Source organism: Eumetopias jubatus, unplaced genomic scaffold (assembly GCF_037043125.1).
Source record: "Eumetopias jubatus isolate StellerSeaLion01/CBP00866 unplaced genomic scaffold, mEumJub1_p1.0 scaffold_9, whole genome shotgun sequence".
In the NCBI taxonomy this organism is placed as follows: domain Eukaryota; kingdom Metazoa; phylum Chordata; class Mammalia; order Carnivora; family Otariidae; genus Eumetopias; species Eumetopias jubatus.
Genome location: NW_028274815.1, coordinates 110,475,603 through 110,619,781, shown reverse-complemented (window position 1 = coordinate 110,619,781; position 144,179 = coordinate 110,475,603). Strand labels below are relative to the sequence as shown.

Below are 144,179 nucleotides of genomic sequence, written 5' to 3'. Positions count from 1 at the left end.
CTCTCTCTGTCAAATAAATAAATAAAATCTTAAAAAAAAAAAAAAAGAAGTAGAGGAGGTCCAGGCATTCTCCTGGCCCCTGGGGAACGTAAGGCAGCTGCTAGGCTGAGTACTGCCTCTGAAGCCCCTCTCCAGCCTCCTCACCCCCCCTTCCTTTTCCTTCCCTTCTGGTCTCCATGCTCTCTAGCTGGGGGGGAGGGGGAGAGGGATTTGGGGAGAAGAGGCCTGCTGGGCTGAGCTCAGACCAAGGTTTGGATTCCAGCTCCACCCCTTCCTGGGCTGTGTGGCCTTGGCAGATGATCAGACTTCTCTGGTCTTGCTTCCCCACATGTGAATATCATGGCTCATCTCCACTGGGTTCTTCTGAGATCGAAGCACACAAGTGTTTTGTCAAGTGCCTGACCCAGAGTTGGTGAAGACTGATAGCTTCCCCTACCTCTCCCCTGCGCCGCCTGGTAGACATGAGGGCATTAAGAGGCAGAGTGCCCAGTGGGTAAGGGTGTTACTCTGCAGTGTGGGGTGGCCTAGGCCTGCACCCCACTCTTAACTTTCACTCACTCTGTGCTTTGTCACTCTGTGCTCTTGATTAACCTCTCTGTGCCTCCGTTTCCTCAGCTGTAAAATGGGGATGAATAGTAAAACTTCCTATGTATAAAAACATAGATCTCCTAGTGTTGTGAGGATTAAATGAGCTTATCTACATCAGCCCTAGAATGGTTCCTGGCATTTATTAAGCGTTGGATACATGTTGTTACAAACGTGGAGGGGCTGGAGCACTTGGTTACAGCTTACCAGGCAGATTCAGACCCTACTGCCTACCCCTCCCCCCCTTCTTCATCCTGTGCATTGAGTCTTTGGGGAGTGGGAATGGAGGAATGTCTACTGGGGCGGCTGTGCAGGCTAAGGGCTGGGGTGCCCCTCAGCAGCCAGATGGATTGGGGAATATCTTCGTGGGTTTTTTTCAGGCAGCCATTTCTGGAGCCACTTCCATTCCTGTGCTCTGCAAGAGACAGACTAAGCTACCTGGGAAGGTACCCCCCAAACTGTCAGCTGGTAGGTTCTCTACCCTGCTTTGGCCACTTTGGCCTTGCTTTGTACTGCCCTAGGGGGCTTGAATGACCTGTCCCTTTCCCCCTAAACTTCTTTTCAACCCTCGCTCCGATCCCAGCAGCCTGCACCCTGAAACTAGGAGAGGTCCTTGCCCAAGCTATCTGTACCACCCCCCATCACCCTTGCTCTTAGCCAGCCCTCTGCGCTCTCCGTCACTCGCAGATACCCGGGTCAGTAAACAATTCATGCACCGGTACTAGTTTTATTTTTTTTTTTAAGATTTTATTTATTTATTTGAGAGAGAGGGAGAGAAACAGTATGAGAGGGGAGAAGGTCAGAGGGAGAAGCAGGCTCCCCGCTGAGCCGGGAGCCTGATGTGGGACTCGATCCCAGGACTCCAGGATCATGACCTGAGCCGAAGGCAGTCGCTTAACCAACTGAGCCACCCAGGCGCCCCTGGTACTAGTTTTAATGTGTGACTCTCCCAGGGTAGCTTTGGAAAAGAGTATCTCAAGAAAGCAATGTGTAGTCCCAAAGGATGCTACTTTGCTGGTGGAATTTCAAGCACAGTGACCAGCCGTGTGGGAGACACCTTTAGCTAAGGTGTGTAGGAATCATTCAGGGATCTACCAGGCACTTTTCTTTCTTTCTTTCTTTTTTAAGATTTTATTTATTTATTTGACAGAGAGAGGGAACACAAGCAGGGGGAGTGGGAGAGGGAGAAGCGGGCCCCCCTCGGAGCAGGGAGCCCGATGCGGGGCTTGATCCCAGGACCCTGGGATCATGAGCTGAGCAGAAGGCAGACGCTTAACGACTGAGACACCCAGGCGCCCCTACCAGGCACTTTTCACCTGATGCTGCCCAGAAGCCCTAATCTGGCCTATGTGGAGCAGCATCCCTATTTTGGTGGTTGTCAACTGAAGGCCTCTAAAATGCCAACTTCAAGCAGAGGAGGGAATTGGCCAGTGTAATGAGGCCTGTGGCCAGGAGATGGCTTGGGATAGTCGATGTGTCTGATCTCAGGAATCCTGGGTTTGGAGTGTGGCTTTCAACTGCAGGAGGGAGACGCAGACAGGTTACCCTCATCACCATGGCCTGGACCATGTGGAGTCCGGAACCCTAGGAAGGGGGAGAGGACGTCTGCCCCCAGTGTGGGGCCCAGCCACCTATCCCTGGAGGCTTAGGAGAGCACACCTCAATTCAGGGTAAAGGCTGGGGTGGGGCCAGAGGCCCAGTGCCATCCTAACCGGTTGGGGCAGACTCACCAGCAGTCAAAGTATGCCTATCAGTCCCCCTCCACCTTCTCTCTCCTGCTGAAACGTTTTCCTCAAAACCCAAGAGCCACCACGGCTTCTCTCCCTCTGGGAAACACAGACCTTGTTTGATGACCTACCGAAGCCAGACCAGTGCTTGTACCCTCACCTTATTTTACTTGTTGGATACACTCAGATTTCATCAGACTTAGGGAGAATTTCTGGTTAGAGATCAAGAAGACGCCCCTTATCCTGCCAGGCTTTGGATTAGTCATACCTTCTTTCAAGAAACATTATTATGGAAAATTTTCAAATACAAAAATAGAATATAAGAAAATATATATAAGAAATATATATAAGAGAAAATAGATGGGGCGCCTGGCTGCCTCAGTCATTAAGCGTCTGCCTTCAGCTCAGGTCATGATCCCAGGGTCCTGGGATTGAGCCCAGCATTGGGCTCCCTGCTCAGCGGGGAGCCTGCTTCTCCCTCTCCCACTCCCCCAGCTTGTGTTCCCTCTCTTGCTGTGTCTCTCTCTGTCAAATTAAAAAAAAAAACTTAAAAAAAAAAAGAAAATAGAATGAGAATCCCCCACCCCGTGCCCATCACCCAGCTTCAGTAATTATGGACTCATGGCCAGTCTTGTTCATATCTGCCCGATTCCCCTCTTTCTGAGGGGTTCAGAAAGCCAAGGGGCACACTTGGCTGGGAGAATTTTTTTTTTATAAAGGCCCTCTATTTCCTCCCAAGGCAGCATTAGCATTCCCTTCTTTGTTGCTTGGCCTCTGTGCGTGAAATCCCATTTGAACCAGTTCAAAGAGTGAGCCGCATTGGGTCCCTATCTTAGTAAGAGGAGACCAAAGGGGGATGCCTCAATTGACAAGCTCCTTGGAGGGCCCTGGCCACTGCTCCTGTCCCAGAGAGGCGACATTTGGGTGTGTCCAGTGGCAGCTCGCCTGTTGCATTGGGGGGCTCCCCCAGGCTCTGACAGAGCCCTTCCAGCAGGCAGAAATGACCTATCTGGACCAGATTCAAATTCCACAGCCTGTCTCTTGCCCTTCTAGGCATCTCCTAGGAATGGAGTCATTTAGGCCTTGAGGTCACTTGCTTTCCAGCTCCACCCTGAATTGCCCCTGCCTCCCCCCAGGGAAAGCAATGTTGGGCATTCCTGGTCTAATCTGTGCTAGAAGTGACTATCCATGGATGAAAACCACATGTTCCCCCTCTGCTCACTTTTCTTCTTTCTTCCCTGTAGCCTAGGGCCATGAGGCTTGCACCATGTTGGGCGTGGTCCCCCAGCATTCTGCACTCCTGCGGCAGCTGGTGACAATGACAGTAATACACAGGGCTCCTGCTTACCCCATACCTTGCTGTGTGCCAGGCACTGGACTAAGTGCTTTACACAGATCAACTCGCTCAGTCCTCAACCCTATGCAAGGGGCACCATTCTGACCCAATGTATAGCTAGTCTGCAAGACCCGGAGGGAGCAAGGACCAGAGGAGACAATGCAAGTGAAAGCCCTGACCCCTGAGCCCCAGACCTAGATGTTTTCTATGCTTAATCGTGACCCACAGCTGATTGCACGTCTGGAGCGGGGACCCCATTTAAAATGAGATTTCACACCAACACATTCCTGCCCCATGTGCCAAGATCTGCCTCATGTTGTGATAGTGTAATGTGCAATATTATAACTAATGGTCTCAGGGATGTTGTAACAATAGGACTATCATCATCATCATCATCATCGTGTGTGTGTGTGTGTGTGTGTGTGTGTGTGCATGCAAATGGCCTGAGGCTGTGTGAGGCAAGGCAAGGGGCACAAACTAAAATGCCAGGCCTCCTGAGGCCAGATTGGTATAGTAAACATTATTTATTAAAGGATTCTCCATGGGGCACCTGGCTGGCTTAGTCAGTGGAGTGTGCAACTCTTGATCTCAGGGTTGTGGGTTTGAGCCCCATGTTGGGTGTAGTGATTACTTAAAAAAATAGGGGCGCCTGCATGGCTCAGATGGTTGAGCGTCTGCCTTTGGCTCGGGTCATGGTCCCGGGGTCCTGGGATCGAGTCCCGCGTCGGGCTCCCTGCTCCTTGGGAGCCTGCCTCTCTCTCTCTCTCTCTCTGTCTTTCATGAATAAATAAATAAAATCTTTAAAAAACTTATAAATAAATAAATAAATAAAATAAAGGACTCTCCAGTGCCAGATCTAAGGCCTAAAATGAGTAAGACCCCTGCTTACCCTCCAGTGGTTGGGAATGGCTCACAAAATGTGGTGCAGACAAATAGGCTTTCATATCATACTTTCATGTGTTTACATAATATTTTGCACCTACTGTGTGCAGAGTATTGGGAAAGGCATCAGAGACCAAATAACAAAGCAAAGACCTCACTCCAAGGGCCCCCTTCCACTACCCATTGTTTCAGTACAATAGTGAGTGGTCTAAAGGAGTGTTCTTGCAGCAAGGGTGGGGCTAGCAAGGAGCCACAAGTGTGGTTTTGATCAGTTATATACTATTAATAATTACTACAATTAAATCCAGGGAAACAGTAACACTTAGAGCCTGTAGGGAATAAGAAGAATGTGAAGGGTAAACTGACAAACACCCAAGCAGAAAGGCTACATTGAAAGGGTCTGACAAGATCAAGTGTTGATGAAAACAGAGCAGCTGAAACTTTCATAGACATAGGGGGAATAGAAGTTGATAAAACTGTTTGCAAACTGGCAGTATCCTACTGACATTGACCATGTGCATAATTTAGGATGTAGCAATTCTGCTCCTGGGTACGAACACCACAGCAACAAGAACTTATGTTTACTGAGATGCATGCCAGAACGTTTCTCTCGTCTTTCTTTTCTTCTTTTTTAGTGCAAGAATGTTTCTTTCTTTTTTTTTTTAAGATTTTTATTTATTTATTTGAGAGAGAGAGAGTGAGAGCACAAGCAGGGGAGCTGCAGAGGGAGAGGGAGAAGGAGAAGCAGACTCCCCATGGAGCAGGGACCCCCTGACGCAGGGCTGGATCCCAGCACCCTGGGATCATGACCTGAACTGAAGGCAGAGGCTTAACGGACTGAGCCACCCCGGCGCCCTGAAAGAATGTTTCTAACTGCACTGTTGTTAATAGCCCCAAACTTGCATCAGCCCAAACGGCTCTCCAGGGTAGAATGGGTATAGAAGCTGTGGTAAAGTCACAGAGTAGAATACTGGGATATGGCAATGAGTACAAATGAACATATTGCTCTACACAATGCAAATAAATCTCACAGACTTGATGTTGAGCAAAAGAAGTCAGTATACACACAAAATGCTCTTACTGTAGGATTCTATTCCCATGAAAAGTACAGAAATAAGCAAAAATGATCCATGGCATTGTCAGACTGGTCACCTTTGGGAGGGATAGAGCCAGGAAGGGACATTCCGGGGGGGGAGGGGGCGACTCTACCTCCTGATTTGGAGGTAGAGTATGCTGTTCTGTGTCCAGACTCCCTGTTGGAGATACAGAAATAAACCAAGATCACCCAAATGAGAACAAACCGAGGCTATTCATTCAGAGCTTGCATTTGGCAGGAAGGGACTCAAAGGCAGGGAGGGGGAAGGTGTCATAGTGGGAAAGAAAGGGAGGCTCTAGGTGGGTTATGATTGGAGGTTGTTTATCCCCGACGGACACTGGAGGCTGGTCAACTAGAAGGGGCACCTCTGTGATTGGTTGGGGAGCATATTTGGTTTCTGTGGTTGGTCCTGAGTTGGTGGAGACAGGGAGTGGTGGGGACTGGGAAGAAGGTGGCAGACATTGCGTCCTGGTCGTTCTGGGTCCACCGCTGCAGAGGTTGTGGTTTGGCTTCCCAGGCTGGTTACTGCAGAGGTTTGGGGTCAGAGTTCTAGCGTCATATATGGTCTGGCCCATGTCTGTTTGTATATTCAGTCTCTCAGAGGGAAGAGTATGGGTGCTGAGGGGGGCCTCCCCTGCTGGAATGGGAGGGGGTGGACACATACGTGCTTCCTCCAGCTCCCTCTCCCTCCCTGGGGCCTGGGACCCTGCCTGTGAGGGTGAGGCCAACGGTTGGAGTGCTCTGCTCCAAGTCATTGCTGAGCTACGACATCCACCCCTGGAAATCGGCTTCTTGCAGGAGGCCTGTCCAAAGGTTCTTTTTCCTTTAAGGCCTGGCTTAAGGCCCAGCCACTATTGGAAGGCTTTTTTGGTTGGACCCCTCTCATTTATTAGACTTCCTAAGTTCCCATGGCTTGCCTCAAACCTTGCAGTGTAAATTCCCATTTCTTCACCTGTATTTTAAAAGCCTATACGGAATGTCTGTCTTCTACATACGCAATGCTGTTTCTATAAAAAAACAGCTAAAACAGCACCCGAAGTACCCACCCCCACCAAATACAACTTTTTATTTATTTATTTTTAAAGATTTTATTTATTTATTTGACAGAGAGAGCACAAGCAGGGGGAGTGGGAGAGGGAGAGGGAGAAGCATACTTCCCATTGAGCAGGGAGCCCGATGCGGGGCTCGATCCCAGGACCCTGGGATCATGACCTGAGCCGAAGGCAGACGCTTAACCGACTGAGCCACCCAGGCGCCCCAAATATAACGTTTTATTGAAGTAACATGCACATACTGGAAAGTGTACTCAGAAAGGAGATAGGGATCTGTGGCAAGAAGGGTGGAGGCTGGCAGAGAGAGCAGGGAGTAGGGGGAAGGTGAAGAACAGGAGGAAGCCCTGAGTTCTAGTTCTGGGTCCACAGCCAACTCCTGGATGCCCTTATCCTCCTGGACCCACAAACAGGGAGGCTGGACCAAGTGATGTCAAACTTCCTCCTCTGAGGCTCAGTCCTGTCAGCCCTCGAGTGTCCTTGGCTGGCTGGACGGCTGGCTGGACTTCCCCCCCGTCCTGTTTTCCCTTTCTCCCATCCCCAAGGTGCCGTTCCACACCATCTGAATCACTGACTTCCTAGCAATCAGACACTGTCTTCTATTTAATCAATTCACTTGTATTTCACATAAGAAGAAAGCAAAATCCTTTCATGATCACATGAAGCTGGAAATCGGCTTCTTGCGGGAGGCTTGTCTAAAGGAATGGGGAAAGAGAGAAACTGGTAATTGTTGAAAGAATGACTTCTTCTCCTACTTGCTGTCACGACATCCTTAGAATTGTGATTCCGTGGATACTCATTTGCAGTCAGTCATTCTGCTATTATTACTTCCAGAACTTAAGATCCTTGGACATTTCCTTCATTCAGCTTGCAGTTATGAGGGTCTACGATGACCAGATGTCTGCTTCTAGTGAGGCTACCACAGTACAGAACTTTCAATCTGGTGGCTCGTCCAGGACCTCTCTCCCTTTTCCCTCCTGCCTTCACTGTCAGGAATTTTCTACTCACAGACCTGCACGTCAGTTCTAAGGGTGTGGGGCAGCCTGTTACCTTCTGGACTTGGCTCAAGTGGTCTCCTTCCCACCCAGTCCAGCAGCAGCCAATCTCCCCCTTTGAATTTTCACCTTCTTTATAATCTAATCTCTTTATTTATTTTTTATTTTAAAGTGTTTTTCTTGCTTATTTAAGTAATCTCCACCCCACATGGGGCCCAAACTCATGACCCTGAGATCAAGAGTTGCATGCTCTTCCAACTGAGCTGGTCATAGGGGCCCTTAATCTAGTCTCTTTAAAACATCTTTTATTTTTTATTTTTTTTAAAGATTTTATTTATTTATTTGACAGAGAGAGACACAGGGAGAGAGGGAACACAAGCAGGGGGAGTGGCAGAGGGAGAAGCAGGCCTCCCGCCAAGCAGGGAGCCCGATGCAGGGCTCGATCCCAGGACCCTGGAATCATGACCTGAGCCGAAGGCAGACACCCAACGACTGAGCCACCCAGGTGCCCCTAAAACATCTTTTAATTACAGAGGTAATGCATGAAAATGTGCTTGCTATAAAAAATTAAACCCCCAAACCAAACAGAGTTATTAGGCCAGAGTTTCTCAAACTTCCATGTAGACACCACTCCTCTGGAGATCTTGTTAAAGGCGGGTGCTGACTCATGAAGTCACTACATTTCTGAGGAGACTTTTTTTTCTTCCAAGATTTTATTTAAATTCAAGTTAGTTAACATATTGTGTAGTATTGGTTTCAGGAGTAAAATTTAGTGATTCATCACCTACATATAACACCAAGTGCTCATCATAACCAGTGCCCTCCTTAATGCCCATCACCCAGTTACCCCAACCCCCCCACTTACCTTCCCTCCAGCAGCCCTGTTTGTTCTCTATAGTTATGAGTCTCTTATGGTTTGTCTCCCTCTCTGTTTTTATCTTATTTTATTTTTCCTTCCCTTCCTCTGTGTTCATCTGGTTTGTTTCTTAAATTCCGCATAGGAGTGAAATCATATGGTAATTGTCTTTCTCTGACCGACTTATTTTGCTTAGCATAATACCCTCTAGTTCCATCCATGTTGTTGTAAATGGCAAGATTTCATTCTTTTTGATGGCTGAGTAATATTCCATCACTTCTTTATCCATTCATCAGTCGATGGACATTTGGGCTCTTTCCATAATTTAGCTGTTGTTGACAATGCTGCTATAAACATTGAGGTGCGTGTACCCCTTTGAAACAGTATTTTTGTATCCTTTGGATAAATACCTAGTAGTACAATTGCTGGGTTGTAAGGTAGTTCTATTTTTTTTTAAAGATTTTATTCATTTATTTGACAGAGAGACACAGCGAGAGAGGGAACACAAGCAGGGGGAGTGGGAGAGGGAGAAGCAGGCTTCCCGCCGAGCAGGGAGCCCGATGCAGGGCTCGACCCCAGGACCCTGGGATCATGACCTGAGCCGAAGGCAGACGCTTAACGACTGAGCTACCCAGGCGCCCGGGTAGTTCTATTTTTTTAAAAAAAGATTTTATTTATTTACTTATTTAGAGCACCAGCAGGGTGGGGAGGGAGAGGAGGAGAGAGAGGGAGAATCTCCAGCTGACTCTGAGCTGAAGATGGAGCCCGACATGGGGCTTGATCTCTGAACCCTGAGATGATGACCTGAGCCAAAATCAAGAGTCGGACGCTTAACTGACTGAGCCAGCCAGGCACCCTGTGTCGTTCTATTTTTAACTTTTTGAGGAACCTCCTTACTGTTCTCCAAAGTGGCTGCACCAGTTTGCATTCTCGCCAAGAGTGTAAGAGGGTTCTCCTTTCTCCTTTCTCTGCAACCTTGCCAACATCTGTTGTTTCCTGAGTCACTGACTTTAGCCATTCTAAAAGATGTGAAGTGGTATCTCATTGTGGTTTTGATTTGTGTTTCCCTGATGCTGAGTGATGTTGAGCATTTTTTCATGTGTCTGTTGCCATTTGTATGTCTTCTTTGGAGAAATGTCTGTTCATGTCTCCTGCCCATTTCTTAACTGGATTATTTATTTTTTGGGTGTTGAGTTTGGTAAGTTCTTTATAGATTTTGGATACTAGCCCTTTATCCAATATGTCATTTGCAAATATCTTCTCCCATTCCGTAGGTTGCCTTTTAGTTTTGTTGATTGTTTCCTCCACCGAATAAAAGCAGAAGCTCTTATCTCAATGAAGTCCCAACTGTTCATTTTTTCTTTTGTTTCCCTTGCCTCCAGAGACGTGCCTAGTAAGAAGCTGCTACGGCCGAGGTCAAGGGCGTTACTGCCTGTTTCCTCCTCTAGGGTTTTGATGGTTTTGTGTTTCACATTTAGGTCTTTCATCTAAGGAGATTTTTGAGTAAAAACAAAGAACAGTAATTGAAAATGTCCTTCACTGTCCTGTAAGTTTGAGAGACATCATTCTTTGCCTTTGCCGTGTACTGTGCCATTTGATAATCCTAACTTAACCCATCTATGGCTTGGGAGTGAGGACTCACAGGTTCTGTTCATAGCAGTGGGGTGCAGGGTCTCCTAGCCTCTAGACTCTTCTATAGCTCCTCATAGCACCCCACAAAGTATTGTTGCCAAGCTTACTAGGTCTTTGTTGAATTGAATTTAGTTCATACAGTAATCCAATGATTTGGTCCTTGTTTCAGTTGATTGAGGACCCTCAGCTTCCGATTTTTTCCCCACCATGTGCAGGATGGCCACCCAAATCACTGATGAAATGGAGAACAGGGCAAAGCCAGAGACAGGGCCCCATACAGTGTCACACAAGACTGTTGGCCAACCAATCTCATCAGTTGACCTCACCGTTACTCAATTAACCAGTATTCTACGCTCCCTATGGTCATCTAACAGTTAAGAGTATATATAACACTAGGCACCTGGGTGGCTCAGTCAGTTGAGCATCCAACTCTTGATTTCAGCCCAGGTCATGATCTCAGGGCCGTGAGATCAAGCTCCGTGTCAGGCTCTGTGCTTAGCGCAGCGTCTGCTTCTCCCTTTCCCTCTGCTCTCCGCCTTCCCCCCACCCCCCGCCGCCACCCCGTGCTCTCTTTCTCTCTCTCTAAAATAAATAAATACATAAAGTCTTTTTTTTTTAAAGATTTTATTTATCTGACAGAGAGAGACACACACAGCAAGAGAGGGAACACAAGCAGGGGGAGTGGGAGAGAGAGAAGCCGGCTTCCCGCTGAGCAGGGAGCCCGATGCGGGGCTCGATCCCAGGACCCTGGGATCATGACCTGAGCCGAAGGCAGACGCTTAACGACTGAGCCACCCAGGCACCCCTAAATACATAAATTCTTTTAAAAAAAGAGTATAACACAATTCTAGTGGAGTTGTAATCTGCTAATGAATGCTGCATAAGAGAAATTATGCCAAAACTTTTTTTTAAAGATTTTTTATTTATTTATTCATGAGAGACAGAGAGAGAGAGAGAGAGAGAGAGAGAGGCAGAGGGAAAAGCAGGCTCCCAAGGAGCAGGGAGCCCGATGCTGGACCCGATCCCAGGAGTCTGGGATCATGACCTGAGCCCAAGGCAGACGCTTAACCATCTGAGCCACCCAGGCGCCCTATGCCAAAACTTAATAGCTTAAAACAACACATTTAGTATCTCATGGTTTCTGTGGGTTAGCATTTCAGGTAGGCTCGCTGGGTCCTTTGGCTCAGGGTCTCTCATGAGGCTGCCATCAGAGTGTTGGCTGGGGCTGCAGCGATCTCAGGGCTCAACCTGGAGAGGAGGATTCACCTCCAAACTACTCTTGTGGTTGTTTCAGGATACAGTTCCTCTCTGAATTGTTGCTCTGAGAGCTTTATTTCCTGTTGGCTGTTGGCCAGAGGCTGCCCTCCATTCCTTGCCGCATGGACCTCTCCATAAAACAGCTCCCAACATAATAGCTTGCTTCATTAGAGCAAGCAGGAGAAAAGAGCTAGAGAGAGTGAGAGCAGAACAGAAGTTACAGTCTTTCATAAGTTAACCTTGGAAGTGATACCCATCACTTTTGTAAATTGCACTCACAGGGCAATTTACCAGGACATGGGGACCATTGGGAGTATCACTGTAGAAGTTTTCTGCTCTAGAAGGGGAAGGTGGCTCTGACCTGCAACAGGACATATTTATGAATTCTTTGTCCCAGCAATCCCATTTCTAGAAATCTAAGCCAAAGATAAACTGGCAAAAATAAACAAAGATGTATGTACAAGGCTAATCATTATGGCACACTTTGTAAGTAGCAAAAGATTGGAGGGTAGCTCAGTTGGTTAAGCATCTGCCTTAGGCTCAGGTCATGGTATCAGGGTCCTGGGATCGAGCCCCACGTTGGGCTCCTGCTCATCGGGGAGCCTGCTTCTCCCTCTCCTCCCTGCTTGTGCTCTCTCTCTCCTCCCTGCTTGTGCTCTCTCTCTCTCTCTAATAAATAAATAAAATCTTTTTAAAAAAAGAAAGAAAAGGTGGAAAATGTATAATCTTTTATTTAAGAAAAAAACAAAGCTTTTATTTAGGAGATGAGGCTTGGTATCCCATGTGATTCTACTGGGAGAGGACTTTAAAAGCTTGGGCAGGGTTCCCTCTGGACTTTGCCCCACACAACTTTCCTTTTGCTGATTTTGGTTTTCATCCTTTCCCTGTAATAAATCTTAGCTATGAGTATTACTAAAACAAAAAGAATTCGGACTGGAATCTCTTGTCTATTTTCATGAAGGGGTAAACCAAAAACTAACCGCAAAAATGGTTACCTATAAAGAAAGGGCAGGAAGAGAAAGGAGGGTTCAAGGACAGAAGCTAGACTTTCCTGGATGTACCTTCTCTTGTAGATTTGACTTTGGAACCATGTTACTGTTTTACATAATTAAATAACAAAGTTAAATTTAAGATTTTTTTTATATCTCGGGGCACCTGGCTGGCTCAGTTGGAAGAGCATGCGACTCTTGATCTTGGGGTTGTGAGTTTGAGCCCCATGTTGGGTGGAAAGATTACTTAAATAAATAAAACTTAAAAAAGATTTTTTATATCTCTAAAAATTGAAACAAAATGGGGCAAAAAGAACTCAATTGTGTATTGAATTGATGCCTGAATCACACAGAGAGGAATTATTTCAACTTTAAAGCACAATAATTTGATTTTTCATCTCTAGTGCAATATATCTTTAGGAAAAAAAGAACTGCAAAGAAATTTTTTTTTTTTTAAGATTGATCAATGGAGTTTACGTTCTGCAAACTCCTGAAGACTTTTATTTATTTTTTGTTTTTTTAAAAGATTTTATTTAGGGTGCCTGGGTGGCTCAGTTGGTTAAGCAACTGCCTTCGGCTCAGGTCATGATCCTGGAGTGCCGGGATCGAGTCCCGCATCGGGCTCCCTGCTCAGAAAGGAGTCTGCTTCTCCCTCTGACCCTCTTCCCTCTCGTGCTCTCTATCTCTCATTCTCTCTCTCTCTCAAATACATAAATGATTTTATTTATGTATTTGAGAGAGAGAGAGAGACACAGCGAGAGAGGGAACACAAGCAGGGGGAGTGGGAGAGGGAGAAGCAGGCTTCCTGCCGAGCAGGGAGCCCGATGTGGGGCTCCATCCCAGGACCCTGGGATCATGACCTGAGCCGAAGACAGACACCCAACAACTGAGCCACCCAGGGGTCCCTGCAAAGAAATCTTAAACAGTATTTAGTAATCATCTTGTTGGTAATAATATTGGTATTTTTATTATGAAACTATTATCTCTAATGATAAAGCAAATAAGTAGTGAATGTTGTTAAGAACTTAGATTTTTAGGGCAAGATAAAAGAGAACTATAAAGCCAAGGGAATTAAGTAAAAACTCTACAACCTTAAAAATGAATGGAAAAATATTAGTATAAATGTATGATATATTTTTCTCTTTAAAAATATATTTTCTAGGGGCGCCTGGGTGGCTCGGTTGTTGGGTGTCTGCCTTTGGCTCGGGTCGTGATCCCGGGGTCCTGGGATCGAGCCCCGCATCGGGCTCCCCGCTCCGCAGGAAGCCTGCTTCTCCCTCTCCCACTCCCCCTGCTTGTGTTCCTGCGCTCGCTGTCTCTGTCTCTGTCAAATGAATAAATAAAAATCTTAAAAAAAACCAAAAAAATAAAAATAAAAATATATTTTCTAGCTCTATCTGCCAAAAGGGCCTAGAAACTGAACAACCCAGTAGCAATATGCACTTCTGGTGTCCAAATTGTGGCCTCTAAACCTTATTTGCTACTGATAGGAACAATTACTCCTGTACAACAGGAAATTTATAGAGTTGTGGTTGGAACCTCTTGTCACACCAGAGAACAAGGAAGCTGTTTAAGACTATTAGAGTCATGCTTAAATGATTATAGAGTCAGTCTGAAGGACTTCCTTTGACCAAATGTGGCACAATTTGAACGTCAAAAAGAAGAGTGACTCCAATGGATTGAAACTCATCAAATGTGTTTTAAAATGCATGAGTTCATAATAATACTAAAAAGAAACTAATTCATTAGTCACATCTAGAAGATACTAGAAAACCAATTCATTCTGAAAACTGGTCAATAAAGAGAAGAAAATCAATCCTGGCTTAAAAACAAAAACAAAAACAAAACAGGGCTCCTGGCTGGCTCAGTTAGTAGAGCGTGCAACTCTCAATCTTCTTTTTTTTTTTTTTTTAAAGGTTTGTTTATTTATTTGAGAGAGAGAGAAAGAGTAGGGGCAGAAGGAGAGGGAGAGAAAGAATCTCAAGCAGGCTCTACACCCAGCCTGGAGCCCGAAGCGGGGCTTGATCTTACTACCCTGAGATCATGACCTGAGCCAAAAACCAAGAGTCGGGGGGCGCTCAACTGAGCTACCCAGGCACCCTATGCAACTTTTTTTTTTTTTAAGATTTTATTTATTTATTTGACAGAGAGAGAGACAGCGAGAACAGGAACACAAGCAGGGGGAGTGGGAGAGGGAGAGGCAGGCTTCCTGCCAAGCAGGAAGCCCGATGTGGGGCTCGATCCTAGGACCCTGGGACCACGACCTGAGCCAAAGGCAGATGCTTAATGACTGAGCCACCCAGGCGCCGCCCCCCCCCAAGCAACTCTTGATCTTGAGGTTGTGGGTTTGAGCCCTACGTTGGGTGTAGAGATTACTTAAAAGTAAAATCTTTAAAAAAAAAAAAAAAGAATCAGGGGTGCCTGGGAGGCACAGTCGGTTGAAAGTCTGACTAAATTTCAGCTTGGTCGTGGTCTTGGGGTCGTGGGATCGAGGCCTGAACTGGGCTCTGCACTCAATGTGGAGTCGGCTTGGGACTCTCTCTACCTCTTCCCCTGCCCCCCCCCCCGCATGTGCTCATGAGCAGGGGCAGGGTGAGGGGCAGGAGGAGAAGCAGACTCCCCGCTGAGCAGGGAGCCCGACGTGGGGCTCTATCCCAGGACTCCAGGATCATGACCTGAGCCCAAGGCAGACGCCTAACCGACTGAGCCACCCAGGCACCCCACAATCTTGCCTTTTCTATACAAGTTGTACTTCAGGATACCAAAGAGCTGATGGGTGAAGGTTCCTTATAAAAGAATTCCAGTTAATTAAGTGCAGAAGAGATAAAAGAATTAGAATATCACAATTTTGCAGCCTCTAATAAAATAATGGTTGTATCACCATTAGGCAATATCACCAATAGTTGTTGAATCCATTAGGTAAAAAGCTGATGGAGAACTTTATAATGGACGGACCAGTCTGATGATCCCTGAACCAAATGACCAATCTTAACATCTCAAAAAGAGATAATAATGCAAATAAGTAGTTAATGTTATGAACTAGGGTTTTCCTGTTCTAATGAGATGAATAAGAAGTAAATAGCACCACCTATGATGAATTATTTTAAATAAAGCAAACCTGAATCTAATCAAGACTTTAAATTACAAGGATGCAGTCATCAAAATCTGGAATGTGGAAATTCTTCAGAGCAACCTGGCTTCTTCAATAAATAAATTGCAAGGAAAATAAATGGAGGGAAATATATAGGCTAAAAAAGATTTAAGAGACAAAGCAATGAAATGCAATACGTTGACTTTGTTTGGAAAACAAATTCGACACAATTGTAAAAGCAAGATTGATGATCAGAGAAAGTTAAATAATGTGAGGTTCATAATACTTGAGGTTTTTTTAAAAAAGGTTTTATTTATTTTTTTAGAGAGAGCAAACGAGCGTGGGGAGAGGGGAGCAGAGGAAAAGGGAGAGAGAGAGAATCTTAAGCAGGCTCCATGCTGAGCGTGGAGCATGGAGTTCAAACTCACGACCCTGAGAACAAGACCCGAGCTGAGATCAAGAGTCAGACACTTAACCGACTGAGCCACCCCACCAGAAACAATTCTGACTGCTCTTACATATATTATTTCATTTAACTTTTCCTCAAAACCTTTATCTTCCTGTTAACATCAACAATATATTTATTTATTTATTTATTTATTTTCAGTTAAAATACTGTGGGAAGCAGTCTATAGTATCTAAAGATATTACAAATTCCTTTTGATGGCTGCATAGTGTCCCTTTGTGTGGACCTGTCATCGTTTATTCAGCTGAGGCTTAGCAAGGTTAAGCAGCTTGCCCAAAATCACTCAGCTGGTGCTGGTAGAGTTAGGACCAAGGTCTGGCTGACTCCAAAGCCTGTATTCTAAATTAGTGCTTCCCAGACTTTAATACATATATGAATCCCCTGGGACTTTTGCTAAAATTGCAGATAAGGTTGGTCTGAGATTCTGCGATTCTTACAAACTACTAATTATGCCAAAGCAAGACCAGCTTAGAAAACTTGTTCTGAGCATTGATTGCACATTGGGATCACCTGGGAAATATTAAAAACTTAGTGATAATGTACATTGGTGTTCTCTTTTGGCGAATTTGACCAGCAACAGGGATTCTTTAAGGACAGGAGAATAAATTCTGTGATAGCCTCCATCTGCCAAAATAAGGGAGACAATTTTTGTCTTGTGCATTTGTCTCTTCTGCTGCCTGAAATCTGAGGATCCTTGAGAATGGGCTTGCCCTCATGGTAGGAAAGTTATTATTCAGGATATTGGGTCATGGGAGAGGACGGAATAAGTAGCCTTCAAAATGAGGGCCTGGTTTCCATCATTATTGTTTTAAGACTCTGGTTCCAAGTAAGAGAAAACAGTGTAAGCTAGATTAAGAAAAAAAAGGAGTGAGACATAAGAAATATTTTAAAATATTTTAATGTTACAGGAAGGGACCCAAAGACAGGAAAGTAATCAGCCCAGGAAAGGATGGAAGTGGGCAGGACTGGGAGAACTGGAAAAGCACTCTTTGTTTTTCTGTTTTGCTCTGTGCATCTGTTCATTCTTGGGTCTCTCTGCAAATCGCCTTCATTGAGGATGTGGTATCACACTTTGAGAAGTGAGTCCCTGTTCTAAGGTGGTGGGGTTATGCATGCAAACATGGCTGTTGGGGCCTAACCTACAGATAGGTCGGGGGATTTCTGGGAGAAGAGAGAACGGTTGTGAGGTGGCAGGTATGAAACATTGTCTACTGCAAAGATGGTAGTATTTTAAAGGATCCCAAAGTTGTTAGTGCCACTGTAATCATTTGTTAGCACATTGTGTGTGTCTCTGTGTGTATTACTCGGCAAAAGGCACTGTGGGGGATATGAAGATGCAAACTTTTATTCTAATAGCTCTCATAATCTAGTTGAGATTATAAAACATGTACATCAAGAATGTTAAGGCAAGGAAGTATGTGATACATGTCATTAAGAGTGACATACTATAAAAGATTAGAAGGTTCATAGCTAACTGTGGAAATCTGTAAGGACTTTAAGGGGAGGTATCTTTTGGGCTAAACCATGGAAGTTGGGTTGAATCTTGATTAAGCAGATATGTGGTGGGAAGGAATTTCATGTAGAGATGAAGGGTGAGGTTTACATCTGGGTAAGAGTCAAGTCTGTCTGGAGAACTGGGAGATTCCTTTTGCTGGAACATACTATGCAAGAGTATGGGAAGTAATGAGGAAAAGTGGAAAGATGCTAAATGTGGGGCTCCTTGGATGTTAAGTGTTTTGGATGTTGTTTTGTAGGCCAAGAAACCATTGAAATCCTTTTCTTGCTTTCTTTTCCTTCCTTCCTTTCTTCCTTCCTTCCTTCCCCCCTCCCTCCCTTTCCTCCCTCCCTCCCTCCCTCCCTTCCTTCCTTCCTTCCTTCCTTCCTTCCTTCCTTCCTTCCTTCCTTCCTTCCTTCCTTCCTTCCCCTTTTAAGTAGGCTCCATGCCCAGCATGGAGCCCAAGGTGGGGAACAAACTCATGACCCTGAGATCAAGAGTCAGATGCTCAAGGGACCTAGCCACCCAGGCACCCCTCACCAAGACGTTTTAAACAGAGGAGAGATTATACCAGAACGGTGGTTTAGTAAGATTAACCTGGGAGCAGTGAGCTTGGAAAGTAAAACCAGAGGCAGAACAAACATTTAGGAGGCAAGTGAAATAAGGTGCCGAGAGGGCTTTTTGGGTCTAGTTTGATAGCCATTAGACACTTGTGACTATTGATCATTTTTTGTTTATTTATTTATTTATTTTTAGTAATCTCTATACCCAATTTGGGGCTCAAGCTCACAAGTCAGAGATCAAGAGTTGCATGCTTTTCAGACTGAGCCAGGGAGGCGCCCCTATTGACCACTTTTAATGTTCTTAGTGTCACATGTTGAAATAATGTTTTGGATATATTGGGTTAAATATACTAATAAAATTAATTTCACCCCTTTCCTTTTACCTTTAAAGATGTGGCTACTAGGAAATTTAAATTACACATGTGGTTTGCGTTATATTTCTATTGAACAGTGCTGGACTCAAGGAAAGTGCACATGAGAGAGAAGAATCATGTTGCCCAGAGGAACAGAAATGGCAGTGCCATTAAGAGAATTGAGGAAAGGGAAACTGTTTAAGAGGAAAGAGGACAAACATTTTCAGAAAACAGATGCTTTTACAGATTGTTCCCCCTTATCTGCAAGGGATATAGTCCAAGACCCCCCAGTAGGTGCTACAACCAGATAGTACTAAACCGCATATATACATGATTTTCCTGTCAATACACACCTATGATAAAGTTTAATTTATAATTTAGGCACAGTAAGAGATTAGCCACAATGACAAAATAGAACAATTATAATAGTCTATTGTAATAAAAGTTATATCAATGTGGTCTTTTATTGGACTGTGCTCACCCTTCTTCTTGTGATGATGTAAGATAATAAAATACTGTGATGAGATGAAGTGAAGGGAACAGGTGTTGTGATGAGCCATTGGCTACTAGTGACCTTCTGACAGTATTTTAGAAGAAGGATCATCTACTACAAGACAGTGGTTGACCACGGGTAACTGAAGCCTGGGAAAGTGAAGCTTCAGATAAGGGGGCGGGGAACGACTACTGTAGGTTTATTTCGGGATGAAGATAATAATAGCCATCAAGCTGGAGCACCTGGGTGGCTCAATTGGTTAAGCGTCCAACTTTTGATTTTGGCTCAGGTCATGATCTCACTCAGGGTTGTGAGATAGAGCCCCGTGTTGGGCTCCGCACTGGGCGTAGAGCCTGCTTAAGATTCTCTCTCTCCCTCTGCCCCTCCCCCTCTCTCGAAATAAAAAAGCCACCAGGCTTTCAAAAATGCAAAGAACTAGATCTTCATTGCCTTTAATATAACAGATGTGCAAGTGATTTTTATATCCAGAGATGAATTCCCCAAAGTGTGTCTAAGGAAAAGATTCCATGAAAAAGGGATTCCATGGTCAATTACATTTGGAAGATAGATACATACCTCAGCCTCCTCTTGGAGATTCATATTGCCCTTCGGCATATTAAAAGCTGTAAGAAGATGCACTTAAGTTTACCTTATTATTTCCCAAACTTATTTGAGCACAGTGCTAAGCCGTTAGTTATCTGGTAATAGTATCTAAATCAGGGATGTTTAGTTAAAGATAAGATAGGCCAGCAACTTGAAGACAGAAAAATTTTCAACCCTTTCCATACTTGGAAAGGGATATGATCTTCCATGTCTAGGAAACTCCGAGTTGCTCTAAACTCATTATATTTCATCTTGGATTTTCTGCCTCTATTCTCCTGAGACAAGTTGAGCCTTATGTCTGAAAGCAGGCAACACTTTCATATTGCCTGTGAGCTCTGCTGAAACCACCAGAACGCCACATGCTAACTATACTGTGTGTGTGTGTGTGTGTGTGTGTGTGTGTGAATGTGCACATGCACATATAACACACATCTTTGTACCTCTTTAGTAGTGCATTCTGGGCCAGAGGCCAGGCCTTGGAAGAATGTCTAGGGGCTTAATAATGTCACGGTTTTCATATCTTTGTCCTTTGGGAGAGATAATAGGCAAGGTTTCTCCCAATTCTCCACACCATTATATTCTGGAAAAAAGACCTTGTGCTTGAAAGGGGACTGATTCTATGCTTTTCATTTCCCTGGCATCAATACAGCCCAGTGAAAGGAGAAAGAAGTTGGTCTCTAAACCTCTGTGGCTTAGTACTCTTGTGACATACTTTTAAGTTTGTACTCCCTAGTGATGCTCTACTTTAGCTGCTAGAAAACTCAGTAGAAACTCAGAGAAGGTTTGTCCCCCGGCTGTTAGAAAGTAGTTAAGTGATGAGGAAATGAATCTTCTCACATCCTCTGGGGGCCAGAGGGCAGACTGTGGGCCCTAACATGGCTTCCAATGACTCTCTCCTTCCGGGTATTCACATCCTTGGGTAATATCAACCCACTTTGAAGAAGGCTGATCTGTGTAATAATAGGAAATTGGATACTGCAATAGGATGTTGCAGAGATGATGGGAGTATGACTTCCCAGGCTAGATCTTAAAAGATATTGCAACTTCTGCATGTTTTTCCTTGAATCACTAGCTTTGGGAGAAGCCAGCTGTCATGTTGTGAGGACACTAAAGCAACCCAGTGAAGAGGCCCATCCATGTTGTGGGAGCCGAGGCCTTCTGCCAAAACCTAGTACCAGCTCGCCAGTCATGTGAATAAGCCATCTTGGAAATGGATCCTCCAGTCCATATGCCCTCAAATGACTGCAACTTCATGAAAGACCCCGAGCCAGAACCATCCAGCTAAATCACTCCCAAATTCTTGACCCACAGAAACTGAGACAATAAATATTTATTACTCAGCCACTAAGTTTTGCGGTTATTTCTGACCTAGCAAAAGGCAACTAATATGGTAGATGTGTATTCTTTGTGATGTTTGGTCACTGAAATGGCTCTAGATTTGCAAATTATTACTTTAGAATTTGATTAGTTCCTCCAAAACATTATGCTTACCATGACCTCTGTGCTTCTTATTCTGGTGTGTATACCAGAAAACTGGTTTTTCCCTAAGGGTAAATAACTGAGAGAAGTGATTAAAAAAAAACACAAAACTTAATGATACTCTCCCTATAAACTGTTATAATAACCAGAGAGAAAGGAAACCTCTTAATTGCTACTTTCATTTGAATTTTTGAAAAAACAAAAAACAAAAAACCTCACTCCAGGACAAATCTTCAGTTTCTTTTTGTTTTAAATAAATGCTTTATTTAAGTAAAACACACATACAGAAAAGGGCACAAAACAAGTGAACATCTTTTTTTTTTAAGATTTTATTTATTTGACAGAGAGAGACACAGCGAGAGAGGGAACACAAGCAGGGGGAGAGGGAGAAGCAGGCTTCCCGCGGAGCAGGGAGCCCGATGTGGGGCTCGATCCCAGGACCCTGGGATCATGCCCTGAGCCAAAGGCAGATGCTCAACGACTAAGCCACCCAGGTGCCCCAAAACAAGTGAACATCTTGATGACATATTGTAAAGTGAACACACCCATGTAGCCACCACCCAGACCATAGAAACTGAACACTCCCATCCCTACAGAAGTCTATCTGTTGCCCTGCCATCCTGACTCTCTTCCCCTTCCCTCACAAAACACTATCATCCTGACTTCTAAAAACATTTATTAATGTTGACCTTCAGGTGCACCCAGGTGGCTCAGTCGTTAAGCGTCTGCCTTCTGCTCAGGTCATGATCCCGGCATCCTGGGATTGAGCCCCGCATCAGGCTCCCTGCTCAGCGGGAAGCCTGTTTCTCCCTCTCCCACTACCCCTGCTTGTGTTCCCTCTCTCGCTCTCTGTCAAATAAATAAAATCTTAAAAAAAAAAAAAAGTTGACCTTCATATAAATCATACGGTATGGATTTTTTCATGTCTGGTTTCTTTTGCTCAGTTTATTTGCATTTTTCATTTAGGATTATAAAGATCTTGCCTAATTGCCATTAGTGTATGCTTCATCTGTTATTTTTGGATAACCTTTAAAGATAGCCACAAACTGTCAGTAAGTTCACACAAGAGAGTGAAGACACATATATTTATTTAAGAGGACAAAAAGCCTTCTAGTAACTTATTGGAATTTTGCTGAATCTGTGCCTTTTGGTTACTATAAGGCAGAGAGTGGCTGAACTTCTCAGGAATCCAGGCTCTGTCATTTTTTTAAGCTGTGAGCCTCTGGTTAAGTTGCCTCAATATCCCAATGCTGGGAGGATTAAAAGACATGTAAAGGCACTCTGTACACTGTAAACAAACAAACAAACAAACTACACACGTATTTCAGGTGTTGTTTTGCTATTGGGGTTCAGCTTGGCAGCCTTGGATGATTAGGATGATTATTTTTGATTCTTCTGGATGATCTAGCAGAACTCACAGACTTGGATGAAAGCTCCCTCAGGTCAAGGAAGACCAGACTGGTGGGGGGTAGAAAGAAAGATAGGCCACACTGGGTGCTGAGATTTAGAAGACTAGCTACAGATGTTCTTGGTTCTTGTAGGATCCATCTGGGTGGCTTCTTGCAGGAGCTGGAATTTCCAGAATTTGGATACAGGGTTTCCAGAGTTATTCCGGAGCTAGTTTGGAGTGAGCATAGTTAATTTTGTTCAACAAGCAAGAGAGAAGCTCATCTTTCTTGTTCAGGACTAGCAGTCTTTACGGGAAAGGTGAAGAAAATGAGGGCTATCACCCAAGGGGCATTACAGTGTCCTGGGGAGGCACTTATGAGTAATTAGCAAGCAACTTGGGGTTAAACTTGATGGAGTGAGGGAGTGCTTTGAGGGTACAGAAAAAGGCAAGATCATTTCAGGCTGGGGTAACCTTTGGAGAAGGGTGGTTGGAAGGGCCTTCGGTAGGTGTGAGTGGTCAGTACCTCAGGGCTGGAGGTGACTATGTTCTCTGCACCCCCCCACACCCAAAGGGAAGAAGATGGTTAACGCGCGCACACGCGCACGCACACACCCCGAACAACACAGGCTCCAAGGCAGCCACCAAATCCTTCTATGTCCCCCAGTGCGCCGCACAGAAAAGGAGTCCAGACTGTCCTTCAAAAAGCCAACCCTACTCCCCGGCTCCCACACCCCCTCCTTCAGCACAGGAGGGTGGCGAAGGATTTATAACCCACCTCTTTCTTCCAGTTGCCATGGAGACCAGCCCCAGTCCTTTCATTCCTTCTGGTACCGGGTACATTTCTCCAACGCAGGCGGAATGGAGGGGGCTTAGCCCAAACACGCCCGTGGCGGTGCTGGGGGACTGAGTGGTGGTAAAAAAATATAGCGCGGAGGGGCTAGCGGCCTCGACGGCAGCGGCGGAACGAGGCCAAGGGACAAAGGCTAAGGTCAGCCGCGGTTCAAGCCCTTCTCTTTGCTAAAGACTGGCGGCCAGACGCTGGGGGGCACACTGCTGGGCTGGAGGAGGATGCGGGCCGGGAAAGGCCGGACGCAGCAGCGTGGCGGGACGCTGGGCCTGGGGAGCGGACCTGTCCACCTGTGCGGACGGGTGCTCCGGCCCCTCCACCCACACGTCCATTGGGCGGTGCCGCCATCACTCTCCCCTCAGCAACACCGCCTTCTCCGCGGCTAAGCCTGGATCCCCTCCCCCGCCACTCTCCGCCCCGCTCCGTCCTGGGAGCCTTTCATTGGACGGAGGCGCGGTCGATCCGCCTCGAGTGAGGGAGACGATTGGACACGAGGCCTTCGGGCCGCCCCCAGCCTATTTGGATTGGCTTGCTGCGCGTTGGCGCAACGGAAGAGGCGGCCGGCGGAGGGTGCGCTTCTGCTTGGGCTGGACTGCCGCGGAGGAGGCGACAAGCGGTCCGGCGCTGGGGGGCTGGCTCGGGCGGCAGCGGTGGCTGCTGCGGATGGGAGCGGGCCGGCTCGGCGTTCCCATGGAACGCCACGGCAGAGCGTCCGACACCTCCGCCTCGTCGGCGGGGGAGCCGGCGCCCGAAGGGCCTGATGGGCGGCGGCGGGAGCTGCTGCGGTGCCGGGCGAGCAGCGAGTCGGAGCCCCCAGGCGGGGCCTCGGCTTCGGCGGAGTGCGTCAGACGAAGCCGGCCCGGCTCCTGCAGCTGCGCCCCCTCGGTCTCCCGCCAGCGCGTCGAAAGCCTTAGGAAGAAGCGGCAGCGTAAGTGCCCGGCGGGTCGTCCTCGCGGCTCGCCCTGCCCCCATCCGGCCCGGCCGCCGTTTTTCCCGCGCGGGGACAGTGCCCCCGCACGGTGGTCCCAGGTTGGTGCATGGGCTGACAGCCGACTGGAGGCCTCGGGTCCAAGCTCGGGGGATCGGGGTTCGGCCCTCGCGCGCAGTGGTCCGCGCTTTCCGGTTGTGGGAGCGGAGGGTCTTTACCCAGAACCCTTTCTCCCTCTTTTCAGCTCCTTGGGTATTCTTTGCCCACGAGTCAGTTGATTTTTTCCTCGAGGAGGCTTCTTTTGACTCTTTTCCACCGCCTCCCCTCCCCCTAAATCCTTGGAATCACCAATGTCTGTTTTCCGTGGGTTTCCAGAGAGCTGTCCAAGACGTTAAATCTGGAGATTTCGGGCTTCCTGGAAAATGGTTGACTGGCCCTTGAGTTGCTGCAGGCCTAAAACTGGATTCTGCCTTTATTCCCGTGAGAATTCGGGTCATCTCTTCCGAGATACCTTCTCTGTTTTCTTTGCATCTGTTTGGTGATACGATTGAGAACTAGCATTCTGGGCATGGAGGCTTTTTCTTTTGAGGGAATCTCGCCTTAGCAGTTGCACATGCTCTTTTTGGAGAATCGGTTTCTCCATTTTATTATCAGGCTTCTTTTTCTGCGTTGTGACCTAGTACAAATATTTACCCCCCTTTAAAGGTCTTCAGTTCAGGTTCTCTGTCTGGCAGCCATTGCTACTGTTGAAAGTATCCACTGTCTTAATACTCTAATACGAGCTTTATCATATAGTGACATTTTACATATGGTTAGATATTTTTTTTCCCTTGTCGTTGCCAGATTTCTTTTTCAGGAAGTCAGCTTGTTCTAAATGCAGATAATGAGAGTAAGGGAAAGTGGCAGGATGAGTGTGAGGTCTTTATTGGATAGTCTTGACCTTAGCCCACCCACCTGGTTGCTTTACCTCTATTTTCTGTGATTTGGATGATTAAATGTTAAATGTAGCCCTCTTTCCACTATGAAAAGTTTGGGAGTCTCAGTTATCTTGTCTTTTTCTATCTTCTTGAAAGAAATTTGAAAAACAGATTAACTGCTCTCAACTTATACCATTTCTAGAGCCAGCTACCTGGTTTGTGTTTTATTTGAGAAGCATCTAATTTTTAAGCAGTGCACAATATTCGTTCCTTAATGGTTTTGTACTACATCGTTAGAGATGGATGTAAATTCCAGGGATTCAGCAAATAAGAACCCCAGCCATATAGCCAACCATTTTTGGCCCTTGGCCATAAGGATTCTAAATATTGTATTTTGGGTGTTTGCAGGGGTCAGGCACTCTTCTTAAAATTTTTAGGCATTCTTCTGAGAGCTTTAATAACTCGTTAGTACTCCTAACTCTGAGGTAGGTGGTAGTGTTCCGTTTTACAGGTGAGAAAACTGGGGCACATTTGCCTTGTGTAAAATGGCTTGGGAGTGGTGGAATAGAAATGTAAATTCAGCAAGTCCAGCTTCATACATCACCCCCTTTTTTAAAAAATATTTTATTTATTTCTTTGAGAGAGAATGAGAGAGAGCACGAGAGGGAAGAGGGTCAGAGGGAGAAGCAGACTCCCCGCCGAGCAGGGAGCCCGATGTGGGACTCGATCCCAGTACTCCAGGATCATGACCTGAGCCGAAGGCAGTCGCTCAATGAACTGAGCCACCCAGGCGCCCCAGCTTCATACATCCTCTTAACCACTGTGCTTTATTGAATTGTGTATATTCGGTTAGCTTGTCTTCATTGCTCTAAGTCCAAGCATAATTTCCGTCTTTTGTGTTTAAGGCTTACTTGAGGTGAAATTTTCTAGCTACTGTGGCAGTACTTACAAATTTTGAGCATAAAAATGACCTTGGGAGTTAAAAATGCAGATTCCTGGGGTCCAACTCTTTTTGAATCAGAATCTGGAGAGGGTTCTAGGAAGTTGCATTTTAAAGCTGCTCATATCATTTAGGTACAGGTGGCTCAGAGACAGCTCTGGAAAACTCTGGTTTAAACTATAATGGGGGGTAGGGGTGGTATGTAAGGTGGTTTTGAGATGTCTTTGAAGGAACGAAGACAAATATTCATGTTGTAGGGCTTATTTTTTGTTTTTATGTTTGATGCTTGTCATGGTCCCCTTTACTGCTTTCTCTGATAAATCATGAAAAGCCATCTCAGGTAATGAGACCTGCCAAAGAAATAAACAAGGTATTGTTCTTTCTTCCATTTATTTTTTCTTTTACTATCCAGGGGTGCAACGGTTCGATGGAGAGACAGCCTGTTGATTGCTGAACCCTTCAAAAATGGCTTTAACTTTGAGAGAATTCAATGAAGACTAAATCTCTGTATTTATCTTTGGGGAAGTTGGGTATAGGGTGGTGCCACCTTTCTTTTGAGGTTAGCAAGCCTCATTCCGATGTCCTTATATTACTTGTCTAAAGGGAGGAGTCTAGTCATCATTTGAAACAAGGAGCTACTCAGTTTATTTTAGGAATTCTTGTGGCCCATATAGTCCTGTTCTGCTACACATGTTCCTTAGAGCAGTGTGATTCTCAAGCCTGTTCTCATCCCAGACTTACACAGGCATTAGGGATGAGGCTAGGCATGTCTGTGTTTAAGGAAGTTCTTCAGAAGTTTTAGATTAGGTGGAGTGTGTCTCACAGGACTGAGAGAAATACCAAGTAAAGATTGATTTAAATTGATGGAAACAAAGATGCTAATGATGGTTATGTAGTGCTTACTTGTGTTGGACATTGTGCCACATATTTTATAAACATATCACTTAAGTCTCACAACTATCCTGTATGGTAGGATTTTTTTTTTAAATCCCCAGTTTCCAGATGGGGAAACAATGTCAGTGAAATTTGTCCTTTGTCCAAGGGTGAATAGTGAGTTAATAACGGAGCTGTCTTTTGATTCTAAATGTCTGACTTCAGACTCAGTGTTCTTGACTTTCCCCATTTTTGAGTGAGGGAAGGTATGTGCAGTGTAACCCAGAGCAGTGGTTCTCACATGGAATCACTCAGAAGCTTAAAAAAAAACCCTTCAGGTCAGCAGAAGGGTCTAAGAAATGCATATATTTAATTTTTAAAATTTCATTGAGGCATAGTTACATACAGCAAAATGTACAGTTTTGACAAATGTATACGGGCATGTAATAAGAGAACATGTATTTTAATCAAGGGTCCCAGAGGTACAGCAGATGTGTAGGAGGTGTGGGAACCTGGGATGACAGTGCCCTATGGGTGGGGATACGAGCTGGAGCTTTGAAGGTGACTCTCAAGCATGGTGTAACACACCAGGGAAGTCCTTGGGACATGCTGCTTTTGGACTCATACCAGTCATGGAGTATCCTTAACCGCCATTGATCTAGAAAATAAAGCTTTTGTTTATAGCTTGACAATACTAGCCTGGCAAACGGATTGCTTTTCCTTGGCTTTTGGGGAGTATCAGTATTGGCAGGATGGAATTGGTGCTGGGGCCCTGGGAGACTGTCCTTTATTATGTGCAGTGTTTCATCTTCAGCTGGGGAATTAGGGAAGGCTGCCTATTCGGAGCTCAGGAAAAAAGATTTCTGTTGCTTTGTAGCCTAGTTTTGAGAGAATGGGAGAGGATGCTTTTTAACCTCTTTGTCAACTTTAAATCTAAATGAAATCAAAGTAAATATGGCCCTTCATTTTGGTTGTATAACAAATGTGAAGCATTAAGCAGGGCCTAAAAATAGTCCAATTATGTAGCTGTGTAAAATGGTACAGTATGTTATTTTAGGGGCTATATATGTGAGTCATGCATTTAGGTAACATGATTGTTCACTGTTGGCATCCCTGCCCTCTTTTTATTTAGGGGGTACCCTAAGCAAGAAGTGATGCATGCTATTAAAAATCTTTTGCTTAAACACTTTAAAAGGAGAGAAAAGGAATACAATAGACTTGTAGGCTGTTAAGAGAGGACCTTTATCAGGCAGAAAAGAGTAGTTATTTTGAATGGTCATTTAAAAGACCAGTGATGTTTGTTGGGCTTAAATTTATAACCTAGTGAGCATTTTTCAAGTTCATATCTTTGGGGTATCTTTAACTTCAGGCACTGTTCTTTCTCAGTTTATTGTGTTGTTTCTCAGTTTATGTCAGCAAGATTGACTAGCATGTGAAAACCCCTTTTCTAAATAATGGCTTAAAGTTTGCTTTCTAAAAGTGGGAGCCATCTTTAGTTTTTAGTAGTTCACTAGATTTCATGTGTATATTTCCTGAATATAGAATTTATTATTGAGTCTGCTGGTTTGATAATATATGATATTTTGTAGGAATTAGGGAAGGATGCCTGTTAGGCAGCCTTTAACTTAGTCCCCAAGTTAAAACTATTTTAAATAAGAATAATTATTATTAAAGTACCTCTTTTAAGGTGAGGCCAAGGATTGCTGCCTAGACCAGCCTAGAGTTTTGGGTTTGTAATTCTTAACCACATGTGGTCTGGTAAAGACATAGTTCGTAATGTTGGAAAATTGAGCACACTTTTATAAACCATTTATTTCCTATTGGAAAGCATTTCAGTTGTTGAGACTCATTATGAGACAGACATGGTGCTGCAGATGGCTTTACATAAATAACCTGTGAGGGAGAGCTTGAGTTCTTTCTAGAAATGTGTCCTAAGTCAAGTATGAATTATCTAGACTGAGTACCTTGAGGCCTCAATATCAGGAAATAGGCTAAGGGTTGTAAACCGACTAAAATATTTGTGAAAATTAATGGAATAGGGGGACTCACAAATTAGAAGTGATAAATAACTGTTCTGTTGGTGAGCTATGAAGACTGATGGTATAGCAGAAGTTCGTTTTTCCATGACTTTTCCAAGCAGTACAGTGTTTTGAACAAGGACTGAAAGCTTATTCCAGTATTTGTTATATTATGGTATCTGGGGCAGTCTTGCAGTCAGTGATAGGAATCTAAACCCCTTTGGACAGGCTGAATGTTTAGAAATAAAGAATTCTATGGCCCAACAATTCTCGCAGCCGTTATCAGAGAATATGTGTCTAATGGACCTCCCATGCTTCTCAGTGTTTCTCAGTTCTTGGATATGTAAATGATTTGATGAGTAGTACACAGAAGAATCCTGAAGCCGTTAAAGGCTATAATAAGCATATGAACTGAGCTTTGCTTAAGACTCCTTATTTTTCTTTATATATTGTTGATCTTCCTGATTATTTTTTATTTTTATTGATGTGAGACAGAGAGAGCATGAGCAGGGGAGAGAGGCAGAGGGAGAGGGAGAAGCAGACTCCCTGCTGAGCAGGGAGCCAGAAGCAGGGCTCCATCCCAGGACCCGAGATCATGACCTGAGCCGAAGGACGTCCAACCATCTGAGCCACCCAGGTGCCCCTTTCCTGATTATTTAAAGTAGGATTTTTATTAAACTGCTTTTTAATTTTATTTTCATGTTAACTAAAGAATGTGTGTTTTGTGCTCTAAGGTTTGTATAGATACTTGTGGAAAGAGGCTTGTTGAAGGTTTTAGGAAGTCTGGATTTGAGTCCCACCTCTGCCTTTTCTTGACTGGGCCCTTGGGCCCTTTTGCATTTATGTTTTCTTCTCCTTATTGTTGTTTTGTTTTTTTGAGGGGGTGGGTGAGGGGGGCAGAGGGAGAGAGAGAATCTTAAGCAGGCTCCACACCCTGTGCAGAGCTGGATGTGGGGCTCAGTCCCAGGACCCTGAGATCATGACCTGAGCCAAAATCAAGAGTTGGTCGCTTAACTTACTGAGCCACCCAGGTGCCCCTACACTTCCATTTCTTAATTTGAGAAGTGGGATGATTATAGTAGTTGCCTTATATGGTTATTGCAAGCATTAAATAAGCTTATACAGTCAAGTGCCTAATATAGTGCTTGGCTGTTAAGAGATGATCGTTTAAAATATAATAGCCATATATTAATGTTTTGGTTTTTTAATCTAAGGAAATGGGAGACAAGCTTAATTTAAAGCTTAATTTAAGGACCAATCTTCTGTTGGTCTTAGATATGTCCACATCTTCAGATTCCAGTACTGTTGATGTGATATGTTTGTTGGTGGAGTGCTGTGTGTCTGCTAAACTCGAGGTTGGTGGCGATGGTTAAAAGGTAGGAAAATAGGAATCAAATCTCCTTGCTTTCATCATATCCAGTGCTGTTGCGTTGTTGGGTGCTTGAGTGAAGAAACTTTTCCTGTAGATGCCAGGGACAGACTTTTCATGACTTGTGCCAGGTTGGGTTAGGCCAGCCACTGACAATGGAACTATTGTAGGTATAAAAAAAAGTTCAGGACTATCCCTGGGACCGGGGTGGAATGGCTTTTCTCTTTAGAATTGCATTGACACTGTTAGATTAACTTGGGCGCCCCTGTGTAGGGAACATTTTAAACATTAAAATTGTATATTGTCCATTTGTACAAAATTGTATTACTTGCACAGTCTCTGGTTATATGCTTAAAGATTTACTTATTTGAGAGAAAGAGGCTCTAGTGAGCACTGTGACATGGGGGGCTGGAGGGGGAAGGGGCAGAGGGAGAGGGGAAGAGACAGGGAGAGAAGCAGACTCCCTGCTGAGTGGGGAGCCTGACAGGGGGCTCAGTCTCATGACCCTGAAATCATGACCTGAGCTGAAATCAAGAGTCTCTTAACTGACCGAGCCACCCAGGTGCCCCATGGCTATATCTTTGTTCTTTTCTTTTCTTTTTCTTCTCTTCCTTCCCCTCCCTTAATCTCCCCTCTCCTCCTCTCATAAGGAAAAGTTGCATCTTTTTCTTGGATATACTTAACAGAGATTTGTCTGTTTTAATGACTTTTTCAAAGCTTGATTTTATTCATCAGCTCTACTGTGGCTTTGCTCATGATGATGATGGTTTTCTAATTTCATTTACATTTTTTATTTTTAATAATGCCCTTCTGCTTGGGGCGCTTGTGTGGTGCAGTTGGTTGAGTGTCTGACTCTTGCTTTCAGCTCGGGTCGTGATCTTAGGGTCATGAGATCAAGCCCTGCGTCTGGCTCTGTGCTCAGCGTGGAGTCTGCTTGAGATTCTCTCTCCCTTTCCCTTTGTCCCTCCCACTCATGCTTGCGCTCTCTCTCCCTCGCTCTCTCAAATAAATGAATAACTCCTTAAAAAATAATTCCCTTCTGCTTATTTTGGGTCTATTTTGTTCTTTTTGTAGTATTTCACTCTATGTGAGATTCCCTTTTATTCAGGTTTCTTTTTTTAATCCATCTGATAAACATTTAAGGCTAGAAGTTTACCTTTGGATACCACCTTGGGTATATTCTATTGATTTTGATACATACTGTTCTTATTGTCATTCATTTAAAAATTTTGTTTTGATTTCCTCTTTAATTTCAGAGTTAAAAGAAGTGGGTTTAGAAGTTCCCAGGTGGAGAGATTTACTTTGTTGGGTTAATTTATAACGTTGAAGTATTGGGGAAAGTGAATGTTCTTTGGAAGCTGAGGTCCTTTGAGCTTGTGCAGTTAATTTTTTGTATGGTTTATGGGTATTTGAAAGGAAAGTATATTTGTTTTTTGATACAAAGTTATTTATGTTTCACAGATCCGCCTTATTATTTTGATAGTCAAATCCTCCGTATACCTTTATTTGTGTGTGTGTGTGTGTGTGTGTGTGTGTGTGTGTACAAATTTCTGTGTCATTCTCAAGTTATTGTGTAGATTTATGAATTTCTCTTTGTTAATATTTTTGAAGCATTTGTTAGGATCCTGTCAATTCTACTTCTTTTATGCACATGATATTTTTGTTCTCTTTTAATGCTTTTTGTTAGCTTGAATTCTATTTAGTGTGCTTGTATTGTATTTACTTTCTATTAACATTGGCTTAATACAGTGGAGTAGCATCGTTCAGGCATTCATTTTGCTTACCCAAATTCAAATAAGTCAATAAATGGTGCCAGCGATTTACCAACAAATTGGTCAGTGAATATATAATTGCAAGTGAGTATACGATGGGAGTTGTGAATCCTGTTTCCTTGGTAGATTGCTGTTTGGACGGACACATCTCATGTGAGCGTAAATGCAGTGCTGGTCTTGAAACATAAGGTTTGACTTTAACTATACCATGGTTCCTAAATGTAAGTCACCTGGTATATCAGTCTCCAGTGAGGTGCTTAAGATTTTGATGTGAGCACTTTTGACTGAATGCTGTTTTCATCTTAAAGCATGATGGGACTCTGTTGTGGGTGTTTTGCCATTTATTTACCATCGGTCTACTTGTTATCTTAAATGTATCTTTTTTTTTTAAGATTTTATTTATTTATTTGAGAGAGAGAGAATGAGAGACAGAGGGCATGAGAGGGAGGAGGATCAGAGGGAGAAGCAGACTCCCTGCAGGGAGCCCGATGTGGGACTCGATCTCGGGACTCCAGGATCTTGACCTGAGCTGAAGGCAGTCGCTTAACCGAGCCACCCAGGCGCCCCTAAATGTATCTTTTTATATAAGCATATAATTGAATTTTCTCTTTAGAAGGGAAATGTGACCAGTTTGTGATTACTGATACGTTTGTGTTCATTTTTTTAAAGATTTTATTTATTTGAAGAGCGAGCATGGGGGGTGCGGCAGAGGGAGAAGCAGACTCCTGGCTGAGCTGGGAGGATGCTGAACTGGGAACCCAGTGCGGGGCCCAATCCCAGGACTCAGAGATCATGACGGAGCGGAAGGCAGACGCTTAACCGGCCCCATTCCTATCATTTTTTTTTGTTTTGTACTTCCCATATTTTTTTTTTTGTTTTTGTTTTTGAACTGATTTTTTTTTTTTTCCATAGTTGTTTGAAGGTCATATGTTCATTTTTTTTCTTCTGGAGTTACCTGTGAATTTTGATGAGTTTAAATTGTCACTTCATTCTTATTTAGAATTAATCAGAATCTGTATCTTCTTTCCCCCATCAAGACGGAACTGCAGTTTGCTTCACTTCCCTCTCCTTTCTCTTCCCTCTTCAACTTCCTGTGTTGAAATCATGTATTTTAGTTCCAGATTGCTGAGTTTTTGAAAGTCACATGTATTGCTGCTTCCTTTGCTTATCATTGTTTCTTAACACTCGTACCTTCTTGGATGCTTTTTAAATTATATTGGAATGCATTTACTGATTATTTCAGAGAAGGTTTTTGAGTAGTAAACATCGAGTTCTTTCATGTGTGAAAATTTCTTTTGCATTCCTCCTTGAAAGCTGATTTGGCTGGATATGTTTCAAAATTGTTTTCCTTATAACTTGGAAACCAGTGCTCCATTGTCTTACATAGCATCTGTGTCGCTGATGAAAAATCTAATTCCACCTTTGTGTGATTTATGTATCTTTGTAGGAATTCAGTTTTTTTCTTTGAAAAGTTGTTTTTTTAATGTTCAGTTAGCATATAGTACATCATTAGTTTTTGATGTAGTGTTCAACGATTCATTAGTTGTGTATAACACCCAGTGCTCATCACCACATGTGCCCTCTTTAATACCTATCACCCATTTACCCCCTCCCCCCACCCCCCTCCCTTCTGTAACCCTCACTTTGGTTCCTGGGGTCCAGAGTCTCTCATGGTTTGTCTCCCTCTCTGATTTCTTCCCATTCAGTTTTCCCTCCCTTCCGTTGTGGTCCTCCGCACTATTCCTTGTGTTCCACATATGAGTGAAACCATCTGATGATTGTCTTTCTCTGCTTGACTTATTTCACTTAGCATAATTCCCTCCAGTTCCATCCATGTCCGTGCAGCATAATTCCCTCCAGTTCCATCCATGTCCATGCAATCTTTGGAAGTCTTTAAGATTTCTTGACATTTATTAAAAAAATTTTCTTAAAAGATTTTACTGAATTGTTTTTAAAAGATTTTATTTATTTGATAGAGAGTGAGAACTACAAGTAGGGGGAGTGTGAGAGGGAGAAACAGGCTTCCCGCGGAGCAGGGAGCCCGACGCGGGGCTCGATCCCAGGACCCTGGGATCATGACCCGAGCTGAAGGCAGATGCTTAAGGACTGAGCCACCCAGGTGCCCCTTACCTAATTGAGAGAGAGAGCAAGAGAACAAGCAGGGGAGGAGCAGGAGGAGAGGGGTAAGTAGACTCCCTGCTGAGTGGTGAGCCTGACATGGGGCTTGATCATGACCTGAGCAGAAGTCAGTCACTTAGCCAACTGAGCCATCCAGGTGCCTTGGATTTCTTGACATTTCAATAGCATGTGTCTAAGTCTGCCCTTTCTCCACTAATTGGTTCTGCTTAATACTAGTGAACCTGATGATTTATGTCTTTCCTCCCCTTTCTCCCCCAGGAAATTTCTGGGACTCAGAGAAGGTAGATATTGGACTTCCTAGTTGTGTATTTCTATGTATATATATAGAAATCTACCTTTTCTTCATACTTGAGAGGCATTTTGGGAGAATTTCTTTTGTTTTCCATTTATTTTTTCTGTGCCCATTTTGCTGTTAAATATATTGGTTGAGCTTTATTTTGGAAATAGATTTGTTCCTTTTTTTCTTTCATAAAACTCTTTATTGAGGTATAATTTACACACAAGCAACTGCACCCGTTTAAAGTGTACAATTCCATGCATTTTGACAGATACATACACCCATGAAGCTTTCCCCTCACCTCCAGCAGTCAAGATTTGGGTTACTACAGAAAGTTTTCTCCTGCGCCTGTCCAGTCTTTCCCTCCCTTCCTCCCCCAGCCAACAATATAATTCCAATCAGATGCAGAAATGATTGCTTTGTATCTCCTAGGGTTTCTTATAAATGGAATCCTATAGTATGTAGCCTGTTGTGCAGGCTTCTTTTACTCAGCCTATTTTTGAATTTATCTGTGTTAAGTATAGAGTAGTTTGTCCCTTTCCCCCCTTTTTTGGTTTTGAAAGCTTCACCCCCCACTAAGAAATTAACATTGATACAATTCACAGACTTGACTTAGAGTTCACCAGTTTTACATAAACTCTTGGTGTATGCATATTTAGTTCTGTATAATTTTATCACATGTAGATTCTTGCAGTCACAACCACAGGTGGCAGTCATTTCTTAATTCCTGATTTTTGCTTGTGGTAGCTTATTTTTTTTTATGGATGAGATCTTACTTTACCTCTGAGGGTATTAATGATTTTTTTTTTTTAAGATTTTATTTATTTATTTATTTGAGAGAGAGAGAGCACATGAGAGGGGGGAGGGTCAGAGGGAGAAGCAGACTCCCTGCTGAGCAGGGAGACCGATGCGGGACCTGATCCTGGGGCTCCAGGATCATGACCTGAGCTGAAGGCAGTCGCTTAACCAACTGAGCCACCCAGGTGCCCCTATGATTATTTTTAAGTCTCCTGTTTGTTCCTGCAATTCTTTCTTCAGATGTTTAGTTTCTCGTTTTTGTGGTATAGATCTCCCTTTTGGTGATTCTAATTTGTAAAGGGATCATCTCTGTTTTGAGGATTGCTGTTCTGTCAGTGGATGCATTGTCTCTTTACCAGTCTCCTAGAATGGACTGTAGGGATATATGGCCAGGTGTGGGGGCTCCTCATTTCTTCTGAGTGATAGTAGCTACTTGGGTGCCATCCTGACTCTTTGGCTTAAGTGCTTGGTTTAGTGAAGACTTTGCTTCTGGTAGTGGGGGGGCCGGGGTAGGTGGGGGGGGAGGGAAGTGGTTGTTGGTCTGTCCACTTGCGCCAGATGCATTCCCCGCCAGATCACCCATGGCCACCAGAGCCTGCTCCTGTTTCCCCATGCAGCTACCCCTGTGTACGGCTTGATGGAGCACCTCTATGCTCCCAGTTTTCATAGCTACTCCCGGTTTTTATACAGTTCTTCTCTTGAGGGTTCTGGACAGTTACTGCCTTTGTCAACCTAGTTCTGCTGATCATATAATTTCTTGTTTCCCAGAACTGTTTTGGAAAATAATACATCAGTAAACCTCTATCTTTAGTCATTTCTGTGATCTAAGCTGGGAGGGCAAGTCATGCATGTCTGTGCAGTCCATCTTCATCTGATCTCCCGAAGCCATTTTTTTGGAACAGATATAACTCTGAAATGTCTGTTCCATTAAAGTCCTTTGAAACCTTTTATTTTGGGGACATCAGGTTTTGAGGGACAAATTGACTACTGGAGTTTACATCTTACATGGATTGGGAATTTCCTGTACCCCTAATTTGCGTACTAAACTGGAGCTCTGAAAAGTTTCAGCATTTTTTTTCTTTTTTTTTTAAGATTTTCTTTTTTTTTTTTTTTAAAGATTTTATTTATTTATTTGACAGAGAGATACACAGCGAGAGAGGGAACACAGGCAGGGGGAGTGGGAGAGGGAGAAGCAGGCTTCCCGTGGAGCAGGGAGCCTGATGTGGGGCTTGATCCCAGGGCTCTGGGATCATGACCTGAGCCGAAGGCAGGCTCTTAATGACTGAGCCACCCAGGCGCCCTTTTCTTTTTTCTTTTAAAGATTTTATTTATTTGAGAGAGTGAGGGAGAGAGAGAGAGAGAGTGAGAGCGTGTGCACACACAAGCTGGGGGGAAGGGCAGAGGAAGTGGGAGAAGCAGACTCCCTGCTGACCTGGGGCTCCATCCCAGCACCCTGGGATCAGGACCTGAGCTGAAGACAGATGCTTAACTGACTGAGCCACCCAGGCACCCCCTCAACATTTCTTTTTTTTTTTTTTAAAGATTTTATTTACTTGACAGAGAGAGAGAGTGGCAGAGGGAGAGGGAGAAGCAGGCTCCCGGTTGAGCAGGGAGCCCAATGTGGGACTCGATCCCAGGACCTTGAGATCATGACTTGGGCCAAAGGCAGATGCTTAACTGACTGAGCCACCCAGGTGCCCCTCAACATTTCTTATTTAAGCCAAGGGGAAGGATATAGATTTTCATTCTCAATCTTTCTTTTTTTTTTACCCCAGAGTTGAGGTTCATGGGTAGTCACTTCGTTGTTTTTTAATATTTCATAGTATATTTTGGGCTTATCTGTTCAATAGGGTTAGGTTGGGTTGGCCCAGTATTCTGATTTTTTTTTTAATATGTGTTTCCAAATCAGAATCCTTTTCTTTTTCCAAACCCCTTTTTGTATTTATAGTCCTTGGAAACCTCAAGGTATGAATAAGTTGCTCATCTAGTATATATATGTTTAGTTTTCAGAAAAAAGTTCTGACTTTTTTTTCCTTCTCCATTTAGTTTTTCCGTGGTTTGGCTTGGATATTGGTGGAACCCTGGTCAAGCTGGTTTATTTTGAACCCAAAGACATCACTGCTGAAGAAGAAGAGGAAGAGGTGGAAAGTCTTAAAAGCATTCGGAAGTACCTGACCTCCAATGTGGCTTATGGGTCCACAGGTATTCGGGACGTGCACCTGGAGTTAAAGGACCTGACTCTGTGTGGACGCAAGGGCAATCTGCACTTTATACGCTTTCCCACTCATGACATGCCTGCTTTCATTCAGATGGGCAGAGATAAAAACTTCTCGAGTCTCCACACTGTCTTTTGTGCCACTGGAGGTGGAGCGTACAAATTTGAGCAGGATTTTCTCACAGTATGTATTTTTTAGCTTATATACAATTTATGGTAATCTGATTTTTTTTAATGATTTATTTATTTGAGAGAGAGCAAGTGGGGTGTGTGAGCGTGTGTGAGGAGGGGCAGAGGGAGAGGGAGAGAGAATCTTCAGGCAGACTCCCCGCTGAGCACAAAGCCTGGCAATGGGGCTGGATCCCATGACCCATGACCCATGAGATCATGACCTGAGCAGGAACCAAGAGTCGGACGCTCAACCAACTGAGCCACCCAGGTGTCTTGGTAATCTGATTGTTAAAAATAATACCAATCGCAAGTGGTGGAATCATTTCTGTTTCTAATAGAACTTGAATTTTCTTGAGTCTGATTAAGATTAGATAGATGTAAATGAGTGGTAGTCAGGAGTTAGCCATCTAGAGATTGTTGTGGAGTTTACTTTTTGCCCAGTTCAGATAAGTTGATGAGGATCAACCACCAGAGCATTTTGTTGTTCTTCTAGTGTTGAAAAAATAGCAAAGCTGTGATAAGCAGACTGAAGAATTACCTATGAGGAACAGGTCATTAAATCTTGAACAGTGAGGGGCGTCTGGCTGGCTCAGTTGGAAGAGCATGCGACTTCTAATCTTGGGGATGTGATTTTGAGCACCATTTTGGGTAGAGATTACTAAAAAAAAAACAAAACTCTTGAACAATGAGATTGGGAAATAATTTTGGGGAGTTTGGCTGGCTCAATTGGTGGAACATGTGACTTTTGCTCTCAGGGTTGTGAGTTCAAGCCCCATGCTGGGCATGGAGCCTACTTAAAAAAAATAATAGGGCGCCTGGGTGGCTCAGTTGGTTAAGCTTCTGCCTTCGGCTCAGGTCATGATCTGGGGTCCTGGGATCGAGCCCTGAGTCGGGCTCCCTGCTCACTGGGGAGTCTGCTTCTCCCTCTTCCTGCCCCCTGCTCTTGTTCTCTCTCTCTCAAATAAATAAATAAATAAATCTTTTAAAAAATAATTAAAAATAATTTTTGAAAAATGTCATTTCATGTCATAAAATTGTTTCTCATCTCATCTACCACATAATTTCTCCTGTTCCCCTCTGTTTTCTTGGCAAGTTTACTATTTAAAAAAAACAAGGAACTCTGGTCCAAAGCAGTGGCTTTTTGGTCTCAGGGCTGGTTGGAAATGGTTAACAGCGGAGCCTCCTCTCCCCAAATGCCTTCTGATGCCTACTGTGCTGTGCTCTTGTAATAGGAGTCTCTGAATCGTGGGGATACTGGTGGGGTGCCAGTGGGTACCTGCTTTTGTTTTCATTTAGTCAACACTCTGCAGAGTCTTGAGGCTAGGTCCTTTGAGGTGGATGTGGGGATGGGGTAGGTGGGAGAGTGGACAAGTGAGTTGGCCAAGACCGGGACCTTCAGGGGGCAGTATAGATTGAAAATACCTTCAGTGACCATGTTTTTAATGTCACTAATGAGAATGTTATTCTAGAGATTCTGCCTTTGCCTTTGTCAGTTTACCTTTTTTTTTCCTCCATGTGTCATTGTATGGTTTGTGACCTTAGCCTCTTTCTTTGTTTTCTGTCTCCTGACTTTGTCTTATCACTGACCATAATTGACATGATTTTTTTAAACAAGTTTCTGTATTCTTTGCTTGGATTTCTTTTGGTTGTTGGTTTTCAGTGGTTTCTCTTCCACGCATGAGTAAAGGGGAAGTGTAACTGGAGGAGAGATGATCCCCTCCTTTGCAGAAGCTTCATAGTGGACTCTGGATCATAATTGATACGTAACAGAGAAAATCTTTCTCTGGGACCCTGTAGAGATGCCCTTTGGAACATATTTGAAAATCATTCAGGTTGTTACCAGAGGTTCAGCATTGTGTGGTAATTTAAGGGGAGGGTGCAAAGAGGATTTTAGACCTTGGGAATTGGTTCTTAGGCTGTCGGGGTTTCTCATCTGTATGCACGCACCAGTGCTGTACTTGAAAATTGTAGGAAAATGAAATGCCCGTCAAATGCTGTTTGTGCATTAGGAGTGACTAGTATTTAATAAACTACAGTGAAATATTTTTTATTTTTATTTATTTTTATTTTTTTTAAAGATTTTATTTATTTATTTGAGAGAGAGAGAGAGAATGAGAGATAGGAAACACGAGAGGGAAGAGGGTCAGAGGGAGAAGCAGACTCACCGCTGAGCAGGAAGCCCAACGTGGGACTCGATCCCGGGACTCCAGGATCATGACCCGAGCCGAAGGCAGTCGCCTAACCAACTGAGCCACCCAGGCGCCCCTACAGTGAAATATTTTTTAAAATACTGAGTTTACCCTGTTGCTTTTTTAATGCAAATCAGATTTCCGAACATACTGGGTTTGCTTGGTGCAGAACGTACATTATGAATACCTTGTGTTAGTGAAATTAGCTGTGCATTCAGTCATTCTTCATTTAGAGGTGGGGATTCATTAGGAATTAGCAGGACACTTCAGGATGACAGGAATTATAGGAAGGAAAAGGAGAGCAACGGCTTGGGCCCCCGTAGACCACCAGTGGAAAGTGATGAAAAGTTCCAAATGGAAATGCCAGCACTTGAGATCTCATGTCAGGAAGTCAGTTTTGAATTCATGACAGCCGGGAGGGCACGAGCAGGTACAGTGAGGACAGCGATGAATCCTCTAGGAGCTTGGGTTTGGTCAGAGGAATAATTTCATAGTCTTACTTAGGGATTAATTAAGGAGTAAGATGAAGGTACCTGTTAACTTCCCTCTCTGCTGTGGATCTGAATAAATTGACAGTAAATGTAATCAAGTGAGAGTAGAATTAAAGGGGGGGAACTTGCAGGGCTAGACCTGGTTGTAAGTAGAAATCAGTGCATTAAGCAGGTCGAGGCAGTTTTCCCTTTGCACATATATGGAGGGTCTGTGCTCCTAAACGTTCACGTGGGTTAGGAGAGTCCAGGGAGTGAAGTGGGGGTTTCTTTCTGCCATCTCTCCAGAATCACCACTGTTAGAAGTTGACGTATCTTTCTAGTTCTCTGTGCATGACTGTGTATGACACATACCATGTACATATAAACTTGGCTTTAGAAACAGGCAGGTAGGGTCTTTATGAAATGTTACTCAAGTTGCGTTTTTGACAACACATCCTGGAGTTCTTCCCACTTCAGTTCTAAATTGAAGATCCTTGGGCGCCTGGGTGGCTCAGTCGTTAAGCGTCTGCCTTCGGCTGGGGTCATGATGAGTCCCGCGTTGGGCTCCCTGATCGGCGGGGAGTCTGCTTCTCCCTTTCCCTTTGCCTGCCGCTCTGCCTACTGTTCTCTCTCTCTCTCTCTCTCTCTCTCTCTCTCTCTCTCTCTCTCTCTCTCTCTCTCTCGTCAAATAAAATCTTTGAAAAAAAAATAGAAGATCCTTTTCACTCTTAATTGCTGTATAATGCCCCCTAATATGAATAATAATCATTCCTTTATTATTTAAACTGAATGAAGTTGTAAGTTTTGAAACTGCTAAAATCTTCCCATCCTTCAGGGGCTGTAATGGGTTTAGACAGTGAAAAATCTTGCCTTCTACTTGGACACTTTCAGCCCTTTGACGTCTGCTTATTAATAATAAAGTGTGGCCCGCCTTGGTACTGCTCCATAGTCTTGAAGATGGTCTTTAGGAAGGGAGACGTGAGAGTCCCTGTGGCTCCTGCCATGTGTCACCAGGTGTTTGAGACACTTCAATTTCTTGGAGTCAGCTTTCTGATTGGGCTGTGATCTCACCTGGCTCCTGACTCCCAGTCCCTGAGCATAGACCTCTCGTTCTCTGTTTGGGTCTCAGCATAAGTCTCCGGTTGTGAAGGCGGTTTGTAGGTGGGGTGGAGTTGGGTCTGTCTTGTCACTCTGTCCCTATGTGTGTTGTGTCCAGGTCTGTTCTGTGAATCATGCATAAATAATCCACATCTGTGAGCATTTCTATGCTTTGTTGAATGAAGAGGAGTGCCTTATTAAGTGGAGTTTTTATTTGTTTAGCCTGTTAAAAAGTCTGAATACATTTTTATTTCATTACAGATAGGTGACCTTCAGCTTTGCAAACTTGATGAACTAGATTGTTTAGTAAAAGGAATTTTATACATTGACTCAGTTGGATTCAATGGACGGTCACAGTGCTATTACTTTGAAAACCCTGCTGATGCTGAAAAATGTCAGAAGTTACCGTTTGATTTGAAAAATCCATACCCTCTGCTTCTGGTGAACATTGGCTCTGGGGTTAGCATTTTAGCAGTATATTCCAAAGATAATTACAAGCGGGTCACGGGTACCAGGTAGGTCTTTTATATAAAGGTTATTGCTTATTCTTGATATCCTAATGGGTTAAAAGTGAGTTTTCAAGTATTGCATATAAGTATACTTTTAAGGATCTGTTTAAATTATGTGAAAAACATTTTTTTCTGGGATTAGGCAAACAAATGGTTTCTCTTTGAAAATTCTGGTATTGTGACCTACTTTCCTTTAATCTGTATTGCTCAGGATTTCATTATCATAGTTCTGTAAAATATCTCATTGTCAGACTCATTGAGCCCCTAGTCCCTACCCTTAGATAGTATATGATGTGCATATACCATAAAGTTAAAGCTACTAGGTAGCATCTGCAAGGCAAGATCCCAGCTTTGGAACCGGCCTAGGTTTTTTTTTTTTTTTAAGATTTTATGTATTTATTTGAGAGAGAGAACGAGCGGTGGGGAGGACCAGAGGGAAAGAGAGAGACAAGCAGACTCCCAGCTGAGCAGGGAGCCCAATGTGGGGCTCAGTCTCAGGATCATGACCTGAGCCAAAGGCAGACGCTTCACCAACTGAGCCACCCAGGCGCCCCTGGCCTAGATTTTATACAGTCAGGCGTGTATGTGCATGCATACCCACCCACCCACGGGATGGTCTGAGATCTGGAAGGTCAGGTACTGAGCAACAGACAACTGATTGGGGGAGGGCAGCCTGAAAAGGGAGGGGTGGCAGGCAAGAATGAATTTGTTGCAGTTTAAGGATTAAGGATCACTTGAGGCAGAACAAGGAGCTGGGGATTGGGATAGACCAGGTTTTTTTCACAGATGTGAATTAAAAAATGAGATGAGTAATTTTGGGGGAGAAACACATTAATGGAGGAGTTCTCTGTGGGGTGGGGTTGCTGATGAGCCAGGGTGACCAGGAGTTTGGAGAGACAAAGGAAGGGAGGTGCTAGCGTGGCCTGGGTGTGGCTGGCAGATCCGCACCTCAGGCTCTTCACACTCAGCAGATGCTCAGACTGTACTGGGAGCGTGGGGCCGGGGGCGTGGGGGCCGGGGGGTGGGCCCAGGGGCGTGGGCCCTGTGTTTTGCCATTTTGCTTGTTGGCTCATGTGAATATGTATCTATCAAGGTATATATCAGGTACCTTGTTTTTTATCTTTCCACAGACTTGCCTGCCAGAGGCATCTGCATGATTAGGTTGGGGCAAGAGTGGGTTGATGTATGAATGTGGTTTTGTGTTCATAAATATTACCTTCCTGTTCTTATTTTTAAAATGTTATAATACTGTGTTTGTTTTTAATCAGTCTTGGAGGAGGAACTTTTTTTGGTCTCTGCTGTCTTCTTACTGGCTGTACCACTTTTGAAGAAGCTCTTGAAATGGCATCTCGTGGAGATAGCACCAAAGTGGATAAACTAGTTCGAGACATTTATGGAGGGGACTATGAGAGGTTCGGACTGCCGGGCTGGGCTGTGGCATCAAGGTAAGGGTGTGTGTGTTCTAAGAAAAACGGGAATAAGGTATTAAGTATTGGGTGTATCTTTTTCCTTTTAAACAGCTTTTATTGAGCTATAATTTACATACTATAAAGTCACCTGTTTAAAGTGTAAAATTTAGTGGTTTTTTGTATATTTACCAAATTGTGGAGTCATCACCATAATGTAATTTCAGTACATTTTCATTATCCCAGAAAGAAACCTTCTGTCCATTAGTTGTCATTCATTCCTCATTTCCCCTCCTTGGTCCTTGGTAAATGCTAATATATTTTCTGTCTTTATAGATTTGCCTGTTCTGGACACTTCATATAAATGGTGTCTTATAATATGAGATTTTGGTGACTGGCTTCTTTCCACTTAGCATATTTTCAAGGTTCATCCATGTGGTAGCATGAATCAGTACTTTGAATCTCCAGGTGAATTTTAGGATAACCTTGTCAGTGGCTGCAAAAAGGCAGCTGGGATTTTGATAGGGGTTGAGTTGAATTTGTAGCTCACATTGGGGAGTGTTGCCATCTTAACATTATCAAGTGTTCTGACCTAAGATACGATGTCTTTCCATTTATTTAGAATTTTGCTTTTCTTTTACCTATGTTTTATGGTAGTGGTTTTCAGTGTACAGTTGTTATACTTCTTTTGTTAAATATATGTCTAAGTATTTTCTCTTTGATGCTATTGTAAAGGGAATTTTTTTTTATTTTTAAGATTTTACTCATTTGAGAAAGAGCATGAATGAGCAGGGGTGGGGGGAGGAAGAGGGAGAAGCAGACTCCCCGCTGAACAGAGAACCTGACTCAGGGTGATCCCAGGACCCCCAGATCACGACGTGATGAGCCGAAGGCAGACTGAGCCAAAGGCAGATGCTCAACTGACTGAGCCACCCAGGCACCTCAGGGATTGTTTTTTAAATTTCATTCCTGGATTGTTTAGAAAAAGTTGTTTTCTGTGTATTATGACATGTGATTTTTTAAATCATAGAAAAAGGACCACACGTATACATGCTTGCGGACTAATTTCGGGGACTTTGTAAATGCTGTTGATGTCACATTCTGAGTTTGTGGTATTTGCACATTATTAATCACTTCCATTTCTGATTGGGTTTGTGTTCTGCTCACAGTTATTAATGTAGCAGTTCTCCTGGTCAGGTACTTTGAAGTACTTTATCTTCTAGGGAAATCTGAAACTCTTAAGGAGTTTACTCTGGGACTCCACTGTCTGCGCTTTTGCTTTGCTCTGATGGAGCAGTTTCCGACAGAATGTGCCCATTCAGCTGAGCGGAATGGCTGTGCACTTGGGATCGAATTGCCAATAGAGGTGTCTTTCTGGAACTGTCCCTGGCTGCAGAAGGAGCAATGGTGCCTTAGAGTGGATCTGATGAGATCCTACCTGGATGTGTGAAGATCTGTTATCAAAGCTAGATTTCAGTGGAAGCTGCAGGAAAGGCATTTGCTTATTCAGAAGCTTGAGGGCTTTCTTCAGAGTTGTGTTTCTCTTTGAGCAGATGCTCTGTTATTTTGTAATAAAAAGTTTGAAGATTTGAACAATGTCACATTTGTCTTAGTAGAGTAACATTTAAGTTCTATTGGACTGTGTTGCCTTTGGTTCAGCTGCTGGGTATTTTCTTTCCCTTCACAGCTTTGGAAACATGATGAGCAAGGAGAAGCGAGAGGCAGTCAGTAAAGAGGACCTCGCCAGAGCAACATTGATCACCATCACCAACAACATTGGCTCAATAGCAAGAATGTGTGCCCTTAATGAAGTAAGGGGACGTGGATTTCTTTTGATGCTCTGAGGAAAATACAGAACGTACTAAGGGGCCTTGCCTGGTGTACAATGTCTGTCTTGTCCGGACGGTGCCTCAGTGTAGTCGGGCGGGGTGGAGTTCTTTTCGTTGGGGAAGTTAAAGCTCTTCAAATGTAGACTCCTCTTCACTGATTTTTTTTTTTTCCCCTCTCAGTGAAGATAAATATTGCCACTATCTAGAAGTAAAAATACATCTTTCGGGGAGAAAGTAGGAAGGCAGGAAGGCAGTCTGAACTCCGGGTGACAGGGACTGTGGGTGGCGGTGACGGATAGCAGCTGGCCAGAGGTCCCGTGCTCCCGCGGAGCCCTGCAGTCCCTGGGAAGGCCTCTGGAGGAAGCCGCTGAAGCTGGAGAAGGTCCGGCGGCCCAGGAGTGCCCGCCCTCCCTGCCAACGCCGAGCTGTCTTTGTGCTTTCAGCTTCTTTACAGTGCTGCCTTGTAGCATTCAGGTCAAGCAGCATTGTACAGGGCTATGAAAGCACCGAGAACCGCCTTCCCTGGGGGCCCAGAGGATGCGGCCTTACCGCCTTTACCGTGTGTCCCTACTTACACAGTTTTGTTTACAGTTATTCTGTGAAAGAGATGATGTAGGCATGTGGCTTCAAAAGGAGACTTGGAAAGGTACAAAAAGACTGTTTCGTTTTAATTAAAAAGATACTGTATCAGCATCAAGTAATTAAAAACATTCTTCGTTCCAATATGTTAAAGTTACTGTTTCCTTTATTGCATGTTCCTCGTCCTGTACTTACGTATTTTAAGATCTGTTAGTTGGTGTGGGTGTACATACCGTGTTATATTTTTTACTTAAATACTTAAAATTTCACTGTTGTATATTTGATTTGTTTTTGTATCATAAATCACATGGAGCTGGGCATTTGGTTGCTTGGCACTGATCGCTCTGCAGGAAGGCATTTTTAAGCGTGAAGCTTTTCTTTGATTGCATTTTATTCCTGATAAGGGACTTACTCTGGAGTGAGGTTTCTCCTCTAAAGAATATACCCATGCTTGGGAGTTTTGATAGGTATTGCCAAGGCACTTTTCACAAGGGTCGTACTAATTTAGATCTCTGTAGCACTGAATGAGTGGATCAGTGTTACCATAATTTGGCTCATTGTTGGGGGTGGAATTTCAGTTAGTTGTTCTGCTTTTAATAGGTTTAAAATGTTCCTTTCTTTGACTACTGTTGGGGGTTGAATTTTTTCCTATTATATTTCTTGTATAATTTGCTTGTTTGTGTCACTTTCCTTCTTTGAATTTGGTCTTTTTTTTTTCTGTATAAAACTTTTACTTCAATAGCAGTTATTGTTTGTCATATTTAATACAAATGGTTTTCCTAATTTGTTTTCTGTTGTGACATTTTCTGGCATGGTTTGAAGTGGGTAGGTCCAGAGTTGTCCGGGTTCAAATTAAGTAGCCTTGGACCAACTGGATTAAATGTAAATACTTTTTTTGTTTTTTGCTCAGGAGTCAAGTTGCTGCTAAAAACCATGCACATGGTGCTCTGTTTGGGGTAGCTTTTACGAGAGAACAGAAGTTAAGATGAAAACTAATTGCCTTTTTTTGATGTGCTCAGAACATTAACCAGGTGGTATTTGTTGGAAATTTCTTGAGAATTAATACGATCGCCATGCGGCTTTTGGCATATGCTTTGGATTATTGGTCCAAGGGGCAGTTGAAAGCACTTTTTTCGGAACACGAGGTAAGCGGACTTACTTCTTGTGATAATGTTAACAAACGTAAAGGGCATGCAATTCCCACTGCGTTGGAACTTGACATAAATGTTGAAGTGGACTGCAGTTCTTATTTTTTTGTGAAAGTATGATGGGGGTTTAACTTTGATTGTAATGTCCAAGAGCTATTTCTTACCTGATTTAATGCAAGAGAAATTTTTGGTTAATTTAATTGTGAGCTTCAGCAATTTTAAAGAAATCTTGATGAACACCTGTATTTTTAAGGTTATGTTCTTTTCTGAACCATCCTTTGTATTTTTCCCATTATACTTATTTTGTAAATGCATTTACTCTGGGTTCTGCTTTTTTCATTTTGATGTCAGTTTTTATGTGTTGATACAGTTCATGTGCCACTTACCTAAGATGTATGTTCTGAAAACAAACAAAAACATATTCCAAGATGAGAACCACACTGTTGTGAGAGCTAGTGCCTAGACAGGCTGGAAGTGACAGGATGGAGGAGAATCACCGAGCTGCCCACCTGATGCCCCACGTGGGGGGTGCCCTACTGTGTTACCCCAGCTGGGGGAGGAAATAGAACCAGAGCTGTAGAGGGGGGTCTCTCTTCTGTGCCCTTGGTTGTGGGGTAGTTGGACTATTTTCAGTGTTGTTGGATTTTAAATAGTGTTATCATGAACATTTTTCAGAACTGTTTGTGCACATTTACTTTAACAATAGTATTTATAGGAATTGACAATACGATTTGAAGTGCTACAGAGGTGGCTTTTTCCCTTCAAGTTGCTCTTTTTCCTCTTTAAGTGGCTTAAATTCATAGTTAAAATTCAAAGTACACAAATTCCCCTTTTCAAAAAGCTTAAAATTTAGTCATCTAATATTTTAACTTTTATTAAAAAGTTTTTAATTGCATAAATCTGCCGTGTGACCTTGTGTAAGGCTAAGGCGCACAGCGCGTCCCTCCGCTAGGCTTCTGCCGAGTGAGCCGCGGGTGCGGCGGGTGCGGCGGGTGCGGCGGGTGCGGCGGGTGCGGCGGGGTCCGCGCCTTACTGCTCCGGGGGGTGCGGGGCTGGGCTGTCGCTCTCCCGCTTCCGTGCTGCTCGCTGTAAGTTTGTGCCCTCAAAGCTTTTTTTACTTTTAATGTTACTGATAAATCGGTACCCAGTTATCATTAAGTTTCTTCTGTATCTTTCTGTGATCTTTGACCTGTTTTATTTTGCTCTACGTTAGAATGAAAAGAAACCCTCTCTCGTGTCACATCGTAGTAGAACTTCCCTCCCGCTCCGTTTCCGCCTCTGGAAAACCTTTTCCTAGGTGGGACGTGGAGAGTCGCTTCTCGGGTTGACTTTGTTTTAATCTTCACACCGTAATAGTTAGGATTTGAACACTTTCTGCGGAGTCTTGGTCGGACATCTGGCCGTCCTTCCCGCCGGCTGACTTCGGCTTCCGCCCGGACTCTCTGCGGGCCCTGCGTCCTCGCTTCGCCGCTGCGTCGCGGCCTCCGGGGCGTCGGACTGGAGCGGCGGCCGCTGCGCTCGTGGCGCTCGGCTGCCTCGGGCCCCTGCTCGCAGCCGCGGTGCGCGTGACGCCTCAGAAAGCGGCGGACGGACGGACCCCGTCGGCCCCCCTCGGCCCGCGTTCCCGCCCTCGCCTTCGTGTGCAGTAGCCCGGAACGGCCGGCCTCCCCTTGGTGCTGGGGTCTGTCCTGGGTCCTGGGCCTTCAGGGCCGCTCGTGTAGTGGTTAGCTTCGTCTTTCCGCTTGCCGCTCGGGACGCCACGGAAAACACAGCGCCAGCCGTGACCGTGAGCCGCCCGCGAGCCGCCCGTGAGCCCGTCCTCGGCCGGGGCCGGGGTCCCTCCGCGTCGTCCCCTCCGTCGCACTCATCGTGCGGCCGCCCGTTTTTAAGGCCAGGCAACAGCGTGAGGAGAGGCTCCGGCCCCCCTCGTGTGTGGCCACTTTTCTTGGAGTGGTTTGCCTTGGGCGCCGGGCTGGACCTTCCCGGCTTATGGCAGAGACTCTTAGCAGCTTCTTCTCAGTCCGGGCGCAGGGCTTTCAGGATCTCCCCACTTTCCTTTTTTCGGTCATGTCCCTCTTTCCGAGACTGCTTGATTCATTGTCCCTTGGAGACCCTGATGGGTTCTAGAGCGCTGGAGGATTGCCCTCAGCTCCGACTCCTGCTGGCACGCTCTCTGCCCGCGCGGGTTTGCTCTCATTTTGATATATTCAATTCTCTTTTTTCTTTTCTTTTCTGTTTTTGGGTTTTAAGGTCTTGGTTCTTGGTTGTATTTGACTTCGACTTTACTTACTTCTGGAGATGATCCAACATTGTCTTCCTTCACCTGCTGCTTGGCCTTTTCACACCTCTGCCCTCCCTGTGGGCTCTTCGGTCCTTCCCCCCCCCCCATGGTGCTTTTCCATCTGTGCCGCCCTCATCGCGTCGCCTCGGGGCACTCTTGTCCACTCTGCTGCCCACCTCTCCCCGTGCTGCCCTCGCCGCTGCCTTGTTCCGGATCCAGGGCGTCTCTTGCTCGTGTGTCCCTGTTCTCGGGCACTGTTGCCAGATGCAAGGGAAAGACCTAAACCTCCCTGCTGCCCTCTTCCCCTTCTTCAGGCAGGTCTTGAATCCATTCCACCCTCTTCCCGTTCTCCCTTCCATCCCCAGCCCAGTTAGGCCCTCACCCTCTCTGACCAGCCCCGAGCCCTTCCTGCTCCGTTGCACTTCACGTCCCATCCTCCCTTCATTCCTTAGTTGTCTGGCGAGGCTCCGGGCCTCCACTGCTTCTCCCCTCCTCCTTCTGCAGGAGACAGCCCCGCTATGGGCTCTTAGAGAGGTGACTGGGCCGCCGTGGGCCCCTAGCTCCTGCAGCCCTCACTGTGCGCTTTGGTCTCACACGCTGACCTGCCTGGGTGTCTTGGACATCCAGCCCTCCTCCCCAGCCTGGGAGCTCTCAGAGCTTCTCTGCTCCAGGCTGGCCTTGGGTTTAGCACAATGGGTGCTCAAGGAATGGGTGTCAGGAATTAAGGGCCCTCACTGTTGGCTTTAATGTTATTAATCATATTATGGTAATTTAAATAAGTCTAAGGAAAATTGCTCTCATTTTTGGTGTACTTTTTTTTCAGGGTTATTTTGGAGCCGTTGGAGCACTCCTTGAGCTGTTGAAGATCCCCTGATCGTTACCTGGGGAGGGGTTCCTGGAACATTCCACAGTGGGATCTGTGAACTTTTGTTTTTTAAGAGACTTACTCAATTTTATGATTGTGTACTACCCGAATCAAAGCAAGAAAGGACAAGTGTATTTTTCTAAGTCATCAAGATAAATCCTTAAAAATTCAGCCTAAACTAGTAACCAGTAAGGAAAGATACATATACAAAAAGTGGACCATGTCCATGGCAGTGAGGATCTGCGGTGTTGAAGTTGCTCTTCGGTATAGCTTTGTTAACCTGCCATGTATATTTAAAATTCAGCGTCACTTACTGGAGCCACTTCAGGGGAGAGCTGTTCTGTGTTCAGCTGACTGTGGTTTTGTGTCCTGTTGAACTTGCTAGATGTAAGGCAAGCACTGTATGTTGTAATCTAATCCCAATGTTGTCAATATGGCCTTGGAGATCATCATCTGTGCATTAACTGTGGCGTGCATTTAGCCTTTTGTGTGAACATACTGAAAAACATGTTTTATTTCAAGGATCTGCAAACTTGATTGGGCAGAGTAATTCTGTATTTGTAACTTTGGCAATTAAGCAACTTTTCTACACTGCAAGTCTGGGAAGGTCTGTTTGGAAAGATGGGGCTTAGTTTACCCTGGGCAGAATTTCCTGGGGGGTGGGGGTGGGGGCTGGGAGGTAATTTTGTCTCAAGTGAGTTAAGCTAGTAGAAAAAACATCACCTGGAAGGCTAAAAACCAGACAGAAGGGGCCTCTTGAATTGACATCTTTTCAGGGAATCGAGAATTTGGTTGTTTCGGGCTGGTAGAAAGTGAGGAATTGAAGTCCATTGATTAACTCATGGGGAGCAGGGTGGGGTATTTCTGCCTTCCCCTCCTACTTGGGGTCTTTACTTGCCACAAATTGCCAGGCAGGCTCGCTGGGTAGGACTGCATGAGAGCTGCACGTGCAGACTCAAAAGGTAGCGTGATTAGAGTCAGGTTTTAAGATGGAGTCTTGGTAGATTGACTTAGAACGTTTTCTTTCCGCTGTGCAGAATAATTTAAAAAACTCTTCCCCTTGGAGATAGAGCAGCGTTTTGTGTATTTTTGTGTCCGCATCTCTGTTGAAGGCGATGAAGGGTCTGTATAAAATCAGCCTTTGAACCAGAAGGAAACCCCAGCCTCTTTGGCGCCTGGGCAGGGGGAGAACTGAAGAAGGTTCCCAGGGTCGCCGAGGGAGGAGGGTCGGGTCCCTCGGCACCTCTTGCCTTGGCCGCGTGGGGGCAGCAGAGGCACGTAGCAGCCGAAGGCGGCGGCCTGCGGCCCCCTCCCCCCAGGCCGTTTCCCAGGGGACGTCCCGCCCCTTCACGCAGTTGGGCGCCTGTGGCTTGTGGGTGCTGCCAGCCTGGTGCAGGCAGCAGGGCTGGAGGGACGCTGCGGGGATGGGACTGGTGGCCCCTGGGGGGCGATCGGTTTCTCTGCTGCTGCCACCCCTCGTGGCGCTTGGGACCCTCAGCCCGAGCCACCTCTAATCTTGTCCCGTAGCCCTCAGACGCGTTCCCCACGGCCTCCAGAGACAGCGTCACTACCCACTTGCTGCTGCACAGTCGTGCTTCTGGAACCCCTTGTGCCCCAGGCCCTCTCCGCTTGCTCCCCCTCCAGAGACGGTAGCCTGGTCCGTCAGCTGCGAGTTCCTGAGTGGAACAGACATTTCCTGGCCTCGTTGTCAGTTGTGGCGCAGAGTTCTGGCGGCTCCTGCCCGGCCCGCTGCCACTCCTCAGAGGACTCAGGTGCACCCCGGCCCCCTAAGGGCCGGCAGCTCTGGGCGCGGATTTCTCAGGTAGTGGCCCCTCCCAGCCGCTGCCGCCTTCCCCTCTCACCGCGGAGTGTCCCTAAGGCCATCCCTGCACATTCTCGTCCCTGAGCCTGAGCCCAGTTTACGACCACTTCACTCCCTCCGGCTTGTGAGCTTGTGAGATGCGTGTAAGTAAACTCCCCTCTCCAGGCGCCACTGCCCTGTCCCGGCCATGTCCCTCCGGTCGGCCCACCGTGAGGGGGCCCGAGGGGCTCCCCCCCACAGGCAGTGTCTGTCGGGGGAGGGGTGGCCCAAACCAAGATGGGCGAGGAAGGCTCTTAGGGCCGAGTGCTGGCGCATGGTGGCTGGCGAGGGGGGCGGGAGTCCCGGTGAGGGGATCCAGGCTTGTTGGGGAGGCTTGGTTTTGGACTGTGTGATTCTGATACCAAAAAGGCAGCGGGGTATTTTAATGGGAGATTTCAGACCCGAGAGGGGTGTGTATCTAGGTGGGAATTTAGTGCGTATGCAGGTAGAGTGTTTAGAACCGTTACAAGGTGGGCAGAGAAGGAAAGGCTGCAAAGTGGCCCAGTGGGGGCCGCAGAGGAGGAGTTCTCTGGCACCTGCATTCAGAGGAGGTTTAGGAAGTGGTCCAGATGGCCTTGAGGGGAGCACTTTTCCTCCAAGCTGTGGGGCCAGAGCTGAGCTGCAGGGGTCCCAGTGAGGGGTGGTGAGAAGAAATGGCAGTTGCCACAGGGTGACTTTGGACCGAGAGATGTTTTTTTCTTCTAACAAACAGAATAGTTGGTATTTCCAAGCCTGAGGTGTAGCTAGAAGGGTGGGGTGGGGCCAGTTCCCCCACCTCAACCCCCTCCCCCAGCACTGCTGTCCGCATGGGTGAGACCACTGGTGTGTCTAGCCTCACTGTGACCTGGTGCTCCAGTCCGCACCCTTGACCCCGCACCCCACCCCACGGGAGGGTGCAGGCTGAAAGCTCGCCTTCATCACCGTCCCATGTTGACCAGCCAGCTCACTTTGATCAGAGCCACACACCTTGACTTTCCAACTCTTGCTACACAGGCTGAAGTGGGGTGTAGGTCGTGACCTCAGGCCCCTCTAAATTACAGGGTGCATACTCAACACATTATTTTCAAAACCTGTTTATTTACATTTGTTTACTTCAATTACATGCATGTTTTGTTTTGAAAACAGGAGTAATTAGCCCAAAATGCATTAAAATTTTAAAATAGCAATTAAATATACAAAAATATAGCTTACAAAAACTGCGAATGTTTAAAAATATTCTGCTGCAGAATTCTTAGTGTACAAACACGTCTATGAAACCTGAGGCTCAGCATTTCATAAACCTTTTTTTTGAGGGAATTATACAAGATCTAGTGAATAAAACCCAGAGGGGCTAAATAAACTACAGGATTTAAACTACCCCATTCCTGGCAAGGATGTCAAGAAACGCAGAGACGACAGTATCAGGAACACTCTTGGAAGACCAGGCCCTCGCCAAGAGACTTCCCTAATCTTGGCCCTGCCTGCTCTGGCAGGGCCTGTGAGGGAAGGGGCACATGGAAGGACAGTGCAGCTGGCCCTAGATGCAGGTCCCCCAGGCTTGTACTGGCACGGGGAGCAGAAAGGAGTTTCATCAAACTACAGACAGGTCCCTTCACACTGGTGGGGACCACATTCGAGGTCCATGTCCCTGAAGCAGGGTGGGTGTTCTCCCTGACCCGAGAGCCACAGAAGTGAGTACTAGGTTGGTAAGCCAAGGGTGCGATGCTTGGTCTAAAAGTGGAACAAAACTATTTGCATCTTGCAACAAGTTGGGCTCTTAAAGGGGAACAAACTGAACGAGCCCCATTTTTCTCCTGTTTTTCTCACTCAAATGGAAGCACATTCCATGGCATATGGGATCTTTCGTTCGTCTTATCTACTAAAGAACCATTTCCAGTTTTGAACTGCAGATTTCACCAGAATTTAGACATTGTAAATTGAGACACATTCATCTCTTTTACTTAAAATTCATAATAGCCAATGCGGAAGACATTCTAACCCAGAACAAGATACTCAAGTAACAGAAAGTGGCTTTTCACATACAATTCCTTTCAAGTTTCAGGTTAGGGGCCCAAGCTGCACTTTTAATCCAAGGGAAGAAGGCAGGACGCCAGGGAGGTTGGCAAGGACCAAGGCAGGAGTCCATGCCCCTCCCCGCAGAGCTGCCTGGAGGAAGCAACTCTATCTCCTGCAGGGGCAAAAATGGACTTAAGACCTTTTTTTTTTTCTTCAAAGAAAAGATGACTAGTGGAGTAATTTCTATTGTCAAATGGAGAAAATTCTGTGGGAAACATTTTCTTTTTAATGTGTGCATAAACTGGGGCGGGAAAGGGAGCAGAGTGCATGACCTTGAATAGGACACTGAAGTGTGTGTATCTATGGTTAATTTGGAGGAGACTGCCCATCTACCTGGTTAGTATCATCTGAGACATCACCCCCCACCCCCGCCCAAGGCTGCCTCAGGCTTCAGTTGCTGCTGCTTCTCAAACCCTGCCTCAAAAAAACAAAGGAGCTTGCCTAAGAAATCATGGCAGTTGTAGCCAGACATGACCCTGTCAGATGGGGTTTGGTGGGGGTGGGGGCAGCTTGTCCAGGCCCTGCAAAGGCTGCTGGACCTGGACCAGAGGCCTGCATTGCTGCTGTCAGCAACAGAGCAGAACCTGCTCTTGAGTGTCCTCTGTCACAGGCCAGAAAGACAGTCTGGAAACTGGTTGTGCTCGCATATTATCTGAGCATCTGTGTGGTAAGGGCCACGGAGGGATTGCTGTTTCTGCTTTGTATGGAAAACTAGAATTCCAGTATGCTGCAATCAATAAAAAAATGCCTTATTCAAAAAGGAATGTGATTGCAAAGACATCCCCCAATTATGGGCTCACCTTTTACAGATACTCTGCCTTCTGGGATGGCTCTTCCCCCATGAATAGGAATGCTCCTTGGATATACTTGTATAAGTTAAAAAAAAAAAAAATTATGTACACACACAAGCACACATACGCGTGCGTATTTACCTGTATATGCATAAATGGTCACTGGAAGGATCTACCTGGAACAAACTAAGAGTGGGAGTTCAAGAGCTGATAAAGTTGGGCTTGCCAGGTCAGGGATGCAAGGAAGACTTTATGGAACTACGCGAAGGGATTACCTACTCAAAAACTTGAGTAGCACTCAGGGAGCACAATGGGCAAAGGTACATGGTACCTGGAAGTGACTAGGGAGGATCATGAGAGGCAAAGGAAGGGACCCAGGCAAACCCAGACCCCAGGGGCAGCCCCTGTCCCTCAGGAGGCTCCTGCTGAGGTTTTGTTGCTTACCTGAACTACAGAAGAGCCCCACGTGACCTGCATAATGATGCTGCCTATAATCAGGAGCTTCCATGACCCCAGGCCTACTGCCCACCAGACTTTGGACATGGCTGGTCCACACAAGAACCAGCAAAGATGTTACAGTTCTTAGGTGGTAGATAAGGGAACCAGCTTTGAGAGGCTAAGTTGCATAAAGACACATGGCTGGTGAATGGCAAGGGGTGATTTCAAATCACTCTGAGCACTTTTTCTGTCCTGAGCTCTAGGGATGCCTCCCTGTGTTCATTTTGTAATTCTCAGCCTTTCAGAAAATTACTACAGTTGTTCAGAATAGCTTAGCAGAGCAGGACCAGGCCATGGAGGTGACAGGCTTTGAAGTGGGGCTGTGGAAAGGGGCAAATCATTCTGATGGGCCCAAGGGACTTGGCACTGGGGCAAAGGATCTGCATTTGTCAAGACATCAAGAACAAGCTATCTGGCAATGATGGGTGATTCCCTGTATTCTTCCCCCCAGACTTGCCATGGGCCATCTGCTCCCATCTGGCCATTTTGGTCTTGTCCTCTCCCTGCCTCGGTGGGCACAGACTAGAAGGACCTTACCTGCTAGGAATAGGCCCAACCAAATCACACTGTGGCAAAGGAAAGCAGCAGAGGACAGTATCATGCCTACTCATTCAGGAATCAAGTCAGGCTGGTTTTGTTCCCTGTTCCCTGCTTCTGAAGCCAGCTGAGTTCAGCTGTACCCCTAGCAATAACTAGATAATGATGCAGCCACCCATGGAGTTCAGTTGGGGCTGAGTTATGTTCTTTTAACCTACAGCATACAAGTAACATCCAATCTTTGAGCTGCTTAAGACACATTAAGAGAAAGTAAAAAACTGCCATGTCATCAGCCAGTGGCCCAAAAGCAGACAGACCAAAAACCCTATGTGTTTACAGATTAACAAAAAGTCACCAACAAGACAGATGTGGCCAAGGTGGCCTCACTCTAAGGTGTAAGCCTGTGCCAAGAATATTAGGGGATCCTTAACTCATTCTTTAAAAAGGTCCAGATGGAGATTGAACCTTGTCCACAGAAAGCTGTTTTACCCAGAGTTAAAGGAAGATGTGAGTGAAGCGCAGGCCACGGGCAGTCACGGCAGCACGGCAGAGAGTGCTGGAGGAGAACCCGGGCGCGGGGAGCAAGTCCATTCAGGCTGTGTCGCTGAGAGTCGCAGGAACTACTGTGTGTGGCCCTGGCCAAGCTGCAGTGCGACAGGAGCCAAGAAATGAGCTCAAGCAGAGGGAACATGTTCCCCGCCCAGCCCCACCCTGGCAGAAGAGCTGCGTTTACCAAGGCCTCCGCACTCAACGGGTGTCAAGGTCACATTGGCAGTACCTCGTGCGGGTTGGAGCCCGGTGGAGGGCGCACAGCATTCTTGAGCTTTCCTCTAACGGCCGGAGCTACGCACCAACCCTGTCAACCTGCGCTTCCTGCAATACAGGAAACAAACTCCTCTACCTCCCTGCACATACAGGGACTTGTGGGTGCCTCATACTGACGCACAGGGACAGAAAAAGGCCGCAACTGATCAGTTAGAATCCTGCTTGAAGCTGTGAGCTGAAATCATTTGCGGTTTAGCGCACGAGAACTCCTCCTCTGAGGGGAAAAATTCTCTTTCCTGTTTGAACCCCACAATGACAAGGTGAGATCTGTCCCAAGGCCATTCCATGGGAAATGGTGGGTGTTGGCCGCTAATGAGGCTAGTCCAGGCTTATTTCCGACACGGTCGCTGGAAACCTTTCACTGTAAACGGGGTGCTTTGCAGCATTAAGCTCCATTGTGCTACCAACACAGAACGCAGAAACGATGAGAGGAGGAATGCACGAAAAGTTCTTTTCAAGGATGCCCAACAGGCTAAGGCTTTCATATAAAAATATCCCACACTTCCTTGCCCTGTTTAAGCAGCAGCCAGTTGGCGTGCCATGAATAGGTCACACGGAGGAAACAGCCAATTCTGACCAACTGGATTTGTAATTTTCCAAGTTGGATTCTGCCCAGCACTTTCCTAGGCTAGTGGGAATTTTCCTCCTCCTCTGGCCTCAGCCACCTGAGCCAAGGACAGGTTCCCTCTCCCGTTCTAAGATGGTAGAGGCTAGATTCCAGAAAAAATCCCTGGAGACATGCTGTGAACAGAGTAGCAAAGCTTCCTCCATCCGCTCTCCATACGATGCGGACCACATTTCCAATGAGAAACTGTCCCCCTCACCTGTGGAATGCGGCAGAGCTGTTGACAAGGAGTCCACCCTATGACAGAAGGAGGGCTGTGGAAAAGAACTTTCTATCTGACCCAAAGCCACTTCAGATAGCTAATTTGTACAGTATTCGTGAACCCAAATGGATGGAGTCATTTCTAGAAAAGTTGGACAGAAGAGCTAAAGAGCAGCATGCATTTCTCTCCTATAAAGACACTTTCAGTTACTGAAGTCTGAAGAGTGAGGCACACACCAGCGGGTGAAGAGCGCTGCAGTGGCTTCCTGACACTACTTACAATTTCAAGTGGATCCCTGGCTTCACAATTACATAATTACATAAGGATCTTATTTGAGATGCTTTAAATTGTTAAAATGTCGACAGGCATTTTCTCTTAAGTAGAAACAGGGTCAGAGGGAAGAGAACAGGAAAGGAGGGGGGAGAGGAAAGGGGGTCAACATCCTCTCATCTCAGCAGGGCCAGGAGGACTGGCCATTCTCAGGAAGGAGCTCCCCTTGGGAGCTTACCAAGGCAGTGGGCTGAGACTAGCAGCTGTGCTGGAAGCACAGTGCATGTGGGGGTGTGGGCAGTACCCTCACACAGGAACAGCATGGGCTCAGAGGCCCGCCCCTGGCTCGGGCTCCTGATGGGCAGCTTGGCCGGGCCTCACTGGGGAGTCAGGGGGTAGAGAAGAGGAAATGGCTTCTGACCAGGCCTTTCCAAGTGCATCTAATGTTTTTAGATGATTTGATAAGCAAGTGTCGTGAACTTGAGGGAGAAGGGGTGGCAAGGGGCACTGCTGCTCTGTGGTAACCAAAGCCCTTGGGTTCCAAGATGACCTTATCAAAGGAACATAATGTGAAAAGCCTTGTTGGCACTGCCTCACCAATCACTGGCAACCAGTCGTGCTTCAGCTGAGGTAACGGCTGGTTTTACTTGGCTGGGGCTGCCGGGAGGGTCTGCTGCTGCAAAGGCATGCACGGTCTGCATAGAAGCTCATCTGTCCGCAGGGTGGGGGGCAGGGGTGGCTTTAAAGACCTGCCCTCAGTTCCCTTCTCTAACAGTTCTGTTTATCTTCCCTTCTGCTTGATAAAGATTCACCTTGATACGGAGATAAGTATCTGGGAGACAGAGTAATGGCATCAGCAAGAGACCCTCATGAAATTTCTTGAACATAACCGGAAGGCTCATCTGTCATCCACTCCTCTTGGCATGGGGTAGTGGCAGCGTGCTTTGGTTGTCACAAGACCCAGAAGTCTGGGTTTCCAGCTTAGCTGGCCCGAGTTCTTCATGAGGCAAAGGAAGTGGCAGCTGGTGCCCCAGGTAGAGCAGCCAACACAGAGACCGCTTGTGTTCCTCCTGGCTCCACATGGACGTCGGATCCCGCAGCAGTTTGATCCTTGGGGGACCTATACAATGTTCTCTGCCCCAGGGAGGGGCCCCTGTGGGGGTCCACGGTCCTGCTTACTGTGCAGCTGGGCCAGCTGCAGAACTGGCATGTTGCACAGCGGACACACCTTCCGAACCTCCAGCCACTTAATAAGGCACCTGCAAAGCAAGACAACACAGGAGGAAGCAGTCAGTCGTGTGCTTGTGGAGCCTCCTGCCCACGGGCCTCATGGGTTGACCACCTCTGTCCCTCATAGCCAGGGGCCTGTGTGAACACTCCGGTCCCAAACAGCTCCACCAGCAGGCGGACCAGAGCCTCTAGTCTTCCAAAAGGTGATACTAAGAAACCACAGTCAGTATGCTCTATCTTCAAATTATCCGTGACGTGTTAATGAAGTACACTGAGGACGATGGTGGGAAGTAGGAGAAATAAAAGTTTTTAATAGAAATAAAAACACAAAATTGTCAAGAGAAGAGGAAATACTAACATGTCTGCATGGGAGATGACCTCACTCTACCATTTACATTCATACTTTATTTTTATTTAAAAATAATGATGGTTTTCGGGCGCCTGGGTGGCTCAGTTGGTTGAGCGACTGCCTTCGGCTCAGGTCATGATCCTCGAGTCCCAGGATCGAGTCCCACATCGGGCTCCCTGCTCGGCGAGGAGCCTGCTTCTCCCTCTAATCCTCCCCCCTCTCATGTGCTCACTCTCTCTTTCTCGCTCTCTCAAATAAATAAATCTTTAAAAAAAATAATGATGGTTTTGATTAAAGTAAGTTTTTAGGAATAGAAGCTCTCATTGGAAAGTTTCGTTAAGTAGCTGTTTATAGCCTGGGCTCTAAGGATGTGTGGGCTTATCTGGCCGTCTGCCCAAAGTCCTGCCTGGTGGTCATGTTCCACCATCCTGATCCCTCCTAAGTGTCATGTGTGTACACACACACACACACACGCACACACACGCACACACACCTCACCCTTAGGGTGCGTTCTGCTTTCTGCATTACAGACCAATCATAAAGCTGTCAAGCTTGTCCGGCACTGCCCCAAGCCCATGAGTTACTTGACAGGCCTCAAACTCAGGTCCCTTTAAATAATTCCACACCAATACTCACTTTCTGTGGAAGGCATGCTTACATGGACAAATGCCCAACTCATCTCGAGGCTTGAAGTCTTCTAGACACACTGCACAGAGCTGAAAGACAAATTCACAGATGAGGCAAAGTGTCTGCTAAGTACTCTCTCGTAGGCCCCAAAGTCAAGTGCAGACCCCAGCCATTTGAAGGGACTTAGAAGGTCCCATGACTGCTTAAATGAAAGAAACAGGCTGGAATGGACCAGGTCTTCTGAAGAAGAGTCTCCTGCTCTTCCTGTCACATGTCTTCAAGATGGAGGGCAGACAGGAATAGACCGCAAAAGGCAGCTTCCTATACTTCAGTGCATCAGAAGAGTTTCACTTAGGTTTATTCTCAGTAGACAGGCTGAATATAATGCAATTTTCCTGTGGTGGGTGAGGGGCTGACTTTCCCAGGGAATGTCTGTTCAGCAGCACAGCCCCTAAGGGGGACGCCTCATGCCCTGGGGCAGGCCCTGGTGGCCTTCGGTTTTTCATGATGTAGAAACTATAAACCATGGCACAGCCTGCAGTAACATGCTTTTAGTTCCTGGGGCCCCTCGCTTTGGCACAGAATGTCCTGTCAGTGTCTTTGTCATATATAGAGTTATTCAAGAGTCACTGAAGTTAAACTTACGAAAATATACAGATGGGGCTAGGCTCACTCTCTGACAGGGGGCTAGGCTCCACAGCCTGGAAAGAGGCCTTCAGAGCCAGATGCTGGGTTCCAACCACTGCTTCTTGGGCACATACTAGTGCCCAGGGACATCAAGTATCATTGCATATACCCACTTTACAGATGAGAAAACAGAGGCTCAGAGCCATAACCAACCTTGGTGAGTAGCCGGGCCTGGCTGGGGACCCAGGTCCATGGCACTGATGTGCTGCTGTACTACTTGTCTCCTGCCCAAAGGTTAAACTTCCCCCTGCTTGCTTCCCTGTCCATCTCCAGGGATCCTGGTTCAACCATCACCATTTCTTGTCCATCCCATTGACATGACCTCCCTGTTGCCTGTATCTTAACCTGTAATATGTAACCCATTCTTCTTAGGTTATGTGACAGGACACGTGGCTCTTGGTGTCCTGTGGCCAGTGCTGTGAATGTTGGTTTTTCAGCATCCTTCTCTGGGAAGCTCTCGGGCTTGTGTATACAGCAGACAGGATCCTCACAGGAGGAGGAGGAAAATGGGTAATTGTCTTAGGTTCAGCACTACTGTGGAGACAGCAGGGGAGAAGGCAGGACAGTTAGCCTTGGCTCAGACACCGACTAGCTGTGGGACCTCTGCCATCATGATGCCTCTCAAGCTCTGTTTCTTCATCTGTAAAGTGGGGACACTACCTGCCCCAATGTCATCAGTTCAGACGAGGGGCAGGGCTGAGGAGGCAATAAGGCAGTCTACCAATACTAGTTGTTTTTATTTATGTTTACATTTCATGATGGGAACACTATTTTTAAGCCCATTTTTGACTTCTGGAGGAAGGCTGAGAACAAGCTGTGGGGAAAGATGGGAAACTAGCCGTTCCAGCCATGGGGGTGGTCTTTTTGGGCCTTAGCTTCCTGTCTGTAAAGGGGGATGATGTTCCTACCTCGTAGAGTATATGAACAGGCCCTTCTGCCCTTAAACACCAAGATTCCCTCCCAGCACAGGGAGGTAATGAGGGTCAGGACTGTTGGCTCTGCTTCTGGAGATTCAGTGTTGATCCTACCAAAGGACAGGAAGTTGGTCCAGCCACTCACTTTAATTTGCTTATTTTTCTAGGATCCAAGATTAGATTTGTGTAGCCTTTTCAAAAGGGAGTTATGATTAATGGTTATATAATGTGCTATTATGTTCTTAAACAAATTCTAAAACCCATGGTCACCTGAAAAAAAAGAAAGATAAATTCTGACATGTTAAGTGCCAAAGGTGACCAGAAGCCAAGGGCAGTCACAAAGAGAAAAGCCTTAGATCTGACTTCTCAGAAGTTCCATGAAGGGCCAAACTAATTTTACAACTTTACAGATCATATTTTGCAAATCAGCTTTACTTTCCAGTATTTCAACAAGATTGCTTCTCCAGTGTAACTTCCCATACCTTTACCTTTTTATTTATTTAATTTTTTAAAAGATTTTATTTATTTATTTGAGAGAGAGAATGAGAGAGAGAGAGCACATGAGAGGAGGGAGGGTCAGAGGGAGAAGCAGACTCCCTGCTGAGCAGGGAGCCCCATGTGGGACTTGATCCTGGAACTCCAGGATCATGACCTGAGCCGAAGGCAGTCGCTTACTGAGCCACCCAGGCGCCCTACCTTTACCTTTTTAAAAATGGAGATGTAATTCACATAATATTCACTGCTTTAAAGTATATAATTCAGCAATTTTTAGTGTATTCACAGAATTGTGCAACCATCACCACTATCTAATTCCAGAACATTTCATTCCCTGCCCCCAAAGCCCAAACCCATAAGCAGTCACTCCTCATTCCCCCTTCTTCCCAGGCCCTGGGAACCACTAATCAACTTTCTGTCTTGATGGATTTGTCTATTCTGGTCATTTCCAGAATGAAATGGAATCAAGAAATGGTATCTTACAATATGTGGTCTTTTTTGTCTGCCTTCTTCTACTTAGCACGATGCCTTCAAAGTTCATCCATGTTTTTATTCATTTTTATGGCTAAATAGTATTATATTTTTGTTTATTTAGGGCTAAATATATTATATATTTGTTTATTCATTCATATGTTGATGGCTACTTAGATTGTTTTTACCTTTTGGCTACTGTGAATAATGTTGCTCTAAACAAGTAATTGAGGGGCACCTGGGTGGCTCAGTCTGTTAAGCATCTGCCTTTGGCTCAGGTCATGATCCCAGGGTCCTGGGATGGAGTGCCACATCAGGCTCCCTGCTCAGTGGGGAGTCTGTTTCTCCCTCTGCCTGCCACTCCCTCTGCTTGTGCTCTTTCACGCTCTCGACAAATAAATAAAATCTTAAAAAAAAACAACAACACAGCAACAACAATAAACCGAACAAGTAATTGAGTTTTCAATTCTCTGGGTATATATCTAGGAGTAATTGTTAGATCATATGGTAACTCTATATTTAACATTTTTTTTAAAGATTTTATTGCAGAGACCGGCGGGGGGGTGTGGAGATAGCAAGAGAGAGCACAAGCAGTGGGGAGAGGGAGAAGCAGGCTCCCCGCTGAACAAGGAGCCTGACATGGGGCTCAATCCCAGGACCCTGGGATCACAACCAGAGCCGAAGGCAGACGCTTAACCGACTGAGCCACCCAGGTGCCCCAGTATTTAAACTTTTGTTTTCCAGAGTGGCTACATAACTTCATATTCCCACCAGCTGTGTATGAAGGGTCCAATTTTTCCATATCATCAGGTTATTATTATTGTCTTTTTGATTATAGCCATCCTAGATGGTATGAAGTGGTATCTCATTGTGGTTCTGATTTGCATTTTTCGACTAATAATGTTATGCTTATTGGTCTGTTGTATATCTTCTTTGGAGAAATGTCTGTTCCCTTTGCTTCCATTTTTTTAGTTGGGTTATTTTTATTATTGAGATGTAAGATTTCTTTATAAATATTCTAGACAGAAATCCCTTATCAGATAGCCAACTGATTTTGACAAGGGTGCAAAAGCATTTCAGTGGCAGAGGGACTTTTTCAACAAATGGTGCTGGAGTACTTGGACATCCATAGGCACCAAAAGTACTATATCACCCCTAAAGCATAAACAACCAAAGGAAAAAAAAATCGATAAATTGGACTTCATCAAACTAAAAAACTTTTGTTCTAGAAAAGACCTTGTTACGATGAAAGGACTGATATAAAATATTTACAGATCTTTTTATTTTGTAGGCTTTTTATTATTGAGTTGTAACAGTTCATATAGTTCAATCTATATATTGTGGATACTAGACTCTTATCAGATATAAGATCTGCAAATATTTTCTCCCTGAGGGTGTCTTTTTACTTTCTTGATAATGTTATTTGAAGTACAAGGGTTTTTACATTTTGATGAAGTTCAAATTATGTTTTTTCCCTTTGGTTGCTTGTGCTTTAGGTGTCATATCTAAGAAACTGGGTTGTTTAACCCAAAGTCACAAAAATTTATTATTTTTTTTAAAGATTTTATTTATTTATTTGAGAGACAGAGAATGAACGAGAGGGAGCACGAAAGGGGGGAGTGTCAGAGGGAGAAGCAGTCCTGAGCAGGGAGCCTGATGCAGGACTCGATCCCAGGACTCCAGGATCAGGACCTGAGCTGAAGGTAGTCGCTTAACCAACTGAGCCACCCAGGCGCCCCCCCCAAAATTTATATCTATGCTTATTTCTAAGAGTTGTATAATTTTAGTTGTTACATTTAGGTCTTTGGTCCATTTTTTAGTTAATTTTTGTACATGGCGTGAAGCAGGGTTCTAACTTCATTCTTTTGCATATTTTGGTTATCTAGTTATCACAGCACCATTTACTGAATCAACTATTCTTTCCCTATTGAACTGTCTTGGCACACTTATTGAAAATCAAATGGCCATAAATGTATAGGTTTGTTTCTGAACTCTCAATTCTATTCCATTGATCTGCATGTCTTTCCAACTGCTAGTATCACACTGTCTTAAATATTGAAGTTTTAAGTTCTAAAATGGGAAGGTGTGAATCCTCCAACTCTGTTCTTTTTCAATATTGTTTTTGGATATTCTGGATTCCTTGCATTTCCATGTGAATTTTAGAATCTGCTTGTCAATTTCTACCAAAAAAAAAAAAAGACAGCTGTGATTTTGATAGGGATAGCATTGATTCTGTAAGTATTATGGGGGGATATTGCCATTCTATCAATAGTAGGTCTTTGAAACCATGAACACAGTAGGTCTTTCCACTTACATAGGTCTTCCTTAATATCCTTCAAGGATTTTTGGGGGGAAGATTTTATTTATTTGACAGAGAGAGAGCACAAGCAGGGGGAATAGCAGGCAGAGGGAGAAGCAGACTCCCTGCTGAGCAAGGAGCCTGATGTGGGACTCGATCTCAGGACCCCAGGATCATAACCTAAGCCGAAGGCAAACGCTTAACCGACTGTGCCACCCAGGCGCCCCAGATATCCTTCAAGGATATTTTGTAGTTTTCAGTGTAGAAGTCTGAGCTTCTGTTAAATTTATTCCTAGTTACCTTATTCTTTTTGATGCTGTTGTAAATGGAATAGTTTTCTTAATTTCATTTTTGAATTATTCATTGCCAATGCACAGAAATACAGCTGGCTTTTGTATGTTGATTTTGTATCCTGGACATCTGCTGAACTCATTTATTAGTGCTCATGATTTTTGGTGGATTCTTTAGAGTTTTCAGTTTTTATAAATTCATGTCATCTGCAAATATAGTTTTACTTCTTCCTTTCTAATCTGGATGGCTTTTATTACTTTTTCTTGCCTAACAGCTCTGGCTAGACCCTGCAGTACAATGTTGAATAAAAGTGTAAGAGCAGGCATCCTTGTCTTATTCTGATCTTAGGGGAAAAAGCTTTCAGTCTTTCACCATTATGATGTTAGCTCTGTGTTTTTCATAGATGCCCTTTATCAAGTTGAGGAAATTCCCTTCTATTCCTAGTATGTCAAGTGTTTTTATCATGAAAGAATGTTGAATTTTGTCAAGTTCTTTTTCTGCATCTATTGAAGTGATCATGTTTGTTTTTTTTTCCTCCCTTTATCTGTTAATAGGGTGTATTACATTGACTGACTTTCCTTTGTTGAACCAACCTTGTATTCCTGGAATAAATTCCATTTGGTTATGGCATATAATCCTTTTTATATGCTGGTAGATTTGGTTTGCTAGTATTTTGTTGAGGACTTTTTCACCTATATTCGTAAGGGATATTGGTTTGGAGTTCTCTTTCTTTGTGATGTCTTTGTCTGGTCTTGACATTAGGACATGACACAATGAGACAGGAAGAGTTCATCACTTTTCATTTTTTGAAACCTATGATAATGTCAACCCTGCCAGAAGCAGGATAGGAATATATATTTACTTGAGTTTGCCTGTATTACGTGTTAAAAGTCAGAAAAGTTCTTAACTGATGCTATTTGTGGAAAGCAGAAGGAAGCTGGGTGAGGTACCTCCAAAGTAATTTTTTGCAGCTTGGGGAACAGCAGAAACTTCAAGTCTGTGGGAGCAGTAAGAGCATCAAGATGTGATGGCTCCAGACTCAAACAGATAGGGTCACACCCTTTTTGTTTTGTATCCAAAATGTGTTTATTGGGATGGTTTCCCATTTTGATGCAGGGTGCTTTTAGTGCTGTTTCTGTCTGAAGGAACATTCTTCTGTACACCCTGCTTTTCCTCCTGTAGGTTGGCAGAGAACAGTGGAGCAGCCAACACACAAAACTACCATTTGTTCACGATTAAAGTTGGTGGTGATTTTATAGCAACCTGGGCATTTCACATCCATGGAGTAGGAAGTGGGGCTCTGCACTAGGTGCTTCCTGTGTTTCCTCTTCTCTTCTGGAGAGGGATGGGGGAGACTCTTTGTGAGGGGCATGTTCTTGTGGGGAGATTGTCACCATGGGAAAGGCTAGGGTCACATTCTTTCTTCATGCTCAGAAGCTGGATAACATGCCCATGCCCATTCTACTCAACTTTTTAATTTTATTTTATTTGAGAGAGGGAGAGAGAGAGCAAGAGAGAGCACACACGAGCGGGGGGGCGGGCAGAGGAAGCAGGAGAAACAGACTCCTTGCCCAACAGGGAGCCCAACGAGGGCCTCGCTCCCAGGACCCTGGGATCACTGAGCTGAAGGCAGACGCTTAACGGACTGAATCACCCAGGTGCTCCTCTACTCAACTTTCTTAAATATGAATTTCTACAAATGCAAAATAAGGAATACCTTATCTAAATTTTTTAAAATGTGAGTTCCCTTGGTCTTAAGATAATTATATGAAGTAACAGACATCTCAGTAATCTTGCCACCTTGCATACTGATTCCATTTACATTACACTGAGATTATATCCATAAATAAGACATGTTTGAGGGAACAATGGCTTTATGGGAACTACAGATGTATATTGGACTAGCATTCAACTAGTGCACGATCTCTAAAATGCCCAAGAAGGCAGGCTTTGATAATTTCCAGGTGGCTGATACAGTCCATAAATTTACCTCAAATGCAAACCGGGGAAGGAGAATTATGTGGGGAACACAATGTCACACAATGAAAATGACCCACAGCTCAGGTGATTCAGCCAAAATGGTTTTCTTTTAAATAGATTCTATGATGGGTACTCATTAACATTGTACCTTTTCTTGAATGGTTATGAAGCTATCACATCTTCTGCAGAGGCAGCATTTCTAGTTTAGAGGTGTCATTTAAAGTTGGAATCTTTGAGAGCTATTAAAGCAACCTAAAGATGGTTGTGCTACTCAGGAATGAGCCAACTTTCCTGTTCCAAACTGAACTACAGTGGGCAGTCTTTTCCATGGCCTTCATGTGTTTGTGTCCTTGGTCCATTACTGTACATGCCTCATTGACTTGTGACCTTCTCTCTCCTCTCCCATGGGATCAGTGTTCCTTGATCGAAGGGAGGGACTGTATTCTACCCATTCAATCTTTAGGGTCCTGTATACTGTTCCTTATACATGCTTTGGACTTTTGTTGTTGTTTTTTTTACTATTTTTACAATTCAAACAAACCTGGCACAAACCTCAATTGGGCTCCAAATATTTTTATACTAATTTAAAAGTAAAATTGAGGAACGTGATTTATAAGAAGACTGATCAGTAGTTCTAGAAATACTGAAAAGGTTTACTCCTCCTACATAAGACAAAGACGTGGCAGAATTTGCACTGCCAAAGCCACCTCCTCACTAGAGCAGAGGGAAGGGGATGAGCCTATGGGGAGGTGAGGAGAAGAAGGAAAAGATGTTCTTTACACAGGAGGCAACTCCAATGGGTCCAACCTTTTTATAGTCTCTTCTTGTGGAAAGCAGGGCAGAGCAGGGCCACAGCATGTCTGCTACACTACTCCTCACCCACTCCCTACTTGACTTGGGAAAACTGACCTAAAGATGGCCCTTCCTAGTCCTTGTGCAGTGAGGATCCCAGCTGCTGCTGAGATGCAGAGGGGAGCAGGGTCTCCTATCCTTCTGATGATACAGGCAATACGTGATGGAAGAGGGGATGGACTGAATTCAAATTTGGAAGCTACGCGGATGGCTCTACCACTGTATTATGGATGTGGACCCAGGGTTCTACAAGGCTATGCATATTCTGATTGGCCCATACGGCCACAGTAGGTAGAGGAGGCCTTCTCTGGTGTGGCAGGACAGAAAGAGTGCAATGTGGAAACAAAATCTGGATGATGGCTGAAAATTTCCCAAGCCTGGTGAAAGATAAACCTACATATTTATGAAGGTTGAGTAAACCACAAACAGGATAAATACAAAGAAATCCATGCTCAGATATATCATAATTAATTGCTGAAAACTAAACAAAGAAAAAAATCTTGAAAGCAGCTGGAGAAAAAGGACACATTACTGATAGAGGATCAAGGATTTGAATGACTATGAATTTCTCATTGGAAACCGTGGAGGCCAGAAGGAAGCAGCACATTTTAATGTGCTGAAAGAGGGTGCCTGGGTGGCTCAGTCAGTTAAGCGTCTGCCTTCGGCTCAGGTCGTGATCCCAGAGTCCTGGGATCGAGCCCTGCACTGGGTTCCCTGCTCAGTGGGCAGTCTGCTTCTCCCTCTCTCCCCCCTCCCTGCTTGTGCTTTCTTGCTCTCTAATGAATAAAATCTTAAAAAAAAAAAAAAGGGCTGAAAGAAAATGTCAACCCAGAGTTCTATACCAAATAAAAATATCCTCCTTAGGAATGAAGGTGAAATAAAGACATTCTCAGATGAAGGCAAACTAGTAGAATTCACAGTCAGCAGATCTGCTCTAAAAGAAATGCTAAAGGAAGATCATCAGATAGAAGGAAAATGGAATTAAGAAGGAAATTGGAATATTAGGAATGAAGAGCAACAGATATGACAAATATCTGGATAAATATTTATGACTATTCTTCCTCTCTGAATTCTTTAGAAGATACTTGACAGCTATAAGTAAAAAATATAACATTATCTGATGGGATTTTCAATGTATATAGATGTAATACGATAGCTATTGCATAAAGGGAAAATGATAAAGGGATCTATATGGTGAGAGGTTTCTACATTCCAATTGAAGTGCTAAAAAATTGATTCTAAGTATTTATTTTCTAATCCACTAAAATATTATACAAAAAGATAGAGTCAAAATCATAATAGATACTAAAAATGGATTACTAGGGGTGCCTGGGTGGCTCAGTCGGTTGAGTATCTGCCTTCGGCTCAGGTCATGGTTCCGGGGTCCTGGGATTGAGCCCCACATCGGGCTCCCTGCTTGATGGGGAGTCTGCTTCTCCTTCGCCCTCTGCCCCTCCCCCCGCTCATGCTCTCTCTTGTGCTCTCTTAAGTGAATAAATGAAAAATCTTTAAAAAAATAAAAATGATTACTAAAATGGATTACTAAAAATGTTCAAATAACCCAAAGAAGGCAGGAATAGGGAAAAAGAATGACAAAGAGTGGGAAAAGCAGAAGACAAATAATACAATGGTAGACCTAATTCCAAACATCAATAATTGCCTCGAATGTAAATGGTCTAAACACACCAATTAAAACAAAGATTGGCAGAGTGGGTTAAAGAAAAAAAAAATCATAACCAAAACTTATGCTATTTATAAGAAAACTCACTTCAAATATATAGGTAGACTGAAATTAAAAAGATGGAAAAAGGCATGCCATGCAAACATTAATCAAAAGAAAGCTAGAGGTGCTATGTATTTTTTTTAAAAAGGAGTTAATTCTTTTTATTTATTTTAGAGAGAGAGAGAGAGAAAGAGCTCGTGAGCATGAGTAGGGGGAGGGGCAGAGGGAGAGAATCTTTAAGCAGACTCCCCATTGAGTGGGGAGCCTGATGCAGGGCTTGGTCTCACCACCCATGAGATCATGACCTGAGCTAAAACCAAGAGTCGGATGTTTAACTGACTGAGCTACCCAGGCGCCCCAGCTAGAGGTGCTATATTAATATTGGGCAAAGATTTCAAAGCAAAGAAAACTGCCAGAGATGAAGAGGGATATTATAATTTCAATAAAAGGCTCAATTCACCAAGAAGACATAATCCTAAAAATCCTAAATGTGTATTCAGCTAACAGAGCCTTATACAAATAAGTAAATAAATGAAAAGACATAATGTGTTTATAGATTAGAAGACTCAACATGGTAAAGATGTCAATTTTCCCCGGATTTATAGATTTAATGAAATACTAATCAAAATCCCACAGCAGGATTTCTTCTTTTTTGTAGATATAGACCAGCTGATGCTACAATTTATATGGAAGAGCAAGGAATTAGACTAAACAGTTTTGGAGAAGAATAAAGTTGGAGGATCACACTGCCTGATTTTAAGACTTACAGAGCTACAGTAAGCTTTATTAGTAAAGCTACATTAAGACTGTAGTGTTGGTGAAAGAATGAGTGTATAAATCAATGGAACAGAGTGCATATATCCCAGATAACACACAGCACCCTTCTGCACACTGCAGTTTGACTTTCTCATTTATAGTCCCCTCTACCAGACTGCTAACTAAGAGTAGAAATTAGTATTTTATGCTTGTGTCTCTGCAGTTTAGTTTAGTACAGTGTCTGACATGTTTTATGTATCCAATAACTCTAAAATTATTATTATTATTTTAGAGGGGGGGAAGGACAGAGGGAGAGAATCTCAAGGATGCTCCACACCCAGTGTGGAGCCTGAAGCGGGGCTCAATCTCACCATCTTAATATCATGACTTGAGCTGAAATCAAGAGTTGGACACCTAACCAACTGAGCCACCCAGGTGCCCCAACTCTAAAATTATTTTAAAAGTAATATATTAACTTGTTTTCCTTCTTTAAGAACCCATTACATATAAAACTAACATCTCTTTTGACCAACTCCCCCTAATCTTTCTCTTCTCTTTCTCCATGTAACTATGTGTCCTTCTCAAACACAGTAAAACACCTTGTAGTATGCATATAAATCCATGAACAATAGGGTGTTTAGTTTAGTTTACATATGTCATATAAACATATCACTTTGTGACTTGCTTTTTTTGGATCCCACTAGAGATCTATCCCAATTGATGCGTTTACTGATAGAGCTCAATCCTTAATTTTGCCAACTTTATAGTACCTCATTGTACTATATCAGGTTTCCTTCCTTCCCTCCCTCTCTTGGTGGATAATCTTCCACTCGCATGATTGTTCTGTTGGTGAAAGAATGAGTGTATAAATCAATGTATATCATGTTTTATTTATTCACTCACCACTGATGGACATTTAGCTTGTCTTTGATTTTTCACTATTGTAATTATTCACTAATAACAGTATCCATATCGAAATTCCACATGCTTACACAGGACCAAGCTATGTTACTACTGTATAATTAGGCTACAGAAATGCACACATACACACAAAAGTCGGACAAAATAGTTTCATCACCAAGAAATGCAGCTGGAAAGGACCAAATGAATTGCAAAAAATACCTGATTGCCTCTAGAAGCAAGCAATAGAGCAAGGTTAGGTTATCCTAGCTACTAGTTTCAAATAACGGGGAGAGGGGATCAGCAGCTGGTCAGATTCAGCAAAACTGGAATGGGTAGGTGCAAATGGGATATAACTCTGATACATAATGATGCAACACAATGTACTCATTCAAGATAAAGACCCATTCTAAACTAGTGGGTCAGACCAATGAGGAAGACTTCTGCTCCTGAGGAACCTGGTTAATATTGGTAACATGTGTCAGAATATAATCTTTACATTTATGGTCCTCAAGGAGACCCCAGATAGAAAAGAGATCATCCTCTATTATTTCATGTTAATTCTGGGAAAATTTAAAAATCAAACAGTAAAAAAAAAAAATCAAACAGTAATTGATGCTTTGGATTTAAAAGGTTAGTTTAAAATGCTGTAATATAGCAACTCTTTGATTAAAAAAATATGCAAAGAGCAAAGCAGTAGACATTTTCAAAGTGCCTGACAATAATATAAATCACTCTTTTCTTTTTTTCCAAAATTTTATTTACTTATTTGATAGAGAGCACAAGCAGGAAGAGTGGCAGGCAGAGGAAGAGGAAGCAGCAGGCTCCCTGCTGAGCAGGGAGCCCAATGCGGGGCTTGATCCCAGGACCCTGAGATCAGGACCTGAGCCAAAGGCAGACACTTAACTGACTGAGCCACCCAGGCACCCCTAAATCATTATTTTATTATTATTCAAATAATTTCACAAATTAACTCTCTTTGAAGAGACTAGCAATGAAGCTGCCCCACAATTATGTAAGACAGATATTATAATGTGCAGCTTTCCAAGTCCTTGTTTTACAAACCAATTCAAAAACTTGGAAAGGAAGGAAGAGAAAAGGACCCTAAAATTTAAAATTCTGAACAACTGTAGTCAGAGACGACAAAAGGAGTAAAATGAAAAAGAATTCTTATAGGCAATGTGTCTGAAGATGTACAGCAGGATACCCACACACTTTTGTATTCACATTACAAAGCATGGTAACATAATGAACACCTGGGAACTAACCACGCAACTTCATCACTAGACAATCCCAAGGAGTCAAAGTCAAACTGCATTCTTCTCTATTGTATTCTCTTGCTTCACCTCCCCAAACCCCCACCCCATGAAGTAATCACTGCCTCTTTTGTGCCATTTATATGACGGGATTCTAGGAACATTTTCAAGAATGAAATTAGTACAAATTCATCTTGAGTAGAAAAACTAATTTATATCTATCTACTCATACCAGGGATAGCACACAGCATCCCTACTGCTATGAAATCTTACATCACCACCATCTCTATTAAAAATCTTCTCATAATTGTCATCTCATAATTGATTTTTATGTGACCACACCCTCAAATATTCTATTAAGCAGATCAAAATAAGTCTAACTTTTTTTTCACTTCTTGGAATAAAGATGGTTAAGCATACCACAGCATACTACTTCTATTAGATAATAGCTCAAGAAAAGATTAAAATACTTATAGGCAACTTACCTCATGTAAATTCAGTTCTTTAACTTTCTCTTTTAATATAACCTGTAAGACAAAAAAGTATGTTATGCCCATTTAAATTTATAATTAAAAAATTTCTCATTATACTAAAACATATTTTTCTTTTGTATATGTAGCTCACTTCTCCTCCTGTTCAATATTGGAAAAAATCTCTTTTATATTGAGACAGAATATTTTAGCCATATTTTTTTTAGCAACATTTTTTTTTTAACTTGAGCAGTGACGCAATGTTCTCCTGAAAAACAATTTTAAAATCCCTTTGAGTGTAGATTAAATTTCAGGAAAAGACATAAATACATGCTCATCTGGACCAAGTGCTAACTTAGGAGGAAAACAAATGAGGTTGACTCTCATGATTCACTAAAACACAGTATTAGCTGATGGGAATTGACTATTAATGTATAAAAGATTAAAAAAATAAGGTCAAGCTTAATTTTGCAAGTTTTGCTTATTTTTATTCATTATCCTCAGAAAATTTTAGCTCTACCTAAAGTCATGTAAATGAACTTAAAATTCACCCAGGTGCCATCCCCAACCTGTGGTAACTGGATACCAGTTAAAAAAATGACAAGTGATAAGAGGGCAGCAGATTATTATTTAAAAAGAAAATTTCCAGGGGCGCTTGATTGGCTGTTGGTAGAGCATGTGACTCTTGATCTCGGGGTTGTGAATTCAAGCCCCATGTTGGGTGTAGTGATTACTTAAAAAATAAAAAAAAAATTTTTGGAGAATAAACAGTTTATTAGAATTATATGCCATCTTAAAGTAAAAAAAATAGGTAAGTGAAATTTGGGGGAAAATCTCCCAGTTTTGAGTATCTTACATTCTTGAACCAAAAATGGTTTTCAGGGCAAATCATATTTTCAGAAATCACAACCAAAAGCTACCATCCAGCTATGCAAGGATGTACTAAATTTCCAATTCAGTATATTTTAAAAATCACTTTACTGTCTATCTTGTTACTCTTTTAACTCTATCAGTCAATTTTACTTGTTAAATGGCCATCAAGGCCAATTTTACTTTCTAGTTAGCTTACATCTTACATACAAATATCTTATAAGTTGTCAAATTTATGATAATATTGAGACAAAAGGATTCATTAATTTAGAAAACTGAAACATTCAACTCTATGAATCTCACATGAGACCTATTGGGAAGATGATGGTGTTACCTACGGACATCAGTGTGGACATCTAAGGAACTTGACAATGAGCTCAGATTTCAAAGAGACATAAAAGATGGACAAAGAGATACGTAATCCTAAAATGATGACATGGTCCTGCAGCATCAGTGTCAGCAAGGTTAAAGACCCAAATAAACTAAAGCTTACCCCACGACTCCATAAAAACAAACAAAAACAAAACAAAACCAAAACCCAAATCCCAAAACCAGAAAGCAAAAAAAACTAAGGACAATAAAAATAATTTCATAGTTTGGGTCAAAAGAAAATTAAGGAACACCTAGGCCCACTGTTTGGTGTCCGTGGTAAAATGTTATCAGATGACACAGGGAAGAAAAAACAAATTTTACTTGGCCATCAAGAAAAGCTAAGTTTGTTCCCTTAAAGAACAAATCGGTAAAGGAATGACAGTACAAAGAGTAGGGATTAACAGCAATGACCCAGGTATTTAGACTTCCAGTGGTGTGACGTGAGAGAGGAGGAGGAGATGAAATCACTATAATGCAACTGTTCACCTCTGAGGAACTGATATGTCTTCTAACGGAAGAAGTAACAAATTCATTTAATGGGATCTCTTAACTCTACTAGATTAACAGTAATTTTAAGGATTATTAACCATAGCATTTGCCTTTAGCAGTGTTGGCTAAAGTTCCCTGTTATATTATTATATCATCTGAACTTCAAATAATGAGAAATACTTAAAGTGAAGTTGATCTATTTTGTACTGCAAACTGGAAGTGAAATGCTAAAATGAACACAAGTAAATCCAGTTCCAGTTTAAAATACGAGTGGAAATCTAAGTTCTCATTTTTTGGTTAAAAAAAAAAATCAAGGCCAATCTGAGGTAAATTTCTTACCTGTTTATAGGCATAAAATTCTTTGTGTGCTTGATGTCTTAGCCTAAAAAGACAAATGAGCAATGTGATACTGAGGTTTCCAATACAACAATTTGATAAAGATCTTAAACAGATTTTTGATATTAATTTATATCATTTATGGTTTAAAATCCAAAATCTTTATCCTGAAAAACACCCAAATGACATATTTATTACCATGTTATGAAAAAGTAGCCAAAGAACCATAAAATGTTATGTTATCCAAATGTTAAGTTCAAGTGAAATCTCATTAAAACAAAATCTTAAAACAACAAATATTTAAATGAAGCTTCAATTCTATTTATATTGGTGACAGTCCATTTGTTTTAGTATTTATCACATTTTTTCTTAATTTAAAAAATTTAAGTGTAACATCCATCTAATAATGTAAAAAAAACCTTAAGAATACAGCTAAATGTGGGGCACTTGGGTGGCTCCGTTGGTTAAGCATCGGCTTTCAGGTTAGGTCATGATCCCAGAGTGCTGGGATGGAGCCCCGTGTCTGTCTCCCTGCTCAGTGGGGAGTCTGCTTCTCCCTCTGCCCCTCCCCCCTGCTTCCCTGTTTGTGCTCGCTCTCTCACTGGCTCTCTCTCGCTCTCACCTTCTCTAAGAAATTTCAAAAAAAAATACAGCTCAATGTTAAAAAAAATTATATATATATATGTACATACACACACACAAGTGTAACTATCACCCAGATCAAGATATAGAACATTTCCAGGACCCCTGAAATGACTCCTAACAATCAATATCTACCCCTAAGAGGTACCCACTATCCTGATTCCTATCATTATAGATTGTGCTTGTTTTGAACTTCACTTAAATGTTATCATTTGATATATGCTTTTTGTGTTGGCTTTCAGCTAACAATTACTTGTGAAATTCATCCACATGGTTGCAGTAATTCTTTTTGACTGATATATAGTGTTCCACTGTATGAATATAAGACTATCCATTACACTGTTGATGAATATTTAGGTTACTTCCAGTTTGGGGCTATTATAAATAAAGCTGCTACCTAAATTCTACGTCTTTTAGTGGACATATAGACTTAATTCTGTTGAGTATATACCTAGGAGTAGAACTGCTAGTCAAAATGCTTGTACTGATTTCCATTCCTAGATGTAATGCACTAGAGCTCTTGCTGTTTTACATCTTTGCCACTACTTGGTAGGATCAGTTAAAAAAAATTTAGCCAATCTGGTAGGTATTCAGTGGTATCTCATTTCAGCTTTAATTTGCATTTCCCAATTGATGTTCAGCACCCTTTTATAAGCTTATTGTCCATTTGGATAACTTCCTTTATAAAATGCCTGTTTGATGGGGCACCTGGGTGGCTCAGTCAGTTAAGCATCTGCCTTTGCCTTGGGTCATGATCGCAGGGTCCTGGGATCGAGCCCCACATCAGGCTCCCTGTTCAGTGGGAGGCCTACTTCTCCCTCTCCCACCCGCCCTGCTTGTGTTCCCTCTCTCGCTATGTCTCTGTCAAATAAATAAAATCTTTAAAAAAAATAAGAAAAAATAAAATGCCTGTTTGAGTCTTTAAAAAATGAGTTACCTTCTTCTTATTGATTTGTAGGAGTTCTTTATATGTTTCAGACGCAAGTCCTCTCTTGGGTCTATGTACTGCAATTATCTCCCACTCTATGGCTTGCATTTTCATTCTCTTGATGGTATCTTTTGATGAACAGAAGCTTTTAATTCAAATTAAGTCCAATTTATAAACTCTTCACAATAATGTCAAGTTCTTTTTGCATCCAGTTAAAGAAATCTTTGCCTACCCCCCCGATCATGAAGATATTCTCGTGTGTATTGTGAAAACAATTTATTTTACCTGTCACATTTAGGTATCCATCCAAAATTACTTATGATCCATCTGAAATTAGTCTTTATATATGATGTGAGGAAGGGGTCAAGATTCTTTCTATTCACATGCAAATTTTCATTTGATTCATTTATTCAAAAGACCCTATTTTCCCTATTGCATAGCAGTGGCACATCTGTCCTAAGTTAGATCCAATATGTGGGTGTGTTTTTAGAGTTCCATTCTATTCCATTGGTCTATTTGCCTATTCCTGTATACTTGCTTGAATAGTCTAAAAAATTTATGTCTGCTGGAACCTCAGAATGCAACCCTATTTGGAAATAGAGCCTTTGTAGATTATTTAGTTAAAATGAGGTCATATTAAATCCAATATGACTGGTTTAGAAGAAGGAGGCCAGGTGAAGACAGAAACAGATTGAAATCATGCAGGTACAAGCCAAAGAACATAAAAGATTTCTGGTAACTACCAGGAACTAGGGAAGAGGCAAGGAAGGATTCTCCCCTAGAGCCTTCAGAGGGAGCATGGATCTGCTGGGACACCTTGATTTCAAACTTCTAACCCCCAGAACTGTGAGATTAGAGTTCTGTTATTTTTAAGCTACTTGGTTTGTGGTACTTTGTTATAGCAGCCCTGGGAAATGTATGCACCTGATGTCATTACCACATTAGTTTTTTTTTTAAGATTTTATTTATTTATTTATGAGAGAGAGAGAGAGCAGAAGGAGGGGGAGTGGCAGGCAGAGAGGGAGAAGCAGGCTCCCCACTGAGTAACGAGTCCAATGCAAGACTTGATTCCAGGACCCTGGGATCATGACCTGAGCTGACGGCAGACGTGTTATGACTGAGCCACCCAAGCAGCCCCACATTAGTTTTTCTCTTAACTTTTATTGTGAAATAATTTTTCAAAATAGCTGCAAAAAGAAAAGCTGCAAAAAATAGAGGTCACATAAATTTCCTCCCAGATTTACCAATGTTAACATCTTACACAACCATTGTACAATGATCAAAACCGGAAATTAACACTGATATTATTGTCATAATATTAAACAGACATTGTTTGAATTTCACGTTTTTTTCATTACTGTCCTTTTCCTGTTCTATTATCCAATCCAAGATCCTACCTTGCATCTATTTATGTCTCCTTAGCCTCCTCCAATCTCTGACAATTCTTTAGTTTTCCCTTGACTTTCAAGATTTTGACACATTAACCAATGATCATTTGGTTATGGAGGTGTCTACCAGGTCTCTCCACTGTAAAAGGTACTATTTCCCTCTTTGTGACTGATCAATATCTTGGGGGAGAGATGTTGAAACTATGCAAATACCCTATTTTTTTCTCAAACTTTTGCCCACTTATTTTAGCACCCATCTTGCTTGCAACAATTACTGTAGTGGCTACATGATGGTGGTTTTGTAGTTTTCTAATTCCTTGTACATTAATTGGAATTCTTCTGTACGGAAGAGTTATCCCTTATTTATCAGTATTAATTTGTGTATATTTGTTTTCGTCTATGGGTTATAATTCAGTATGATCATTATTTGTTTTGTTGCTCAAACTGATTTAGGGTTGGCCTTCAGGAGCTCCATCAGGTTGACTCCTGTGTCCTCTCAATATGCCCCCATCCTTTTCCATGCACGTCCTTGCTTACTGGCACCAAAAGGTGTTCCAGGCTCATCTTGTATTTCCTATGCCCCAGTTGTGGAATTAAGCACTTCTTCAAAAGAATCTTCGTTCCTTTTATTGGAGAAGAGTATTTAGAAACCAAAATCTGGGTGCTAGGTGAATAGCACTTTAAGTACTGGGGCTTTGTAACAAGTATGGGTCTGGCAGTATTAAGTCCTCAAGCTCTGCTCTTAACTACTGTCTTGGCTATTCTTTTTTTTCTTTAAAGACATTTATTCAGCGTCATCATTAGACTATTACATTTAGCAATCAACAGCATGGGTGCAAAAAAAAATCTACATTAAAACCCTTTGTTGGAATGCTTTCCACTTTCCACAGAACAGAAACAAAAATAACCTGTTATACAATTAGTCACAAATACAGTCCTCGAGTTTTTTGCCCATACACATGAGTATTGTCTAAAACATGTCTTCTTCGTAGCAGCTCCGCCCTGCCACCACTGTGCTTGGCCGAGTTCACAAATCTGTTGTAACCTGTAGCTTCCCTGTCCCTTCTCTGGCTCTCCTCTCCTGCTAAGCTTTGTTTCCTGGCAGTGATTAAAACCTTCTGCCACTGCCGTAGCTACTGCTGCTGCTGGAACCACCATAGCCACCTTGGTTTCGTGGTTTGACAAAGTATTGGCCTCCACCACCATAAGGGCCAGAGCTTCTGCTTCCGAGATTTCCTCCTTTCATGGGTCCAAAATTTGAGGACTGATTGTTGTAATTGCCAAAGTCATTATAGCTTCCGCCACCTCCAAAGCTGCTTCCATCATGACCAAGTCCGTCATAGCCATCCCCACGGCCACCATATCCACCACCACCTCGACTGCCACCAAAGCCACCTCGACCACTGAAGTTCCCTCCACGACCAAAGCTGTCATTCCCACCAAAACCACCTCCACAATCACCACCAAAGTTTCCAGAACCACTTTGACCTCATTGGCTGGATGAAGCACTAGCCATCTCTCGCTTAGATAGGGCTTTCCTTACTTCACAGTTATGGCCGTTCACAGTATGGTATTTTTGAATGACAATCTTGTCTACAGAGTCATGGTCATCAAATGTTACAAAAGCAAAACCTCTCTTTTTGCCACTGCCTCGGTCAGTCATGATCTCCATCACTTCAATTTTCCCACACTGTTCAAAATAATCTCTTAGATGATGTTCTTCAGTGTCTTCTTTAATGCCACCAACAAAAATCTTTCCACAGCTGTTTAGGTTCTTTGGGAGACTCCGACTTAGACATGACAGTGGTGGGAGAGGAGACTTTAACGATGCTTACTTGGCAGCGTCCACGGGCAGAAAAGCCGTCTTGGCTATTCTTGATCCTCAGCACTTCCATATAAATTTTATGAGGTAGTCACTTTCCACAAAAAATCTGTTGGGATTTTAACTGAGGTTGTATATAGAATTTATAGATCAATTGTGGAAGATCTTTGCAAGACAAAGTTTCCAACCTATGAACGTAGTATATTCCTCTATTTATTAGATCTTCTTTCTTTTTACAGATCTTTCTAGGTAGGACACGTAATTTTCTGTATTTTTGATTACAACATCCTAGTAGTTGTGAAGTGGTATCTCATAGTGGTTTTATTTTGCATTTCCTTTATGACCAATGATGTTGAACTTCTTTTCATGTACTTGCTGGCCATTCATATATCCTTTTTGGGGAAATGGCTATTTATTTAAGTCCTTTGTCTATTTTAAAATTCAGCTTTTTGTCATTGAATTGTAAGACTTTTTAAAAAATATATTCTGCTTATTAAATCTTTATCAGATATATGAATTAAAGGGGCACCTGGGTGGCTTAGTTGGTTAAGTGTCTGACTTCGGCTCAGAGCATGATCCCAGGGTCCTGGGATTAAGCCCCCTATTGGGCTTCCTGCTCAGCGGGAAGCCTGCTTCTCCTTCGCCCACTCCCCCTGCTTGTGTTCCCTCTCTCGCTGTGTCTCTGTCAAATAAATAAATAAAATTTAAAAAAAAGCAGCTTTTCCTAAAAGCTATAATTAGCTATGGTGTTTATTACTCTGAGAAAGACCTAAAAATCATAACCAGCCAGCATATCTATGAGAGATAAGAAGTGATTACATTTTGTGAGAGCTTCAGAAAAGATTCACTTTCTATGAAGAACGTAAATTCACTTGTCAGAATATTGGAAATACACACTAAATTCGTTTGAATTTGACCATCAGTGAGTGGTCACTGGAGGAAACAATTATTGCTGAAAGATATCCAATGATGGTATTTATCTTAACCATAATCACATACTGTACAAATACTAAAAATTGTTAGAAGTATAATTGCTTAATAAAACCCAGCTTTCTACCCTTTTACTCATAAAGCTCTTTGAACAATATAGTACATGAATTTTTGTAGTCTGAGTTTTGGCTTTGAATATTAGATCCTATTTAAAAACTTAAAAGAGGAAGATGCTTGCTTAAACAATTATAAGTTAGTCAACTGTGAATCTTTACTGGCCAAATCCATTACTCCTTCAAGTGAGGTGTCACTGTCTGTACATGTGCTGTAGAGCTTGTGGAATAGTTTTTTTTTTTAAGTTTTTATTTATTTGAGAGAGAGAGGGAGAGGCATGAGTGGTAGGGAGCGGCAGAAGGAGAGGGAGAAGCAGACTCCCTGCTGAGCAGGGAGCCCAATGCAGGACTCGATCCGAGGACCCTGGGACCATGACCCAAGCCAAAGGCAGACACACAACTGACTGAGCCACCCAGGTGCCCTGAATATTTAGAGTTTTATGTAATCAATAATCTGAACACCTGACCAAAGGAGCTTAAAATCTTGAGACCACAAGAACCTGTTTAAAGGCTCAGATCTTGTCACAGCTCTTGATCTTGAGCTCATGATCAAGAGCTCATGAGTTTGAGCCCCACACTGGGTGTAGAGATTACTTGAATAATAAATAAACAAATTTAAAAAAAGAGAAAATTTGCTAATTATCGTACTTACACAATTTTTTAACATAAGGGAAGAAAGCTTATTTATAATTGTTTAACATATTCTGAAGTAACATAGAATGAAAATTGATTACCTAATCAAGTAGCAACAGAAGAGTAAACTAAGGATGAAGACAAATATAGCAGTGCCAAAAACCACAATATATATGTTGAGAGGCAGATTCTGGAATCCAATATTAGGCATCCTGAAGTTGTAATGTGGGAAATCCGAGCTCATGGATGAACTGTGGGGGAAGAAAAGAATGGAAAAAAATTAGGTTATAAAGACTAAGAACCAAGATAGCATTATCTTTTTTTTTTTTAAAGATTTTATTTATTTATTTGACAGAGAGAGACACAGCGAGAGAGGGAACACAAGCAGGGGGAGTGGGAGAGGGAGAAGCAGGCTTCCCGTGGAGCAGGGAGCCAGATGTGGGGCTCGATCCCAGGACCCTGGGATCATGACCTGAGCCGAAGGCAGACGCTTAACGACTGAGCCACCCAGGTGCCCCGACAGCATTATCTTTGTATGTATACAAGGCAACAATTTTATTAAGACTTCACCCCATTTGAAACAAATATGATAAAGAGTTAATATTTTTGCCATTCATCCATTTATCATGCCACAAATATTTACTGAGTACTTGCTATGTACCTGGCACTATTCTAGAAGCTTGAGATCCTACCTAAAAACTTTTACAAGTTACATTCATTCATAAAAAGGCATTTCACTGGGACGCGTGGGTGACTCAGTTGGTTAAGTGTCTGCTTTTGGCTCAGGTCATGATCTCAGGGTCCTGGGATTGAGTCCCACACTGGGCTACTTGCTCAGCGGGGAGCCTGCTTCTCCCTCTGCCTGCCATTCCCCCCTTCTTGTGCTCTCTCTCTCTCTGACAAATAAATAAATAAAATCTTAAAAAAAAAAAAAAGGCATTTTGCTGAAATAATGCCAGGAATCAATAAACATATAAAAAAGTTCAACCTCAAACTGCTCAGGCTCTCCGCTCAGCTGAGAGTCTGCTTTTCCCTCTCACTCTTTCCTCTGTGCGTTCTCTCTCAAATAAATAAATAAAATCTTTTAAAAAAAAGTAGCAGCGTTAATAATAGTAAAATATTGGAAATAACACATCTCACAAGGAGGTAATGATTAAATAATTATGTTGAATCATGTTACAGTATTATAAGGTCATGAAAATCTGTTCAGTGAATTTTAATATCAAGGGCAAGATAAAGGTATGTGGGAGGGGGACCCGGGTGGTTCAAGTCGGTTAAGTGCGTGGCTTTTGATTTCGGCTTAGGTCGTAATCTCGGGGTCATTGAATTAAGCCCTGCGTCGGGCTCCACACTTGGGGGGAAGTCTGCTGGAGATTCTCTCCCTCTCTCTCAAATAAATAAAATCTTTTTTAAAAAAGATTTTATTTATTTGTCAGAGAGAGAGAGCGCACAAGCAGGGGGAGCAGTAGGCAGAGGGGGAAGCAGGTTCCCCGCTGAGCAAGGAGCCCGATGTGGGACTTGATCCCAGGACCCTGGGATCATGACCTGAGCTGAAGGCAGATGCTTAACCAACTGAGCCACCCAGGTACCCCTAAATAAACAAATCTTAAAAAAAAAAGATATGTGAGAAAAATTAAGCAGGCTATAGATTGTATATAAAATATCCCAATTTTGGAAAAGGTTGAAAAATGTGTACATACTGGTGTATGTGTGTGTATGGCAGAAAAAAGCCTGAAAGCCAACATGTCAAAATATTAACAGTGGCTTGTGGTTCACTAGTGATTTTGATTTTCTTCTTTTTTTTTAACTCCCTTTATTAGGTTAGGCCCTGTTCTAAGCATTTTACTGGCTTTATTCTATCTTCACATAATACCTCTATAGGTAGGTACCCTGGTATCTCCCATTTTATAGATAAGGACACCAAAGCTTAGAGACTTTTGGTCACATAGTCATGACTGACCAAGTACGTATGGGAGCCAAGCCTTCTCCAACTCCAAAGCCAGTGCACCCATAGCCTATATGCTCTATGGTTTTTCTCTTGTGTTGTTTTTATAATCAGAAAACAGCAAATATTGTTTAAACATTAAAAAGGGGGCTATTTCTGTCAATTTGCTTGGTAATACTTACCGATCACCACACAGGTCAAATTCCATGAATGGAGGTTGCCCTCTCCATTAGATGATGAGCTTTAGTGATAAACTGGCTCATCACACCTTTTCACTAGAACTTTTCTTGTCATTTTGATTCATTACGAAAGAAAGAGCAACTACTAGGCCTGATCATCAAGACCACATATTGATAAGTGAATTATAACAATGACTACTGCCAAAATCAAAACAAAATAAAAATCTACTTTTTTATATAATATAAATTTATTTATATAATGTAAATTTAAAAAGTGTTTACAGATTTTTAATGTCTTTGTTGGTTCCCAGAAGAGTATATTTATAGACACTACTGAGATACTTACTGGCTGTATCTGAAATCTAATGAGTTATTACTTTAAAAAAAATTTATTTGAGAGAGAGAGTGCACACACACACACACAAACGTGGGGAGGGGCAGAAGGAGAGGGAGCAGACTCTTCACTGAGCATGGAGCTCAACGCAAGGCTCGATCCCACGACCCTGAGATCATGACCTGAGCTGAGCTGAAATCAAGAGTTAGCACTTAACCGACTGAGCCACCTAGGTGCCCCATGACTTATTTTTTTAAATTTATTTATTTTTATTTTTTTAAAGATTTTATTAATTTATTTGACAGAGAGAGCGAGAGAGTACAAGCAGGGGGAACAGTGGAGGGAGAGGGAGAAGCAGACTCCCCGCCGAGCAAGAAGCCGGATGCGGGGCTTGATCCCAGGACCCTGGGATCATGACCTGAGCTGAAAGCAGATGCTTAACCAGGTGCCTTGACTTTTTTTTTTAATTAATTATTTTTATTAACATATAATGTATTATTTGTTTCAGGGGTACAGGTCTGTGATTCAACAGTCTTACATAATTCACAGCACTCACCATAGCACATACCCTCCCCAATATCCATCACCCAGCCACCCCATCCCTCTCACCCTCCTCCACTCCAGCAACCTTCAGTTTGTTTCCTGAGATTGAGTCTCTTATGGTTTGTCTCCCTCTCTGGTTTCGTCTTGTTTCGTTTTTCCCTCTCTTCCCCTATGATCCTCTGTCTTGTTTCTCAAATTCCACAGATCAGTGAGATCATATGATAATTGTCTTTCTCTGATTGATTTATTTCGCTTAGCATAATACCCTCTAGTTCCATCCATGTCGTTGCAAAAGGCAAGATTTTTTTGATGGCTGCATAATATTCCATTGTGTATATATATATATATATATATATATATATATATATATATATATATATATATACATCTGCTTTATCCATTCATCTGTTGATGGACATCTAGACTTTCCATTCCACAAACCATTGCTGCTATAAACATTGGGGTGCATGTGCCCCTTCAGATCACTACATTTGTACCTTTGCCCCATGACTTATTACTTTTACTTATTACTTATTAATTTCCAGCTTCTAAAAACTTGTACCAGGAAGTCAACAGCTGCAAAGGACAACTTCATCCCATGGAAACTCTTCTCTGAGAACTTCTAAATATAAATAATGGGTAATATTTAGTTTTGAACCTTTAGCCATTTTCTGCAAGTGCTTTTTTACTCAGATACATAATTTCCTTTTTCCTACACTCAGATCATCTTGGAAGGGAAGGAAGGAGTTAAGGAATACTTCATTGAATATATCTAGCACGCACATTAGAGAACTGTAAAAAAATTATAGCTGCACTAAACTTAACTCAATCTCCCCATCGCTGAGAGGGCCTCACTTGATGACCCTTGCTACAGTCAAGACTTAGATGGCTGTTCTTCAATCCCTTAGAAATATCCCTCACCAGACAAACTAGGCTTGGTAAAAGAACTCTCACCTTAGGAAATAAGAGATTAAACATCCATCCTGTAAGGGCTAATAGAGAGGAAGCAGGCAAACAGAAAGCGGTGTCGTAGAAAAAGGGACAGGTTTGCAGTCAGCAACTCTGGATATTGTTCCCAGGATATCACTAGCTATACGTCGGTAATTGGTCCAGCTATACCTTAATTTTCTCATTTTTCAAGTGGAACAATGCCTATTCTATGGACTTCAATGGATTCCTGGAAGGATAAAATAAGACCACAGATCCTGAAGTGTCTGAAAACTCTAAGAGGACAAAATACTAAGGTTTTAGTGCATTTGTGTGTGTGTGAGCACATTTTCGCAGGGACAAGGAGGAGGGGTGACATTAAGTAAAAGAACATAAAAGAAGCCCTGACAAAGATCAAGTCTCTGGAAAGGATTTCACCAAACTAAGTGCTCCTTTCTCAGGGAGCACTTCTGCACACGCTGCTAAGCTTTGTGTCAAGTGGCCTGCCAACCTGGTCCCCAGAGGCAGAAACGGGAAACTTATTTTGGCTAAAAGCAGCCATCAATACAGGCCAGCAGGGAGTGTGTCAGTGGTGTGAGAATGTTGCCCTGCAGGACTCCTTGCACTGGGTGGCACCACCAACAAACTTGAGGAATTCTGAATAGGTACACAGACATGTAGAGGATTAAAGGTAGCACTGTCATTAGAGGGAAGAGACATCTACCTCAGTGCTCCTGAGACCTGGCTGCTGAGATTATTCTATGAGTTCTCCCTTCTAGGCAGGGCCTTACAACCTATTACCAGAGGAGTGGGGTTGGCAGAGGACAGCTGATGCAGAATACATTTTAGGAATTTTCTATTCTTTTGATAATTTAATTGCTTAGCTACAATTGAAATGTTGGCCCAAGAGTCTAAATAGATGGTGTATTATTCCAAGATGTTAATACTAGTCTAGTGACACTTTAGTTTTATAATATTTTCATCATAATATCTTTTCAGCGTATTAACCTTTTAAAATAAGGTCATTTTTAAAAAGAGAGCCACTGGGGTGCCTGGGTGGCTCAGATGGTTAAACATCTGCCTTTGGCTCGGGTCATGGTCCTGGGGTCCTGGGATCGAGCCCCACATCGGGCTCCTGGCTCAGCAGGGAGCTCGCTTCTGCCTCTCCCACCTGCTCATGGTCTGTCTCAAATGAATAAATAAAATCTTAAAAAAATAATAAAAAGAGAGCCACGACTGGGGTGCCTGGTGACTCAGTCGGTTAAGCAGCTGACTCTTAATTTTGGCTCAGGTCATGATCTCAGGGTTGGGGAGATCAGGACCCATGTTGGGCTCTGTGCGCAGCAGGGAGTCTACTTAAGATTCTCTCCCTCTGCCTCCTCCCCACGTGCTCTTGAATAAATCTTAAAAAAAAAATAAAAAGAGATCCACTATTATCATCCTAGTAATAAGCATACTTTGTTATTTAGGTATTACAAATGTAAAAATTATTTAGGAACGGCTCCTTGTGGGAGTGAAGAGGAGAAATAGAACACAGAGTGTACTGCTGATCTTGGCATTTCTGATTTCATTTGCATGAAAACCTTTTCCCTTCTTATGAAATTCATAGCTCCTGATATCTCTAGTCTCAGTCTAAATTTCAAATCATCTAATCAGGTTATTTAAAAAAGAAAAGAGAGGTGTCTGGGTGGCTCAGTTGGTTAAGCATCTGCCTTTCGCTCAGTTCATGACCCCAGGTTCCTGGGATTGAGCCCTGCACTGGGCTCCTTGCTCAGCAGGGAGCCTGCTTCTCCCTGTCCCGCTCCCCTGCCAGTGTGTGTGCTCTCTGTAGAATAAATAAAATCTTAAAAAAAAATAAAAAAGAAAAAAAGAAAAGAAAAGAAAGAGGTGAGAAGATCTGAGTATTTTATGGGCAGTGGGATTGCTCACCAATATAGAAAAGGGACAGAGTATGAGATTTGGCTGCACAGAGGTCCTGAGTTTAACACAATGCACCACAGCCAGAAAGGCTACAGCACTGTTTCTTGAAGTGTGTTTGATAGCCACATTCTTCGTAGGCCAGTTCCTGTTCCCTGGACAATACCACACCATCTTCCCAGTAATTAGCATTCTACTTTTGCTTTAAAAATGCTCAGAAAAACGGTATGGAGCTTCCTCAAGAAGTTAAAAATAGAGCTACCCTATGACCCAGCAATTGCACTACTAGGTATTTACCCCGAAGATTCAAAGGTAGTGATCTGAAGGGGCACCTGCACCCCAATGTTCATAGCAGCAATGTCCACAATAGCCAACCTGTGGAAAGAGCTGAGATGTCCATTGACAGATGAATGGATAAAAATGATATGGTATGTATATATAACGGAATATAACTCAGCTATCAGAAAGGATGAATACTTACCATTTATAGTGATGTGTATGGAACTAAAGGGTATTATGCTGAGCGAAATAAGTCAATCAGAGAAAGACAATTATCACATGGTTTCACTCATATGTGGAATATGAGAAACAGCGCAGAGGATCATAGGGGGAAGGGAGGGAAAACTGAATGGGAAGTCATCAGAGAGGGAGAAGAACCATGAGAGATTCTTTTTTTTTCTTTTTTCATTTTTTAACTGTTATGTTAATCACCGTACATTACATCATTAGTTTTTGATGTAGTGTTCCATGATTCATTGTTTGTGCATAACACCCAATGCTCCACACAGAATGTGCCCTCCTTAATACCCATCACCAGGCTAACCCATCCCCCCACCCCCCTCCCCTCTAGAACCCTCAGTTTGTTTTTCAGAGTCCATCGTCTGAACCATGAGAGATTCTTAACTACAGGAAACAAATTGAGGGTTGCTGGAGGGGAGATGGGTGGGGGGATGGGGTAATTGGGTGATGGGCATTAAGGAGGGCACGTGATGTGATGAGCACTGGGTGTTATAGGCAACTGATGAGTTATTGAACACTACATCTGAAACTAATGATGTACTATACGTTGGCTAATTGAATTTAAATAAAAAAATGCTCAGAAAAAGAGACACCAACAATTAGATTACTGTATTTTACAATTTATGGTTCACAAACCATTAAAAAAACCCCACATACTTGTGTCTTATAATACAGACATCCAAGAAAAACTTAAGAAAAATTATTTTAGGCTTTTAAAATCTTTTTTTTTTAAATGAGGCATAATTTACTTATAAAAATGCACCCACATTGTGTGTACAGGTCAGTGTTTGGACAAATGAATACACCCATGTTACCACAACCCTAATCAAGACACAGAACATTTCCATTTACCCAGAAAGTTCCCTTGTACCCCTGTGCAGTTAATCGCTACTCCCAACCACTGATCTGATTTCTATCATTACAGATTAATTTTCCTTAATCTAAAATTTCACAGTTAAATGGAATCACACTGTATGTACTCCTTTATGTTCAGCTTCTAGTCACTCAGTAGGTCCTTGAAAGACTCTTTTTTAAAAAAAATATTTATTTTAGAGAATGAGCATGAGTGGGGGGAGGGGCAGATGGAGAGGGAGAGAGAGAAGCTCTAGCAGACTCTGTGTTGAGCATGGAGCCTGACATGGGGCCCGATCTCACGACCCTGAGATCACGACTTGAGCTGAAACCAAGAGGCAGATGCTCAACTGACTGAGCTACCCAGGTGCCCCTAAAAGACTCGTAACAAATAGTTATAGAAAATACTTCACATTATATTCCCAGTTTGCTCTAATTATATTATCTATAATTATAGTCTCTTAAAGATTAACTTCATCTTTAAATATATCACTTTTATGGTTAATCCCTTGATATTTCTTTCTATACAGAATTCCTGGTTATCCTTTTAAGTTGTTTAATTGATTTCATGGAAGAAATTTTTATCATGTCCTTTATATAGGTGTTCCTTTCCATTTTTAAAGTCTTCAGTTGAGCACTTTCTTCCTACCTATTATTTTTTAAGTCTTCAGCAGAAGAAACATAAAGCTTGATTCACTCACCATGTTTTGTCCTGATCAAATTCTAAGAGAAAATAAGAACTCTGAGGTGCTCAGTAGTGAACAGTGAAGCCCCTTTTATGGTGAGGCACCTGCTGACATGGGCAAGTCTCCAGGGGCTAGGAGAACAGAAGTCCTAGCTCAGAACCTAGCCCAGGTGGGTTCCTTCATTAAGCCAGGGAGACTACAAAGGAAGTGGATATGCAGAGAATTCTTTCTTTCACTGCTGTTCTTTGATTATTTTCAACTTTTATTTCCATAGAATCATGAAAAAAAAAAAAAAAAAACAACCCTGTGCATCTATGGTCCTATACATCTGTTGGTGGGAAACAGTATGACTAATGCACACATAACACGATCAACACCTGGGACTGCTTAAACATTTTTGTTCATTTATTTTGCTGCTTTTATTTCATTCCCTATTTCAGAAGTATCTTTTCCCCTCAAGTACATCCTGAGAATTCTCATCAACTCATCCTCTGTTTTTTTATCTTTGGAGTTATTTCCCTCTTTCTTAGAACTCTATGCTTTACTTTGTTAATACTGGGTACAATTTCTCTAGAGCAGTCTTTGGATCTCTAAATACATGACTTCTGCTCTTGATACATTATTTTCACAATGCTGCTTGCATATGTTTGCAGCCTGTATACTACTATTTTTTTCATTGTAATCCTCTACATCTTTTAAGTTGATGTATTTACTCTAGGACAGAGTCCACATAGAATACAACAAGCAAGAGGCCTGACCAGGCAAGCTTCATCTCCTTCCCTGGTTAGTAGCATTTACTAGTAGAGGTTGTTGGTCACATTATGTCAAACACAGGAGTTAAGATGGTGGAGTCACAGTAGGGGGACCCTGAGCTTGCCTGGTCCCTCAAACATAGGTAGATCAAAATCAAATCATTTTGAACTAGGAAATCGATCTGAGGATTAAGAAAACAATCTGCATGATTGGAGGGAAAGAGCATGGCAGATGTGAGGTTCAGAGGTGTGAACTGGGGGAGAGAAAAGCCGCAGTGCTGTGAAGGGGAGGGAGCCCTTTTCACAGAGCAAAGTTGGGGAGAAAGAGAGAGCAGGGGAGAGAGCAGTGCATAGGGTTCGCACAATACACTGTGGTGAGGGGATCCCCTGGGTCACACTGGGAGAGATTACTCCCCTTCCTGGAGTACATTTGGAAGAGGGTACTTTGCCTCTCCAAGGACAAAAGGACTGCCGGGAGCCAATGAGTGACCATTCAACAGCACAAGACAGAGGTGCAGGCAGAGGGCAGATAACCTGGTTGCAGTTTTTCCGCTGCATGTCACAATAGACTCTAGCCACCAAGTGCAGCCCTGCCACTGCTTTTCTGGGACAGAACAGTGCCCCGTGCACAGTGAGGCCCTCCTCAGGAGGAAGGGATCAGGTCCATGCTTTGCTGGGTCCTTTAGGATTTGGAGTTTTTCTTTCTTCTTCTTCTTCTTTTTAATGTAGGCTCCACACCCAGTGTGGAGCCCAAGGTGGGGCTTGAACTCATGACCCTGAAATCAAGATCTGAGCCAAGATTAAGAGTCACATGCTTAAACAATTGAGCCACCCAGGTGCCCCAGATTTGGAGTTTTGAATCCCAGCCAGTCACCAGAGATAAAACAGAACTGTGGTGCTAGGCATGCTGGTGGCCGGGCACAGACAGATTAAGGGCAGGGATCTGACAAAAGCCTGGGACACAGGAGAGGAGACTGCTTTTCTGTGAGGGCCTCCTGAACAGTGGGGGGCAGCAAATTCCCCTTCATTCCCCAGGAGGAAAGGGCTGGGGTGATGATGTTGTCTTCCACCACTCCCCACATCCCAGCACAGTTAAGACTTTAAGAGAGAAACACAGCACCTCCAATGGAGGCTGGAGTTGATTACACCAAACCCTGTCCCCCTGCGCCCCACAGGGGCATCTTTACAAGGGCAGGTCTGATTGTGAGCCAGCAGAGCAGACCTCTCCCTCAGACCAACACAGGCCCCTTGCATGTAGCAATTCTACCCATCATAGAGTGCTCAAAAAGCGTTAGCCTCAGTTCTGGTGGAAATAGGACCAGGCTTTCTTTTTTTTTTTTTTTAATTTTATTTTTTATATTTTTATTTTTTTTTCTTCTTTTCTTCGTTTTTTGTTTTGCATCAGGCTTATAGGTTTTTGTTCGTTTGTTGGATTGTTTGTTTCCTTTTCTTGGATCATGCTTTTTTTTCTATTTCTTTTCTTTTTTCCTTCTTTATTATTCTTTGGAATCAGGCTTATAGTTTTTTGTTTGTTTGTTTGCTTTTTTGTTCCTTTTCCTTTTCTCTGGTTAGGGCTTTTTTCCTTCTTCAGGCTTATATTAATAAACAAATCAAAGTACATCTAGTTAAAGGTCCAAACACCCCCACCCCATCACCCCACCCCCTGGCAAGCAAGGAGGAACTCCTTGGGAAAGAGCAGCCAAAACAGAACAGCAGAGTGCACTGGAAACACTTTCTGAAGTGCCAGGCCCTGAACAGTGTATGACCTCTTCTTAATATGGTATTATTCTCAGGAGCAGGAAACATATCAAGCTTTCATAATACACAAAAGACAGAAACCTAGACATATGACGAGCCTAGGGAATTCTCCCCCAAAAGAAAGATCAGGAAGAAATCACAGCCAGGGATTTACTCAAAACAGATATAAACAATATATCTGAACAAGAATTTAGAATAGTCATAAGAATACTAGCTAGGCTTGAAGAAGAAGGAAGACACCAGAGAAACCCCGGCTGCAGAGATAAAAGACCTAAAAAGTAGTCAGGCCGAAATGAAAAATGTTATAACTGATATGCAAAACCAACTGAATTATCACAATGAGGATGGAAGAAGCAGAGGATTGACAGGTGATATAGAAGATAAAATTATGGAAAATAACAAAGTTGAAAAGAAGAGGGAAAGAAAATTATTAGATCACAAATGTAGACTTAGTTAACTCAGTGATTTTGCAAAGTGCAATAATATCTGTATCAAAGGAGTCCCAGAAGAAGAGAGGGGAAAGAGGGGCAGGTTTATTTGAAAAAATATTAGCTGAGTACTTCCTTAATCTGGGAAAGGACACAGGCATTCAAGTCCAAGAGGCATAGAGAACTCCTCTCAAAATCAACAAAAACAGGTCAACACCAAGGCATATCATAGCGAAACTTGCAAAATACAAAGTTAAAGAGAATTCTGAAAGCAGCTAGAGCAAATATCCTTACCCTATGAGGGTAGACACATAAGGTTAGCAGCAGACATGTCCACAAAAACTTGGCAGGCCAGAAAGGGGTAACATGATATATTCAACGTGCTAAATGGGAAAAATAAGCAGTCAAGAATACTTTATCCAGCAAGGCTATCATTCAGAATACAATGAGAGATAAAGAGTTTCCAAGACAAACAGAAACTAAAGGAGTTCGTGACCACTAAACCAGCCCTGCAAGAAATAGTAAGGGGGAATCTTTGAGTGGGGGGAAAAAAAGACCAAAAGCAACAAAGACTAGAAAGGTACAGAGAACATCACCAGAAACATCAACTTTACAGTAACACAATGGCACTAAAATCCTATCTTTCAATAACCACTCTGAATGTAAATGGAGTCAGTGCTCCAATCAAAAGACACAGTGTATCAGAATGGATTAAAAACAAGACCCATCAATATGCTGTTTACAAGAGACTCAATTTAGACCCAAAGAAATCTGCACATTGAAAGTGAGGGGGTGGAAAACCATCTATCATGCTAATGGATGACAAAAGAAAGCCAGAGTACCATACTTATATCAGACAAACTAGATTTTAAAACAAAGACTGTAACAAGAGATGAAGAAGGGCACTATATCATAATCAAGGGGTTGATCTAACAAATATATATATTTGGGTGCTCCTATGTTGGGGGCATAAATATTTACATCAGTTGGTAACAAACATAAACTCATTGATAATACAATAATAGTAGGGGACTTTAACACTCCGCTTACAGCAATGGACAGATCATCTAAGCAGAAAATCAACAAGAAACAATGGCTTTGAATGACACACTGGACCAGACAGATTTAACAGATATATTCAGAACACTTCATCTAAAGCAGCAGAATGCACATTCTTTTCAAGAGCACATGGAACATTCTCCAGAATAGATCACATACTGGGTCATAAATCAGCCCTCAACAGAACAGAAAGATCGAGATCATACCAAGCATATTTTAAAACCACACACTATCGAACCTGAAGTCAACCACAAGAAAAAATTTAGAAAGACCACAAACATATAGATGTTAAAGAACATCCTACTAAAGAATGAATGGGTTAACCAGAAAATTAAAAAAATAAATAAAAAAATACATGGAAGCAAATGAAAATGAAAACACAACAGTCCAAGACCAAGACCTTTGGGATGCAGCAAAGGCGGTCATAAGAGGAAAGTATATAGCAATACAGGCCTTCATCAAGAAGCAAGAAAAGTGTCAAATACACAACCTAACCTTATACCTAAAGTAGCTAGAAAAGGAACAGCAAATAAAACATATGGCCAGCAGACGAAGGGAAATAATAAATATTAGAGCAGAAATAAACGATATAGAAACAAACAAACAAAAAACCAGTAAAACAGATCAGTAAAACTAGGAGTTGGTTCTTTGAAAGAATTATATGCAAACAATGAATCATGGAACACTACATCAAAAACTAATGATGTACTGTATGGTGACTAACAATAAAAAAAAGGAAAAATAATTTTAAAAAAGAATTAATAAAATTGATAACCCCCCAGCCAGACTTATCAAAAAGGAAAGAAAAAGGTCCCAAATAAATAAAATCACGAATGAAAGGAGAGATCACAACCAATACCACAGAAATACAAATAATCATAAGAGAATATTATGAGCAATTATATGCCAACAAATTGGGCAATCTGGAAGAAATGGACAAATTCCTAGAAACATACAAACTATGAAAACAAACAGGAAGAAATAGAAAATTTGAACAGACCTGTAATCAGCAAAGAAACTGAGTTGAGTAATCAAAAATCTCCCAACAAACAAAAGTCCAGGGTCGGTGGCTTCCCAGGAGAATTCTACCAGCCATTTAAAGAAGAGTTAATACCTATCCTTCTCAAATTATTCCAAAAAATAGAAATGGAAGGAAAACTTCCAAACTCATTCTATGAGACCAGCATTACCTTGATTCCAAAACCAAAGACACCATCAAAAAGGAGAATTACAGGCCAATATCCCTGATGAACATGGATGCAAAAATTCTCAATAAGATACTAGCAAATCGAATCCAACAGTACATTAAAAGAATTACTCACCATGATCCAGTAGGATTTATCCCTGGACTGCAGGAGTGGTTCAATATTCACAAATCAATCAATGTGATACACCACATTAATAAAAGAAAGGATAAGAACCATATGATTTTCTCAATAGATGCAGAAAAAGCATTTGACAAATATAGCATCCATTCTTGATAAAAACCCTCAGGAAAGTAGGGATAGATGGAACATACTTAACATCATAAAGGCCATATATGAAAGACCCACAGCTAATACCATCCTCAACTGAGAAAAACTGAGAGCTTGTCCTCTACGGTCAGGAACAAGACACTCTCACCATTATTATTTAACACAGTAAACGAAAGTCTTAGCCTCAGCAATCAGACAACAGAAAGAAAGAAAAGGCATCCAAATTGGCAAGGAAGAAGTCAAACTTTCACTATTTGCAGATGACATGATACTCTATGTAGAAAACCCGTAAGGGGTGCCTGGGTTGCTCAGTCGGTTAAATATCTGTCTTTGGCTCAGGTCACGAACCAGGGTCCTGGGATCAAGCCCCATGTTGGGCTCCTTGCTCAGCGGGGAGTCTGCCACTCCCTCTCCATCTGCCTCTCCCCCAGCTCATGCTCTCTCAAATAAATAAAATCTTAAAAAAAAAAAAAGAAAACCCCAAAGACTCCACCAAAAATTTGCTAGAACTGATACATGAATTCAGCAAAGGCACAGGATATAAAATCAACATACAGACATCTGTTGCATGTCTATACACCAAGCATGAAGTAGCAGAAAAAGAAATCAAGGAATTAATCCCATTTACAATTGCTCCAAAACCCATAAGATACTTAGGAATAAACCCAACCAAAGAGATAAAAGATCTGTACTCTGAAAACTATAGAACACTTATGAAAGAAATCAAAGAGGAGAAAAAGAAATGGAAAAACATGCCATGCTCATGGATTGGAAGGACAAATATTGTTAAAATGTCTATACTACCCAAAGCAATCTACACATTCAATGCAATGCCTATCAAAATACCACCAGCATTTTTCACAGAGCTAGAACAAACAATCCTAAAATTTGTTTGGAACCACAAAAGACTGAATAGCCAAAGCAATCCTGAAAAAGAAAATCAAAGCTGGAGGCATCACGATTCCCGATTTCAAGCTGTATTACAAAGCTGTAGTCATCAAGATGGTTTGGTACTGGCACAAAAACTGACACACAGATCAATGGAACAGAATGGAGAACCCAGAAATGGACCCAATTATATGGTCAACTAATCTTTGACAAAGCAGGAAAACATAGCTAATGGAAAAAAGACAGTCTCTTCAACAAATGGTGTTGGGAAAACTCGGCAGTGACATGAAGAATGAAACTGGACCACTTTCTTACACCAGACAAAAAAATAAGTTCAAAATGGAATCTGAATGTAAGACAGGAAACCATAAAAATCCTAGAGGAGAAAACAGGGAGCAACCTCTTTGACCTTGGTCCCAGCAACTTCTACTAGACACATCTCCCAAGGCAAGGGAAACAAATGCAAACATGAACTATTGAGACTTCATCAAGATAAAAATCTTCTGCATAGTGAAGGAAACAATCAACAGAACTAAAAGGCAGGCTACAGAATGGGAGAAGATATCTGCAAATGACATATCTGATAAAGGGTTAGTATCCAAAACCTATAAGGAACTCATCAAACTGAACACTCAAAAAACAAATAATCCAGTTAAGAAATGGGCAGAAGACATGAATAGACAATTTTTTTTGAATACTTTTCCAAAGAAGACATCCAGATGGCTAAGAGACACATGAAAAGATGCTCAACATCACCCATCATCAGGGAAACACAAATCAAAACCATGATGAGAAACCACCTTACACTTGTCAGAACGGCTAAAATAAACAACACAGGAAACAACAGATGTTGGTGAGTTTGCAGAGAAAGGGAAACCCTCTTACATTGTTGGTGGGAATGCAAACTGGGGCAGCCACTCTGGAAAACCGTATGGAGCTTCCTCAAAAAGTTAAAAATAGAACTACCCTATGACCCAGCAATTGCACTACTAGGTATTAACCCAAAGGATACAAAAATACAGATTGAAGAGGTACATGCACCCCAATGTTTATAACAGCATTATCAACAATAACCAAATTATGGAAAGAGCCCAAATGTCCAACGGCTGATGAATGGATAGAAAAGAGTGGTATATACACACAGTGGAATATTACTCAGCAATCAAAAAGAATGAAATCTTGGCATTTCCAATGACGTGGGTGGAATTGAGTGTATTATACTAAGTGAAATCAGTCAGAGAAAGACAAATATATGATTTCACTCATATGTGGAATTTAAGAAAACAGATGAACATGAGGAAGGGAAGGAAACAAGATAAAAACAGGGAGGCAAACCACAAGACTTTTTAAAAAATGATTTATTTATATTAAAGAAAGGAGGGGCAGCCGGGCAGAGGGAGAGGGAGAGAGAGAATCTTCAGCAGACTCCCCACGCAGCATGGAGCCTGACACTGGGCTCAATCTCATGACCCTGAGACCAGGACCTGAGATCAAGTGTCGGACACTCAGCCAACTGAACCACCCAGGCACCCCAAGAGACTTAAATACAGAAAACAGACTGAGGGTTGCTGGAGGGGAGGTTGGTGGGGGGATGGGCTAAACGCATGATGGGCATTAAGGAGGGCATTGGTTGGGATGAGCACTGGGTGTTAGATGTATGTGATGAGTCACTAAATTCTTCTCTTGAAACCAGTACTGCACTATATGTTAACTAACTGGAATTTAAATTAAAAAAAGAAAAAAAAAACCACACCAAACTTTAGCCTAATTCAACAAGGAACTGTGTGCCAGGTCTGTGGTAAAGAAAGGAATAAGAAAAACGTGTTCAAAGAGATCTGACATGACAATGTTGTTCACCTCAGAATTCTGCCTAGGTTTGGAACTTTCCCAGAAAAGAGGAGAAAATTATTTTCTTCCATTTCCACTTCTATCTTCTGCATGGCCCTTTTTAAAGGTCTAGCTATGGAATAAAAGTAGGCTCTTGGGCCTGCTCTATATTAGGTCCAGGAACTCAACTACCATTTTAAAATTATGTGTATAGAGAGGGATACACTTTGGGTTTCCAAAAGCAAACTTGGGAAACACAGTTGGAACTGGGGCATGTTAACAAATTTGGAGACTTTCTAATGTCCAACTTGTTTTAAAAAGTTTTACCCTTAATTAGTTCTATTAAGAAGACAATATGATTTATCAAATCAAAACCTTTATTACCAAAGGTTGTAATTAAACAGTTAATCACGATTTTATTAATGCTTTTTTTTTTATTTATTAATTTTGACAGAGAGAGACACAGCAAGAGAGGGAACACAAGCACGGGTGGTGGGAGAGGGAGAAGCAGGCTCCCCGCGGAGCAGGGAGCCCGATGCGGGGCTTGATGCCAGGACCCTGGAATCATGACCTGAGCCAAAGGCAGATGCTTAACGACTGAGCCACCCAGGCACCCCTTATTAATGTTTTTCATCACAACTATACTGGAAACTCCCAGGTAACAGAATCTGGTGTTTTGAACATTATGGTATCCCCAGCATCTAGGATGTGCCCAGGATATATTTATTAAACAAAGGATTAAATAATGGTATAAATAAATGAATAATGATATAGGTACATGTGCAAAAGAAAACTCTCAAAAACACATTTCAATGTGTTTTTTCTGTCTATGATGATGGCCTGCATCAGCTCTCAATGTTTTGTTTTAATATACCTTTAGCATACCAACAATTCATACATGACAGGGCAATATTTCCATTATTACTTTTTAAAAATATTTTCAAGGCTATTTTTTATGCCATCTTTTTTCAGATAAGCAATTTAAAAAATATCCTGTTGGGAGATGAACCATAAGAGACTCTTAACTATATGAAACAAAACAAGAGTTGCTGGAGGGGAGAGGGGTAGGGGAATATGGAACTGGGTGATGGGCATTAGGGAGGGCAAATCAGCACTGGGTATTATATGCAACTGATGAATCACTAAATTCTACCTCCGAAACTAATAATATACTATATGTTAACTAAACTGAATTTAAATAAAAAAATATATATCCTGTTGGGAAGTTGACTGAAATTATATTTATAGCTTACTTTAGGGAGCTTTTCATTTATTCTAGTTTTATTTTATGCCTCTCAGATTTGTATAGCTTTATTCATACAAGCTTTATACTTTCCTTTAGTTTATTCCCAGTTATTATGTATTTTTGCTGTTATTATGAATGGGATCTCTCCTTCCATTATATTTTCTAAGCTAGTTATTCCTGGCAGAGAGAAAAGCTACTGCTTTTTGTATATTTATTTTGAAGCCTAACATGGAAACATTTTTTTAGGGTAGGTGTGACCAACTGCCTGCATAAAAATAAATCTTAATGAAGCACTCACTGCTCTGAGCAGTGAGCACTCCAAGAACAACTAGTTGCAAAATATACACTAAGGCAAATGAACATAGTGACTTTCAATTGGGTTTTTTACTTATATATTACCTAAAATAATTATTAAAAATAAGTATCACCAAACATAACTTTGTTTTTGACTAGCTGATCTCTAGCTCATCTTTCTGACAACAAAATAGCAAACTCACAAGTTGGCTCTCAAGACCCTGCCCAAATGGGACAGTGACCAGTCTGTGCTTTAGAAGATGCAATCTTCTTGTTTTCTAACATAACGAAAGGTGGTCTCAGGAACGAATTATCAATACAAGAAAACCAAGAAACATCCCTGTCTTATTTAGCTAGAGCATAGGAAACAATTGCAGAAGAGATCATTCTCTCAGACCTGTGACTGAATTCAGCTGATGAGCCACACTAGGCAACCAGGACCTGGCCCTACTGCAATAACCTGAGCCTGAGAAAATTAGATGGCAGGTTCCATGTCTTTATTAATCGTCAGGGGCAGATGTGGAGCCTCTGCAGCTCAGTCCACAGCTCTACCATGTCAGAGGCCAACAAAACCACAACACATCCATTACAAGTTGGATTTGGTGTATTTCACTACTAAACAATATAGGAATTTGCTTGAATATGCCTATCTTTGGAAGGATGTCTAAGAAATTGATAATATGAGCTGTTTTTGGTGAGAGGATGAAGAATCTGGGGAAGCCAGTCTTTTCATTACATATAGAATCCTTTTGCATCTTTTGAATTTTTTTAAAGTAAAAAAATCAGTGATGTATTTGACCAACATTTGTCTATACATAAAAGCTGGTAAAGCCAATGGTAGTAAAGGATTTAAAGGGAGAAAGTGTCAGTGGAAGTCCATCTGTATAGAAGCACAGATTATATGTGTAGAATTAAGCATACATTTCCTGCCATATCCAGAGCTCATCAGTGAATGTCCATCATTTAGGTCCTCCAGAAAGTATCTCGATACCAGGGAAGAATACTTCAAGTTTAGCAGAAAAACACTTCTTAAAACCAGTTACATTCTTTTATTCTAAATCTATTCTAATTCACCAAAGTTATACAGTTGTTTTAATTGTTTTCCCCATGTGACTTAAAGACTACAAAAATTTTACTCATTCCTAACATTCAAGTTCACCTGAAAATTCTATTTCTCATGATAAATATGTAAATTAGCAGTCTTCTGCACTTTGGTCAGCAAGATTTTCCTAGGCTCTGCTTATCCTTGAGTACAGGTAAGGTTACATTTCCATATGTATAGAGGCCCAGACCCCAGAATGCAAAACCTCAGGTGGAGATCCTGCACTGAGATGCTTTGTACCTGAGTACCTAAGCTGCCCCTCCTGGATGGTACCACCACCTCACTTCCTTCAAAGTGCTCAGTCTCCACCACTTTCAGAAGTTTCCTCTGCATTCCCAGTCTTTTATAATCTTCTCTGGTACTTGGCTATTAGAAATTCTAAGATATCAGGGCTCAAAAATCCTTTATCTTCAAAAGGCAGAAACTAGGCAAGATAATCGGCTGATATTCTGTAAATATTTCTCTAAATGCATCTTAATGTTATTTGAGTACAAAGTCTAAGGTCATTCTTATCTTTTATTCTCCAGAGGACAGTTCTTTTCAGTGTTAAGTAACTGGTAAGTAGGTATGTGAGTACACTGTTCTTAAGTGTCAAATAATAAGTACATGCCAAACTCTCAATCTGTAGACAAAGGTCTGTTTTTCTCCATAATAACTTCAATTTTTCCTTTACTGCAGTTTCTTCCTATTTGCAATACCCCCCATCTCCTGCTATTATTCAGAGAGTTGCAGGAACAAAAAACTAGGTATATAGGATTTATTACAACCTATTTGTCTATTCCATCTGTATTTTAATCTGGATCTTTCTATTTAGCCTCAATTTTATTGACCACACCACTATTCTAGTGACATTTTTTCCCTTAAGTAATGTAAATTGCTTTATACTTTTATCACTGTGCTTCCAGGCGTTTTTTTTTTTTAATTCTAACTAGTTCTTTTTAATAAATCTGTGTCTTTTATCCTTTTCAGCCCTATGATTGACAATTCCATTCCTTCTGCATTTTAGTGTTTTTTTTTTTTCCTATTTTTCTATTACCATTGTTTCCTCTGGGTTTGTACACAGTTTTTCTCTTTGTAGGTATTGCCCAAGTTCTAAAATCAAGGCTGTGGTGCTATCTTTGCTTACCACAACTGAAATCTGTCTTCTTAAACATTTTATATTTCAGATGTTTGTTATTTTGGTGGGTCTCTTTTTACTCTGCCATATTCCCAGTACTTATTCTGTGTTGGCTCCATGAAGACATTTTCTCCATTTTTGTGTAATGATAAAGTCTCTATTTTCAGTTTAAATCATTCCATCAGATTTTTAAAAAATGATTATTTATTTGAGAGAGAGTGAGAGCACCTGTGCGCAAGTGGGGGCAGGGGCAGAGGGAGAGAGAGAGAGAGAGGGAGAAGCAGACTCCCCGCTGAGTAGGGAGCCCACCACGGGACTCCGAGATCATGACCTGAGCCAAAGGCAGACACTTAACCAACTGAGACACCCAGGCACCCCATTCCATTTTAAAAATCCATAAGATTTTTATGAGACTTCACTTTGATGACGGTGAGGTATTCAAATTTGATGTATTCCTCTCTGACCTCTATCGCAAGCACAACCATACATGCATTATAATTTCACAAATAATCTGCTTCTCAGCACTTAATGACCAACTTCTATTTAATTCACAGTCTTGTGATTAACTAAGGATGGAACTCTTAAGAGTATGGATTGTAGGAAAAAGAGCAGAGTAATGCTGAGATAGGAGTATAAAATGAGAAACAAGTTATAAGGAAGGAAAATACTCTCAGGTTGAACTTCACATCCTAATTACAAAGGCAGTGAAAAGAAATTAGATGCAATGAGAAGTTCTCATTCCCAACATAAAACAAACCCTAGGTGTAATACAATACCTGCTTACTTTTAGAAATAAGCGGATTTTTTCTTCCCCAAGAAAACAACATGTTTTTTTCTCACAACAAAATAATTCAAAATGCAATAGGAAAGCAATGCCTATGTCACTCAAAACCACACTCTAATTACCTGGGGATATTTAATTTTCAACATCTCTCAAGTATGATGAAAGGGCCAGTGAGCCTCTTTCTTTAGAGTCAGATCTTATTCTACATTAATGGCTCATCATCTCCTGGGTTCCTGTATAGGTGGGCATAATAGACATCTGCAAAACACAAAACAAATATAATTCTTAAAAATTTGGTGTTTCCAGTTGCCAGAGAAAATATATTATTGTTGGGGTAATGGTAATGGTAATCTACTTATTTACTAGAGTTAATACAAAGATGGATCTTGAAAAGAAAAATCTTCTGTATGAACTTTTTTGAAAAAATTTTTGATTTTGTAATGGATATGTTATTTGAGAAATGGTTATATCTTTTCTTTTCCTTCAAGAAAACCAGCCTACTTATAAAGAAGGAATTAAAATTATTATTTGCAGGTGATAATAAAATAAAAAAGAATACTTACTAATAATTATTTCTATTAATATGAGAGATACAAAAGAAGGTGTAAATAATTGAAAATATATATTTGCTTCTTGGTTGTGGAAACTCAATAGAGTAAGATGTCAATTTTCTTTATCTTATTTTATTTTTTTAAAGATTTTATTTATTTATTTAACACAGAGAGAGAGAGAGAGAGAGAGAGAGAGAGAGAGAGAGCGCACAAGCAGGGGGAGTGGCAGGCAGAGGCGGAGGGAGAAGCAGGCTCCCCACAGAGAAGGGGGAGCCCGATGTGGGACTCGATCCCAGGACTCTGGGATCATGACCTGAGCCAAAGGCAGTCGTTTAACCAACTGAGCCACTCAGGCGCCCAATTTTCTTTAAATCTATCAATTTAATGCAGACAAAATAAAAAATATTGACAGAATTTGGCTTTTTCTGGAGGGCAGAGGGTGGTTAGAGAAGCTAATTCTAGTTTAGTAGGAAAACTGAAAATGAGAGAACAGCCAGACATACTCCAAAAAAGAAAAACTTGTGTTTCTACCACATGAAGTGACAGATTAACAGGACAGAACAGAGATATGGTATTTAGTCAGAGCTGCTGTTTGCCAAATATCTTCAGCTTTCTATCTTTTGGGCACATCTATGACTGTACTGATGGTGTGAGACTCTCCAGGGCCCTCTTTCCTTTAGCCAGGACAACTAGAAATGTTCAAGATGACAGCAACCCTGTTAGCCTAAATTTTTGAGTGAAAGTCATGGCAGAGAGCCTTCAGCAACCCTTGATGGCCATGTAACAAAAGGAAAATTTCTTGTTCTAAACCACTAAGATTTTGAGGTTATTTGTTACTATGGTATAACCTAGCCTACCCTAGTAGATACAAGAAAGCTGAAGAGCAGTCCAAATTCATATAGGAATCTATATATCATAAAGTTGATATTATCCAGTAGTTGATATTACCCATTAGCAAGCACTCTCACACTTTGGCTCAGTCGTTAAGCGTCTGCCTTCGGCTCAGGTCATGATCCCAGGGTCTTGGGATCGAGCCCCGCATCGGGCTCCCTGCTCAGTGGGAAGCCTGCTTCTCCCTCTCCCACTCCCCCGGCTTGTGTTCCCTCTCTCGCTGTGTGTCTCTCTCTGTCAAATAAATAAATAAAGTCTTAAAAAAAAAAGAAATTGTCAATTAGTAAAACTGTCAGCCTCCATGAAAACAACTTAGTAAAATTATACATGGATTTACCCATTGACCCAGCAATTCCACATTCAGTAATTTAACTTCCTTTTTTTTAATAAAGATTTTATTTATTTGAGAAAGAGAGAGAGCACACATGCCCACACACATGGGTGGGGGGAGGGGCAGAGGGAGAGGGACTAGCAGACTCTCTGCTTAGTGGGGAGCCCAACACAGGGCTCCCTCCCAGGACCCCAAGATCATGACCTGAGCTGGTCAGACACTTAATGACTGAGCCACCCAGGCACCCTAGTAATTTAACTTTCCAAATGTGCTTACGTATATTCAAACACATATATATGTACCAGGCTCTTCTTTGCAGCCCTGCTTGTAATAGCAAAAGGCAGGAAGCAACCTAAATATGTAATTGGTTATAGTTTATCACCGTAGGCTAATTTTGCAGTTGTTAAAAAAAATGGTGTAAATAAGATACCTACAAATAAACCTAAATGAAGAGGTGAAAGACTTGTACTCTGAAAACTATAAAACACTGATGAAAATAATTGAAGATGACAAAAAGAAGTGGAAAGACATTCCATGCTCATGGATTGGGAGAAAAAATACTGTTAAAATGTCTATACTACCCAAAGCAATCTACACATTTATTGCAATCCCTATTAATATACCAAAAGCATTTGTCATAGAACTAGAACAAACAATCCTAAAATTTGTATGGCACCATGAAAGACCCTGAATAGCCAAAGCAACCCTGAAAAAGAAAAGCAAAGCTAGAGACATCACAATTCCAGACTTCAAGTTATAGTACAAAACTACAGTAATAAAAATAGTATATTACAAAGCTATAGTAATCAAAACTGGCACAGAAATAGACATATAGATCAATGTAACAGAATGAAAAACCCAGAAATAAAGCCACAATTATATGGTCAATTAATCTTTGGTGGGGAAGAGTCCAAGCTGGCAGAGGAGTAGGAGACCTTAGTTTTGTCTAGACCCAGGAATTTAGCTAGATAGCTACCAAATCATTCTGAACACCTGCAAACTCAAATGAAGATCTAAGAAAAGAATAGCTGCAACTCTACAAATAGAAAAGCGACCACTTTCTGCAAGGTAGGAGGTACGGAGAAGTGAATCCGAGGTGATATATGGGAAGATAGACTCCATGGGGACGGAGCCTCCTAAAGCTGGCTACTAGAAAGTAATACAGCAGCAGAGGGCAAAATCAGAACTTTTAGAAGTCTGCTCTGGTGAGGGACGTCAGGACTGAAAGGCGCTGAGGTGGCTAAGCGGAAGCCAGCTGCAATCCGAGTCCAGGAGTGGGCTCTCAGCTCAGGGATGCCATAAATCCTGAACCTAGCATAGTCGGGTGACCACTCCCCGAGCAGTGGCCCAGCAAGCGGCAGAACCAGCAAGACCCCTTTCCGCCCCTGGGAGGAGCAGCACAGGAGCGAGCCGCAGGAGTCTGCAGGGTTTGGAGACTCAAATGGGGTCATGGGCCTGAGATAGAAACGCTTAGTCATGGGCTGGGTGAGCAGAGAGTGCAGTTGGAAACCAGGGAGATAGGAGTGATTGCCTGTTTTTCTCTGAGGGTGCACTGAGGAGTGGGGTCCCAAGCTTTTGGCTCTAGGGCCAGACATTGGGAGGCCATTTTCATTCTCATCCTCTAAAACTGTGCGGAAAGCCTTCAGGGAACAAAAGCCAGATAGAGCAAACCAGAGCAGATTACTTAGCCTGGCTCCCTGGCAAGGGCGGTGCAATTCTGCCTGGGCCAAAGACACTTGAGAATCAATGCAACAGGCCCCTCCCCCAGAAGATCAGGCTGGGTGATGGACACTGGGGAGGGTATGTGTTGTGGTGAGTGCTGTGTATTGTGTAAGACTGATGAATCACAGACTTATACCCCTGAAACAACTAATATATTATATGTTAATAATAAAAACCCACAAATAAATTTAATCTAAAGAAGAAAAAAAAAAAGATCAGCAAGAACATCCAGCCAAGACCAAGTTTACTGATCAATAAGAACTGCAAAATTCCAGCACTAGGGGAATACAGCACATAGAATTCATGGCTTTTTTCCCATGATTCTTTAGTCTTTCAATTTTAATTTTTAAAATTTTTTCTCTTTCCTCTTTCTTTTTTTTTTAAAGATTTTATTTATTTTTGACAGAGAGAGAGAGAGCGAGAGCGAGAGCACAGGGGAAGCAGCAGGCAGAGGGAGAGGGAGAAGCAGCCTCCCTGCTCAGCAGGGAGCCCAATGTGGGGCTCAATGCCAGGACCCTGGGATCATGACCTGAACCAAAGGCAGACGCTTAACCATCTGAGCCACCCAGGCGCCCCCCTTTCCTTTTTCAACCAATTTCTTATTTTGTCAACTCTTCTTTTAAATCTTTTCTAATTTTCATTTTTACAGTTACATTCTATCCCTTCATTGTATTTAATTTTGTATATATATAAGTTTTTCTTTCTTTACAATTTTGGGATGCAATTTCTTCTAACAGACCAAAATACACCCGAAATCTAGTGTATGGCTCTGTTCTAGTCACCTGTTTAATCATATTCTTTTTCTTCTTCCTTTTTTTGTTTTGTTAGTCTTTTTTAATTTTCATCTTCACAGTTACATTCTATTCTTTCAATGCATTTAGTTTTATTTTTGTATACACATAACTTTTTCCTTCTTTACAATTTTGAGATGTAATTTCTTCTAACAAAATGACCAAAATGTACTTCGGATATAGTGTATTGCTCTGTTCTGTTCACCTGTCTGTTTATATCCCTTTCTTTTTTGTTTTCTTTTCTCTTTTGTTTTTTCTTGTGTTTTAATTTTCATTTTTACAGTTACATTCTATCCTTTCACTGTATTTAATTTTATTTTTGTACATATGTAAGTTTTTCTTTCTTTACAATTTTGGGATCTAGTTTTTTCAAACAAACAGACCAACACACACACATGATCCAGCGTATGGCTCTATTTGTTCACCTGTCTAATTATATTCTCTTTTCTTTTTGTTTTTTTTTTTTATTTAAAATTTATTTATTTATTTTTTTGGTTTCAGGTCTCTTCTGACTTTAGTTTAGTGTATATTTCTCTGGAGTCATTGTTGCCATCTTAGTATTTTGTTCTCTCATTCATCTATTCTTCTCTGGACAGAATGACAAAATGGAAAAACTCACCTCAAAAAAGAGAACAAGAGGCAGTACTGACTGCCAGGGACCTAATCAGTATGGACATAAGTAAGATGTCAGAACTAGAGTTCAGAATAAAGATTATAAAGATACTAGCTGGGCTTGGAAAAAGCATAGAAGACACTAAAGAATCCCTTTCTGGACAAATAAAGGAACTAAAATCTAACCAAGTCAAAACCAAAAAGGCTATTAATGAGATGAAATAAAAAAAAATGGAGGCCCTAACTGCTAGGATAAATGAGGCAGAAGAATTAGTGATATAGAAGACAAAATGATGGGGAATAAAGAAGCTGAGGAAAAGAGAGAGAAACAACTACTGGATCTTGAGGGGAGAATTCAAGAGATAAGTGATATCGTAAAGCGAAAGAATATTAGAACTGGGATCCCAGAAGAAGAGGAAAGAGAGAGAAGGGCATTAGGTATACTGGAGCAAATTATAGCAGAGAACTTCTCTAACTGGGGAAGGAAACAGGCATCCAAGTCCAGGAGGCACAGGGAACTCCCCTCAAAAATCAATAAAAAATAGGCCAACACCCCAAAATATAACAGTGAAACCTGCAAATCTCAGAGACAAAGAGAAAATCCTGAAAGTAGCTCAGGACCACAGGTCCATAACCTACAAGGGTAGAAACATTAGACTGGCAGCAGACCTACCCACAGAGACCTGGCAGGCCAGAAAGGACTGGCATAATATATTCAATGTGCTAAATGGGAAAAATAAGCAGCCAAGAATACTTTATCCATCAAGGCTGTCATTCAAAATAGGAGTGAAAAAAGCTGCCATGACAAACAAAAACTAAAAGAATTTGTGATCACCAAACCAGCCCTACAAGAAATATTAAAAGGGATCATTTAAGCAGAGAGAGCCCAAAAGTAACACAGACCAGAAAGGAACAGGGACAATATACAGAAACAGTGACTTTACAGGTAATACAATGACACTAAATTCATCTTTCAATAGTTACCCTAAATGTAAATGTAAATGTAAATGGGCTAAATGCCCCGATCAAAAGACACAGGGTATCAGATTGGATAAAAAAAAGACCCACTGATATGCTGTCTGCAAGAGACTCATTTTAGATTCAAAGACACCTCCAGATTTAAAGTGAAGGGATGGAAAACCATTTATCATGCTAATGGACATCAAAAGAAAGCTGGGGTGGCAATCTTTATTTCAGACAAATTAGATTTTAAACCAAAGACTGTAATAAGAGATGAAGAAGGACACTATCATAATTAGCAGGTCTATCCAACAAGATCTAACAATTGTAAATATTTATGCCCCTAACGTGGGAGCAGCCAATTATATAAGCTGATTCATAACAAAATTAAAGAAACCCATTGACAGTAGTACAGTAATATTAGGGGACTTTAACACCCCACTCACTGCAATGGACAGATCATCTAAGCAGAAGATCAAGAAGGAAACAAGGGCTTTGAATGACACGCCGGACCAGATGGACTTCACAGATATAAGCAGAACATTCCATCCTAAAGTAAGAGAATACACATTCTTCTCAAGTGCCCATGGAACATTCTCCAGAATAGATCATATACTGGGTCACAAATCAGGTCTTAACCCAGTACCAAAAGACTGGGATCCTTCCCTGCATATTTTCAGACCACAATGCTTTGAAACTGGAACTCAATCACAAGAGGAAAGAACTCAAATACATGCAGGCTAAAGGCCATCCTATCAAAGAATGAATGCATCAGCCAGGAAATTAAAGAAGAATTTAAAAAATTCATGGAAATAAATGAAAATGAAAACACAATTGTTCAAAACCTTTGGGATGCAACAAAGGTTGTCCTAAGAGGGAATTATAAAGCAATAGAAGCCCTTCTCAAGAAACAAGAAAGGTCTCAAATACACAACCTAACCTTAACTCCTAAAGGAGCTGAAGAAAGAATAGCAAATAAAGCCTAAACCCAGAAGAAGAGAAATAATAAAGATGAGAGCAGAAATCAATGAAATAGAAACCAAAAGAACAGTAGAACAGATCAACAAAACTAGAGCTGATTCTTTGAAACAGTAAGACTGATAAACCCCTGGCCAGACTTATCAAAAAGAGAAAGGACCCAAGTAAATAAAATCATGAATGAAAGAGGAGAGATCACAACCAACACTGAAGAAATACAAAGAATTATAAGAACATATTATGAGCAACTATATGCCAACAAATTAGGCAATCTGGAAGAAATGGATGCATTCCTAGAGATGCATAAACTACCAAAACTGAAACAGGAAGAAATAGAAAACCTGAACAGACCCATAACCGGCAAGGAAATTGAAGCAGTAATCAAAAATCTCCCAACAAATAAGAGCCCAGGGCTGGATGGCTTCCCAGGGAAATTCTACCACATATTTAAATAAGAATTAATATCTATTCTTCTGAAGCTGTTTCAAAAGATAGAAATGGAAGGAAAACTTCCAAGTTCTTTCTATGAGGCCAGCATTACCTTGATCCCCAAACCAGGCAAAGACCCCACCAAAAAGGAGAATTACAATTACTTTTGCATCCTGATGAACATGGATGCAAAAGTTCTCACCAAAATACGAGCCAGTAGGATCCAACAGTACATTAAAACGATTATTCACCATGACCAAGTGGGATTTATTCCTGGGCTGCAAGGGTGGTTCAACATCTGCAAATCAATCAATGTGATACACTACATAAATAAAAGAAAGGACGAGAACCCTATGATCCTCTCAATAGATGCAGAAAAACCATTTGGCAAAGTACAGCATCCTTTCTTGATTAAAACTCTTCACAGTGTAGGGATACAGGGAACATACCTCAATATCATGAAGGCCATATAAGAAAAGCCCACAGTGAATATCATTCTCAATGGGGAAAAATTGAGAGCATTTCCCCTAAGGTCAGGAACACGGCAGGGATTATCCACTATCACCACTGCTGTTCAACATAGTACTAGAAGTCCTAGCCTCAGCAATCAGACAACAAAAAGAAATAAAAGGCATCTGAATCAGCAAAGAAGTCAAACTCTCACTCTTTGCAGATGACATGATACTCTATGTGGAAAACCCAAAAGACTCCACCCCAAAATTGCTAGAACTCATACAGGAATTCAGCAAAGTGGTGGGATATAAAAATCAATGCACAGAAATCAGTTGTATTTCTATACATTAACGATGAAACAGAAGAAAGAGAAATTAAGGAGTCAATCCCATTTACAATTGCCCCCAAAACCGTAAGATACCTAAGAATAAACCTAATCAAAGAGGCAAAGGATCTGTACTCAGAAAACTATTGAACACTCATGAAAGAAATTGAGGAAGACACAAAGAATGGAAAAATGTTCCATGCTCACAGATTAGAAGAACAAACAGTGTTAAAAGGTCTATGCCACCTATAGCAATCTACACATTCAGTGCAATCCCTATCAAAATACCATCAACTTTTTTCACAGAGCAGGAACAAATAATCCTAAAATTTGTTGGAACAAGAAGAGACCCCGGACAGCCAAAGGAAAGTTGAAAAAGAAAACCAAAGCTGGTGGCATCACAATTCTGGACGTCAAGTTCTATTACAAAGCTGTAATCATCAAGACAGTACAGTACTGGCACAAAAGACACATAGATCAGTGGAACAGAACAGAGAACCCAGAAATGGACCCTCAACTCTATGGTCAACTCATCTTCAACAAAGCAGGAAAGAATGTCCAATGGAAAAAAAGACAGTCTCTTCAACAAATGGTGTTGGGAAAATTGGACAGCCACAGGCAGAAGAATGAAACTGGACCATTTCCTTACACCATACACAAAAATAGACTCAAAATGGATGAAAGACCTAATGTGAGATAGGAACCCATCAAAATCCTAGAGAAGAACACTGGCAGCAACCTCTTTGACCTCAACTGCAGCAACTTCTTGCTAGACACATCTCCAAAGCCAAGGAAAACAAAGGCAAAAATGAACTATTAGGGCTTCATCAAGATAAAAAGCTTTTGCACAGCAAAGGAAACAGTCGACGAAACCAAAAGACAACCGACAGAATGGGAGAAAATATTTGCAAATGACATATCACATAAAGGGCTAGTATCCAAAATCTATAAAGAACCTATCAAACTCAACACCCAAAGAATAATCCAATCAAGAAATGGGCAGAAGACATGAACAGACATTTCTGCAAAGAAGACATCCAAATGGCCAACAGACGCATGAAAAAGGGCTCAACATCGCTCGGCATCAGGGAAATACAAATCAAAACCACAATGAGATACCACCTCACACCAGTCAGAATGGCTAAAATGAACAAGTCAGGAAATGACAGATGTTGGTGAGGATGTGGAGAAAGGGGAACCCTCTTACACTGTTGGTGGGAATGCAAGCTGGTGTAGCCACTCTGGAAAACAGTATGGAGGTTCCTCAAAAAGTTGAACATAGAGCTACCCTACAACCCAGCAATTGCACTACTGGGTATTTACCCCAAAGATACAAATGTAGTGATCCGAAGGGCACCTGCACCCCAATATTTATAGCAGCAATGTCCACAATAGCCAAAGTATAGAAAGAGCCCAGATGTCCATCAATAGATGAATGGATAAAGAAGAGGTGGTATATATATATAATAAATATAAATATTTGTTATATATATAATAAAATGGAATATTATGCAGCCATCAAAAAAATTGAAATCTTGCCATTTACAACAACATGGATGGAACCAGAGGATATTATGCTAAGTGAAATAAGTCAATCAGAGAAAGACAATTATCATATGATCTCACTGATATGTGGAATTTAAGAAACAAAACAGAGGATCATAGGGGAAGAGAGGGGAAAAAAATAAAACAAGATGAAACCAGAGAGGGAGACAAACCGTAAGAGACTCTTAATCATAGCAAACTGAGGGTTGCTAGAGGGGAGGGAAATGGGGGATGGGGTAACTGGGTGATAGACATTAAGGAAGGCACATGATGTAATGAGCACTAGGTATTATATAAGACTAATGAATCACTGACCTCTACCTCTGAAACCAATACATTATATATTAACTGAATTTAAATTAAGAAAATTTAAAAATAGAAATTAATTTGTCATTATTTACAGGCAACGTTATTGTGTATGTAGAAAATCCAAAAGATTCTACAAAAAACTATTAAAACCAATAACTGACTTTAAAAAAATTAATCTTTGGCAAAGCAGGAAAGAATATCCAGTGGGAAAAAGTCTCTTCAACAAATGGTGCTGGGAAAACTAGACAGCAACATGTAAAAAAAAAAAAAAAAAGAACAGGACCAATTTCTTATACTATACACAAAAATAAATTCAAAATGGATTAAAGACCTAAATGTAAGGCATGAAACCATAAAAATCCTAGAAGTGAACACAGGCAGTAACTTCTCTGACATCAGCCATAGCAACTTTTTTCTAGATATGTCTCCTGAGGCAAGGAAAACAAAAGCAAAAATAAACTACTGGGACTACATCAAAATAAAAAACTTCTGCACAGTGAAGGAAACAATCAACAAAACTAAAAGGCAACCTATGGAATGGGAGAAGGTATTTGCAAATGACATATCCAATAAAGGGTTGTAATCCAAAATATATAAAGAACTTATAAAACTCAACACCCAAAAAACAAATAATCCAATTAAAAAATAGGCAGAAGACATGAACAGATATTTCTCTAAAGAAGACATACCAATGGCCAATAGACACATGAGAAGATGCTCACCATCACTTATCATTAGGGAAATACAAATCAAAACTACAATGAGATATACCCCACACCTGTCAGAATGGCTAACAACAACACAGGAAACAACAGGTTGCGGAGGATATGGAGGAAAAGGAACCCTATTACACTGCTGGTGGGAATGCAAACTGGAGCAGCCACTCTGGAAAGCCATATGGAGGTTCCTCAGAAAGTTAAAAATAGAACTACCCTACAATCCAGCAATCACAGTACTAGGTATTCACCCAAAGAATACAAAAACACTAATTCAAAGGGAGACATGCACCCCTATGTATATTGCAGCATTATTTACAATAGCCAAAGTATGGAAGCAGTCCAAATGTCCACTCATTGATAAATGGATAAGAAAATGTATAAATAGTGCGTCTGGGTGGCTCAGTTGGTTAAGCGACTGCCTTCGGCTCAGGTCATGATCCTGGAGTCCCGGGATCGAGTCCCGCATCGGGCTCCCTGCTTGGCAGGGAGTCTGCTTCTCCCTCTGACGCTCCCCCCTCTCATGTGCTCTCTAAAATAAATAAAATCTTAAAAAAAAGATGTATAAATATACAGTGGAATATTAGCCATAAAAAGAATGAAATCTTGCCATTTACAACAACATGGATGGAGCTAAGAATATAATGCTAAGCAAAATAAGTCAGTCAGAAAAAGACAAATACCATATGATTTCATTCATATGTGCAATTTAAGAAACAAATGAACAAAGGGGAAAAAAAGAGGCAAACCAAGAAACAGACTCTGAACTACAGAGAACAAACTGATGAGTACCAGAGGAGAGGTGGGTGGGGGCATGGGTGAAATAAGTGATGCGGATTAAAGAGTGCACTTGCCATGATGAGCACCGGGTGATTAAAAAAATTTTTAAGAATATTGTAGGTTGTGATCTGGCATAGTTTCATGATAATATTACTAAGTTAACAAAAACAAGGTAAAAAATGTGTACATGGCACATTACCATAAATGTAAAAAGATTAAGAGAGAAGCTAGCTTTGTATATATGTCAAACACGTCTCTGGAAGGATATTCCTAAAAACAAAACAAAACAAAAAAACTGGTACCAATGACTGTCTCTGACAGGGCTGGAAGAAGACTGACTTTTCACTGAATACTTGTTTAAAATACCTTTTCTCTTTTATAGTATGTGCACACATTACTTATTAAAGAGAATAGAAATTTAATTGTAAATGGAGATAGAAAAAGGTTCCCTGTGTTGTTCGTAAAGATTTGTTAAGTATTTTTCAAATTTGATTATTATTTAAAAGACTTGGTCGAAAACCTTGGCCTTTTCTGGATAGATCTGGTGAGGGAAATTTTCCACAAGGTTTATTAGATATTTCCATAAATACCCCATAGCTATCCACCTTAAATCAATATTTGCTTAATTATGTAATGATGATCTTAACTCCTCCTTTACAATTAAATAGAAGTTATTTCTTCTCTGAGTTGTTTAATATTTCTAGAACAATGTTAAAAATACAATGGATATTGTCTTACTTGTAATCTTATGAGATTGCTGTTTCATCAGTAAATAGGATGTGCAGGGGGGCCTGGGTGGCTCAATCGTTAAGCGTCTGCCTTCGGCTCAGGTCATGATCCTAGGGTCCTGGGATCGAGCCTCACATCGGGCTCCCTGCTAAGTGGGGAGCCTGCTTCTCCCTCTGCCACTCCCCCTGCTTGTGTTTCCTCTCTGTGTCTCTCTCTGTCAAATAAAGTCTTAAAAAAAAAAAGTAAACACACACATACACACACCATATATTAAGGAGGTCTCCATCTATTCCTAATAAATTACTTTTTATTGAATTGGAAAATGCATTCCTTGAGGATTTTACTACTTCATTTTACCAGCTCAGTAAAAATTAATCTTTTTAATATTTCTCTTATTCAAAGGTAAGCACTTGAGGACTACTGGTGAGTAGCTCTGACTTCACTAGGAGATCTTCTATTTCTTTGATCCTTTGGTCTTGGCTTTAGATTGGGATTTTTTGAAAAAGAACCTGATTGATCTATGTGAGGCTGCTTTAGTGAAGCAGCTAAATCAGTTGACAGACACAGCAAGAAGAAGAATTAACATATGATTGAAGCCACACAGCAGCCCTTCACCAGGCTCTGAATCAGAACATTTAACCATCTGAAATATGGACTTTGAATCAACTTCACATCCCTCAGATGTAAAATTAAAAAAAATAAAATTTCACCACAGACAGTTGGCAGCATTATTTAAATATTTTGACTGAGCTCCTTTTTTTTCAATTTGTTATAGAATAACTTTTGGAAACAAACTACACAAATTACACGATTATAAATATCATATAATTGGTAGGGTCTTGAAAACAGCTCCAAAGATTCCACTGATGGCTTTTGCTGTAAATGTCAGGAAAACAAATTTGGAGCTTTCGTATTTGAAATTCTCTTCTGTTATGACTTCTAAAGCAATAGGGCTAGACATTTGCTTAAATATGTAAAAATAATGTGCATGTAAAATCTCTACATTAAATAGACCATATATATAACATTTAGCTTACTGCTTTGTGTTTCTTGGCCATATTGGTTCAAGTTCAAACTGATTGTTAATGACAAAAGATGCAAAATATTCTAAGCACAATTATAAATATATCACCTATGGATTTTGATTGCACTCAATGCTGCAATACAATTAATCTAGGAAAAAAATCACCTCAAAATCGCTGAAACAGGAGAATCTTTTTTCTTCAAACAATTCTTTAGGATATGAACCAAAATTAGAGTTTATGACTAGCATTCACATGCATAAATTTCATTTAATCCTTAAAATCACTGTGGGGTGCGTATCATACTCTGTATTCAGATGATGGAGTTGAGAAAGGTCCAGTTAGCTGCCCATCTGAAACCAGAGTGGTGGAAGAGGGACTGAAACCCACATCTGAATCTAAATCTTTTACTCTTCCCATGAGATCCTGCTGTCTTCCATGGACCTTACTAAGCTTGTATCCGACTGTTAGTGTCTGAATGGATACACAAATGAAATGATTTCTATGATTAGTTCTGTGGGCAGTGAGTATGCTGATGAATCCTGGGTTGCTGTCATTGCCTTAGAGAGACTCAAGAAAGGCAAACACCAATACCCAACAATTTGAAACTATTAAAATATATATTTAAGCTTATAATTTTAAAACTATTTTAGTTTTACAGAAAAGTTGCACAAGTTACCATAAACCCTTCACTTAGCTTCCCCTAATGTTAAAATCTTACACAACCATGGTATAAGGACAGGAAATCAATACTGGTAGAATACTATTAACTAAACTGCAGACTTCATTCAAATTTCACTAGTTTTTCCACTGATGTTCTTTTTCTTTTCTAGGATCCAATCCAAGATCTCGCATCACATTTGGTTATGTCTCTTTAGTCCTCGCCAATCTGTGACAAAGAACTGTGTCTTTTAAATTAAAATTAATCAAAGTTTATTTTATTCTGAAAATGTCATGGCATTTCTGGAAACAGCACTGAATATTGAAAACCTGCCTTGGGAATTGCCGGGTATATGCAATAACCAAGAAAACATCCTGAAATAAAGAGCCAGAGTGGCCCTAAAGACAGAAAAAGAGCCATTCTTTAAATAAAGGGGAATGTTGGTTGTCACAATCTGGAGAAATCAGTTGTATTTAAGACATCTGTCCACAGAAAATATGTCACCAATCAGTTATAACTCCCTGGAAAAACACAGAGTACCAGACAGAAATCAATACAACTCTGTTTAATGGAGCAGTCATGAAAGATTAATTTGTTTTTAAATTAAAGGAGTTTGTTCAGTCTATAGATAAGGTAACTTAATAATTACATTCAAGTATACAAAAGGTTATTAAAAGGCACTACATTTCCTTTACATATGGACCCCCTTTTGTAAACTGTAGCATAAAAGTAGCTGACCTGTGGGTGACTCTAATTCAAAACCTGAACCATAAAGGAAGTGCACAGTCTCTAGACCCTATCCAAGTTACTTTGGGAGAAGTGGCAAGAAGGTCCTCTATAAACCTTTACAGGTTACCTCCTATTCTTAAGAGTTGTGGGTTGAGCACATTAATTCCAGAAATTTGTTCGTGAATTTCAACTACCAGAAAAGGTAATGGTTTTTCAGAATTCTTACATGAGCTAAGAATCCCTGAAGAGCAAAGATTATGAGGCATAAATTATATGTACTAAAACCTAAACAAGGAAGTTAAATAAGCCACAAGTACTTCTAGAGTGGTAAAACAAGAACTAGCTAACAAAACAAAAAGATTCTTTTGATTGAAGATTCTGTTATTGTACAGCCTTAAAAATGAGAGAAAACAATATATTTGTGGTTTAGAAATTCATCAGTCAGGAAATGAGGGTAAATCAGAGGGTTCACCACAGTTAAGTGAGCTCTATGGAAGATGCTACAGCAGAGGCATTAAGTGCAGACTCAACCTTACCTACTCCCCTCACTAGGACTGCAGGCAAGTCTCAATTTCCTCATGTGGTAAGTTACATCTGTCTCCAGAGGGTGTATCTGGTATACACTGAACATTCATCAACATTATCAAGGTCTTTTCTAGTACTTTGGTGCGAGGTTAGCATTGAGTTGGTGTCTGAATTTTCTTGAGTCAGGGATAATTTGAACCTAGGCCACATTTTCCTGGGCCACTGTGTTCCAATCCAAATCTTTAAGCCTGGGCCATGAGTGGACTGCCTTTTGAAGTGACTTGGAATAGGGAATTCTGGGAAACAGGAATTAGTTTAGCTACATTTCTTCAACAACAGTTTCTAGATGGCTAATCTGTGTAAATCAAAAGCTTATCAGTTTTTAGATCTTAATTTTGTAGGAGAATTCTACAGCCATAAAACAGCATCTAAGATGCTCACAACTAACTCAGCAAACCTCAAATAGTTATGAAACCAGCAAAGTATTCAGACTGCTTGGTACTTTGACACTGGTAATAATTACCTTAAGTTTCTAGATAGTATAGTCCTATGCATGGCCTCAAAGTCTCTCCTTTGTCTACTGGGATCACTTTGTTCTTTTAAGAAAGATATGGGAAGGGTGCCTGGGTGGCTCAGTTGGTTAAGCGACTGCCTTCGGCTCAGGTCATGATCCTGGAGTCCCGGGATCGAGTCCCGCATCGGGCTCCCTGCTCGGCAGGGAGTCCGCTTCTCCCTCTGACCCTCTTCCCTCTCGTACTCTCTATCTCTCATTCTCTCTCTCTCAAATAAATAAATAAAATCTTTAAAAAAAAAAAAAGAAAGATATGGGAAGACTTCAACCTTAAGATGATTTTAGGAAGACTATGGAACAGCTGAGATAATGACACAGATGAAACATGTTATTTCAATATTCTGGGGGTGAGTCTGTTTCTCCTGATTTTGTATTTTCAAAAATTCTGAAAAGGTCACAGTCATTACAGAACAGTGAATAATTCTCTCTAAATGGGTTTTTAAGAGTCAAGACTTGCAGTATCATTAGCCCTGGAAGTTCTTTCCTATATAAAAACATTTTATAAGACCACTACTAATCTTCATCATGTGAAACACTATTATTTTGATTTTGTAGACGGATATAGTAAAGACTATTTATAAGTGTGTAATTTTTCCCCCCTTCAAGATCAGGAATAAGAGATGGGTGGCTCAGGTCAGATGAAGCCTTACAGGGCATATGTTCCCAGTAAAGTCACTGTACATCTAGGGTTGGGTCTATTCTCTGTTTGATCAGTTTTCTCGGGGGCTACTGGGCTCAGTGAGAAAAATTCTACTAACTAAACTGATAAGAGCTAGCTCATAAATCATAATATCAACTCATGAGTTCAAACCAGGAAATATATCTAGCAGTTCTCTGTTGGAAGATCCAGTGCATTAACCCAGTTACAGAAAAGATAATCACAGATTCTTGAGATGTTCCCATTACATTGTCAGCTCTTCACCTGTAAAATGATATTTCCATTTTAAGAACCAGTATCACCTAGAGAAATATAAAATGCTCCTTCTTTGGTGGAAAAGATATAGTGACAAATGCTCCTTAGTTTTCCCTTTTATCATTAACCAGATTGTAGTAGACTCCCCACCTCCTAATATCTTTCTTCCCTTTCTTCCATTGTAGGTAGAATTTTTAGTGGGGCGCTTGGCTATATTTCCCAGCTTTCCTTGTAGCTACACATGGCCACATGTCTCATGGATTCACATGGGAATATCTGGAAATCATGCTTAACAGGGCACTGAAGGTATCTTCTACTTTCTGCTTCATCCCTTTCTCCATCCTGCTTCCCATAATGTGGATAATCTTGCTCAATAAGAATATGGTTTACACCCAAGAGGGAGGGTAGAGTACCAAAAAGGAAAAAGGGACAATTGGTAAGAGGTCCCCGATGCCGTGAAGTTCCATACCAGACTTATGCCAGACTTATGGACATAAGGGAGAAATAAAATTTAATGTTGTTTTAAGCCACTTGTTGTTTTGGGTCTTCTGCCACTCATAGCTGAACTCATTTATCTAATATAAAGGTGTTCTAGGTAAGTATTATTTTCAATTATTTTGTATTAACAGACCATTTGGAATAACAGACCACAGCTTCTAATTCTAGTAGAGAAAAATATGATTTTTGCTAAGACATATCATTAGCCTTCTGTCATGACAACACATTAGATAACTAATTAGAACACAGGAAATCTGACATTACAATGCTAACTACTTGATATAATGTAGGAAGTAGTCTAGGACCATCAGTAGTGTATTTACCAATTACCTTCACAGAACCACAGAGTTAAAGACCATCAGCATTAATTATCATAGTCCAATTGCTCCACTTTATAGAGGAAGAACCTGAGACACAGAGAAGTTGGGTTTTTCAAAGTCAAACTTTGGCACCCCCGCCCCACTTTAATTACATCACAAATTTGGGGGGAATACGCTCTGAAGATTTTATTTCTGTGCATCTGTTTCCAACATTTATACTAATATATATAATCATTGGTTATCCCCAAATAAAATACCTAAGCTTTAGCTCAAGCTCACATAAAATAAAAAAAGGAGTATGTAACCACAAACATTAGCATGTAACATATAGCATGTCACCACAGACATTTAACGTGAGTTATGCAGAATATTCAGCAGGAAAATTAGTTACAAGAGGAAAATAACAAATAAAAAGGACAGTAGTGAAATAGTTTTAGTTACATTAGGCCCATACAGTTACATTTTATTATCCATACTGAATGATGTACCAATAATTATGACATTGTCCATATACACAAATGGAGCTAAAAAGAATGCTGAGACATGCATCTTCTCCACATTCAGTGTTAGAATACTATTCTTTGGTTTGAAGCTACAGTAACTATTTATAGGGCTTTTCTCATCATTTGTGACTGACAACCAGTCCTGGGATACCAGTTAACTTTATTTTTTAAAAAAATAATTTCATCTCTTCTTCCCATGGGATAGGTCAGTGTGCCTCTAGGAACCTTACTATCTCTGTTATAAAAGAGAACATTGACCGTGAAAATGTTATCCTAGGTAAAATGAAGCCAATCACAAAGGACCACATATTGTCTGATTCTTTTTATATGAAAGCCCAGAATAGGCAAATCTAGAGACAGAAAGAGTAGATTAGTGATTGTTTAGGGTGGAGAATGGGGGCGGGTGGGGGGCAGTGGCAGGATTGAGGAGTGATGGCTAGGATCCAGGGTTTCTTTTTGGGATAATGATAGTGAAAATATTCTAAAAGTGATAATCTGGTAATGGATGCCTAACTCTGAATATACCAAAAGCCACTGCATTACACACTCTGAATATATGGGCTATAAATGATGTCTCAAAAAAGCTGTTTAAAAAAGGGGTGGGGGGTGGAAAGCAGACTTAAGACAACCATCAGAAATGATGTATCCAGAATCTTCTAAGAAGTTAAAAAAGTATGTAGAGCAGTTAACTAGTAACAATTTTTTTTATATATCATCCGACCACCACTGGAATGGAACCTCTAACTAGCCATAGCTCAGTAGCCAGGTTACAATGCAGCATAAATGGTTCGATCCATATGAAAAGGAGAGAACTGAGATGTAGCAAAGATTGTTCTTGTGTTCACTCTTTCCACGTCCCATCCCTTGACTAACAACAAAAATCATTAGGAGAGCACTTTATTAAAGATGATAGACTATATTCACAATATCTCTGAAGTAATTCAATTATAAATTCAATAACTCTGAAGCATTCCATTATAATTACCTCCATCTGAGGCTAAGAGAGGTAGTGATTCACCAAAGCCACAGAGTTAACAAATAGTAGGGCAGAACTTAAATACCACATGCCTTTTTTGCCTTTATGAAAATAAACTTGTAACTGTGCAAAAAATATATGCTTAGGTTCTTAAGAGTTGGAAAGTTAGTCTGAATAAAATCTAAACGCAGGTTCCACTGATTTCACTGCATTTGTGGTTAGTTATCTTAGCCTACAGAAAGTACTGAAATTCCTTATGAGGAGCCAGTTTTCATTCCCTTTATAGGAACTTTTAAGTCAGATCATATTTAAGATGTCAGAAAAAGAATATTAGAATGACAAACTCAGATCTAATAAATTCAGAACTGAACTATACCTTAACTTCACTAAATGTACTGGAGTTATTCAACAAGAGTTTCTTACCACAAGATGTGAGATTTCTATAAATTCAGACTGAACAATACCTGGTACTTAAAAGATACTCAATAAGCATTTATTGCCCTGAATAAAGGTAAGATGGTAAATCCAAGCAGCATACTGGATGAAACAATTGAAATACTCCTAAAAAGACAAAAGCCATCCTTGTGTCTGGCAGAAGATAGAAAGGCGAACGTATAAGCTTTGTGGCCTCCAAAGAACAGAGTTTCAACCCCACTAATCCCAGTGCTCCACCACTTTCCAGCCTACATAGCACTTAACAAACACGGGAACAGGACAAAGGCTGCATGGTGGGGTCCAGGCCCAGGGGCTTCTGGTTGCATTAAATGAGGGTGAGGAGGCAATTGTGGAAACACAATTTCCTAGAGGGCTCTTAAAAAAAAAAAAGTACTATCTTCATCCAAATAGTGAAATCAACTGTACTACTTAGCAAGTAGAACTTAAAGAAAGTAGGTGTTCCACAAGCATCTATCTGTTCTACAGGTAGGAAAATGTAATGGATTTTTCTTGTTTTTGTTTTTTTTTGGTGTTGAAACCTGGGGAAAATGTAATTTTCAATACTAAAACCATCTGAGAAGTGATGAGGAGTAATTAGCTTTGATGATTAGCTCAACTAAAAATAAGTATACTGATCTTATCTATGGTCTTTTGAGGTATTCCTTTATAATAGCATTCTCTATCTTTCAGAAAAGACTCACAGTATTATTATTAAAAAATAAACGGCATAATCATAGCAAGAGTTTGCCTATGAGAAATCATACTAGCACATACTTTTAATGGCCTTCTCAAATAACATTAGAGCCTCTCTAGAGATGATCACTAAACTAAGAACACTGGCCTATTTTCATTTTTTAAAAAGATTTTATTTATTTATTTGAGAGAGCAAGCGAGAGCACACAAAAGGGATTCAGAATTCTGAAAGTGGGGGGGGGGGAGCTGCAGAGGAAGAGGGAAAAGCAGACTCCCCGCTGACCCCGGAGCCCTAAGCAGGGCTCCACGTGGGGCTCGATAGCCAGGCTGGATCCCAGGACTCTGAGATCATCACCTGAGCCAAAGTCAGACACTTAACCAATTGAGCCACCCAGGCATCCCTTTAATTTTTATTTGATATCAAGGTTACTTTCCCCACAACAAACAAATTAGAAGCTGAATGAAAACAATGTGGCTTAAGGTAAAATGTAGCAGGACAAACAAGTAAGGCTTTTTTCAGCATGACTTTATTCAGTAGTTTTACTGTAAAGAACATGAAGACATGAAGTTAAACAAGAGTATTATGAGAAATGGTGATCAAATGACTCCCATAAAGTACAATTTAAATAAAAAGAATGATATTCAGTGAAGATTTCCCCATCTTTAAAGATATTTAAGCATTAATTCTATGATATACAATTTTGATTTCTTTAGTCTACACCCAGTTTCATGAAAACACTGGCAATATTTTAGGGACACATACACAAAATGCTCAGCCTAAGAAGAATGAATGGATCAGACATTCAGGGGCTGGCCAAATTGACTCTAGAAATCCTCTGATTTTTCAATCCTAATCTAATACTCTTTCCTCTCCACTGCTTGATTCTAGTCTATAACAGGCTTTCACCTATACACCTTTCACTTTCAGAGCAACTGGAGTCCACATTATCAATTATAAAAGAAAAGCATTCATTCACATTTTGCTATAGTACTCTGAATTTCATTGTAAAATTCATTAAAACAAAAGATTAACTCAATTATTTTTTTTAAGATTTTATTTATTTATTTGACAGAGAGAGAGACACAGCGAGAGAGGGAACACAAGCAGGGGGAGTGGGAGAGGGAGAAGCAGGGTTTCTGCTGAGCAGAGAGCCCGATAGGGGCTTGATCCTAGAACCCTGGGATCACGACCCGAGCCGAAGGCAGACGATTAACAACTGAGCCACCCAGGTGCCCCTAATTCAATTTTTATTCTGATTCAAACTCATTATCTTTTATCAAGAACACAATATTATAGGGCGCCTGGGTGGCTCAGTTGATTAAGCTACTGCCTTTGGCTCAGGTCATGATCCTGGAGTCTCGGGATCGAGTCCCACATCGGGCTCCCTGCTCAGCGGGGAGTCTGCTTCTCCCTCTGACCCTCCCCCCTCTCATGCTCTCTCTCTCATTCTCTCTCTCAAATAAATAAATAAAATCTTTTAAAAAAAAGAACACAATATTATAAAAGTACTTGACAGTCTCTCATACAAAGCATATTTCAGGGTAAACCCAGATAGCCCTACTTGATGAGGTAGTCTTCTTTATAGAATTCCTGTTAACAAATGTGGAAGAGATAACAGAATAAGAAAATCACCATTCTACCACAATGGATGAAATATCTAATACTGACATGACCATCAGTGGCGTCTTTCAGCATTACTACAAGTGCGGTTGCCAGATACAGCAGGCCTCTGGTGATGTAATATTAGTGACCTCCTAAACATTCTTGCCAAAACACTGAGGTCTGATTTTAGTCAAGCCTCTAGAGGTCACTTCCATTTGTAGGAAATACAGGGAAGAGATCAACAAACTGACACCATGATAAAACAGACAAATCCCAAATGTGAGATATTCCACAGGACAAATGACGCAGTTCCTACAACTAGTCCATGACACACCAAAAAAGGTGAGGAGAGAGGGTGGGAAGAGGAACTGCTCTAGATCAAATTAGACATGAGAGACAAAATGATCAAATATGGTCCAGGGACTCTGAATTCTGGTATGAACAAGATATTGCTAAAAAAGATATTCTTGAGACAATCAGGCAAACCGGAATTGGGTCTATCTATTAGATGACACCAGGGAGTAAATGTTAATTTTATGTGCGAGAATGGCATTTTGGTTCTATAATACAACATCTTTACTTTTTTTTAGAGATGCATTTAGAAATATGTCAGGATACATATACTGAAATGCTGGAGATTTGCTTTAAAATACTTCAGCAAATGAAAGTGAAAGAAAAAAGGATAAATAAAACAGATGTGGCAAAACCTTGATAATAGTTGAACATCTGAGTGATGGGCATATGGAGGCATGTTGTACTATTTGTCTACTTTTGAGTGTATATACAATTTTGTATAATAAAAAATGAAAAAGAATAACCTCACTAGCAGAGAAGCCTTAACAGTACAGGTAAACCTATTAAGTAATACTAATCTCAGGGAGAAAATAAATGGATCAATAAAAAAAAAATCAACGGCAGTTGATAATTTAGAAATTGAGTTATATGGAAAAGCATTGATTTTCTCCTTCTATCATATGGTCAGTGCTATAAGACTGAATGTTTGTATCTCCCAACCCCCAATTCATATATTGAAACCGAATCCCCAATGTAATGGTATCTGGAGGTGATTACCTTATGACAATGAAGCCCTCATGAATGGGATTAGTGCCCTCATAAAAGAAGCCCAGAGGGGCGCCTGGGTGGCTCAGATGGTTAAGCGTCTGCCTTCGGCTCAGGTCATGATCCCAGGGTCCTGGGATGGAGCCCCACATCAGGCTCCTGGCTCAGTGAGGAGCCTGCTTCTCCCTCTCCCTCTCTCCCTGCTCATGCTTTCTCTCTATCTCTGTGTCTCAAATGAATAAATAAAATCTTTAAAAAAATAAAAAAATAAAAGAAGCCCAGATAGCTCCCTTGTCCTTATCCACCACATGATGACACAGCAAAAAGACACAATGAAAAGTACAATTTATGCACTAGGAAGTGGGTTCTCATTAGACACCAGATTTGCTGGTGCCTTGATCTTGAACTTTCCAGTATTCAAGACTGTGAGAAATTTCTGTTGTTATTATAAGACACTCAGGCTAGGGTATTTTGTTATAGCAGACTGAATGGACAAAGACATTCAAACAGCTCTGTAATATACTGTTTTATTCCTGAAGTAGGTTATTCCACTGAAAACCCACAGCAGAAAACAAGCAGTTTTACAGAATACGTTAAAAAAAAAAAAAAAAAACTTTTAAGAACGCAGCTGTTGGTTTCCTCTCCTCAGAACTGTGTCATGCTTTTATATAATTCTGGAGTTCTAAATGGTAGTGAATTGAAATAGAGAAAATTGAGACACAGAAAACAGAAGTCACAGCTGCATTTTGAACTGAATATTATGAATTTTTCTTTTTGTGTAATCATTTGATTACTTTCCTAAGAACCCTGGACCTACTTTACATCCCTCCTGAAATAGTATTTTAACTTTCAGTATGCAACATTCATAACATATTCCACAGAAGAGTGCTTACTAAGGCTCTTTGGAGTTCCATTTTCTTATCTTCCAAGCAAAGTAAACTAAATGGAAAATCAATAATCTTCCAGAAACATCTTCAAAGCATAAAACATTTCATTTCTAATAGAGCAGTGGTTCTTAACCTTTTCTTAGGGTTATGAATTCCTCTGAAATCTTTTCATAGAAAGAAAAATGTAGATTTTTTTCCCCCAAAGGTTTTATCATAGCTCAGAAGGCCCCTGTTAGAAACCTTTTGTAATACAGTGTTCTCATGGATAAGCAAGTCTAAACAAAGTACAAATTCATCAACTCAACACTAAACACCTCCCATGAATTGGCTACCCATTTGCCACTATTTCTCTAAGCACCACACTTTACTCAAATGCATTAGTTATGGTTCTCTGAATATGACTTGCTCTCTTTGTTCTGGGTATTTCCATTATCTGCACATTCCAGGCTATCCCAACCATCTACCTAGTCTTGGTGATCTGTCATAAGCAATACAACCCCCATGAAATCTTTCTTGATTCCCTAAACCTTCCTCTGAACTTGTCTTCTATCCTATACTTCCAATACCTTTCCCCATTTTGTATCATGGTCTATACCAAATGCTTGTCTAATCTGGGATTCTGCGTGATATAGCAGTGGAAATGAAAATTATTACCAAAGAAGTTCTTACTCCCTATAGTGGGCTAAATGGTGGCCCCCCCAAAGTTATGTCCACATTTTTACCTGAGGAACCTGTAAATATGACCGTATTGGGAAAAGGGGTCTTTGCAGATGTAATCAATAATCCGGAGATGAGATAATTTTGGATTATCCGAGTGGACCCAAACTCCAATGACAGGTCCTTACGAGAGAAAGAAGAGAAGGCCATGTGAAGAGAGAAGCAGAGGTAAGAATTATAGAACCACAAACCAAACAATGTGTGGAACCACCAAAAGCTGGAAGAAGCAAGGAAGGATTCTCTCCTAGAGTCTTTGGAGGGAATGCAGTAGCCTTGCTGACGCTTTGATTTCAGACTTCTGGCCTCCAGAATTGTGAGAGAATAAATTTCTATTGTCGCAGGCCATCAATTTTATTGTAATTTGTTATGACAACACTAGCAAACTATATAGCCCTTTCTAGTCATTTTTACTTACTTCATTTTTTGTTTATTGCAGTTCTGTCATGGTTAATTTTTTTTTTTAAGATTTTATTTATTTGAGAGAGAGAGAGACTGCAAGAGAGGGAACACAAGCAGGGGGAGTGGGAGAGGGAGAAGCAGGCTTCCTGCTGAGCAGGGAGCCCAATGCGGGGCTTGATCCCAGGGACCCTGGGATCATGACCTGAGCTGAAAGCAGACACTTAACAACTGAGCCACCCAGGCGCCCCTGCAATGGTTAATTATTTCAAGAGCATCAGAAGAGATTAAAAAAATGTAGAGGCTCCCCAAATCCCTCCTTATTCTGCTATTTTCTGCAACAGTCTCTTAATTTCCTTTATCAATAGTCTTCTGAAAGTGCCAGTGCAGGAAAGCATTTGAATAGGAAATAACTATATTCCTGTGAAAGCTGACATCACCAACCATGACATGTGGTGAGTTGGAGGATGAAAGCCTGGGTTCTAAAACCGGCTCCTGACCTTGTGAATCTGAACAGGTTACTACTTTGACCTTTTATCATCCATAAACAATTCTTTGAGGGTTGCTGTAAGAAGTAAATAGGCAATGAATGTAAAGCTACTGGCATAAAAGGTATTTAGTAAAGGTCAGTTAATGTGAAGGATGATTTTCTGGGTATAATATTGTCCCTGGGTTTTGATATACTGTTCTAGGATTTAAAAAAATCACTCTCACTCCCACAATTCATTCTGGCCTGTTTTCAGGAAAAATAAGTTTAAGTAAAAACTTTAAGTACAGCCAAGCAGGAGATTTCTAGCATATTTCTGAAGAAGTTTTGCAATTTCTTTTGTGCTAAAGGAAAAGAATGAAAGCCTACACCTTTGATTTCCCTTCCCACCCATTTCCTATAAACTACATTAGCTCATACTTTGGTTTCATTATCTGCCAAACTTTTTCTTTCAGTTCAGGATGAAGAGCCTATTTGGATAGGACACCTAAATTCTATTTGAAGTTTATACCACTGAGCATAATTTTTCATGCTCAGAGTTGGGAGAGAACAATAAAGAGTTACAAGAAGTTCATAATTTTTTGGTTTGCCTAGATGAACCTAACAAACATAGATAATATAGCACCTTTCAATCTCCAAATTAAAAAAAAATTTTTGAGGGTAACATAAAGCATACTGACAGACTGTGGCAAAATTATTAATTTTTAGAATTCTTAAATAAGCACTGTCATCAAATGAATTGAATGCTCACACTTGTAGTGCCATATTTGCACTTTTGTTCTCAGTTAAATTTTATGGAAGAACTGTATCTGATATAAACACCTGTCTAGTGGGGAAACAAATAACAAACAAAATGAGACACAGATTCTAAGGCAACACACATAATTAACCTTCCACAGAAGCCTATGGTTTATATAGAAGCAAGCTTTATGACAAGATGAAAATTTACTAATCTGAATGACCAAAACTTTAGAAGATGACAATGAAAAGAACAGGCAGACCTCACTTTAAGAAAAGTCAACAAAAAAAAGGAACTTGGAAAGCAGGTAAAATGGAAGTTATTTACAATATAAAAACATTCACTACAGTTACTTTGGTAGTAAGCAACTCTAGTATACCTAACTGCACTGAATGCATAAAAATTCAACTTGCATTTCACTTTTTCAGAGCAAATTTACAACTTAAGGTGAGGTTCACTTTTAATGGTATCTAAAAAAGTGGCTTTCCTTCCTTGCCACTCAGGCTTGTTCCAACTCTCTGGAGTACCATGGAGACACAGAGCAACTCTCTGGTGTCAGACCGTTCTCAGGGCAGATGGAGGGCCCAGGCTGGTTTTCCCAGGAATGGCCAACCCAAAGTAAGGCCACTGGCCAGCAACTCCCGGGCCAGCTGGCATGGAACTAAGTGTCTGGTTCCTACCTCCAGAGCAGAGGAAACTCAGCCAGCTGGCTTTCGATGGGCTGCACTAGTTGGAGTGCTCACAATTCCTTTCAAACCATCTGGCATTCTTTTTGAACCCTCAATTTACCCAGCACTATACTCTGATGTCTGAAATGCTCAGATATTGGAGGAATTCCTACTGCCTACCTAGATAAGAAAAGAAAGAGGCAGAATAACTGTTAAGTCAATTACTTCAAGAAATAATTTCTAAAGTTAAGAGTTGCTCTCATTTTACCTTGTGTATTATCTACCTTAAAATCTAAACTGTTCCCATGATTACTAAGCAAACTTTCCAAATAAACATCAGGCCAAATAAGAAGGAAATAGGCTAAACAGACAATTTAACATGTAGAAAAGTTGTAAGTCTTGTAGGACATGACCCTCACTACTCTGAACTTCTACAGAGCCTGTCTGTATCCTTCATGTGGCCCTAAAAGTAGACTTTGTATTGCTACATATACTTATCCTCCCAGCTAACTAGTAAGTGAAAAGAAGAGTGTCTTCCAGCTGCTTTTTTTTTCCCTTACAGCTAATTTAAAAAAAAGACCTGTTAATAATGTATTGAGTGTTTTAAAAGTTCCATTTCTAGAAATAAGAAAACTTAATCTGGAATAACATGAAGAAAGGACCTCTCCTCCAGGCAAGCCAAATAAAGAACAGGACTTGGCTTGACATAAAAATATTTTATTAAGTGGTCAAAATGACTTATCAAGTGACCAAACTGTTGGGAAGTGCTATAGGGTGCTCAACTGTCAGGACTCCTGGGTAGCTCAGTTGGTTAAGCAACGGACTCTTGATTTTGGCTCAGGTCATCTCAGGGTTGTGAGATAGAGCCCTGCGTTGGGCATGGAGCCTGCTTGGGATTCTCTTTCTTCCTCTCCCTCTGCCCCTCCCCCTCCCTCTCCAAAAAAAGGGGAGTTCATCTGCCAATTGTAGATCATTTTACTAATCTATCACTAATCTGTCAATTGTAGATCATTTTACTAATCTATGACTAATCTATTACTGATATGGGAATAGAGAGGCAAGTAATCAGAAAAAAAAACAAAAACAAAAACAGCTGAGTTGCATTTATAGCCAGTTTACCTTATGAGATAGAAGTGCTCTGAGCAAAATTAGGTCAAACATTAGAAACTAGAGAAGGCTATACAAATAATAACTGTAATTACAGTTTTCATTGTGTTTACCCCCATGCCAAGTACTGATTTTAGCATTTTACATATTATTTCATATGATACACACAACAAACATATGAGGTGGGTACTATTATTTCCATCTTGCAGATAAAGAAACAGAGTCATCAGGAAACCTGTCCAAAGTCACATGGCTAAATTGCAAGAGCTGGAATTCAACTCCAAGCAGTCTTACTCCAAGAATCTGGGTGCACAACTGCCAGTGTTAAGTTATACTTATGAAAGAATGAAATGTAGGGAAAAATTCAATCATCAAAATAGTTCTTTGTAATTTTTTCAACTCTAAGTGTAGCAAAAGGTGGTAATTAGGGGCACCTGGGTGGCTCAGTCAGTTAAGGCCCCGACTCTTGATTTTGACTCAAGTCACAAGCTCAGGGGCCTGGGATTGAGCACCTCGGGTTCCATGCTCAGCAGGGTGTCTGCTTGAGATTCTTTCCTGTTGCCCCTCCCTCCATTCATGCTTGCTCATGCTCTCTCTAAAATAAAGAAATAAATCTTTTTTAAAAAGTGGTAATTAACAAACACTGATTTTCTTGTCAGAAATTTTTAAAAAGCAAGAGCTATTCTACCAGGTTAAAAATGTCAGTTTTGCCCTTTTTTGCCAGTTGCCATTCTAAGGGACAAAGTGGTAAACAGGGCAGATGGAAGTCTTTGCCTTCTTGGAGCTGAGGTTCTAGTCAGGGTAAGAGACAAAAAAAAATCAGTTAACAGAATTTCAGAGTGATACATTTTACAGAGGAGGTAGGAAGTAAATGTATATTTCTCTTTTGAGACATTTAACTATGAAGGTAAATGAAAGGGATGGATGGGAGGTCAGGGGGAAGTTGTTTTTAGTTTTGTTCTAATTTTAAAATTATTTTTAAAGATGGGCAACATCGGAGCATGTTTGTATGTTGACATGGATGGTGCCTTGGAGGGTTGCTGATGATGCAAAAGAGACAAATTAAGGAGTAAGTCCTTGAGTAGGTATGAGGGGGAATATGGAAGGGAGGGAAGCTGGCCTCTCATAGGAAGAAAACATAAAACATGAGCCCTAAGAAAGGTGGATTTCTAGATTTGGTGAGTGGAAGTTGAGTGGTATCTGTCTTATAACTTCTAAACCTCAATGAAATATGAAGCCTGCTTATCTGCATGGGGGAAGGGTAGGCTGCTCATGAGTTCAAAGAGTGGGAAGAAATTATTAAATAGTTATAGGCAAAAATATTAAGAATCTGATCGCTTTCCTGGGCAGTGCTGAGAGTCCACTTCAGATTTCTGGTCATGAATCTGAAGTTCTCTAATATTCAACCACTTATCTGCACTCATGGAAAAACCAGATGAGAGACCAAACAGCTATAAATAGAAAAAAATTCCTGGCTAAAAAATAAAATTAAAAAATATGTATCCAAGAGCATATGTGTATCCATGTCACAGTCACTAACAATGTCCAATCAAGCTGTGGTCTACATAGTTCCATTTGTCTCTACCTTCTCACCACAGAAATTCTTGTAAATAATATATTTGTCATAGTTAGTCATGACATACTTAATCATAAAGCTTAAAGATTATTTCTTTTTGGTCATGAATGCTTCTGCTACTTCCTAAGGTAGTTTTTTTTTAAAAGAGATTTTATTTATTTATTTGACAGAGAGAGTGAGAGAGCACAAGCAGAGGGTGTAGCAGAGGGAGAGGGAGAAGCAGGCTCCCTGCTGAGCAGGGAGCCCGATGTGGGCTCCATCCCCAGGATGCTGGGATCATGACCTGAGAGGAAGGCAGATGCTTAACCATCTGAGCCACCCAGGTGCCCCCTAAGGTAGATTTTTTAAAATGCACCTGATAGTCTTGTACGTTTCAGAGGTTATTGCCATTTCATTGCTTGAAGAAACTTTCTCTGTGGTAACTGAGATTCTAAGACAGAAGATCCTAAAATCTTCCAGAGTGGGAGAAAAATAGGAATGGGGATTAGACTTGGATTGGACTTCTTAATAGCAACACCAGAAGCTAATAGAACAATGCCTTCAAAAGAGGGACACTAATTTTCAATCTAGAATATTCAGCTAAACCACTATTCGATTCACGTGTGGGGGTTAAATGAAGACATTTCCATATATGCAACTTCTGAATTCAGGAAGAATTTCAGTTTGTATGTGCCCTATCTCTGGAAGGTACAGTAAAATAAGGAAGACATAGGATCCAAGAAATAAAGGATCCAACACAGGAGGAAGGCAAAAAGAATGGATATGACAAAGGGAAGTCCTAGATGACAGGAAGGAAAAAGAAATGAAACAGATTACCTGAAAATATTGAAAGATTATCAGTTCTGTCAGATATTGAGGATGAGTCAGTGACTCGTACAAAGAAAACAAAGCAAATGAAAAACAAACAAAAGAGGCAATTATTTAATTTAGAGAAACAAAAGTATAAGATAGAAAATGTAATACTAGTATGCTATATGGCTCATCTGTGAATAACAGGTACACTGTCACAGTCATATAAATACTGAATACTGACTTGACTGGGAACTGTACTTATGTAGGACAACCAAGTCCTCAACATCCAAAATAGAAGTCCACAGATGATGTCCAAAGATGGAAAATCAATAAATAAGTTTAAACATTAAGAATGAAGTAAATATAAAGGTAAATACCAGAAAGAACTTCTAAGAGTTGAAAGCATTTCAACGTTCTGAAACTGATTTTTTACTACTCAATCTAAAAAATGGCAATTTCATATAATACATTATAACATTACTTTATTACTGATTTTATTTTATTTTGTAAAAGATTTTATTTATTTTTGCGAGCATGCAGGGCGGGGGCGGGGGCGGGGGGGGGGGAGAGTGAGCACACAAGCGCATGCACAACGCGCAGAGGGAGAAGCCGACTCCCTCCTGAGCAGGGAGCTCAATGCTGGACTCCATCCCAGGACCCTGGGATCATGACCTGAGCCAAAGGCAAATGCTCAACTGACTGAGCCACCCAGGTGCCATTACTGATTTTAGAATAAGCTGCCATTTGAAACAAAACAATTATTGATAGAAAGTGCTGAATAGAAAAAAAGCTCTACTTTCTGTTATCAGACATTGTTGGGGGAATAATATACCGCAGTTTGGGTTAACAAAGTGTTACTATACATGCTATCACCATCACTGACATAACAGTATTAGTATTACTAATATAAAGACTATCTCTACTCCTAAAACGGCATTTAACATAATTTAATCTATTTTCATGATACAGAAATTACTTCAGAATTTTTCTTCAAACATCATACTACAGAAATGCTAAACGATGGGTTGGTAAAGAATTTGATTAACAGAATGCCGAATAAAAAGGCCAGGATGTTTTTAAGATCCTTTCTTGATACAAACAATAGCTAAGTCACTCTTGCAAAATAAAGTTCCACAATACTGTGTGGTACTATGCAAGCCTGTTTCAGTGATAATTCCGGTTATACTACTCTGTTTATCTAAGACTTCCCCTTATGATTTGTTTTAAGGGAATTCCTAAAAAAAACTCATGCAGGCAGTTATAAATTATTGGGGTTGCTTCAATATTAAGTGACACTAGTTTATGAAGTTAATGAAGCCCTTGTTTTTAAGTTAACTTATTTTGAGTTAAGTTCATTGATACTAAAATTTTATTTAAATTCTTCATCATAAAACCAAAAGTTCTCCAAATTGAAAAGTCAACCTTTACTAATTTTACTTTTACAAAAAAAGAATTTGACCATGCTAACGTAAGTTAAGACTTTTACCAAGAATAATATATTCCTATCCAACCAATGGAAAATTTCCCCTTCAAATTAAAAGCAAATGTTTTCAATAGAGGGAATATTCATAAACAGATGCTGTGGAAGACTGCTTAGTTTGGATTTCATTTTGCACTAAAAACTACCAGGAATTAAAATACAGATGATTAAAAAATAATCTTAAAGAGAATCTTAAAACTGAACCAATTCGATTATTCATATCACCCAATAAGATCCTCTTAATTTTTTTACCACCACTATTCTCAATCAAAAGAGCACAGTAAAAATCTATTTTGAAATGTGTTTCTTATATACAAGTTTAGCTAATTTCCTATCACTGCAAAATTATATGGGTAAAAAAGAAACTGAAAATGCAACCGACAATATTCTAAAACTTACAAGATCTGGTATAAAAAGAGAAAAAGGTCCAAATGAAAGACCAAAGAATAACTGTACTATTACAAATGCCTCCTTTTAATTGGTATGCATCAGCTGTAACTCTTCATAACTACCAAGACAACAAAGTCAGGCAGTCCAACCCATGGAACCAAAGTCTGTGGGAACCTGCAGAGCTTCCTTCTCTCTCTGGGGACGAGGACAAGGATAAAAGGTGTTCTGTTTTCCAGTAGTCCTGTAAGAGGAGCCATTGAGCTGGGCCACACAACCAGACAACAGAGCACAGGAAAATTCAGATCAAAGCAAGGACGCATGCCAGGGTAATATGCAATAAAACCCCTTGCCAAAGCACTCAGAAGAAAAAAGCAAGGAGGTGGAGAGAACCTGCTGGACCACCTTCTTAACCCAGGGAGGCAGGGAGAAACAAAATCTGCTTCTACTGAGGAGCTGAGAAGACAGTGTCCTACATATGTTGGAGTCTTTCTGTAGACGTGTATATGAGTAAATAGACATATTACCAACGAACTAAACCCAGAACGCAGTGTCCTGTATGTTCTGGAGTATTCCCATACACATAATATAGGGGTATATTACCATTACCTAAACCCAAAAAGCAAAGTGTTCTAGGTATACAGATATACGAGAATGTTACCTTTCAATGAACATATAAAAATATTCATTTTCAATTAACAAAACGCACTGGTTTTACAGTAAGAAACATAAAATATTGTTTGAAAGAATATCAGAGACAAAACTGGGTGAAGTTCTGATGAATTAATATCTCTTTTTTTTTATACCCTTTTTATTCTCTGATTCTCTCATTTCATAGAGGATACAGAGGACGGACGGACGGACGGACGGACGCACGCACGCACACAAAATTAGGTCTCCGGAAACAAAGGAGGGTCCTTAATTACCCGGCCTGTGAAAGCACACACGCCCCCCCACCCACAGATAGGGGCCGCCACCTGACTTTAATTAACGAGGAAGATGAGGCGAGAGGTCTCACCCTAGCCCACAGCCATGCACACAGTGACAAACGGGCACGAGACAAACGCCACAAAGAAAGGGGAGGGGCAGGTGGGGACCAGGAAAAACACTGCCACGCCGCACCCCCCCAAGGCGCGTTCCCATCGCCAGCGCGGAGGCAGCCGTCCTCGCCATCCCCGTCCTCGCCTCCCCAGCCAGGGGACCGACGCCGGACACGGGCTTAGCGGGGCGTGCGGGGCGCCGCGAACCTTCCCTCTGTGACCTCCCGGTGACAGACAGCCTCGCGCCGCCCTTTGTGCGGGACTCAGCCTCCGGCCCCGGTGGACCCCCCCGCTCCGCGTCCCTCCTGGCCTGGGCCGCTGTCCCACCCTTCCCCGTCCCCGCCGAAACGCCCGGGAGTGTGAATGGGGGAGGCTGGCGCGGGCCCGCGGTCTCCTCAGCATCCCGAATCCCGAGCCGCCCGGTCCCCTCAGCCCCGGCCCGGGGGCGACGGTCCCCGACGCCCTGCTCTCGCTTCCTTACTTACTCGGGCGCGCCGGCTGCGGCGGCGGGTATGCGGGACCGTCAGCGCGAGGCGGCAGGAGGGAGGCTGCAGGCGGCGAGCGTCCGTCGGGACCGAGCGCGGCTGAGGTGGCGGCGGCCGACTGCGCGCTGCGGCCCCCGACGAGGGGCGGGCCCGGCGGGGGAGGGGCGGGCGCCGCGCCTCTCATTCATGCAGCGGGGGCGGGGTGAGGGACCCGGATGCCCGGGCAGCTCCCTCCCACCTCGCTGAGGGCGCCTTGGCTTCAGAGTATGCAGTGCGCAGGCGCGGCGCTCGGTGGCCTGTCCTGGTTCCGCCCCTCCCCCTTGAGGGGGGCACTTCCACGGGCGGGGCTGCAGCTGGTAGACTGACTCCCTCATCTGTTTAGTATTTTTGCATGTTCTATAAACATTTTTTAAGGTGAAAGTTTGGGACGCCACCTCCTTCTTAGCGTCCAGCCTCCCAATCTCCGAGGGCACAGGAATGCCCATTAGTTAGATGGAAAGACAGTACACACCGCCCCTTTCCTCCATTTGTCTCTCCTGCAGCAGGTCCTCTCCGCTGAATGCTGGGACCATAGTGGTAGATGAGACCCAGAATCTGCCCAGATAGTGGAGAGAAGCGTGTGCAAGAAAGAATGCATTACATTGTTTATTTGCATTGACCTGGTCCCCTCAGCCACCAGCTCTCAATTCCACAGGGCAGGCAAGAAATTGACCATGGTTTTGAAGAGGGCCCAGACCTTTCTGTAAAATCAAGGCCAGGGGTGTTGCAGCTCCAAGGATCTGTGGAGGCCCCTCGTCTTTGGTAGACGGTGTATTTTGTGGAGACACCCTCCTTTCTTAGCCCTTTGGCTCTGCCACTCCTGGGCCACAGAAATCTCTGGGGATGCTGGGAGCCTTAGGAGGCCTCACAGCCTTCCTCTCTGAGGTTCCTCAGCTGAGTGTGAGGGTACAGCTCAGTCCCCATGTTCCCTTCTGAGGTTCTCCTTCCTTTTCTTATCTTCCAGCCTTCCCTCACATAAACCATAAGCAACTCAGTGGCTTAACTTTGGGAAGCAAATTCATCATGGAAAGTGCCTATAGACAAATTCCTTCTGCTTTGCAAGCCATAAGCTTCCAAGGCAAGGGGGAAGTAAAGACAAAAACATCAGTGAACATCTCAAGAAGTTACCCAGCAGTTACAGTCCCCCAAGATGAGAGATGGTTGGAGGCATGTGCCCTGTAGAGTGTGACAAAAGGAAGGATGGGGGAGACCCATCCTTCCTTTAAAGCTGCCTATCTACACCTACCCCTTGCCCTTCAAGCCAAGAACCTCAGGGGCCCTTTCCTTCTCTCACTTCCCTTCTAGCTCTCAAAGGGAGTTGTCACCAGAAGGACCTTCCCAACTCTGGTTTGCTGATACCTGTCACTCTGTCTAAACCAGGCCTCTTCATCTCTCTCCTGGCCTATTGATTCCCATGCAAATCAATTCTCAGGATATGCAGATTTGCCCATATCACTGTCTTTTTCTAAAGTGACCCACTTGACCTTTACTTTCCAGTCATTTCCAGAGCAACACCACAATGTTTCACCCTCAGTGCCTGTGTTCTTGATGTTTTCTTTACTAGGAAAGCAAAACTTATCTAGGAACACTCAAGAGTCACTTTTTTATGAAGTCTTCCTTCCTTTCTCCACCTTGTTGACAGACTTTCTTTTGGAATCCTCCTGGGTCCTGTACCTAAGTCCCTGTGAGCCCCAGGCATACTTAGGATTCATACCCATTTGTTGGTATTTTACTCCCCCGCCAGAATGTGAGCCCTTCAACAATGGGAACAATGTCTCCTCAAGACCTAGCAGGTGATTGGCAAAACAATTAGGAAGGAATGGTTGTTGGGAGAGGTGATATTCCCTGGTAGGCCAGGGAGGTTCCACAGGGGTGAGAAAAGCTGAACTCTTTTCTTTCTCCTCCCTTCTTGTGGCTTCCTTTAACCTCTGTGTGTTTAGGAAACCTGTTTTATTTGTTTGTTTAAAAAGCTTGGCTAGAAATTCTCTAGTCCAAGCTGCTTGTAGGGTAGAGGGTGGAGTGGCTTTAGCTTCATGTCCTTTGTCCTTGTGAAACTCAGGAGAGAGAGAGAGAGAGTAGTAGATTGTTCCTTGTTCCTCTTGGGAGAGAAGTCAGATCTTTTGGTCTCCTGGTGTCTCCAGCTGGAGTTCACAAGCTGATCCATGATCCTATCTGTCTAGTGATACAGAAGGTTCTACTTCCCTCTTAGTATACCCAACTGCCCCCACCTAGGCAAAATGCATGTGCGGGTGGAGTATGGGTACATTTAGAGAGATCTGGGCAGTTCAGGTGAGCACCCCCAAACAGCAGACATCCTAGGACTTGAAGTAGTGGCTTTCTCAGCTAACATGGGCTCTTGTTCCTTGATGGAGGAGTGGGAAAGGCTTCACTGTTTAGGGCCTCAGAGGATGTCGTTCTCTCTCTCTATTTCCTCTCCCCTCAGCCCTCTCTCATCCTCTCCCTACATTATACTTCTTTTAAAGCATTTGCCTCACTCTAACCCATTACTCAGAAAACCACCCTTACCTGCATGGCAGAAGTCTTTCAAGACTCCTCTACCCTCTGGAAAGTAAATGGCATCTAATTTTAAATCAAACGCTAGTGACCCATTTTGGAACAGCAACTTTCTGGATGGTAACTGTAGTGGGAGCAAGGGCTGCTTTTAGTCATCTTGGATCTGGTGCTCAATATGAGTTTGTTGAATGACTGTATGGCCAATAAAGGCAAAATCAGTGTTTTTAAGAGAAGCTAGAAATCAAAGGTTGTCCTCAGCCCAACCCCTCTGCCCATCCTCTCCTCCTGGTGAGAACTATCCATCTGTTAAGTGGTGGGCACTATCCCAGAAAAACATTCCTCATATTGGCCAATGATTTGACTGCTTAGTTATCTAGACCTCTGGATGACCCTTTCAAGGGTCGACCAGTCAATGCTTTGACCCTTTGGACTGGGTCAGCAGAGGAGTCTCACCATTTCTGTGAGAACCTGAGGTGTGTTCCTGTGTTCTCTGAGCCCCTTCATTTGAGAATTCCAGTCTTCTCCTGGGCCTCCTCCTACAAGAACCCTCCCGATAGCCCATGTGGACCTCTAGATGGGGTGTGACCCTGCCCACAGAGCCCTGACTTGCTCCTTGATGCAGGATGTGTGTATACAATTGTGAAACAGTGCAAATGTGGGAGGAAGTGTAGGTTTCTACGTGCATGGTGGCTTTGGGTAAGACTATGTCCACCCTCATAAAAAGAAGGCAGGGATTCTGTCCTCAGCCACCAGCAATCCATGCTGCCTTTCTGGCACCCACAGGCCCAATCGCCCAAACAGAACTCAGAGCCCTGAAAATATAAATGTGCTCAGGATCCCATGGGAGAGTTAGCTGAGACCAGCTGCAGATGGAGAGAATGGAGGCACAACTTCCCAGGGGTGGTGCAGCCTGCTCAAACTAACCATCGCATTGGAGTACACCTGTCTTAGTGTGGATTCTCCCAAAAAGAGGCCCAAGACAAAGGCTGGAATGCAGGTAATAGCAGAAACAGGAGTGAAGAAATGGGAAACCAAGATAGAGAAGGGAGAAAAGCCAATCCGAAGGGGTGTTGATGAGCCAGTTACTGCTATGGGCTCCTCAGAGAAACCTGGTGGAACAGTCTCAACACTGTCCTCCCAAATGATGAGGAGGCTGGGGTATTTACGTTATGATTTCCATCTCCTTGTTGCTTCTAAATGACCATCAGGGAACTTTCAAGTTATGGCTGTGCAGCAAGGCAAGCTACCTAGCTCAGCTCCTCCTCCCTCTACCACTACCACCACCATTAGAAACCCCCACCCTCACCCCCACAATTCCTGCCCCTCTTGAGTTCTCTCACCCAATTGTGTCACTACCTTTTCTCTTTGTTCTTAGGTCTGAGCTTGTAAGAGGAAGTGAAGTGGGGTGATATCTTTGCCCACAAACCGTTCTAAGAAAAAGGAACTATTAGTGGTTCTTCCCCCATTTGAACATATCCAATCTATCCAAATGCTGTTCGCCATCATCACCTTGTCCCAAAGCAAGGCACAGGAAAGAGAGAGAGAGAGAGGAAGAAAGCAGGCAGACTTTCTGGAATGACTTCTGGCATCCCAGAGTCATAGAAGCAGAGCTAGAAGGAATGAACCCTCTCCTTAGAAAGATGAGCCCCCTGTTTTGTTTCTCCTTTTGCTTCTCCTGCTATTGCAGCACCTCCTCTAAGCAGGCTTCCCCGGTTTATCTTGGCTTTACGCCCTTCTAACCCACATGATTGTAAATGGGACTCAGTCCTTCATGCCCTCTGAAGGCTCTGAGGCAGGCAAAGACCATGACTGGGGGAAGAGCCTTGAACTCTGTAGTGGAGTGTGTCCTCCACCGTGAGACACAGCTTCCATCACAGGCCTCTGGCTCCCCTGCCTAGAGTTCTCACTCGCCTGTCTGTCATCCAAAGGAGTGTACCAGGGGAACAATGCTGGGAGGCAATGTGTTTCTAATACCACCAGAGGCTTCTTCCCTCCCTCGCCCTCCCCGGTTAAAATGGTGGAATGAACCCACACATCTACTTTTGCTCCTTCCTGAAACCCACTAAAACTATTCTAAAGGGATTGTTTTTTTTATTATTTATTTATTTTTAAAGATTTTATTTATTTATTTGACAGAGAGAGACACAGCAAGAGAGGGAACACAAGCGGGGGAGTGGGAGAGGGAGAAGCAGGCTCCCCGCTGAGCAGGGAGCCCGATGTGGGGCTCAATGCGGGGCTCAATGGGGGGCTCAATGGGGGGCTTAATGGGGGGCTCGATGGGGGGCTCGATCCCAGAACCCTGGGATCATGACCTGAGCTGAAGGCAGAAGCTTAATGACTGAGCCACCCAGGCGCCCCAAGGGATTGTGTTTTTAAAAAGACACAAACTCACAAGGACAGAGAGGATAGAAAGGGAGACAATGGCAAAAAGAATTTTGTAAGCTGGAAAACAGATGAGTGGAGATTGACTTAGCAGACTCAAGAAAGCGAAAAACCCAGGAAAAGCTAAGAACAGCCTTATTTTCATGGCAAAATCCTAAAAACAAGACAAAACAAAAACTCCAAAAAACAAACAAACAAAAGGAATTGGCAGTCCTGGATAACCTCTGGAGCTGAGCAAGCCACAATCAGGAGAACTGGGTGAAACGTGATTGGGAAGCAGTTAAAGTCTCCCTTCTATCACCCTCCATGCTGCAGAGCCCCATCTCCCAACAGGCACAGGGCTGGAGATGTAGCTTCTAGAAGAGGGTAAAACAGAAGGTCTCTTGATTTGGTGCACCGGGGATGGCTGTGAGCCAAGGTTTCATATGAAGAACAGGGGCGTTAAGTGAATATTTACTCACTGCACATAGATCCTCAGCTTTCTTCTCTGCTCACTTATCAAATCCCTTACAGCCACACTCCACCCCTCGTCTCTGGAATTCTGACCAGCCCCAAAGGAAAGAACTAAGGATTCTGACATTAGAATTCCCAATAAATGACAATCCATGTCTCCCTACAGTGAATCTCTGAGTTGACAAGTCTGAATCCCACGCTTTCAATAAGCTTTTCAGGCCTTTAGTCTTTTTTTTTTTAAAGATTTTATTTATTTATTTGACAGAAAAAGAGTGAGAGAGGGAACACAGCAGGGGGAGTGGGAGAGGGAGAAGCAGGCTTCCCGCTGAGCCAGGAGCCTGATGCGGGGCTCGACCCCAGGACCCTGGGATCATGACCCGAGCCAAAGGCAGACGTGCTTAACGACTTAGCCACCCAGGTGCCCCCAGGCCTTTAGTCTTAATCAAGAGCAGACAGCCAAAGATCATGCCTTAGGTTCCCTGGAAACAGATGCTGAAATGAAGACTCAGGTGCACATGATTTATTGAGGGTGGACTCTCGGGAGAAGCCGTCCCCATGCCTCATGTATCACCTCCTCCAGAAGTAGCTGGGGAAGGAGCTGAGCAAGGGTGTGGTCTTGGCTGGAGTCTAGCCTCAGTCTGATCCCACAGGGAACCCTGGAGTGTGAATTGCACCACAGGATTGATTTCACCTGGAAGCAAGAGGGCTGTTTTGTGCCCACACATTAATCAATCATTGATTGTGGCTGCCAGAGAGGAGGCCGTAATCTCCCAGGCAAGGCAGCTCCTGACTGCGGTCAATTCTCTAGAGAAAGGGGCAGCTCTGATCCATTAATAACCAACACCCGCAGCAGCTGGGGTATGGGTAAGACCCCCCCTCCCCCAGTAACTTCTGCTACAGGTTACCAGATATCTGAGGAAAACTGCTAACAGCAAGAGAAGGAGGAAATAATAACAAAAACAAATAAACAAGCAAACTAATAACCAAAATAAACATAAAAATAAGCCACTTGGAAGAAACCTGGACTTATTCTGGGGACAAAGGAGATTCCACAAGCTTGAATAAAGAAAAAAGAGGCATATACCAAGTCTCAAGAATCAGAATGGCTTCAGACTTCTCTTCACTGGAACTGTCCCAGAAACAATGAAAGGTAGAATACTAGAATAATATCCTTATAATTCTAAAGGAAATCTGTTTCCAATCTATAATTCTATATCCAGCCAACCCATCAATCAAAAACTAAGTAGAATAAAGACTTTCAGATATACACAATCTCATGTGTCCTTTACTTGGAAGTAACTAAAGGATGTGTCCTACCAAAATGAGGGAGTAAACCAAAGAGAATGACACAGAATACAGCAAGAAGGAGATCCAACACAGTGGAGGAGGTATGGGAATCCCTGTGAGGCTGAATATAGTGTGAACCTAGGAGGATTGGAACTGAGAGACTCAAGACACAGATATGTTAAGGATTGTCATTACCAAGATGACCACTGACATTGTACCAATTTATAGCCAGTTTTTCTTTGAGGTACAAACTTTTGAGGTAAATTGGCTAAATTACAGAGACCCCACTTATTGATGGAAAAAGCTCTCACCTAATACTGTTGAGACTTGGTATTCAGCCCTGGTTTTATCTTGAAGTAGCTGTGCTGGGAAAGTCTCTTTCCCTTCCTGGACTTCTAGATCATCCTCTGTCAATGTTGAGAATGGGCATGTGTCTTGAATGGACAAGAATTCCATGTGTCTTTAAGGCTATTTGTGCCTCTGTGAAATGTATTCTTCATGATATACAGTTCTATGAGTTTTGAAAAATGCATAGTTATGTAACCACCTCTGCAGTCATCACCCTAAAAAAAAATGCTCTCATGCTAACTCCTTTGCAGTCAACCCATCTCTCCTCCCCTTAACTCCTGGAAACCACCCATCTATTCTCCATCCTTACCTTTCCTATAATATGTACATGGAATCATACAGCATAAAGCATTTTGAGTCTGGCTTTTTTCATTAAACACAATGCATTTCGTTTGATACACTAGCCAGCAAAAAATTACCACTAATGTTTCCAGTTCTCGCCCAAAGCAGCTTCTGAGGCAAGAATTCAAATGCAAGTAGTTGATGTGGGAGGTGATCCCAGGAAGTGCTAGTTAAGGGAACGAAGAAGTGAGACAGGGAAGGGAAGGAAGCCAATATAGGGTGTGTTTTTTTCAAGTAGGATATCACTGTGGGCAAAAAGCTCCACCCTTTGGGGAGTCTGGGGTCCACTGCAGAACCCCCACCTCAGAGCTGTCCAGCCTAATGGTTGAAGAAGCTGGGATATTTATCCACCAACTTCCTGTTCACCATTGGTTGAGGGTTGCCTCTGGGGGCCTTAAGTCTCTAGCACTCCTGCTTGCCTGGTATGGGGACCAAACATGTTCCTGCCACCAGGACAAAAAAAAAAAAAAGCCCTCAGGCAGAAAGTTACAGGACAGAAAGCAGATTTTGGTGTGCAGCAGTGAGTGCCAAGAGAGACGTGTGAGGCATTGACAACTTTGGCTACACCCTGCCCCTCCAAGTGAGAGGATGAAACCCTCATATACCACAAAAGAGCTGCAGAGAGGAGCCTTGGGGGAATCTGTGGTTAGGGCCTGAGAAGACAGCCAGGACAATAAACCCAGGGTCCCACTGGAAGAATTCTAAGGATGGGGACTTGTTACCTTGAGAGTAGGAGGGGACCTCTAAGAGGTAAGCCTACCCTACCTGAGAACTGATGGGGGCCACCCCAAAACAAGACTACATCCCCACTGCTGAATCCCACCCTTGTACCACCTTCCCCTTCCTCCATTAGAATCAATCCCCTCATGTGAACAGTAGAGCTTTTTCTCTACATAGTTGGTAAAACACACTTGTATTACTTACTTAGAACCCTCGGTTTTCTTAGCAAATTATTGGTTTAATGGATGGGGCTCTCAGCAGAAAAATGCGGATGTGCAAGAAATACCTTTCAATTTTCACAACCTAAACTGAACTCAGTTTCTTTCTTTCTTTCTTTTTTTTTTTTTTTTAAGATTTTTATTTATTTGCCAAAGAGTGAGAGAGAGCACAAGCAGGGGGAGCAGCAGAGAGAGGGAGAAGAGGGCTCCTGCTGAGCAGACAGCCTGATGCGGGACTTGATTCCAGGACCCTGGGATCGTGACCTGAGCCAAAGGCAGATGCTTCACTGACTGAGCCACCCAGGCATCCCCTGAACTCAGTTTCTATTGGTGAGCTTCATTCTGTGTTGGTGTCACCTTAATCTCAGTCAGTTGCTGCCTGTTTCCAGGA

General features: G+C 41.9%; 3 protein-coding genes and 1 pseudogene across 11 annotated transcripts in view; 2 read left to right on the top strand and 2 right to left on the bottom strand.

Annotated features, from left to right (window-relative positions):
• Positions 1-705, top strand: part of MAVS (mitochondrial antiviral signaling protein) — a 23,753-nt gene extending 23,048 nt beyond the window's left edge. For all 7 annotated transcript variants that reach the window (XM_028118526.2, XM_028118525.2, XM_028118522.2 and 4 more), the window contains one exon: positions 1-705. This exon is cut by the window's left edge and continues 1,078 nt beyond it. The gene's annotated coding sequence lies outside the window, so the exon portion shown is untranslated.
• Positions 706-23,753: 23,048 nt separating this feature from the next.
• Positions 23,754-50,507, top strand: PANK2 (pantothenate kinase 2). 2 transcript variants are annotated; one of them, XM_028118631.2, is made up of 7 exons: positions 23,755-24,112; positions 37,262-37,614; positions 41,620-41,873; positions 43,136-43,312; positions 44,961-45,084; positions 46,701-46,826; positions 49,934-50,507. In XM_028118631.2, exons 1-7 carry the CDS (start codon positions 23,848-23,850, stop codon positions 49,982-49,984), a joined length of 1,350 nt encoding a protein of 449 aa, XP_027974432.2. In that variant the 5' UTR covers positions 23,755-23,847; the 3' UTR covers positions 49,985-50,507. The 2 variants fall into 2 exon arrangements, with proteins under 2 accessions (XP_087882840.1, XP_027974432.2); XM_088026714.1 differs by lacking the exons at positions 46,701-46,826; positions 49,934-50,507 and adding an exon at positions 46,592-46,694 and having other exon boundaries at positions 23,754-24,112.
• An 8,163-nt stretch (positions 50,508-58,670) lies between these two features.
• Positions 58,671-135,594, bottom strand: RNF24 (ring finger protein 24). 2 transcript variants are annotated; one of them, XM_028118633.2, is made up of 7 exons: positions 135,486-135,594; positions 102,217-102,352; positions 81,564-81,713; positions 75,010-75,052; positions 72,955-72,996; positions 59,855-59,934; positions 58,671-58,898 (listed from the first exon to the last, which is right to left on the bottom strand). In XM_028118633.2, the coding sequence occupies exons 3-7, from the start codon at positions 81,704-81,706 to the stop codon at positions 58,760-58,762; spliced, it is 447 nt and encodes a 148-aa protein (XP_027974434.1). In that variant the 5' UTR covers positions 81,707-81,713; positions 102,217-102,352; positions 135,486-135,594; the 3' UTR covers positions 58,671-58,759. The 2 variants fall into 2 exon arrangements, with proteins under 2 accessions (XP_027974434.1, XP_027974433.1); XM_028118632.2 differs by lacking the exon at positions 102,217-102,352.
• On the bottom strand, positions 63,761-68,556 carry LOC114220658 (small ribosomal subunit protein eS27 pseudogene; annotated as a pseudogene).
• Positions 135,595-144,179: the final 8,585 nt, after the last annotated feature.

Excerpts from the sequence above, each read along its gene's own strand:
- PANK2 (XM_028118631.2), top strand. The coding sequence starts at position 23,848 with ATGGGAGCGGGCCGGCTCGGCGTTCCCATGGAACGCCACGGCAGAGCG. Across the intron at positions 24,113-37,261 it reads CCTTAGGAAGAAGCGGCAGC|TTTTTCCGTGGTTTGGCTTG; the intron begins GTAAGTGCCCGG and ends TTCTCCATTTAG. Across the intron at positions 46,827-49,933 it reads CACTTTTTTCGGAACACGAG|GGTTATTTTGGAGCCGTTGG; the intron begins GTAAGCGGACTT and ends CTTTTTTTTCAG.
- RNF24 (XM_028118633.2), bottom strand. The coding sequence starts at position 81,706 with ATGAGCTCGGATTTCCCACATTACAACTTCAGGATGCCTAATATTGGA. Across the intron at positions 72,997-75,009 it reads AATTTTATGCCTATAAACAG|GTTATATTAAAAGAGAAAGT; the intron begins GTAAGAAATTTA and ends TTTGTCTTACAG. Across the intron at positions 59,935-72,954 it reads AAGAACTGAATTTACATGAG|CTCTGTGCAGTGTGTCTAGA; the intron begins GTAAGTTGCCTA and ends TTTGTCTTTCAG.